This window comes from Conger conger, chromosome 7 (assembly GCF_963514075.1).
Source record: "Conger conger chromosome 7, fConCon1.1, whole genome shotgun sequence".
Taxonomy (NCBI): domain Eukaryota; kingdom Metazoa; phylum Chordata; class Actinopteri; order Anguilliformes; family Congridae; genus Conger; species Conger conger.
Genome location: NC_083766.1, coordinates 13364054 through 13508232, shown reverse-complemented (window position 1 = coordinate 13508232; position 144179 = coordinate 13364054). Strand labels below are relative to the sequence as shown.

The following is a 144179-nucleotide window of genomic DNA, read 5'->3' as shown; positions in this document are numbered from 1 at the left end:
ATGTCTAGTTATGTTTTCGTACGATTATATTACCTGGTTATGTTGAGTGGTTATCGTCTTAGTTTTGCTTTGTGTTATGTTTTGATGCATGTTTATTGTTACGTTACTGGTCGTTGTTTATGCATACACTTTTACATGTTTTTCCGCAAACCTTGCATTCCGCCTTTTCTCTCTCTCTTTCTGTCATTCACTCCCTAATTGTTTCCATTTGTCTATTTACTAAAACTACTAACGCTAGATCAGGATTGGGTAGAGACTAACAAACTAATCATGTGTTCATGTTACCTTACGTTTCTCGTGCATGTCATTTACTAATTTACTAATGCTAGGGCAGGATAGGTCTATTACTAACGATTACTAATCTCCTTGTTAAACTTGTCATCCATCACACCTGTTTTCCATTTCCTTGCTACGCTCTAACTAATTGTCTACACCTGTCTACACCCGCATTTATAGCCCAGTCGCGCAACTGTTCTTCGCGAAATTGTCTGCCTCTTGAACTCCAAAGCAACTCTTGAGCATTACTATTATTGATTACACGTTACGATCCAAGCCTGTTTACCGACCATAGTTTATTGATTTCTGTTTTGTTGACCACCGCTTGTTTTTGACCACGTCCTCGCCTACCGTCTTTGTACTTTTGCCTCGCTGATTGTTTTATGGTTTCGACTTCCGCATCGCCCTCGACTACGACTCTGCCTGCCGTCCACCATCAGCCCCGCTGACAGCTCTCCTGCTACCGGACCTCCCTGCACGTTTACCGACTACGAGTTTGCCTCTTCCCTCGGCACCGTGCTTTTTGTTTGTTTATTGTCTGTTTGGCTGGATCTACGTGTATGGACTTTGCTTGTTGTGACTTCGCTCCTGGGATTCGTCCCAAATAAAGCCCTGACGGGACTTTATTCCATTATTGTTTCTGAGTCGTGCATTTTGGGTCCAACCCCCATGCACCCGTCTCAGAACAATTTCGCCCACATGGACCCGGCTGACTCAACCGCCATGTTCTACGCCCTCCAGGAACAAGGCGCCATCGTCCAGCAACACTCTCTAGGAATCTCCGAACTTCGTCTGGAGATTCGAGAGCTGTGTGCCGAGATGAGGAGCCTCGCCATTGCGGTTCAGCCACACCCACTGGAAGAACCTGCCAACCCGCCTGCACCTCCACCTTCCAACCCCATGGGAACCTGGCAATTCCGGGAGCCACAACAACCCCCCCCGGAGAGGTTCGGCGAAGAACCTGAGAGATCCAAGGCATTCCTGCTCCAGTGCGACTTTGTGTTCCGGCAGCAACCTCAGACCTACAACAGCGATGACCGCCGGATCGGCTACGTGATGGGATTACTGAAGGGGAGAGCCTTGGACTGGGCAACAGCTGTGTGGTCCGGGGGTTCATTCCCTCCCCGGTACCCGGAGTTCACTGAGGAGATCCGCAAGGCCTTCCAGCATGCATCCAGTGACCAAGAGCCACCCCAGCATCTGATCGCCCTTCGCCAAGGCAGGAGAACTGCGGCGGACCATTCCATTGACTTCCGCACTCTCGCGGCAGCCGCCAACTGGAATGATGCGGCCCTGGCAAACCTGTTCCTGGCCAGCCTGAGTGAGGCACTCCAGGACGAGTTGGCACGTCTCGAACCCATCATTCAGTTCGACCCACTCGTCCGTGTTGCCATCCGTTTGGACAACCGTGCCAGACAACGCCGGATTGAGAGACAGGTCCCACCCACCCAGGCATACTCCAGGCGAGGGTTAAGTCCCCGACCGGAGGAGAAGCTAGCCGAAGGTGTCGAACCCATGGACCTTTCCCGTGCAGGCATGAAAGTATCGCCTGAGGAACGGACACGTCGGAGAGCAACCGGTTCCTGCTTCTATTGTGGGAGGCTGGGACACACCCAAGTTCGGTGCACCCTCCGGCCCAAGAACTCTGCCTCATCTGTTGAGGTGAAAGTGCTCAACAGATATGAAGGGGCTGCCAGGAACGACCATCGCTCCACGCTTACGGCCATGTTGATGCTTCCCGACAGAGCAATCCAGGTTAACGCGTTGGTGGATTCTGGAGCTGACGCGAACCTCATTGACGAAATGATGGCCATGGAATTGGACATTCCCACCCTCCCACTACCCCACCCCGAGAATGCTCGGTCATTGGACGGAAAGACGTTCTGCCGCATGACCCACATCACCAAACCCATTCAGCTGATCATTTCTGGAAACCACCACGAGATGATTCAGTTCCGTGTCATCCGGTCCCCTAACGACCAGCTCATTTTGGGATTACCCTGGCTCCAGAGACACAACCCCACCATTGACTGGAGTTCATGCCAGATTCAAGCCTGGAGTTGTGAGTGTCACCAATCCTGCCTACGATCCGCTCCTGCACCAGCAGAGGGTGCACCCAACCCACCACAGGTCCCCAAGCCCTCCCTGGAGAAGGTGCCCACCCCTTACCATGACCTAGGCACGGTCTTCTCCAAGACACAGGCACAGACGCTTCCCCCTCATCGACCCTACGACTGCGCCATCGAGCTGCTACCCGGTTCCACACTCCCCTCAAGCCGTTTATACAAAGTCTCCAGACCTGAGAGGGAGGCCATGGAGAAATACATCCGGGACTGCCTAGCCAATGGACTGATTCGCTCATCCTCCTCACCTGTGGGCGCCGGATTGTTCTTCGTGCAGAAGAAGGATGGCTCATTGCGTCCCTGTATTGATTTCAGAGAACTTAACAACATTACAATAAAAAACAAATACCCTCTGCCATTGATGGACTCTGCCTTTCACCCTCTACACGATGCCACGATCTTCACCAAGTTAGACCTACGCAATGCCTACCACCTGGTTCGTATCCGAGAAGGTGATGAGTGGAAAACCGCCTTCAATACCTCCCTTGGACACTTTGAGTACCTGGTCATGCCATTCGGCCTCACTAACGCACCTGCTGTGTTCCAGGCGCTAGTCAATGATGTTCTTCGGGACTTACTGGGCCGACACGTATTTGTTTACCTGGACGACATTCTAATTTACTTTACCAATACCAAGGAACATGAGATTCACGTCAGGCAAGTTCTCCAGAGACTTTTGGAGAACAAATTGTTTGTCAAGGCGGAGAAGTGTGTCTTCCACACCGACACTGTCGAGTTCCTTGGCTTCATTCTGGAGAAGGGACAGATCAGGGCAGATCCCAAGAAGATTCAAGCGGTCACTGACTGGCCTACGCCTTCCACCCGGAAACAACTCCAACGCTTCTTGGGATTCGCCAACTTTTACCGCAGATTCGTAAGATCATACAGCCAAGTTGTCTCCCCCCTCACCAAGCTCACATCCACTGCCTTGCCATTCCGTTGAGGCCCCGAAGCAGATGGGGCATTTGTAAAAATTAAGAGACTGTTCTCTACCGCCCCTATCCTGGTGAACCCCGATCCCACTCGCCAGTTTATTGTGGAGACTGATGCCTCTGACACTGGGGTGGGAGTCGTGCTGTCACAAGTCTCTGCCTCCGACAACTGGTTACACCCATGTGCCTTCTTCTCCAAGAAGCTCTCACCAGCGGAGAGAAATTATGACGTGGGAAATCGAGAACTCCTCGCAGTCAAACTGGCACTAGAGGAGTGGAGGCATTGGCTGGAGGGATCCGAGAAGTCTTTCATCGTCTGGACCGACTATAAGAACTTGGCGTACCTCCAGACGGCCAAAAGACTGAACTCACGCCAAGCCAGATGGGCGCTGTTCTTCAGAAGATTCAACTTCACTCTCACTTACCGCCCAGGTTCTAAGAACGTCAAGCCAGATGCCCTATCCCGACAATTCGACACCTGTCCTGAGCGTGAGGCACCTGAGAACATCCTCCCGGGTTCCTGCACTGTCGCATCCGTAACCTGGAAGATTGAGGCTGTTATCCAGAGGGCTCTACGGGAGGAACCCGATCCCAGGTCCAACCCAGGAATACGCCTCTATGTCCCATCAGCTGCTCGCACACAGGTGCTCCAATGGGCTCATTCATCTCCCCTGTCCTGCCATCCCGGCTTTACCCGCACTTTGGCGGTGCTTAAGCGAAAGTTCTGGTGGAGCACCATGATCCCCGACACCAGACACTTCATCAAGGCATGCACCACCTGTGCCAGAAGCAAGGCCTCCCACCAAGCCCCTGCTGGTCTGCTCCAACCTCTGCCCTTGCCCAGCCGACCCTGGAGCCACATTGGGGTGGATTTCGTTACCGGACTTCCCCCTTCCGAAGGTAACACCACCATCCTCACCGTGGTGGATTGATTTAGTAAAGCAGCCCACTTCATCCCCCTACCTGGATTACCCACCTCCCAAGAGACGGACGTTCTGATTAAGGAAGTGTTCCGCATCCACGGAATCCCCTCAGACATTGTATCCGACCAGGGCCCACAATTCATCTCTCAAGTGTGGAAAGCTTTCTGTCTGGCCCTCGGTGCCACGGCCAGCCTCTCATCCGGCTATCACCCCCAGTCCAATGGGCAAACCGAGAGGGCCAACCAGGATTTGGGAGCCGTACTTCGTTGTGTCTCAACCCAGAATCCGGCTTCTTGGAGCAAGATGCTCACCTGGGTTGAGTACGCGCACAACACCCTGCCCTGCGCCGCCACCGGAAAGTCTCCCTTCGAGATCTCTCTTGGCTACCAACCTCCACTGTTTCCTGACCAGGAAGCCGAGATTGCTGTTCCCTCCCTCGCCACCCACATGAAGCACTGTGCTAAGATCTGGAGGGATGCCAAGGCCGCGCTCTTACGCACGGCAGATCGTAATCGGCGCTTTGCTGATCGCCACTGCACACCAGCACCAGCCTACAAACTAGGTGACTCCGTCTGGCTGTCCACTAAGGACATTCCCCTCCAAGCCACATCGCACAAACTACAACCCCGCTTCATTGGCCCCTTTAAGATCCACACCATTATCAATCCATCTTCTGTTAAACTGTCACTCCCCGCTTCACTTAAGATTCACCCTACATTCCACGTTTCATGTATTAAGCCTGTATCCTCTCACCCCCTTTGCCCCCCCGATCCCCCACCCCCTCCCCCCCGCATCATTGATAACCACCCTGCATTCACCGTGAAAAAGCTCTTGAACATTCGTAAGAGGGGCCGTGGTGTGCAATATCTGGTTGACTGGGAGGGCTATGGCCCTGAGGAGCGTTCCTGGGTAGCTCCCAGTCTCATCCTAGATAAGACATTGATCAAGGACTTCCATCGTGACCACCCTGATAAATTCCAAGGACCGCCAGGAGTCGGTCGTTAAGGGGGGGGTCCTGTCACGTTTCAGGTCTGTCTCGCCATGTTTTATGTTTATTCATTTTGTATTAGTCTTGTATTGTCTTATCATGTATTATGTTAGTCTAGGTGCGTCATGTTGTTTAGTTATGTTTCGTTACGATTTATTTTCTTGTCATGTTTAGTTATGTCTCGTTACGATTTATTTTCTTGTCATGTCTAGTTATGTTTTCGTACGATTATATTACCTGGTTATGTTGAGTGGTTATCGTCTTAGTTTCGCTTTGTGTTATGTTTTGATGCATGTTTATTGTTACGTTACTGGTCGTTGTTTATGCATACACTTTTACATGTTTTTCCGCAAACCTTGCGTTCCGCCTTTTCTCTCTCTCTTTCTGTCATTCACTCCCTAATTGTTTCCATTTGTCTATTTACTAAAACTACTAACGCTAGATCAGGATTGGGTAGAGACTAACAAACGAATCATGTGTTCATGTTACCTTACGTTTCTCGTGCATGTCATTTACTAATTTACTAATGCTAGGGCAGGATAGGTTTATTACTAACGATTACTAATCACCTTCTTAAACTTGTTATCTATCGCACCTGTTTTCCATTTCCTTGCTACGCTCTAACTAATTGTCTACACTTGTCTACACCCGCATTTATAGCCCAGTCGCGCAACTGTTCTTCGCGAAATTGTCTGCCTCTTGAACTCCAAAGCAACTCTTGAGCATTACTATTATTGATTACACGTTACGATCCAAGCCTGTTTACCGACCATAGTTTATTGATTTCTGTTTTGTTGACCACCGCTTGTTTTTGACCACGTCCTCGCCAACCGTCTTTGTACTTTTGCCTCGCTGATTGTTTTATGGTTTCGACTTCCGCATCGCCCTCGACTACGACTGCCGTCCGCCTGTACTTCAGCCCCGCTGAAAGCTCTCCTGCTACCGGACCTCCCTGCACGTTTACCGACTACGAGTTTGCCTCTTCCCTCGGCACCGTGCTTTTTGTTTGTTTATCATCTGTTTGGCTGGATCTACGTGTATGGACTTTGCTTGTTGTGACTACGCTCCTGGGATTCGTCCCAAATAAAGCCCTGACGGGACTTTATTCCATTATTGTTTCTGAGTCGTGCATTTTGGGTCCAACCCCCACGCACCCGTCTCACATGCCTGTATGAGAATATTAATATGAGAGGACAGTTTCTTTTAGCATGTCTTTGTCATGGAAATGTATAACATTGTGAAATATGCTCTATGCAATTGTGGAGTCTTGATTATAATGTGGCATAGGTTACACAGCTTATTTTTATGCAATAAATGCAGCATGTTAACTTATCCTCTCCTTGTGTTAATTTTGTTTTAGGTCTTGAATATACAGAGCAAACAAACTTGAACACAAATATAAATAGCTGACCGTCTGCTATGCCATCCAACGTCGCCGAGATGTCACCCTGAATACTGCATCTGCTTAGGGTTTTTTCAGTGCATACCACCAGACAGTATAGGAGAAACACTGATATTTCCGGAATACGCTTTTAGGTGGAGGAATTCAATTTCTTATGGAAACCGAACCACAAAACAATCATTATCAGTATCGACTGATGTTTCTCACAATTGGAAATCAGCCAATAGTTCTCATTTTGGTGTATCCCTAGTCCTAAAATATTCAACATATGAAATATAGAATTCAAAGCAAGCATAATTACACATTTGCTCATTATTTTTTCAGTATCTGTGATACGCGATGTGTGATGTGATGGCTGCAGACTGCAGTGGGATGTCGTTATATTTAGAGTAAAATGCTATATTCAGCAGAGAATAAAAATGGAACGTTCACATTTCTGTCCTTTCAGTGTATTCAGATGGATTGGATATAAAAAAATGAGGGTGCACTGAGCATTCACAATCCCTGGTGTCTGTCTCTGCTCATGAAGTGATGCAAACGCCTACACATGTATGTTTCAGATATGCTCACCCATGCCTGCAGTATGATACATCTTGCCCCTAAGGCACATAACTACCAAAGATGATGAATTGTAGATGTACCAGCATTTTTTTTCAGACAGAATGTCATATCAAATTTATATTGCTCCTGTGATGGCTGCTACTGGATCCGAGGACACATTGTGTTTTTTTACACAAGAGGAATACAGTATGTGTACTATTCTAATACCATAGCCTCACAGGTTTGACCAAAACATGGTTGACCAATTCAGAACAGCTCCCAGCTTGACATGGTTTGACCAGCTCAAGCTAAGTTTTGGAACCAGATAGCAGCTCAGACAAGCTACCAGCACTAGCTGGTTGACCAGCTCATATCCAGCTAGACCAGTTTAATGACCAACTTGGCCATGCTGGTTGACCAGCTCATATCTGGCTAGACCAGTTTATGATAAGCTTGACCATCTCAATTTTCGAGCTGGTCAAGCTGACATAGTTGGATTTTACAACAGGGTTATACCATGGATACTGACATATCTATCTTTAAATCTCAGTTTGTCATGCTGATTGCACATTAGATATGTCAGAATGAAGCAGGAACACTGAGCATAATGTTTCACATCTTGCTATTTTCCTCCAGTCCTGTTTCTACAGTTTTTTTTTTATTGTCAATATTTCAGGAGACACCAGTCAAAGCCATTATATAGTAATGGAGCTCCAAAAAAATGTTTTGCTTAGGTTAATTTTCCAGGAAGTATCCAGATGAAAATGAACGTGACCCAAAATGAGCAGAATAATGTTTTTTTCTTTTTTTTATCAAAGTAGTCTGAAAGGAGTTGACACTCACAAAAAGTGAGACAGAGAGCAGACAGAATAGAGTGTCACAGCCCAGAATTCTACCTTTCGTGAGAAACGAAACCCAGAGCGCTACTGTGCTCCTAATCAAAAAAGAGGAACTTCATGGGGGCTGCCATGAGCCTGCCATACTTCTGCCTACTCGCCCGGTGCCAGCCTGACTCCCTTCCTTATCGCTGTTGCTCTAATTGATCCCTTCATTAGTTTCTTGGTACAGATAACAATCCTTCTTCATTATCATACGTCCTTGCTGTGCTGAGACAGCTCTGCTAATCATCTGCACAGGCGCTGCTGCTCTATGTCAGTGCTGCGCTCAAGCATCACAGTCTTGAACATACAGCCATACAGTCCCATCAGCCTTTAGTCCTACAGTCTAGTCAGTACTGGCTTTGCATTATAGTAGTGACTGTTGCAGACCAAATTTTCTGCTTTTAACTCAAATTAAAATGGTATTAGTTGTAAGATGTTCTTTTAGTGGTAAGGAATATTTGTTGTTGAAGTCACTTGGTAAGTGACAGTCTGGCCCATGCTCTCATTGAGGTGCAGCATTTGACGGGGGCTCTCCATACTTTGAGTAAAATGGCCTGCGTACGTCCCAGGATTTAAAATTACAATATCCATCCATCCATCCATCCATCCATCCATTATCTTAACCCACTTATCCTGAATAGGGTCGCAGGGGGGCTGGAGCCTATCCCAGCATACATTGGGCGAAAGGCAGGACAGGTCGCCAGTCCATCGCAGGGCACACACACCATTCACTCACACACTCATACCTATGGGCAATTTAGACTCTCCAATCAGCCTAACCTGCATGTCTTTGGACTGTGGGAGGAAACAGGAGTACCCAGAGGAAACCCACGCAAACACGGGGAGAACATGCAGGCTCCGCACAGAGAGGCCCCGGCCGACAGGGATTCAAACCCAGGACCTCCTTGCTGTGAGGCTACCCACCCAAAATTACAATATGGTACATCGTTTTACTTTTACCTACATTACATCTTACAATCAAAACTTGGTGAACAGAGTTTCCTACGCATGCGATACACGCCATGCTGGATAGAGGAAATGGAAGAAAAGGTTTAATCTCGGCTCTTTACACATTTCTCCTTAGAGATGTCACATCATGAAGCTCACTCATCCGATCTGTGTCCTCACCGATCCATTGGTACCTTCATGCATATGTTTTGGTATTGCTCCACTGCAAATCAGTTTTGGAGCCAATTGGCTGCAACTGTATCCAATATTGTTAACAGAGATATTGCTTACTGTCTCAAGAGTAAAAATTTTAAATGACAATTTGAAACTTGATTTATTTCTACCTCAAAAATGCGTAGGGTTGGCTGGCCTCACTGCAGCTAAAAAGATGCTTGCACAATGTATAACCAAATTATAAATGTAGTTACCAATAATAGGCAACACATTCTCTGCTACAGAGGAAATGTCTACCACGTGACCACCTACACACTAACCTTTCGACTCTATGGTAAATGGTAAATGGCAGGCATTTATATAGCGCCTTTATCCAAAGCGCTGTACAATCGATGCTTCTCCATTCACCCATTCATACACACACTCACACACCAACGGCGATTGGCTGCCATGCAAGGCCCCGACCAGCTTGTCAGGAGCATTTGGGGGTTGGGTGTCTTGTTCAGGGACACTTCGACACCGCCCGGGCAGGGGATCGAACCGGCAACCCTCCGACTGCCAGACAACTGCTCTTACTGCCTGAGCCATGTCGCCCCAACGACAACTCTAGCTCTGTCTCTTTCGGTTCTGTATCTCTTCATCCAAGTGTGACAAGAGACAGTGTCATCTCAGCAGTGTCCTAATACAACCACAACCACAACCTAGTCCACCCACATGTTTCTCCCCCTGACAGGATGGCCTTGTTCTGTCATTGAGAAGCCAGATTTTATGTGTCTCTTTTCTCTTCCTTCATTACCTGGCTCACTGACACATGGCTGTCCCTCTGCTGTGCTTTCGTGGCCTCAAGGGCAGGCATTCAGTTTTTCCGCAATCAATACTCTGAGGGGAGATTCCCAAATATTTTACTCTGATCCTTAATCAACATTAAATATATGTATTATGGAAGCTACATACTGTAAAGGGCCTATCAAAAGGGACACTTTAATATCAACAAACGAGTATTTGTCCACACCTGGAAGTTTAAATTTAGTTATGAAACTTGCAGTTGAAGTGTTATTTGCACAGTTGATTTTCTTTCTTCATTTTATTATTCTGATTTCTGTAAATAAAATATATTACTATCTAGCAATAGTACATTAACACCCCTCAAATCCAACCTTCCATTTAAAAACAAAGCTGTTGAGGAGCACCCCAACCTTGATTGACCTTTCTTGATCATCTTCACAGGAAATGGCACTATGTTGATATTGCTAGGTGACTTTAAATTCATTTAGACAACAGTATTACAGAACCTAACCTGCTGGATTCCTCCCATGGCTCCTTGGTTCTATTGTGTCTCATATTACGAGCTCATACTGTATATAGTACATAGCAGCACATAGCCCCAGTACAACTTAACCTCTATGCATCTTAAATCTAAAAAGATCCAGAATTATTGGAACCCCTGATAAATTTGCAGTTAAGTGCTGTAAACTAAAAAAAAAAAAATACAGTTATGGACATATGCTTTATTTTCACAATATTAAAGTATTGGGTTTTATTAATGATCCAAAGGAATCAAATAATAAAAAACTCTAGGAAGACTCTAGGAAACTAGATTTCATAGGTATAATTCCAATGAGGTTTGGCAAACTCAAGTTGCTTTGTTTTGGGACAATTTTGGGACAATTTTGTAACCATATGTTTTATGCCTTTTTATTATTGCACTTACAGTGCTAAGCGATATGTTAACCATTTATGTATGTTTTTTTACCTGTTACCTGCTTTGTGAAGGTCAATTCCCATTTCTGTCCTCTGAATTGACAGCTATTTGCCTTTTCCCATGCTGATGGTGGACCAAGGGATTTTGCATGTTTTTTACCTCATTTTTATACTGTAGTGAAACAGGAAACGAAGGAATGACACAATATAGTTCCTTTAGGCTGAGATTAACTAAATTAAAAGTACAATTGTATTACCAGTTTCACTTTGTTTGATTTTATTTACAATATTTTTTATCTTTTTATATTATAGTTTAAATTTTTTAAAATCAGTTTCTGTGATATTTTTCTTGATGAATTCATCTGCTCCCTCAGCTGACAGATTACTTGTTTTTCAACAATACCTACAGCAGTTTTCTGGTCTTCATGATGGAGTATGTTCTAACTCCAATTGCAATATCCACAGATGGCCCTCATTGACCTTTTCTGTGTGAACAACCCATGCAAAAGAAACTCCTGAGTCATAGTTAACACCTGTCAGTTTGCTAACTTACTTTTGCATAGCATATTTTGGTCTAAAACCCAAATTATGGTATATAGAAAAAATACCATATTTCACTCACATTTTTCCCCGTTACCATACTTTTGGAGTGTGCTATAAATCTGGCTACATAGTGTGTTCCTTCAAAGGTATGCCAACTTTTGGCTGCTCCTAATACATTTAGAGGAGCGTGTGAGAACTCTAAATAATCTTTCTGAATATATGGTATTATTCACAGTAAAACCAGGACCAACAGTTGCATTACTGTTGCAGATTTTTCAGGCACCTAGCACCTATGTCCTACCCTGATATGCTTTATGGATATGGGCATTGGCCTTGTTCTTGGAAGCAATCATCATAGGTTTCACAAGCCTGTTCTGTTCTGTCCAATTTCCCATGACTGCCCCTGAATGACTGAATATAATCTTTTCAAGTTTTCTGGGTCACATTCAGCTCACATGATGCTCACAGATATACATGTCCATAAAAACCAGAAACATCCTTTATACTCTCACTTATTTTCTAGGAATATGTTCAGAGACATTGTTTCTTCCATGAAATTGGAGGAAAACTGGAAAATATTTTAATTGCAATATGTGGTCGCCACAATGAACCACGAGTTTGGCTTATGAACAATAACAGTGCAATATCAACTGTATTCATCTATAACAACCATACTGTTTATACTCAAACATGGCCTTTTTTGTATTTTGTCGATTATCACACTGAAAGTGACTTCAAAATACTTATTCAGTACTGTGAAAATCTGTAAATGTTATGTTCCTGTGTTCTGTCCTGTGTTAGTTTATCATTGTTTATATTTGTTATTCTTGTTATTTATTATTTTTCATATTCATGTCTGGTGTTCTGTTTATAGTCATTAGTCTTTGCACTCGTCTTCCCCTGTGATGTCTGAGTCTGAATGTTTACTAGCCCAGTCACTCCCTTGCGTGCCCCACTATTCGGGTGTTTACGGTAGTTCTGGGGTTCAACCTTCCTTCCAATCTTGCATTCCTTACTTCCTGCTTTCTCTCCATTTCATGTTTGTACATAGCACTAATATACTAATCCCAACTAACATAGAAGTTGTACAGTACTAATTATACTAACACACTAATATGTTTGTCAAACTAACAAACTAACATTCACTAGTTTTGGGTATTTGCAATTTAAATCACTTAACTAACTTTCTAACGCATCTCCAGTTTCAATTCTGTTCTGTAACTCCGCCTCCCTATTCTATCACTGATTACTTGCTTAGTTTCAGCGAAGTATTCGCACCTGTCTCTCTGTATCTCTGCATCTCCTGATTCTCTGCAAATTGTCTACTCCCTAGTCCTGAGCCGTTTGTATTACATGTGTGTCTTTGTGAATCCAGTCCGCGTTTTTGTTTCCCCCTCGTTATTGTCCTATTATCCTTTCATGTGTCTCACCTGATGTTTATTTGTTAGACCGTCCTCACTCCCATGCCCTGCCTAGTTTGTTTCATTCGCCTGTGCATTTATAACTGTCCTTTTCAGTTGCACCCTGCTAGTTCCTCTTGTCCTGTTTTCTTGTCCTGAGCCCTTGATTCCTTCCCCCAGTTCTAGCCTCCTTGTTTCCTTGCCCTTGCCCTTGTTCCTGAGTCCTTGCCCTTGCCCTTGCCCTTGTTTATCTGGATTTCCGGTTCTGACCCCTGCCTGCTTACCTGGACTCTTCTTTGCTTTGTGGATATCTGTACCTCTGCTTTGTTGGACTGACCCCCTGGGTTTTGACCCTGGCCTGTTTTTTGACTCCGCTCTGTCTGCCCCTTTTGAAATTAAACCTGCCATTTTTCTGCACCCCTGTCTGCTTTTGGTTCCTCTGTTCCCCCCGGCATAACAGTAAACGGAAGATGCTTTCAAAATGAAATGAACAGTTTCTAAATATTGCAAAATCACAATAAAGAGCAGTGAACAGTTGAAAACTAAATCACAAAACTGTGACCACCAATTCCCTGTAAAACATTATCAATTGTCTCAGGTACACTGTCCTGTCATTTTAAAATAAAATCAACTGGTAGGTTGTTTCAAACATATTGGAGAAATCTCAAATTTGCTCCTTTTATGCTTGTGAGAACTCTAAATAATCGTTCTGAATATATTATATATCACAGTAAAACCAGGATGCGGTTTCCATTTAAATGATTATATGATTATTAACAATTATTCAAATGTTATGTTAAGCTATGCTCATCAATACTTCTTTTGGAGTGCCGGTATTTCAAAAATATATCCCAGGCTTATTTATTTTACATTTTACATTTTTGGGGGAAAATAGTCATGCTTTTGAACTGTAATCTTTATACCTCACTTACATAACTTCTTAGAAAATTGTTTTTTATTTGTTTTAGATGTCAGGTGAACCTTATCTTTGCAGTACACGATTGACATACAAGGAAGACTCATTATCCATAGAAAAACAAGTTTGAAAAAAATATGTCAAGCTGTTCTGTCTGTATTCAACTGCAAAGGTAAAGCCAATTATAGATGAAGCTGACAATAGCTGCCCTTTGAAGAACCGGCACACATATTACTATGGGTTCTTGGTTGAACAATATGTCTCCTCCCAACATTGTGCAACGTTTTGCAACAGGCTTTTTTTTACTTCTACTGCTGTAGCCTGTCCACTTAGAGTTATGATGTGTTGTGTGTTCAGAGAGGATAGTTTTTTGCACGATTCTTTGCAAACTCTAGACACTTTTGTGTGTGAAAATCCCAGGAGATCAGCAGTTTCTGAGATACTCAAACCACCTGCCACCAACAATCATTCCACAGCTCCTGACCCGTATCTACATGTATGTATGTATTACACTGCTGCCACACAATGGGTTGATTAGATAATCGCATGAATAAGTAGGTGTAATAAAGTAAAAATGTTCTTAATAAAGTGCTCGGTGAGTGTATATGAAAGCAGTAGATGAAAAGGTACTTGAGAATAGCTACACTGCACGACAAGTTAAGAAGAGCTCTGGATTAAGGTGGTGGTTGTGCGAAAAACAAGTTGTTACTGTGGAATAAACAATATTTACAAATATATGCAAATTTGCCACCACCTGGCAGATCTCCCAAGGCAGAAGCGCCAAATGAAACATGAGAAGAAAGGACAAAAAAAGGAAGAAAGCTGACTTGAAATATTATATAGCCTAGCCTATTTATGTGCACGTTTTTCTGTCTGAAAAATCACAGTTAAATATTACAATGTTAAAAAAAGCCAATGTGAAATATTACAAATGTGTTTATTAAAACATTTGTATAATTTTTTCCTCACTGACAGATTGGGTTTTCCCACTGACAGATCGGGGGTGAGGTGGGGCTGGATGCACTCCAATAGAGTGGCCACCACTGAATGACGCATTGTACCATGTGGACAGTTCGACCACAATGGTCTTCACCAGGAGAAATGATATCCACTTCCTGTATGTATGAGCTTCTGTTACTTTGTTTCATTAATATGTTGAGTATTAACTAATTGGAGATACAGAATGGGTTAAGCATACAACAATGTCCTGTGCACATGCATGATTTATAAAACATGTACAAATGGTGTAAATTGCAAATATCCCAAATGCTGTGCACATGTGATATACTGATAATGAATACCTTATTTGTATTAATCAGTTATTTAGCCTAAATGGAACTGGATTAGTTTCATCCAGGGAGGTTCAGTGATTTAAGGAATTACCAACAGGATGCTATTTTAATCCAGAATGATTTTGCAGTGTCTGTAATTCTTTCAAGCCAGGGAAGTAGAAACACAGATCCTTTAGTAATAGCAGTCCAGTTTAACCTTATCCTAAAAGGGCCTGCGTGGGTGCAGGTTTTTGTTTTAACCCAGCAGTAACACACCTGATTATACTAATGAACTGATCATGGTCTTTAATTTAATGAGTAGAATCAGCTGTCTTAGTCCTGTGCTAAAACAACAACCTGCACACACACCGGCCCTTTCTGGATAAGATTGGACACCCCTGGTGTAATGTAACATGCACTGAATCACAGGGTGGCAGATGCACCCGAAGTTTGTAGCAGAGCTATTTTATTCTGTCTACATTAAATTATGACACAACATAAAAAACAAATGGACAATACATGAGCATTATTTAAAATGTGCACATTTCCGTTTTTAAGAAACAGATTTGTGATATCAAAGTATGTTGATGACATTTGCATCCAGGTTGCATCTGTAGTGATTTGTGGAAATTTCAGAGATTACTTATCTTGTAGGAATGGACCTGACAAATCACTTAAAAATTATTACTGCACAACCCCTGATTAAACAAATCTAGTTTGAATATAGCTTTATCGTCATGTCTAGACCATTTAAGCCTTTCACACATGTAATGAATTTTGCACATCAGAAGTTGCTATCAATTAATTTGCTATCACATGCCTGAGATTTCAAACAAGTTACTTACCCATCATGTGTAGCAACAATATATTTACAATTCTTGAGCATCATTTTATACTTAGGAACCATGAAAACACTTCACTTGAGTTGTGCTTGAAAATTGTACTTGACTTCACAACACACAGAATTAATGCATACTGTGTTGTGATTTTAATTTTGACGTTTAGTCAGAAAGCTTTCAGACACCATGACATGAAGCAACTGTGGCATTTCCATGACCTTATCTAATGCATGTGCTTTTGTTTCCTTATTCCAGACACACATAATTACTTTTAATAGATTTGGCATTATCATAAAGTAATCATTGTAAGATTGAGCTTCCAAGATGGACAAATAACAGGCAGATACGTGACAGTCTCAATACAAAGCCAATCTGTCCTTGCAGGTACAGTCGATTAATCTCCTGCTTCAGATTAATATGTCTCAGCAGGGCTCCACAAAATCACAAATAGGAAAAGTAATTGTAGTCTCTGTTACATTCAATCACAGTCATATTCGCCACCTGTAGTTAAAAATGTTTTTGTCTGACTTTAAAAAAAGTAACTTGGAGCCAAGGAAGATGTAGGGGCGACATGTCCCTGAGCAAGACACCTAACCTCCAAATGCTCCTGACGAGCTGGTCGGCGCCTTGCATGGCAGCCAATTGCCGTTGGTGTGTGAGTGTTTGTATGAATGGGTGAATGAGAAGCATCAATTGTACAGTGCTTTGGATAAAGGCGATATATAAATGCCAACCATGTACCATATTCCAAAAATGAAAGGGTGACACTTGAATACATTTACATTGTGCCATATTTTAATTTGGTATGTCTAGACATATTTTTATAGATGTTACATTAGCGCTGTATTAAGTTGATCCAGTAATTCTAATCATTCCATGATCAGTGTCGCTTAGATCACATTTATTTCCCTTTCTGATGTTCAGTCTGAACAACAACTAATCCTCTTTACCTTGTCTACATGCTCTCATTCATCAAGTTGTACCACATGATTAGATATTTGCATTAACAAGCTGGTCTATAGGTATACAGTGGTCATGGAGTGTATACTGAAACAACTCACATGAATTACCTGCTCAAATGTTTACCACCAGCCCCCTATTCAGGAGCCGAACAACCATTTGATTACACGTCAGATTCCCTAACCATTTTGCTATACTGCAACCCCCATTTGACCAGAGCTTCTTCATTGAGTTAATCCAACAAAACAATGAGGTCACTTTTTTGAGGTACAGACATTTTTAATTAATGCCTGAGTATTGAAATGTCATTAATATTAGGAAGTAATTCTACTATAGCTGTGGCGATGTTGTGGCAGTACCTCTAGAGTCCAAGCTAAAGTGCAGCTCACAGGTCTCCAGTTAGATATCATGTTACTGTTTATTTCTTTGTAAGGTTAGTGATGCACTTGAAGAAATATTTCAACTGCTTAAGTGGACTGCAGATCAATATGTCCCAAATGCAATTTAGTTATCTGCAGCCATTACATCAATATCTCTTCCAATCATAATTATTTTCATCGACGTCCCACGTCATCCCCCACCATCAGTTATGAGGTTTCCTGGGAGTGACTTTTATATACAGTATATTCGTTTCATCCGATTAAATGGTAAAATGAATAAGCGGAGGGATTGCAGAAAAACTGAGTTGGGTCACCTGCATTTGGCTCCTGATATTAGTGCTTTGGGGAAATGGTATGGGTATTTTCGTTCTATTGCATCTCCAATGTTTTTGAGATTGCAGTATGCTGCCTCTACCCAGGTGGTTTTAATTTAGCATTCAGCAGGGGTATCTGGCTGTTTATGACCGTCGTTTCTTGAATGATAATCACTTCATAATTTAAATGGAAAAGAGGATTAAGGGCCTGTGGGTGATCGACTCGTGATTTTGGGTATGCGGTGATAGGTCGTAGGTGAACCTGTGTTTGACTGTGGGTGTTTGTCAGCAACAGTAGATGGGTCTGGGTCTGTCTGTGGATTCTCTGTTCAAAAAATATCAGGAGAGTCTGCCCCTTTTCTCATTCAAGAGGCTATTCGGTTACTTATCTAAACCCTCGTAATTTCTTATCTGGATTATTTGCTCACCTGGTCTTCAGCCTCTCAAAATTCACCCCAGCTATATGATTTTACCACCCTTCACTGGCTTCTGTTAGCTGCCTGCATTCGATTCGAATCACTCACACTGGCATACCAAATTGCATGACACCGACCCTTCTTTTTTCAGAAAATTATTACGCTATCCACTGCAACCAGGCCCCCTGATTTGGCATCCTCAGACCATCTGACTCCCATTTCTTCAAGCACCTCACAGCCCTGCTTCTTCAAAACTGCATGAAAGGGAACTTCATCCACACAAAGATTGCATTATTATTTTTCATGAACCTCACCAGCTAGATAGTTGACATTGTTATTGGTCTTGTCTGCATACCTGCAACATCCTCAAAGATGAAGCAAAGATGAACTTGTTTTCAGTCTGCAGACTACGACCTGAGCTACACAGTCATTGACAGTACTGCTATTGAGCAGACATCCTTATCCAGAACGTATACAATATTTGTAATGTATTTTCTGAAACAATTCAGGTGAAGTACCCTGCTCAAAGTTACCAGGACCGTATTCAGGAGTCAAACAAACAACCGTTGGATTACACACCAGGTTCCTTACCCATTTTGCTATACTGCAACCCCCCATTTGGTGAGAGGAGTACACTTCTCACACAGTCGTTTCTGGTACACCGCAGGCAGCCAATCAACAAGATACAATCTTGAGACTGTGGAAACCCTGGAATCAGAAATGTACTGTTCCTATCCTCGGCAACATTAACGCCAATTATACTGCAGTCTGTGTTGCTGCCTCTCAAAGCTGGCACTGGTACAGACTGGATCTAATATCAGTACTTTAGCAGACTCAAATACCATAATGCAAGAAGCCCATACTGGCTTTTTTAATGTCACTGAGGTATTAGCAATTACAGAAATGAAATATCACCTGTCTTGAGCAGAGCTACAGGATTAGAGCATGTGGACCAAAATGACCCAGTGGTCACACTATGAATTCATAATGGGCAACATTTAGCATTTAGTTTATTTAAGGGAGGAGTAGAAATCTGCTGAGCTACTATAAGCTTTTATTTAGTTTTTTTATATGCTTCAGTGTCCATTTAAATTAGCACCATGTTGTAAGCATGCTAATCTGTGTGAAATCAGACAGTTGTATTCATGAATGCATATCACTGGGGGGGAAAGTGTTCATTCTGGATCGGAATAATTATCTACAGATCGGTGGTTACGTCCTGGGTTTTAATGTATAATGTACATGTCACATCAATGAATTAGATTAAAATAGTTTTTCTCTTCTCAGAGATGATAAGTTATACTACCCCAGGGCCACCCAAGAGCTAATCCATTTCTGGATTTAATACCACCTCTTGACGTATCATACCTTATTTGGTTTGGTATTTTTCGTAAGGTCACACAATCATAGACTGTAGAAATATATTAACCAAGTGCCTGTTATGTCACCCACTGACTATCCAGGGGCTAGTGAAAAGTGGAAATAAAGTTTATGAATGTTGTCATGTTGTACAATTTGGAGCCAGAGACAGTAGGCCAATCTTTCTCTATGTGTCTTAGAGAGATTGATTTGGCAGTGTCTAACAGAAATCAAGAAACTGTCCCTGATTTGTCCACAAAGTATTACTGTATTATCCCAATAACACAATAACTTCAAATTGGCACATGGGGAGACATTAGTTGAAGAAAAAACATAAATTGTGACTACATTTTCCCATGGGAAAGACATGATTGACTTCGTATTTGTACCTTATTGTTACCTTGACTTACATTGAAATTTTCTTTTGGAATCCATATATTTCATACCAAGTGGTTCATTGGGTGAGGCTAAAAAAGACCCTTAAGGCATTTACACCAGCATTGGCTCTAAACTTGCTTCCTTTTTCCCTTTTCACACAATGTGATCACCACATAAGATAAAGAGATGGTACTTTTTGAGGAATTAAAAATGCGGTACAAAGTAAAATTAATTATATCCATTCTATGCAGAGTTCATCCTGCTCAGTAATTAGTTAATGTATTCACAGGTTTATGTGGTGATGAGAATTAATTGGCTTTTTTACATTGCAGTTGGAGAGAAACAATCATGGTGTATAAAAGAACAAAGAAAGGTATTGCATAACTAAATAAAAATGGCATCTAAAGAAAGATACCATCCAAAGTAGACATATTTCATGAACTGTTATTCTAGTGTATAGTCATTAATATATGATGTATAATATAATAATAATAATAATTATCAATCCCCCGAGTCATCAACATATGCACAGGTATAAGCAAAGAAAATGACACAGATTACTCTTTGAGGTCTGATTTTTGTTATGCATACCCTATCAGTTGTATCTTAAAAAATAACCACTTCCAAATTCAGGATAATTTTAATCCATTAATGAACAGCAGGAAGGTTGTTGGGAAAGGAATAGACAAACATTACCCCCTAGTGGTCATTATAAGGAAAAAGCAACTATCCTCAGAAGCAGACACAACACAATTAATATTAACCAAGGTCGTCTTAACATAATGGAATATACTTTAAAATTATAATACAAACAAGAAATGTTTTTTCTCTTTATTTGTACTGGATTGTTAAATCTTACCTTTTTAGCAGTATTTTGATCCTTTCAGAAGGCTGGACATAAATATTTCTGATGCATAACTGGTTCAATGAAAATACTACAATTTCTACAATTAGTTTTTTATTCCAAATAACCCTATACCTGAACCCTATAGAGGAGCTTGTCAGTGGAAGGAATACATTAGATATCTATATGATCAGCAAAATCTTTTCCAGGCAATGGATGAGGCTTGTGGGGACAGTATCTTGAAGTCTTGCAGGACAAGGAAGCCGTCGGCAGTGTAGTGGAGAAGGGGCAGAGAAAATTCAAAGCGTGGGCCTGGCCATTTTGTGCTGTGGCTGCTGTGTTACTGTAATTGGCTGACAGTTCATTCTCTATAGCTCCCATGTATCCAGGTAGGCTTCTGGACTTCGGAAAGGAGTTTGACAAACATGGTTATAGACAGTTTGGCATGAAGGCCACCATTAGTGCCTTAAATCCCCAAGGTACACGAGGGCTGGCGTGTCTGGCCAGCACCATCACAGAGGGGTTGGGGGGAAAAAGTAGTCCAGTCAAAGTTAGGAATTTTCCTTGGTGAATTTGCACTATTATGTAATTTGTTATTATTCAACTTTACTCGAATTACTCGCCTGGGCCTTTTTCCTGAGGCACACGGAAGATATAAGATTTAATTCATCCCTTCTCATTTGGCATTCCCAAAAAAAAAAAAAAAAAAACCCAGTGCATATGTTCTGGTGCCAAAAAAGCTTCGTAGTCCATAAATTGGCGTCATCTGCTATTGTGTAGCTCTCATAATCCATGAAGCATGGAACGAGGTGTTTTTGTGCCATTCTTTGCAAACTCTATAGACCTAGTGTGTGTGAAATTCCCAGGAGATCAGAGATCTCAGAGTTTCAGAGATACTCAAACCACCCTGTTTGCCACCAACAATCATTCCACAGTTAAACATTAACTGAAGCTCCTGACCCGTATCTACATGATTGTATGCATTGCACTCCTGCTACACAATTGGCTGATTAGATAACCGCATGAATAAGTAGGTGTAATAAAGTAAAAATGTTCCTAATAAGGTGTTAGGTGAGTGTATATTGATGGGATACCATTGTGCTGAAGCAACAGCCATGTGTGTGTGAGTGTCATTATTATTTAAGACTGTAGTAAAGTAACCTTTAGACACATTAACACAGGAATGTGCTATAATGTGGATTTGAATGTATTGAATCTTCATACATTGAGAACTTGAATGTATAAAAATAATGATTTTTTTCAAAAGCACAAAACATGCACCCACTAGAGGGCATCATATATCAATCTTTATTATCTAAAATAAAGTCTTATGTGACGTTTTGCAAAACCTTTTGTCAAGATATCTACGATATGGCATAATTTTGATAGTGGGAATGTGTCATACCAGTATTCATTAAGTCTGGTACCACCCGCCCCTAGCCAGCTTGCTGCTGGTTTTTATTCTTCCCATAAACATGTACTCGTTTAGACCTTAGGTGACACGAGGTGAAAGGAATGTCTGGAAAATCAGTATTAATCAATGAGTTCATGTGGAAAGTACCAACTGGCCTTTAGGGCCAGATTTCAGTACCCCCAATTACCGCAAAAATGTGGGCATCCCAGGTTTAAATGTCTGTTACAATGAATCTGTACATGATCAAAAGCAAATGGTGAGTTAAATGAGACCTTTCTGCAAATTTTATAGCAAAACTGTTTTTTATTTTCATTTTTTACTGTTTTTCTGTATCATTTATAAAGGGAAAAGGGCCCTGTGCAAATGTTCGGGAACCCTTTTGGCTTATTCTTTGTTACTTTTTAAAAAGATGATTACTAAGGCCCAGACCCAGGTGATTTACTTGTTAGAGCTTCAATGAGTCAAGTGAGTATAATTCCAGGGCTGAATGTTTTATTCTGAAGTAACTTCATGCCTTCTAATGTATCCAACTGCAGTGGCTGTTCTGTCTGGTGTTAACAACCATGTGTGCCGCTAAACAGTTGTCCAAAGATTTCAGAATGAAGATGATTTATTTCCGCCAAGAAGGAGAAGGCTACAAAAATTCTCATTGTATCAAACTACCTATTTCCACTGTCAGTAACATTATTAGAATAAGGAAGAACTGGTGAGAAATGTTCATAAGAACCAACACATCACTGCAAAAGAGCTGCAAAAAAGAGTAGCAGACACAGGTCTAGCTGTTCGCAGGACAACAATACAATGTACTTTATACAACAAAGACCTACATAGCAGAGTTGCCACAAAGAACGACCAACAAACAATTAAGTGTCTGAAGTATGCAAAAGAAAGCATTGAGACGCCTCAAGCCTTTGGACTGACAAAACCAAAATTGAACTTTTTGGTTACCACCAAAGGTATGTTCGGAGAAAAAAGGGTGAAGCCTTTGTAGAGAAGACCACCTTGCCAACTGTTAGGCATGGAGGTGGATCCATTGTGCTTTGGGGTTGTGTGGCAGCTGGGGGCACAGTAAATATTGTGCAACTGAAAGGTGCAAAAGAATGGATTCCACCAAATATCAAGAAATTCTAGAGGCTAATGTTGAAAGGTCAGTCCAGACATTGAAGTTGAAGAAAGGTTTGGTACTATGATCAAAAGTGACCTCAAAGTCAATCATAAAGTACCTCCAGGGTACTTTTTCCTTTTTTTATTATTTTGAAACTGTAATCTTGCTTTAAAATTTGAGGAAATTATGTCATGTTTGACATTGTACCATTTAAAGGTCAGGTTCACTTCTGCTCACTTAGATATTAATTGTAAAAAGGGTTTTTGACCAGGGGTACCCACATTTTTGCACACCACTGTTAAAGAAAAAATAGTTGGGAAAACCTCTGGTCAGAGTATGAAGAACATATTTTCCACCTGTGATCACATATATTCATTTCTCCTTTGGATGATGTTTTGTTCTTTCTGTGTAGTTAGAGAAATTGAAAATAAGGCCTCATCCAGAAGTAAGTAATACAGCTCTTTTGATTCATTAGTTACTGTTTAGAGCCACTTAAAATGAAACTAATGGAAAGACTGAGGGCATGTCTGAGTGCAAAATTAGAGTTTTGAAGCAGTCCCTGCCGTCGTCCGTGGGGGAAAAGCCCAGTATGCACTATTTTGTTATTATTTCTGATTGTGGTAAACCTTCTGTTTTGTCATCTTCTGGAAATGCCACAGCAGTTACTCCAAATTCACTTGGCAGGCATGATGAGGCCAAATGCCCACCTCAGCCATATGGAGCTAATCAGCCTCATGATAACACTAGTGGGATGAAATTGACGTTTTTGAAACATTTAAAGTTAACAGCAAGCCACAGATGTTTCAAATGTGTAACATATACAGTACTGTGTAAATGTCTTGGGCACCATAGATTTCTTATATATATTTGGTCTTAGATGTCAGTAGAAAATGTGTGTCAGTAGAAAATAGCAAATTTATGACTTCCAAGCATTCATTTTCCTCCCCCCAATAAATAAATGTTACAGAGAATGTTTTGTATTTGATTAAATAAAGTGAAGTAACATATTATCCAATATACCACTTTCCTGATTGAAACTTGATTGCGGCTGTCTGTCGTTGTCTGGAGAGCTAAAAGAACGCGAGACAGCCAAAGTATGCAGAAGAACTACAGTGAAAGGACGTTTTTTCTGAGTGATATCAATCTTGCAATAATTTGACATCTGTCTTTTATCTATACTCTGGGATGTGTAGTCACAGCAAACCATGACAAATGGATGGAGCTTGTGAGCTCACAGAGTGTGTCATCTACACATTTACAACTGAAATCGCTGTGGAGAATGACATGACAATATGAGGAGATGGTCTAAATTGCAGTCTGACAGTACAGCTAATCATTTGACCCTGGTTTGCATTGCAGCTTTCATCAATGCATCTCATATTCTGAGACTGAACAGATATGGAAATCGGAAGGTTAATAGATTCTGAACTGTGGCAGCCACATCACGTGACTCATAAGATGATAATAAAAGTTTCAGTAACGCTTCATTGTACAGCCCTTAATTACTTCGTATTTGCTGTGTAAATACCAGGTACTTATGATGCAACTATTTTGATTTCAGGGATGAGTACTGTGAAACAGGCTGTAAAATGTATTTACATAGTGGTAGTTATGGTAGTTTACTTTACTGACTTTATTTCATAGTACTTATGACTGAAATCAAAGTAGTTGCCTAATAATTACACAAGTAGCTGTGTATTTACCCAGTAAACACTAGGTAATTAACAGGCTGTAAAATAAAGCAGTACCATATTTCCTCGCAGTTCTTACCAGCCAAAATGTTTCATTTTTGGTAGTAAATTAATATTTAAAATAGGATTTTGTGTCATAAAACACATTTTTGACATCATTTTTTGAAGTCTATTGTGCTGAATCAGGTGGGTGTTTACTGTAGAGACCTACATTCACTGAAGAGGGCAGTGAAGTGCTACTTGGATCCATACTCATCATTAGCAGTGTATGTGCCCATAGTGTGAAAATAAAAATGAAACATTGTACACTCTGTCAGTGTAACTTTGAATAGCACTGAATAGTACTCTTGTAGAAATTTGCCTTTGGAGCTTTTTACAATTGTACACATCAATGTTTTAGAAGAACAATACTGTGCAAAGATTTGGAATGTTGCTGAAATGTTTTTGATGTTAGTGTGATTTATTTGATCACATATGACTGGCTGTGATATGATGGAGTGACTGTCAAGTTGAGGGACTGGATTAAATCAGCAAACTATCTCTAACCATCTGGGGCACTCACAGACACATTTACTGACACTAAAGTGTTTACTACAACCAAATACACTATGGAAAACGTTGCATACAATCTGGGAAACTCTTTGGGTAGATTGAAAATGATCACACTCCATATTCATGATTGATTCCACACTGCCAGTTTTGGTACACCTGAATGGCCAGGTCACAACAACTTGGGAATCAAACAGTGAATTAACAGATAGCTGGACAGTCAACACTTGTTGGACAGACAACCCATGTTAGTTTGCTAATAATCAGCTATCCACCCAGGTAGTTCAGCTGTAGCTACGTACTAACTGGTTATCACTGCCACATATAGTTCCAGCTCATTCAGGAGGCCTCTCATTGGCTATGGCCACCCCAAGATACTGTTTATGTTCCTTTGTCTGTTTTTCTTTCTTTATTTCACCATATCATTCGAGAGGTCAAACCAACTGTACAAAATCCTAACTCGAATTAGGTAGATAGATAGATAGATAGATAGATAGATAGATTATTACATTTGTATAGCGCTTTTCTAGACATTCAAAGCACTGACAGTGATGAGGTGGAAACTCGCCTCAACCAGCGCCAATATGTATCACACAGCTAGGTGATGCATGGCTGCCATTTTGTGCCAGAACACTCACCACATACCAGCTGAGGTGGAGAGGGAGAGAACAGTTTTGCCAGGTGACGTAAAACTTCTGACAACATCAATATCCAAAATGTCTCTCTCAAGAAATATTTTACATTGGTAATAAAGTGAATTATAATCAAATCAGAACTTTGGTTTCTTTTATGTGCAAAATAAATTAGGCTGATCCCGACGTGTAAACACAGTGATCTAATGTCAGTATTTGACCCAAATATGAGGTGTGTTTTCTAAAAGCTGGGTGTTGCTTTTTCCTTGGGAATGACAGCTTAGACCACAGAACAGTGCAAGAGAATAGTCATGTTTGACAAACCAGTCCCTCCCACTTCAATGAGTAATTTCAGCACAGAGTAAGTGGTGAACGCAACTTGGTGAAGTGTGTGTGTGTGTGTGTGTGTGTGTGTGTGTGTGTATGTGTGTGTGTGTGTGTGTGTGTGAATTGCCTGGTGCAGTCTTACAGCAATGAGTCCGTTTTGCAGATGAGTTGGCTGGAAAGCTTCCTCTTTTTGGGCCATTCTAGATTCTCAGCCCACTGGTGGCTTAAAATAACTGAATGTGTAAACATAACCAAAGTGGAGGGAGCACTGCATTACTGAGATTTCTGAACCTCCGAGAAGCAAATGTAGTATTTATAAATATATCCAAAGTGATGCTTAGTGAATTTTCATGTTTCTATATCTATCTTTTATCTAATATTACATTTTGTTTCTGAATACCCAACCTCTCTTCAACTTCAATGTCTGGACTGACCTTGAATAGCCTCTAGAATTTCTTGATATTTGGTGGAATCCCTTCTTCCTTCCACTCGCACAATATGTCCTGTTCCCCCAGCTGCCACACCAACCCAAAGCATAATCGATTCACCTCCATGATTAACAGTTGGCAAGGTGTTCTTCTCTACAAAGGCTTCACCCTTTTCTCATGAAACATACCACCGTTGGTGGTGGTCAAAAAGCTAAATTTTGGATTTGTCAGCCCAAAGCACATTGTTCCAAAAGGCTTCAGGCTTCTCAATGTTTTCTTTCGCATACTAAAGACGCTAAAGGTCAACTAAAGGTCGTTCTTTATGGCAACCCTGCCATGTTGGTCTTTGTTTTTGAAAGTATGTTGTATTGTTGTCCTGTGAACAGCTAGACCTGTGTCTGCTACTCTTTTTTGTAGCTCTTTTGCAGTCATGTGTTGGTTCTTGGTCTTCCGGACATGCCTTCACTTCAACTGTTCCATTTATCTTCCATTTTCTAATAATGTTTCTGACAGAGGAAATGGGTAGCTTGAGATTTTTTGTAGCCTTGGTGGAAATTAACCATCTTCATTCTGACATCCTTGGACAACTATTAACATGGTTGTTAACACCAGACAGAACAACCACCGCAGTTGGATACATTAGAAGGCATGGACTCATTGAAGCCCTATCCAGTAAATCACCTGGGCCTCAGTACTAATAATCTTTTTAAAGTAACAAAGTAACAAATTATAATCGAAAAGGGTTCCAAAACTTTTGTAGAGAGGCCTTTTCCTAATAATGTATAAACAGTAAAACAGTAAAAAAGCAATCTTGCTTTAAAAATTTCAGAAAGTTATCATGTACTAGCATCTGTACTATTCAGGTTTCAGAAAAAGTTCAGGTTTGCTTTTGATCACGTACAGGTTAATTGTGACAGACATTTAAACCAGAGGTGCCCACTGTAGATTATTATCTGTGCTGTTTATTATATGCAGCCTTTTTCTTCATGAGGAATTTCCTATCATGATGCAGATAGTTAGTACACATCAACAGTATATAAAAACATGTAGGCTACATCCTGCACTGAATATTATTGTAGAAAATCATCCGGGCCTGATGTAAATAACTTGTTTTTACTGTTGTGTATGATTAATCAACAGCAAACGCTATTCATACTGTATTCCCAGTTCCCTCGCAGTGACAGTTTCGTTACAGATTACAGATAAAAATATGTCCTAACTCAGTAATAATGCTTTGTGCGAGAACCCCCTAATTCCGAATATGTTGCGCCAGAAATTCAACGGCAACCCTCTTCTTCTAAGCAATCGCATATTTGACCCAGACCCTCTATGAAATTTAAATCGCCTACATCACAGCGTAAGGCGATTTGGGCCAGCCGACGCGTACACTCTCAACCAAAGTTGAACAAATCGTCTAAGGTCTAACTGCCGACTTTACAGTGTGGTTGGAAACGCGTGTCCTTAATTCTCCGGGGATGACATTGAAAGACGCTCTCAAACAGCTCGCTGGCCGGGAAGGGCTATTCGTATGGTTCCCTGTGCGCCTTTTTCCATCTTTATCATATCCGGATACTACGCACTCCCTGTGGTCACTCCCCTTTCATACCTTACATGGGGCGACGACGACTGCTGATGTAAAACATGTGGGGTGGGAAATGAACATCGGTGAATGAAAAAAACGATTGCAACTCACTGCGCACAGAAACTGTGCCAGTTATATAACAATCTTTCATGAGTAAGAACGGGGTGGGGAGGTAAGACCTTTTTGAATTCTTCATAAGATTGCTCCATTGAACTGGAATCTGCTTCTTCTTGCTGCTCTGACTCGGGTAAGTGTATCGACCTCTCCGCACTTTCTTCTGTTGTGTTGCTAAACATGTAATAGCATACAGTAGCCTTTTGGCTTCGAGCTTCAATGGTCTGATTATGTTAATCACAGTTATAACGGGTTACCATAAGCACCGCTGTTGCTACTAATAGCATATCTATCCGTTTATTTATAGTTGAAACGTTCCTATGACCATAACACATATTAGTGCACATAGGCTACAATGCAGCCTTTTTTCCCGATTTCAAGATAGCCCGACTCTACTTTTAAGAAGTTCCGAAATATGAACTTGTATTCGTGAACATTAAGCCTATCTGAAAGTTACACAAGACGAACGGCACCACGCTAGCCGAATCTCAGACCAACGAGGCATTATTATCAGAAGCGCGACATTATTATTGCTGGAACCCTATGGGTCCGTAGCCTACGTGTCATTGTAATTTCTTTATTAATGACCTGGGTTGTCACTCATGGACGCATCTGTGAACCCAAATTAGCTGCAACACAAGTGGTACTCTATTCAACTCAATTAGGAAATCTTTCAAAACAAGCACATTTTAACCGGGATCATCTAATTTCTACTGGCCTCTATGTTAGAAATTGGGTCCATTCGGCATTTCAAGATACATCTGCCTCCTATTTGCCGGTTCTCTGAACTATGGACACATCTACACGAAACAAGCAGGTCCTTTGATCAGGACTTTTTTTTACCCAGTTCAGGCGTGACGTCATGATTGGCTCATGATTGGCTCATGATTCCCTCGTCAGCCCAGTTACATAACAAGAGCTCTTTTCCTAATTAGCTACCTTTACTATTCCGGCCGCCTAGATACGTTTGAATGGCACGATTATGGTTTTAGGCTGCTTAACTCATTTCATTTCATTTTTCATTTTGTTCATTTAAAAAAGTCCATGGGCTAGGCAGATACACCTCCAAACACACACTGTACTGTTCCAGCAATTTGAATATTTCTATAGCATTGTCTAAAAAGTATCCCTCTAAAACAATACATTCAGGTATGAAATGATGAAGATGAAAAACTACGATATTTTGAAATTCGTTTAAGTAGGTCAATTGTCTGAAGTGATTATCACTGTCTATCTAAATAGTATTTGTCCACAGTATTTGTGCAGTACGAAATTAAGACACAATAAAAGGGGTGATTTTTGGTGAAATTGTGGAAATTGGGGCCATGTGTTTCACAGCAGTGTAAAATATGTCAAATACAGAATTATTTCTCATAAATTATTACATTTTGTCACGTTGAAAACCTTGAGTTATTTGATTGAGAAGAAAGTACAAAGAGTATATCTTCTTTGTTGCAGTTCACATGAGAACTACAGGATGATGAAAATACCAGTACGTGGTTTAAATGTCCAAATGTCAGTCCTCTATCAGGGCACAGCTTATTTAAATCAATTTTTAAATGGAACTTGTACTGTACTGTTATGTTGACTGTACAATTAAGAAATATGCATGTTTTAATAATATATTTTCAGCAGCTTGTATAACATATATAGCATTTTTATAATGCTATGGTCAGAGGTGTATTTTCAGATTTGCAGACTGTTAATAGCAGCAGTTAATAAACAATATATTTCAGCTATGGAGTTTGAAAAGGACATAATAGGCAGAGTTATCCCTGTGACATAGTAATAAAGAGCCATAGGTTCAGGAACTGAGGGCATTTTCCTTGGCCCAACATGTTATACAACGGAGATATTGTAACTTAAACCTTGGCAGTTTTCCATTGATTAATTTCAATTCCACTGCCAAAATGTTCTTGTGATGTCTGCCTTTCTGGAATGTTGCTGTCGAGTTTTCAACCAGCCAGATAAGTTTGGTGGGACTGCACAGTCCAACCATTTGCCTCTTTTTTGGTTTGCTGGTCACTGGTTCACACAATTACACAAGATGTTAAACCAGCATGTGTCACAGAGTTGTCAAAATGTCAGGATTGTGGCCTGTGCATGATGACTGAATCTGCCCTCATTTCATTATTGGATGTGGGGAAATAAATTACACTTCAATGCAGTAAGATTTTACTGCCCTGTGATCCTACCGTCTAAATGACATTTAGATGTGATCACAGAAAAATTCTATTTCATTGGTGGGTAATAAAGCATTCCTCCTAATCAAACCGTAATAAAACAAACATTTCTGAATACATTTTTGATCCGTAAAATGCGTTTAAAATCTAAGACACTCGCTGAGCCAATGGTTATAGTGTATCACATTTTTTTAAATAAAGAAAGTCTGTCATTTATGCATTCAAATTGGGGTGGGGTATGGCATAAATCTGCCAATGCAAAGCAAAGCACTGCTTTGGTCCATAACTTTGACTGACAACATTGTAGAGCTTTCCGTAGACACTCTAATCACAGTTTTAAACCAGAACAGGATATACCCTATCAAGAATGTGGGCAGTTCAGTTACAAAGAATCTCCGACTTTGGCTCTGTCAAAAAGGAGTTAGAGGAGGGAGGAATGTTTTAGGAGTGTATAGATAGTGTGTTTACCACTAGTTAAGCTAGTAACATGTATTTTGTTTGTTTGTTAGATGTATATAATTGAATACTTGGCAGAGTTTTGTTTTTCCAATTTGGGTCTGCTTATAATTTTATAAATATTTAATGTTTTCTGTGATGTGTTATATTGTTTGTGGTTCTTTTCTCATGCCAAGGCCTTGGAGTGACAGAAATATTAATAAGAAGCCTTGGAAAACATTATGTGCTGGCTGTGTATTATCTAATACAATAATTTTACTTTTTTGCATCTTTCATTGCAGTTCACACATATAATACAATTAAATAACTGTTTAATGGCTTTTTCATGTAGCTGAGACTGTTCTCAAAAAATGAGTCACGGCTTATAAGTTAAATTAAAAGGAGGGAAAATCTGACAAAATAAGCTTAAGTCTCTGAGGGTGAAAGTCACATTACTTTACCTCCAAGTTTGTTTGCTTTAATGAGTGCTTTCACCTCATAAAAAAATAAAGTATGTTTACATTTAACAAAGTACTCTCTGTACACCCAGATAGCTACACTGAAATGTGACTAATTTTCTTGATTTGACAAATCCTTTAGATGCCATTCACCATGATGATGGACCTCTATGGTCAACTCCCTTTCTGTTAATCAAAGCACCGAAAATGTACATTTGAAAAACTAAACAGCAACATCTCCTTCTAATTACAATGGCACAGTTAGTTGTGAATATCAATAGCCCTCAAAAATACACGTTTTAATCGAGAACTATTTATTCTATTACTGGTACTCGGCAACTTGGCCGAAGCACATCAGCATTCTAGAGCAAAGTGTCCATGTCTTCTTTGTAGTCCAACATTGCCAAAAGAGTTCCGACTGTATCATATTATTGTCTTGGCACAATTTCACTGCCTAAAGTTCACACGTACACTATGATGTTTTGGTATAGAAAGCCAAGCAGTGCAGCTGGCTAAAGCACTGGTCAAAACAATTGACACTTTGCTCCAGAAACTTTTTAAAAGTTCTGCTTACATGGACACAGTTGGCAAGTTCTAGTAGTCAAAGAAATAGTTAAAACATGAATTTTTCAGCTCTGTTGATGTTTGTGAATAACTGTGGCATTGTATTTGGAAACACATGTTGCAGTTGAGCCTTTTGAATGTAAATGATCAGCCCATTGATTACCAGAAAAGTGATGAGGTCCATAGAGGCCCATTATATCACAGTGAACTACATCTAAAAAAGTAATACAATCAAGAAAATTAATCTCATCTCGGCAAAATTCTGGATGCATACATAGATAGTACTCTGGGTAAACTGCTATGGTGAACTGGGTGAACTACGAACATTGCCAGACCAGGTTAACAACATTCCAGAGAGTGCAGAGTGCATCTAGAACACATCTCAAAAAGAGAAACATAAACCATTAATATCATTACATGAAGTAATATAATAGGTTCCCCCTCGCAAAGGACTCCCACCCCCCACCTCCCCACCCATGATAGGCTGCATATATACAGTTACGTAGTTATTTCATTTTAATTCATATTTCTTTGAAAATTTCAAGCATTAATTAAGATGTATTTATATTGTGCAGCTTTGTGGTAGGATATATCATATGCATTGCTTTTTTCATTAATTTGACTGGATCATGTGTAGGAATGTTCAGCATATTGACTTGTCCTCTGACTATGGAAACTGGCATGCCTGATTTTGTGTGAGCTGGTGTTAATGTTCTCACATCCAATGTGAGCGTAACTCATGATTTTCATGTAAAGCTGGGAATATTGTGCCAATTTATCAATGATTCTAGAATTGTATTTGTTATTTCAATAGTGTTTTGGAAAATGGGCCCATGCATGCTTGCTGACTTACAGAATAGGTTTTGTATTGTATAATGCACCGACAACCCATGACATTTTCTGGAAGGTTACTCGATCGGACAAAAAACACAGCTTTACCAACAGACCTTTCCATACGACCAGTCAATGGTCAATGAAAACCGAAACTCGAAAATGCAGTCATTGGGCCTCATGTAAGAACCACTCGTGCAAACAGATTTGCTTTTAAATCACTTTGCCTCTTAAGTATCAACCATTTTTTAAACTGAATGTTTCATGTCACATTGAAACCCACTTGTGAACCCATACAGTTCTTTGGGCAACTCTATGCAACAAAACCTAAATTTAGAATCATGACACACATACTCCTGGATATGACCTCCTGGATATTCAAATTTGCATTGCTAACCGAACTGTAAAACCACACATTGTTACCAGTTCTTAAAGGTACCTTGTTATTTAAAAATGTTTTTAAAAACTGGTGCTAAACTCTAAAAGAATAGTGTAGTCAAATATTGACATTTATCACCTCTTTAGGAATCACTTTCACTACATCTGTACAATCATTTTGTTGGATTATATTTGGGCCTTCCAGAATTCAGGCTAAACTAACCAAATGTGGTACAATACCCTGACAGGAAAATGTATGTAGTGGGGTTAAATCGTCCCAAAGTCCCATAGCCAACACTTGCACTGTTGCTTCACAGTAACAGAAAGGGACTCTACCAGCAGTGGCTCTCTCATTGCAACAAATCCCAGACAACGACACAGAGGTTGGTTAACTCACATTTAGGAACAACACTGCACAGTGGCGCCCAAGCACAAATGATTCTTGATTTCAACATATGTATATTTGGCTTTATTTTTGGCTCAGAATGAAGTATATTGTTGGCCTGGTGGATGTTCTCATTGGCCTGGCAGGCTACAATAATAGTTCTCTTTTATTTTGCCCTTTAATAGTCTTCATCAATTTATTAATAAAATGTGCTTTGCATGCATGCCATTATACAAACATTTTTATACATATAACATGATGTTTGATTATCAAAGTTGCATCTGATATAGGTCAGTGCAATACGATTCACAGATAAAATGAAATGAGAAATAGGATGGCCAGTATAATTCCATTTACAATATGTTTACTCTGAAATAATTTGCCCTGTACATGAAAATTAGACACCCCAATTCTTCTATCATAATTATTAGCCATTCATAATATATTTGAATATGCTGAAAAGTTTTAGGAACAGATTACAGATTTGAAAATACCGTGTTTCAAGTCAAATAATTCCTGGTTGTGGAAATGCGTGTTTAAGAAACAACAGAAAAAAGCCTTAAAATCACACATAATTACTATGCCAGTGACTCAAGTGTAAATAATAAACACAAGTTAAATGTAAAAGTGCTGGAGTGTGTTTTTAGGTCAAGTAAACCTACAGCTCTTTGTTTTAGTAAAACTGATAATTAAGTGATTTGTAATCCTTTAAAAGCTCCATCCCCCTCATTTGCATGATTACCTGCATTAAACCTGATTTATACTTCTGCGTTTAATCTACGTAGAGCCTACGCAAGTGGCCTACGACATTGTGGGCATTTATACATGTTCACTGGGGTGTCTGAATGCAACCATACTGCCAAAACGCTAGTTGGCGGTTGGGTTTCTATGCCACGGTGTTGAGTTTCTTTGTGTAATTCAAACAATGTAGTTGTAATTATGCATCACGTAATTACATTTGCTCTGACGTCTTCAAAGTGCGTCTGAATAGCGTGCTGGGAAGGCACCTCTGAAGTCGCCTTCGAAGGACGGATTACTGATCTGGCAACGAGGCATCAAGTCAGCTAACTTTGGTTTCGCCCACAGCCACAGGCGACTGAAAGTGAGCGGATCAAAGGCGGGGCAGCCGGAAATGCGTTGGAGGAAATGTGATCCGACCAAGTGGACCAATCACAGTTGTTGCGGTATGCGTCACCGCGATGTGTAGTTACGTTTCTGGCGCAGTGCCCGTCAGGCTCCGTAGCCTACGGTGTAGGGAATGCGGCTACGCGGTACATATGCTGTGGGGTTTTGCGTAGATTCAACGCAGAAGGATAAATCAGGTTTAAGACTCCTAGTGACAGCATCTGTTTACGTACAACCGTGATTTTGCAATTTAAATGATATTGGCAAGAAAAATGTCAAAATGTTTGAAAAATTAGGTTAATGTGACATTTAGAGGGCAGGAAATAGAAAGTAATTCAAGTGCTGAGGCTGTATTAGTCACTCTGGGTATATGTAAATTGTTGATTAAATGGTCTGTGTGATGCTGTTTATGAGTGACAAATTCACCATCTGTCAAGTTCCATGGATCCAGGACTCAATTAAGATTGCTTTTATACTGCCAAAAGTAACAGAGGAAATATTGAGCCCCAGTAAGATACAGTTGATGTTAAGAGAGAATGTTAAGTCAAATGCTCATTTGATGTTCTGCACTAAAATAATGGTCCTGGCTTTCCACTCCAAACAATCAGTGCTAAATCAGGTGGAAAGGTTAAGGTAGTTTACTTCTTCATTTTCTGATTTAAAACACTTACATTTATCCTGGCCCCTGAGAATCCAGTTGACATTGTTGTAAATGAATAAGTGAAAACACCAATTTTTTTGTAAAAGTTGATTGTGTGAAGGCAAAAGTCCAGTCCACTCGGTCTTATTAGATCAGAATGACACGATTTACCACATCGATATTCCCTGAATTAAACTGGCAATCACTTGACATTCGTTTACAAATTTGTTAATTGAGGCAAGTAAATGGCAATGACAAGAATCAGTTGAAAGGTGAGGTTTGTGCCTCCTCTCTCCAACCAGCTGCCAGCCATGAGGATGGAAAATTTTTCATTCACCTTGTGTCATCTTTCTGTGTGTGTGTGTGTGCGTCTGTCTGTGTCTGTGTGTCTGTGTCAGTTCACCGAGCATAGGGTCCTTGAGGCTCCAGGAAATGAAATTATGGTAGGCAGACAGGGACTAGCTGTACGTCAGAGCGAGGTGACTGGGTATTCTTCCTCAGTGCACCTGAATGTGTGCGTCAGTACGATGTCAGCACCCATTCAGCTGGAGAGGGGAAAATTATTTCTGGCTTGCCTTTCTTAGGAAACTATCCGTTGTTGCAGCCAATCAGAGATGAGTGGTGATAGAATAAAATATAACTGGGAATTTCATAAGTAATGCAACAATCTACACCGTTAGTTCAACTCATATAGCGGACTCATATAGACACTGTAAGAGTTGATTTAACACTGAACGTTATGCCGTGTATGGTATTGTGCAATTCAACAGTCATCACCTCAGTTCTCTACATCTAACATTAGCCTCTGGAATGGCAGAGATGCTATGGCACCTGATTTGAACCTTCTGTATTGATGTTGGGACATCTGATGTGAGGCTGAGCATGTCTAATTTCCACCCTAATTTGGAAGGGCTAACTATCTGCAACCACAGCCACTCTCATGTGTGGTCCTCACTGCCGATTAGGGAGAAAGCGACAACCGCCGGTCTCCCCCGAAACGTGTCCCCAGTCTTCTTATTTACACACCACAGTACACAGCCAAGTTTCGTAGAGAATGGAACTAGAGGAAGACCATTCATATTTGGCATGCAGTCCAGGGGCACCTGATCAACCAGTGGGGGTGGCAAGCTAGCAATGAAACGCAGACCCCAAACTGACTGAACCCTACCATACTCTCGATGCAATGGGCAATTGTGCATTGCCCGATGGAGCTACCGATGCCTTAACTGAATGAGGCACTCAACAGCCCGGGTTACGTTTTAAAAAGCAGGACACTGGACTGAAAAGGGACACCCATCTCCTCAGTTAAAGATAGCGCTGGTAAAGAAAAACAAACCGTATAAACCATACTGTATGTTGACCAAAGGGGTGCAGTGTTTTCTGCCAGCTGAGCACTGTAGCCTGTGCCCGTCACTGTGTACTGTGCTGTTCCTCTTGGGTGCTAGCTGCCCTTTACAAGTCCCCTAATTGTTTCTGTAGATTCTGGTACAGTGTTAGGAGGCAGCTGTTACGTCTTTGAGCCACTTGTGAGCCAGAACGAGGTTAATGAGTTACATCAATACAGATGAAGTAAATCATTTAGTGTCTCATACTTACTGACTGGATATCCATCTCTCTCTCTCTCTCTCTCTCTCTCTCTCTCTCTCTCTCTCTCACTCTCACTCTCACTCTCACTCAAGCAACGGCCTGTGTTTTTTTCAAGCTGATTTTGGTTTTGGTTGGTTTTGGCAGTACAGCCCCTTTGCTGCTTGTGCACCTCAAACCAGCTGCAGAAACAGCCCCCAGCTCCCAACCTCACAAAGTGCTACAATTCTGTAAGAGATTCAACAAGAAGAGGAGCAGAATGAGCCATGTTGTTTACGGGCAGCAGAGATGCATTTTACTTTGTCATAAATCCAGGTGCCTTGTGAGAGAGAAGAAATGAGAATGTGATCCCTGGTAACCCAGGTTATGGTTTTCGATCAACCGTCCCTCTGCTCTAGGTAGCACTAGGCTTCATGGCTGTTTCCCTAAGGAGAGGATTGTCTTCTCCTTTGACTAAAAAGTTGCCATATGTGAACATTTAGTAAGTGATGACACTGCAGCCCCGTCTCAGATGTTACAGAACGCTCTGTGGGGAAAGTAGGTTACTAGGCCGTGTCCTGCAAGCTTAAAATGAATGCCAGTCAGAAGATTGCTCGAGCGGCTTAGTGTGACTTGCCATGCTGAAATGGAGGGAAGCTTTACAGTGGCACTAGGCTGACTACAGTGCACTGCTCCTTTAAGAAAGCCGGCGTTTCCTTGTTGAGCTACACTGAATGCTCAGACCCCATTTGCCATACACCAATGGCAGCAGGTTTCTGAGGATCCAATGGTGTGCTGCGAAATCATTGCGTTAAGATGTCAAAACATATGAGCTCTTGAGTGTGTCCGAAGTGATATATGAGGAAATGTTTTTGAAGTAGTCATTTATAATAGAACTGACCTGGTAAAGATAGCTGACAAAATAACTTTTAAGACATATGTCACTCTGGCTGAAAAATAGCCTACTTATTGTTCAAAGCGCAGTAATAGCCACTCTTGGAAACCTGGGAGAGTTTCATAAATCAACATCAAACAATTCTATTATTTCTTTTTAGAAATTCCCATCACCACTATTTCAAAATAAATACATAATGAATATATTAGTTGCTATATTATATCAGAATATATTAGGTGAAGTTTTCCCTGGAAGTATTGCATGGTTCAGCTCAACATACTGCCACTGTGAAATGGTGGCTGAATCTGAAGTGTCTGCCTCATCAGTCTACGTCCAGGATGCAAAACCAATTTCACAGTGACCTACATTGGTTAAATAACAGGAATTATCCACAAAAAGAGGCCAATTTTGAACTTCTTTCAGATTACTTTACCAAATTCAGAAAACTCCTTTGTATAAAATTGACTTCTGTTAATTAAAATAGAAGGATTATTGCTTGAACTCAAGGATTGAAGTGCCCTCTACTGGAAAGACAGACCCAGAACTGTCATTATGAGTATTCACAGGTGTGAACATGCAAATGGGTGTGTTTCAGTGAATCGCAAACCTGGATACAATACCCAAATCCCAAATAGTTGTACAGCTTTAAAGCATTATTTTCATTTGAAAGCACCCTAAAACTTTTTCAAAGAATCTTATGACTGCTATTTTATTGTATCATAACTGCGATCCCACTACGAAGCAAGGATTGTTATATATTGTTTTTATATTCCAAAAATAACATTACAATGGCATTCTCAAATTACTCTTCTATATACTGTTTTCTATATACTATATACTGCACTGGTGGTATCAGGTATGAAACTAGAACAAATTATTTTGAAGTTCAAAAGTGTTGTAACCTATGGAGAAATATTGAAGCAGTCAACTTGAATGCATCTCTCTTGTAGGTTTTAGGTGCTGATTTTATGTGTGGTCTTCCATATTTTCAATGTAGTTCTTTGATTTAAGAATGAGAAATGAAAGAAGTGTAATTTTTAGCAAATTATTTCCAACAAGCTCAAGATTTCTAACATACTCAAACCCACACACACACACACACACACATACACACATGCAACCACACACGCAATCACACTGTCTCACACACACACACACACACACACACATACACACATACAGGCACCCTTGAACTCAGCACAAAGATGAGGAGCAGACACAGTTGAGGGAGTCACAGAAGTTCCGTTGATGATGAAAACTGCAGCCGATGCCTGAAGCCAGCCAGGGCAGTAGCATTCTTCTGATTGCTTGGTGATGGCTTCATTTGCCTGCTGGAACTATGCTACACATGACTTCTGAGAGTATGTCTGGTATTCATGTCACCCTCTTTAACCTTTTAACCGTGACTGATGAAATGTTCATCTACAGTTATATAACCAATAGTACAGACGTCATTCCCCTCTCTGCTCCGCGGATGTGGCCTCCCCCTGCTTCTTACCGTTTAGTCTTTGCCCTCGGTCGCTCTAGACAAAAACTATTAGGCCGTAATTAAGACGGTGAAATGTCTTTTCCCTTTTTCCTTCAAAGTGTCATTCAGAAAAAGGGTGGCTCATGGCCGGTCATTTCTTTGAATGCGTATGTTTGTATTGGATTTAGATTACCAGATGAAAGAGGGAAGTTCACTTTGCTGTTCCTCGCCCACAGGCTCCTGACTACTAGGGTCCTATTAGATGACTGTTGTCGGTAAACACAGACTGGTCTGTATGCACAATGCAGTGCATACTTTTTATAAAGGGCAAGCTCACTAGGTTAGAAGTGCAAACTGAGGTGTGCTATTCTAGTTCTCTAAGCATCTGCCAGACATTGGTGTCTTCTAATTGTGCTATTCTTACCTTCTTGCTTTTGGCTATTCCTGTCACAAACTGCTAATCTTGTCAGTTCAGGCTTTACCTTTGTCTCAGAATGGAAACGGGTCATGGTCCACTGGGGTGTGGCCGCACAAGCCTGCCCTCACAAAGACTGTTTCACAATCAGTGTGTGACAGTGCCTCATATGAATGACCTCAATTATTTTTTCTTATCAGATTTTGGAATTGACGTGTGGGTGAGTTCACATCACTTGAATTTTGAAGATTGCAGTTAGCACCTTGGGCAAGATGTTGGGATGTTTTCCAAGGAATCGTGCTTCTGCTGTTGAAGGTTTTTGCTTATTTTTAGCTGCGGAATATGTTGAATGTATGGTCTTTGTAGAATACGCCTTTGTGCATGCGCAGTGGAAATAAACAGTAAAGTTGTTGTTCCCTTTTCTTCTAAATGTAATAAACAGGGAGTGGCAGTAGCAACATCCGGTGTGTAAAATCATAATTAATCAAAGGGCACTCCTATATTCTGTAAACACCATGTCCTACAAAACACCTCTGATAAGACCAAAGGATTTGGCCAGTGTATTATCACAAACCATTAATGTGTACAGCCATCAAAAGTATGCTTTTGGGCAGAGGTTTCTAAACTATGCTCATGCTGGTTTTTGTTATAGACTATCTCTCAATACATTAAGGTTTGTTGAAAATGTGTTCAACTTCCTCAGTAAGTTTTTTTCCTTTAAAGTTATTTTAACACCAAGCAGGTCATTGTTGTTTTTCACAAAATTCAGTGACTCAGCAAAAATCAATATTTCAAAAATCAAAGGTTTCTGAGATAATCAAACCACCCTGTCTTCCATCAATAATCATTACATGGTCAAAGTCACTTAGATCATAGAATTTGAAGAGAATGGTGCAAAAAAAACCCCCCAAAAAACTTCCATTGAGCAGCAGTTCCATGGGCAGAAAGGCGTTGTTAATGAGAGCAGTCAGGGAGGAGAATGGCCAGACTGGTCAAAGCTGACAGGAAGGTGACAGTAACACAAATAACCGCACATTACAACAGTGGTATGCAGAAGAGCATCTCTGAACACACAACCTGTCAAACCTCCTTAAGTGGATAGGCTACACCAGCAGAAGACTTAATAAGTCTAATAAATACCCAATAAAGTATTCATTGAGTGTAAAAACCAGCTTATGGAGTGGGTCCCTAGAACGGAGTTTGAAAACCTCTGCTTCATGGCTTCTTTGCGAGAGATTATCCTTTGTCAATTAGCATGGTTTGAGGATAAGCAGATGTTATTTCAGTGTGTATCTCTGCTTGCCTATAATACATGTCTGAGTCTCCATAAGGAATATGATCACTCTCAGTAATCAAGGAATGGAAAGCGTTGACCATCGGAGAAAAGTGGGGTCTGAGGTATGTTGAAAATTACCTCATACAAAATGGAAAAACGAGTTGGGCTTTGTGTGAAGGACACGGATGATCACATTTTCCATGGAGTCTTTGCTTCCCACTTCAGATCGGTGGGGTCAGACAGCTGAATGGCGGGATTAATTTCCCTTGCCGTCCGCATTTGAAACGTACCTGAGGAAATGGCGGGGTCCCTCTGCATTGTGGGAGGGTGCCCTGATAAACCCTCGACCTTAAGGCGGCCCGCAATTCAATTAAAGATCCACCCGGAGAGCTGCTACTCAAAGCTCCTGGGCTTGAGCACTCTCACACCAGCACCTTAAAGCGGTGACCCACATATTCTTTCTCACACCACTTATGGCATAATAATTATTGTCATAATGTGGGGCTGTGAAAAACCTTGCTCTGGCCAGTATGAGGCCACATTTTTCATTGCACTTTTACATAGTGATATGTTCAAGGTAACTGAGGAACTTTTACTTTTATATACTGCATTTGATCGTTCTTGAACTCTTAAAACAGCTCTTTTTTCAAGGTACAATAGGTAAGATTTTTGTGTTGAAACATTGTTACAAGATCATTGTAAATCCCTTCCTATCATTGAAAAAGGCTCACTGACATGTTGGCTCACCCTCTGCCTGTGTTTATAGTCCTTAAATTTGGGTATACCAACACTCTACCAAAACATTGTATAGCTGTACCATATTTCAAGCTCATTGATTGAAAATTGGTTCTAATTGCCACAGACAATGGTGTGAGGGGGTTCAACATCAGCGCATTCACAGAGAAGGGGGAGGGATGAACAGTGTTGTGGTTTGAGGGTGTTTGTTGCTGCAATTCCTCTCTTCACCGTTAGAAGTCCGAAATTACCTATTGTACCTTTAAATGTCTGTTCTTGCTCAGCCTGGTTTGGTAAGCCGAAACAAAAGTAATCGGAGCATTTGTAGCATGAAGAAACACTTCGGTCAAATGGAAAAGGATGGCACTTCCAGCACAGCGGTTTCCTAGATTTGAATGAGTGGGGCTATGGTCCAGTAACTTGAAAGCCCATATGGGCTGACAAAATGACGTGGAAAGAACATGGGACAACCACCAACAGAGATATGCTTATAATATGGCAGCCCATTGGCTGGTCATTGATGTCATTCAGGGAAATGTAAAAAGAAAACGATATTAATTGCATGTGTCATCCTATATGGCTCACGTATATCTATAAATGGATAAATGTCTTTTTCTATAAAATATCACAGTGTGTCAGGCCACCTTTGCAAACGTGCTTCTTTATTCCCAGTTTAATGGTTGGTGTCAGGTCATGATTTGGTCAGTTTTGTGAGATGTTGGCCCCCTTAACTTCAAGGGGTACATAGCTCCTGCAGGATTACGCCGTGTTTACTTACAAGCAAACTATTTGAGCCGTCTTTTTCGGCTGGGAGTTCCACTCAGCTGATCTCCTGCCTGAGATTCATTCCACTTGAGGGGAAACAGACGTGTTCCTTTTCGGCGTCGCTAAATATAGCCACTAAGCTCCCTTTTGGGGGTGCAGTCACAGGGCTTTATATTTCAGAGCCCACTATCCGTGCATCCTGTATGATATTTAGATGGATTATCACGCATCTGAGCTGTCATTTTCACCTACAGCGAAGCACTGAATGAACAGTACACAACAGCTGACATTGACACAGTAGGCCTATGTCCAATAGATTTTTGTTATTTCTCTCTGTAAACAGCAGAATAAACTTAAGATCTGTTGCAAGGTTATGGCTGTTCTTCTGTCTAATTCTCTATTTTTGAGTGTTATGGCAATGATTATGTTTTGCATTTCATTTGTATTTTGATTCAGAAAATTTTGTCAGCATCTCATGAGGAATAACTGTAAAGGAATATGAAAATGCTGGTCACTTCGGTGCTGGTCACTTTGGTGCCTAACTGAGAAGGCTATGATTGGCAACGGCCTCTAAAATTACAGTACTTATTTTTGACAGCCTTTTGAGGAGTGATATGAATCCTATAATTACACAGTAGCCCCCCAAAAAGCAAACTATACAAAGAAATTAAATTCACGTCAGCATTCCAGTGAAATGTAATTATGGTGATGGACAGTATTATCACACATGCACCCACACACACACACACACACAGACATGCACAAGCACACACAGTTTTTAAGGGTTTTCTTGGTGACTATTGAATTGTTCCATTATAAATGGCAAGACTACATTTTCATAGGCTTCAAGACATAACACTTACTATGAGCTACAGTTTTGGAGCTACAGTGGAAAAAGTGTCTATTGAGATAAACTGAAATTGACTGTTATTCATATAGGGACCCATTTCAGACTTAGGTGATTGTGTATCTGAAGTAAGGAAATGCATATCTCAGATGCATTGCAGAGCTGGTTGACATGGTTCCTCATGTCAGAATCTTACCCATATTGAAAATTTCTGCTCCGGAAAATTCTTCTTTTGACATATGCTTCAAACATTTGTGTCTGCTCTCATTTGACATTTTACAGTTACAAAAAGGAATACTACAGTATCTGAATATTCCTCATAATTTTATATTTTACCTTTGGATTGTTATTCCTTATCCCTGGTTCATCGGACACTTGGAACGATTCCTGCTATTTATGAGCTGTAATGTGTGTTTGTGGTCCAGGTACTTAAATGAAACCATTGCATGATGGGCATTTTTTATCTGGAAGTCTAGGTGAAGATATATTTAAAGTTATAGAAATTTTGAAAGTGTTATGTGGAACATTATTTTAGTCTTGGGAAATTTTGTTGGTGACAAAATTAAATGCATTAATGCAAGTATGAGCTTCACAGATCAAATGGGGTTTTTTTTGCCATTCATGGCTTCCACTTTTTTCGTACAAGGACTTGCTCTTACATTCAGTCCTTTGTGAAACAGTTATGGGCATGTGAGGGCTTGCTTTCTGCTATCTTCCAAATATGACAGTCATTGGGCTTATGCTGGTGTACATGTATGACCTTGTTTGAACACGCACATGAATACAGCCTCACTGGCCTCATTGAATCCACACCCCCAATTGGAGGCCACTTCCATGTCTCTGCTCATCAAGGTGGAAAAGGCTCATGCACTTCTGCAGTGAGAAGTTGCCATAACAACAAAAGGAGAAGAACACTTCCGTGGACTGTCTGAGAGGCAGGACAAGAGCAAAAATAGAGAGGCGGGGATTTTAATGCTGGCTCAAATGTAGAGCAACTGCAGAGAAGGGCCTTATATCTATATTTTTTCTGGTACTGTACACACACACACACACACACACACACAGCCAGTAGCTAATATGATGCTAAAACATCAGGCTGAAATGTCCATTACACTTTCCTTGCAGTATTAAAAAAAGGCTCCTTTTCCAAGTACAACCCCATCAGCTAGGTTTAGACATACGTAGAAACCTGCTATGACATTGCCATTTTAATAGAGAGATAATTTATGAAAACAGGTTCTCATCCCATTATTGAATTGTCTGACCTACATAACCAAGAGGAGTTAATCTCCATGTGGGTGGATTCTGAATAATGCAACAAAAAAGATTGGTCATTCTGTATGAATCATACAAGATGCATTTGGTCTTGTCTATCTGGCCCAGAAACACTTGCCACCACCAGCCTGGAGTTTTCCACTGTACAATCCCCCAAATATACGAAGGTCTCTAATGTTATCACAGTAAAATCTTGCACATTGGGGACTGGAAAGCCAGTTCACTTGAACCACATACAAATTAAGACATAAACATAACAATATTCTACTGAACGATTTCACTGCAAATCACTGTAACAAAATAAAGATGAACTGAGCCATAATAGGGTTGGAATTCAACAGAAACAGATTATTGAAATATAATTTGGGAATAATAAATCTTTAGCCTGCCATGTGTCTCTTAGCTAGGGTATCACCGTTTGCCTTTATTTTAACAGAGGGTCAGTGCATAATATCGTAGCATAATAAGCCTTTGTAAAAAGGGTGTCCGCTTTATTCAAAACATGTTGGCCCTTATTATATCATATTTTAACAGTTATGGCCTGCCATGACAATGTTCGTTAAAGTTGTTCTGAAGAATGACTGCCTTTATTCTCTCTGACCTTCACTTCTACAACTATCTTATTGCCCATAGATGCATTTATATTTAGTTTGAATATGTGTCTTTTTTCCGGTCTACAGTGAACATAACTATGGGATACATACAGTCAGAGGAGTCATTTAGGATGTTGATATGCTATATACACATTGTCAGTGTGTTCTTTTGATTAATCAAAAAGTGCAACAACTGAGACAGGAACATCAAGCATAAATTCGTAACTGCAGTCAGCAAATAAAGACATAATTATGAAAAACTAATTCTAAATCACACCTCATAGTGGTGTGTGTGTGTGTGTGTGTGTGTATGTGCCCTCCTCCAAGTGGGTTCTTACAGTGGGAAGCCCAGGTGCTCATTGATGGTAACCACGAGTGACCTCACACTTCCTCCGATGGGGGTGGAGGTTGGGATGGGTGGGGAACTGGGGGGTGTTCTGCTGTTTCTACATTTCACTTCCACCTCTACTCTGCATCAGCCCCGATCCTTTATGTGATCTCACATTTTAGCTATATTTCTTTAAAAAGTGTTTTCTTATGATCTGATCTACTCGTGAACTGCCGTTAATCTACACAGCTAATCAGTTCATTGGAGGGATTTAGATCCTACGTACGCATCAGTCCTCCAGGACTGGTATTGTCGAGTGTAAAAATGTGATTTTTTTAAGGTATCAGTTGTCAGCATTTTTAATGTGACAGAAAAGAAATATGTTTAGTTAAAAAAATTAATAAATAAATAATACTTAAAAAAAAAAAAAAATTAGTCTGTGGATTTGGTCTTATTTTTTGATAATATACAGTAGATCCAAAGGATGGATGTAAATATCAACTCCAGTTTGCCAATGCCCTACTGTACACTATATCATTCTTAGCCTTTGTCTGGTTCCAAGCCCTGTGAAAAAAAACAGTAAAACGTTGAGTGTTAAATCAACTACTTCAGAATACATATGGTCCCTATTGGACTAATTAACACTGGGCATTTTACTGTCTGTGGATTATAAAACAGTGTTCATGTGTGGCTTCCTCAGTGTCGTTATGACTGGCATAAAATTGAAGTCAGTCATTAATCTGCAGTAAATTTGACAGAAATACACTCTGCAAGAAAGTGACCCATTTTATAGTCGCATTCATCCATCTGCAGTGAGGAGAGCTGAAATAATTCATAGGTCGTCTGACAGAAATATATTGAAAGCCACTTGCATATGAGGTTCATTTTATTTACACAGAATGACAAAGACACTGGTCTGACACGTTGTAGGGCTGGTGGTTAGCAGGGATAATGAAATAGGGACAGGACAAACTTGTCATTGCATAGAAACCGAAGAGGAGCTCCACCCTTTACAGACTACTCAGGTCGCATCAAATAGAACAACTGCAATTGTAATTGCCATATACCTCATGGCTGTTCTGGCTAGATATTGTAAGAGAGTAGTATCAGAATCCAGTCCAGGAGGGCCAGTATCTGCTACTTGTCGGTGTGTTTCAGTACCATTGGTTACAGAATCCACACACCACAGACCCATCTTCCAGGCCTTAATTAGCTACTGTTTGAAAGGAAACCATAAGTGCCCAGAGACTTGAGTCTGGCACCCCTGTCACAAGAACTCCCAGTATTTCACAAGTATAGCCAGTATTTATTAATCAGCATCGACATTGTTCTTATTTCCAATACTTAGTAACTGGGTGAGCCTCCTCTCTGATTTCTGTGAAAAAAGTGATTATATTTGTCCTATTTCTAGTGGTAAGCTTTTCCCATGCATGACTACTGCACTCATTATGGAGGCATGGCACCTATTTAAAAGCCCTTAGATCCCAACTCAAGAGTATAAGAATATAAACACACACACATGCTTACACACACACAGCGTTGTTTGTCGAACCCATCTCTGCAGAAACAAGATGCAATTGCACTCACCTTTCTTTTCTGCCCAGGTAAATTTTGGATTGAGTTCTATCAAGGGTTCTCATTAATGAACACCCTTGGCAGCTTAAAAATGCCATCAATAACACAATAAGCTTATGACTAATTTATCCTTGTGATTAGGACTGGTCCACCAGATTTTCTGCTGTGTAAATCAAAGCAACCCACTCTCTCTTCGTTCAGAGATGCTTAATTATTTAGAGATAGATTTCTCAACATGTTTATGAATGACAAATTAAAAAGTTTAGGCTATCGGTCAGGATATCTATCTAAAAACAGAATGCATGCTGCATGATACAGTACTCTTACTAAATTTCACAGTTTTAGTAAAACTATATTCACAATAACCTCATACAGAATGAAAATACAGTATTTGCATATATTGAACCATAGAGTGAGCTCCATAAGTCAGTTGGGACAGAGAATTTTTTTTTCTTGATTTGGCTCTGTACTCCACAATTTTAGATTAATAATCAAACTATTCACATTAAATTCACAGCTACATTTCTCTGTTATAAACTGGTCTTGTGTTGGGTGCAACATTCCCACCGTGTATTAAAATTTGATGATGCATAATGAGCTTTCCCTGAGGTCTGACACACCTGAATGACGAATGTTCTAAAATCCAAAAAGCATCTTTAAAATGAGGTTTGATATGTTCTTCAATATTACCATTGGTCAAGATTGTTGGTTTTCTCTTGGCATTCTTCTTATCTCAAGTATGCTATCGCTGGATTATCTTCAAATTAAATAAAGCACTTAATGTGTTCCCACTACATAGCTTCATTTAGAATGGAACTCTGGTATCTGGAGTGTGAAAACAAACTAGTGACTACCAATGACCACAGATTTTGATAAATCCATAAAAACGTAATGGATAGACTTATGGAAAGAGAGACATTGCTGTAGAGTTTTTTTAATTGTTGGGGCATTGATTACCAGTAAATCTACTACGGTTCTTACGGTTCCATCCCATAAAATCATTACCATGTAAATCTAAAAGCTTTATGCTAATAATGCCTGGAGAACTCCACAAAACCCTACCCAATGTTGAAACGGTAGCCTTAACTAATGATGCATGGACTGCACTCACCACTGAATTGTATGTTGCTGTTACCTGTCACTACATTCTTAACTGGGAAAAGAAAAGTGTGGTGCTACAAACACAAGCAATGCTGTTGGGGGAATTTGAATATTAAAATATTTGTTCTCAATAGCCATGAACTATTCGAAAATCATTCTGACCTGTCATGCACATCCCTAATACATTGTCACATTTTGTTTCTCCCCGCATTTGGCATTATTGTTAGATTGCGTATGCCTATACAAATAAAACCATAGGCTATGTTAAGGTTGACAGTTAATATCCAAAATTGCTGAAAAATCACGAAATAAATGGGAAAAGTCATTGGACTGCCAAAAAATGGCAAAGATAATGGAATATGTGACCCCCCGTGACTTGTGACAAAAACCCAGCCTTACCCATAATATTTACTTCATTAATTCAAAGAACATGTTCTCAATGAACATGTCCTCAATTATCCATAATGTCACTGTGAAATAGCACACAATGTAATGAGTCACTGGCACAGCAGTCTTAGTGGGTGACTCTCTATCTCTCTCTCACGCACACGCGCGCGCACACACACACACACACACACACACAGTCAAGCACAAATATGTACACAATGCTGACTAGTTTGAGCCAATGAATGTTATGTATTAAGTCTAATGTGGGTCTGTGTAGTATAGGTTACCTCACAATCCCTTATATCTGACACAGCTTGGGGTACTCTCACAGGAAATTCAGGCACTGTAGTTTGGGGACTCTCCTATTGAATCAGAGTGTAGAAATCTTCCACAGTCACAAAGGTGTTTGAGGATTCACGGATGAACGGATGCTGCTTCACCCAGTCGGTTCCATTTTTTTGTGGAAAAAGCTGCAGACAAGTCCTCGCACATAAAAACTATGAAAAAGAAAATCTAAATAAATATCTGGCATGTCACTTTGACAGAAAACCTGATCATATCAGTCATATGAGAGCATGATGTGGGGTGTCTTGTGATTCAGTTGTCGTACAACAAAGGGTAGAAAAAGTGTAAAGACGACATTGTCACATTTTTAACATTCCTTTAACATTGCTGTAGTTTTGCTGCATGCATACCGTTTGTCATGAGACTCGAAAGAAGACCTATTGGCAGAAGGCCAAATATTATACAGTACTGTGCAAACATTTGGGCACCCCTGGTCAAAAAGCCTATTGCAATTCATATCTAAGTGAACAGAAGCGAACCTGACATCTAAATGGTGTAATGTTAAACATGATACATTTCTGAACTCAGAATCCAAAATTTCCCTGGGCAGAAAAGAAAGGTGAGTGCAATTGCATGTTTCTGCAGAGATGGGTTCGACAAACAATGCTGTGTGTGTGTAAGCATGTGTGTCTGTTTATATTCTCATACTCTTGAGTTGGGATCTAAGGGCTTTTAAATAGGAGCCATGCCTCCATAATGAGTGCAGTAGTCATGCATGGGAAAAGCTTACCACTAGGAATAGGACAAATATAATCACATGATAATTTTTTACAGTTTCAAAATAATAAAAAAAGAAAATGGCCCTGTGCAAAAGTTTGGGAACCATGTCAGTTCGTACTCTTCCTCCGGCAACTATTACAGCTTGTAAATGCTGTTGCCAGCTTTTGGTCTTTCAATTCTCGCTTTTAGAATTTTTCCCCATTCTTCCTGGCTGAACACCTCTAGCTCAGAAATATTCTTGAAGCCTTGCATGTGCGGCATGTTTGAGATCTCTCCACAGATTTTCAATAATATTCATAATATTATACTGTAGTGGCCATTCCAAAACCTTCATTCCTGTGCCTCCAGCTGCCACAAAACCCCAAATCACAATGGATCCACCTCCATGCTTAACAGTTGGCAAGGCTACAAAGGCTTCACCCTTTCTTTGGTAGTGGCCAAAAAGTTCCATTTTGGTTTTGTCAGTCCAAAGCACATTGTTCCAATAGGCTTCAGACTTCTCAATGTTTTATTTAGCATACTTCAGACGCTTAATTTTGCGCTGAGGTTGTTATTCCTGGCGACTTTGCCATGTAGGTCTTTGTTGTTTAAAGTGTGTGGTAGTGGCCAAAAAGTTCAATTTTGGTTTTGTCAGTCCAAAGCACATTGTTCCAAAAGGCTTCAGACCGATGTTTTATTTTCCATACGCTTAATTTTGCGTCGAGGTCGTTCTTCCTGGCAACTTTGCCATGTAGGTCTTTGTTGTTTAAAGTATGTTGTATTGTTGTCCTGTGAATAGCTAGACCTGTGCATGTTTGTGTCAGTCCTCGGGCCATTCCATCTGAAATCATTCTTGGCCTTCCAGACCTTGCCTTGACTTCAACTGTTTTATCTTCCATTTTCTCATAATGTTTCTGACAGTGGAAATAGGTAGTTTGAAACATTGAGAGAATTTTTGTAGCGGCCTCCTTCTTGGTGGAAATGAACCACCTTCATTCTGCAATCCAACCTTGGACAACTGTTTAGAGGAACCCATGGTTGTTAACACCAGACAGAACAGCCACTACAGTAAAAAATTTAAATAAAAAGCAATCTTGCTTTAAGTAAATCTTTCTTTACTGTTACTGTTATTTGTTAGTCAAAGTTAGTGAATAGTAGTGAATAGTAAATATTGAATATTTAAGAAAGTGTGTTGTAGTTGCATTGGTTAAAGGGCTTAAGGCTTATAGATTTTTTTAGAATAAAAGCCAAAAAAGCGCAGGATTTTTTAATCCTGTCCTTTGTCAGTCTACTTGGGTCTAATGTAAAAAACCATAAGCTCTGCAATTAGCTCTGGGTGGCACAGCTTGCTTTTTACAACTTGCTGATTCTTACAGTGTTCTTTACATTAAAAACCTTGATGAACAGTCATCACTTTATACAGTCAAGGCCCATGTGGGTATTTGAAATTGTTTCCAGGAATGAGATCTGTATTGTTAACCTCAACAGGATTTGTTGTTTTTTGTTATGTACTCCAGGAAGCACAGGGCTGTAATTAGTTACAAATTAACTGCCAAGCTGAAAATTGCTCAGAAACGTGTCATCTTTCGAAGTTCAATGTTCTCTGGTAAACAAAGCAATAAGTCTTTATTGCAGCCAGTTAAGTAGGCTAGGTTGGACTCTTGTGGCTTTCATCACTTGTCCCGTACAGTTTTTCTTTTTACCTGAGGAAATAGCAACAAAACCAGTTTTGATTCTGTGTCGTGGATCAGCTGCTGTCTTGTCATCTGCAAATTAGTAAGTAAGCTGGTTAGATTACTTTATCAGAGAGAAACAGCCATAGGAAAATAGTCTTTTCACTGAAAGCTGTGCGTAAGGTGATTCCATTATGCAAATTGCTGCACTTGTTTTGTGCAGCATTATGTTGTTTGCTCTGAGACACCAGCATGGTCCTTCCATGAGAGCAAGCATTATCACAGCCATTCATTATAACTAATTGTTGCCGCTGGGATTTCATCTTTTGTGTGATAGACATGACACTCTGTTTCTGACTATGGATCTCTGGCATGATCACAGAAATAGGAAATATGGATGTCCAATTAGTTATGCTGACAAGTCACTTATTTGGGTCAGCTGTCTTCTCAAAACACTCCTTGTCAATGAATGACCACAGCATACTGTAAATTTGCCATAAAGATCTTGGAAGTGGAAGCATAAATGTACCAATGCTACCTACATGTCCAGCTGCAATGATTTATTTGCAGAAACGCGTTGTTAGAGAGGTCAGAGGAGAAGGGCCAGACTGGTCGAAGCTGACAGGAAGGTGACAGTAACGCATCAAAACGTTAAGTGGATGTGCTACAGCAGCAGAAGACTTAATAAGTCTTTAAAAAAAAAAGTTATAAATATCTAATAAATTGCTCACATACACTAAATTGTGTATATTGTTAGCCAGGTGATGCATAGTAGTTTGGCTAGCTTGCTAATTTTCTATCTATGCTTTCCTTTTGGTGTTTTAACACTGATTGCAAGAGTTATGAAGTTATGAATGTAGCTGTTTGACAGTTTTTTGAAAAGCAAATTAATTCATGTAAAGCTACATACCTACAAAGGCTACCTTATAGAAACTAGTGAAATTAGCTCTGAAAATACTCCCCAAATGCTCTACATTTATGTTTGCTTAAATTAAGAGCGAAGTGCCACATTTATAATGGAAGCTGGAGATGTATTAACTGTAAATCAATCATGTTCTAGACAAGGCATATGTGCAGAAATACAAGTACAAGAAAATGAATCTATTGTCAACAGTCAACACAGTCAGAAGTGTAAAGAGTGTGCCATCTGACTCAGTGATTGAGAGTTCCATTTTTCTCCAGTAGCATGAAAGGTGCCTCTTGTTATTGTATGCTAGAAAGTTTTGATAAATAAACCCTCACATACTTAATTAATATACATATGCATCCTTGGAAACGGGACTCTTTGTTGTAAAAAATATTTTTCTTGAGGTAGGCCAGCTTTTTATTGAAGGAGATCATTCATGAAGGAATCCATAGTTTAAAGTTCCAGTTGTATTTATCCATTTATTCAAGTCTTCATCCAGAAAGAGATAATTGTTTACAGAGTGCCAAATTCAGAAGTCATAAAGGTGTGGAAGGGGAAAAGGAAGGGTGGGATCATACTTAAACAGGAAACACTTGCATGAACGACAGAGATATGACCTGAGTCTTGGCAACAGCAATCCTGCTCTGTGTACATATGTTACAGCATTGTTTTTATTTTAACACTTTTTTTACATAAAAAGTCCTGCAAATTGCTTTGTTATTTGAAAATATTTTGATTGATAACTGTATTGTTTCAAGTCAACTGTTCTGTGGCAGTAATGAGCAAGATTACATTTGGATCTAAAAACAATTTAAGAGCGGAAACCCCACTATTATGAAACACACTGGGCTGCTTGGGTGGATCTTTTTGGATCACATTCAGTTTACTTAAAACTCCACCATATTCTGAAAAATAATCTGTGATATTTACCCAGCAGTGCTCCTCCATATTTGAATTTGACAGGAGCAACAGAAACAATTACAATAGGCGATGACTCACACAACAAGGCCTAGTTAGTTCTTCATAATGTTGACATTCAGCAAGGAAACTGATTGCTGTGACTAATTGTTACTTGAATTCTCAAACTGAAATTGATACAGAAATTAAAGGGACCATAGCAACTGAACATGGATGTCTCCCTGAGACATGTGCTGTACTTCATTTATTAGCTAAAATATGTGCGTAGTCTTGCCCATGAACCACACCTGTGTAATGCACTTTAAAGCCATACCTATTGTTGAAATAATGGGAACGAGAGATGCGGTATGATGTCATAATCTTGAATAGAGAAACTGTATTCCTTTACTTTTAAGCATTTAGAAGATGTATACACAGTTGTAATATTTACATTGTAACCATATATACAGTTGGACATTTACTGGAGCAATTCAGGTTAAGTATCGAGACATGCCCAGGGGTACAACGGCAGTACCCCACCTGGGAACTGAACCCACAGCCTTGAAGTTGTAAGCCTAGTTCCCAAGCCATTATGTCATACTACCACATACTACAGTGAATTTTTTTTTTTTTTTTTTTCTAATTTAGACTGGTGAGCAGAAATGTCCAAATATTTTTTTATTCAGACAATGTCAAAAGTTTTTAAGAGTGCAAATAATAGGTATTATGCTGTGCAAATAATAGACAAACTACAAAATATCAACTTATGAAAACTACTCTGCTTCAATTGTCCATGCTAAGCGCTTTTTGTCTCTACAGTTCAGTTTTGTTAACTAAGTGGAAATGGAAACTAAGGGAAGGGAAGAACAGAGCAGATGGGAATGTGGGAATACCACCACTTGCTTTCAGTTGACATTGTGCAAAAAAACTCTCTTGCACCTGAAAATATGTGTCTACAGTATGTGTGTCTCTGTACTTGGCTCATCACAAATGAGGGAATTATCACACCATTTTGCATAATATTTCAATATTAGTGGCCTTTTCTTCAGATAATGAAGGATGGGCCTTGTTCTCAGCCACCAGGACATTATGATTGTAGTCTCCCCAATTAAAATGATGAAGTTGTTTGATTGTTTTATGTTCTTTATCATCTGTGAAGACAATATTTAATATGAAGATTTGATAAACATCCAGCCAAACCAAACAGTCTTTGGTATTAATAAATGGGCTGGCAATATCAGAATAATATCAGGTGTTGCAATAATGAGCCTCTTTCCAGTTAATTAAAATTCTGTTCAAGCTGTGTTTTCAGTCTTTTGCAGTGACAATAGACATTGCTACAGCTGTATTACACAAGTAACTTAAAGTTTACATTGAAAGCCAGAGGATATTTAAATTGCAAATTGTTTATAAAAACTGTTTAAAGATTGTGAGTTATGCAAACATGCAAACATTTTAGCAAAAGGCAATACTCATTGTATTAAGCAATGTTTGATTATTTGACTGAAGTTCTTTTTTTTTTTACTGTATCACATGAAACCATCAGATCGTTTGGCTCACACAGTGAAGCACAGCAACATTAGCTCAGGGGGTAAGAGCAGTCATGTGGCAGTTGGAGCATTGCAGGTTCGATCCCCTGCTCTGGGTGTGCAAGACGCCTAACCCCCAATTGCTCCTGACAAGTTGATTGGTGCCTTGCATGGCAGACTTTTGCCGTTGACGTGTGTCAGGTGCTCAACAATTTACCAAATTCTGGAGAATATATTTTAATGAGCAAATGTGCAGCATTTCAGTTATGGATTTCCCAGAAATGAGAGTATGGTACAGACAGTGAAGCGGAAGTGTGAAGCAGTCCAGATACGGAAACACTGTGATGCTGGGAATTTTGTGCTATCACGTGCTATTTGTTTTCAGTTCAGTAGACTTTGATATCATCTTTGTGCTTTATTACCAAAGGGCTGATAACTTTTATGAGTGTTTTTGTTGGCTTTTAAATGTTTAATTTGGTGAATACTTTAATGGTCCAGTGTTCATTTCCCATTAAACTGTGTGATACAGTACTAGTTCCTGGATAAACAAAGGGCCGGTTTCACAGACACAGATTGAGCTTAACCTGGAGTAAACTGAGTTTTGTACTGAGAATTTCCATTCAAAATCTAATTTAGTCCAGGCTTAAACTTAGTCTGGAAAACTACCCAAAGTGTTTTAAAGCAAGTGTCAAACTACATTAAATTATGAAATATGACTGCCATACCTAAATACATTTTGGGAAGAGTATTGTACTTTACACTTAAGTAAAGGTGCAAACTGCCATGAGTGTGTGAATGCTTTTCGGCCAATATAGTTAATAAAGCATGTTAAGTAGACCTATTGTATGGCTATTTCCTTTGTGTCACCAAAATTGGTAGCATATACTCACTGAAAATGCTGCCCAGAAAATCATAACATTAAATTAAATAACATTATTTCTTCTCTTTTTTCATTCATTCTTATTTCTGTCATTTTTATACTTGGACCTGCTTCAGGAAACACTTTAGCAGCTTGAATTGCAACCATGCGTTTTTAAAGGAACACACTGAAACCAGAGAAGTATTACTGTAAAAAAATATATATATAAAAAGAAAAACGTAGGCAAAAAAAAAAAATATATATATATATATATATATATATATATATATATATATATATATATATAGTTTTGATTTAGCCTACGTTTACGACTTTCTTGAAAGCAATATGGCCAAACCTGTTGCACTTTTAAGCAAACAATTTTATTAATTTTGTAGGCTACCAATGCACTCTTGATTGGGCATTTCATGCAAATTCAGGGTGTGGATAAATGTCTATGATTATCTTAAACCCATGGTTAAATTTCTTCACGTTTATAGGTCATATGTGTATTGTATAATTCGGAAGGGGAAATGGCGAGATTTATCCCATTTATTTCTATGCGAAGAAATTATTAAAATTACCTATAGACTGCTGTATTTAACAAAATAGCTCATCAATGTATGTATGATCCATCTCCCCGTACACATACGGCTCTCAATTGTGAGTTGCAATGTCGGTTGCGACTGATGATGTAGTTAAGGATTGAGCTGCCGAATGACCTACTTTCCTCAGTTTGCAGAAGCTCAGTCGGTCCTGTTTACCCGAAGCTGCCAACAGTGAATGACTGAGCTGTAGGAAGCGAAGGAGAAGGGGGGAATATCGCAGGAGAACCACTTTTCCACACAATTTCACTTACCAATTGTTGGAAATTACCGTTTACGACATTATAAGCTGGTTTTCATCTGCTGCATGCTATTTTCACGCGTCTTTGGCGAATTTTGTCAAATGGTGAGAAGTCCGGTTTCTTGGTTTGATGTGGACAGCACTGTAGCTATGTCGCAAAACGAAGACGTACAGGTCTGAAGTATATGGATCTTAAAGCCAGGAAAGGTGCTTGATTCAAGGTAGGTCTTGCGTTCGCGTATTGTTTTCATGTTGTGGCTTACAGAACTATTTTTCCGTACGTGGACACGTAGGCTACCGTACTGCACGGATCGACGTGTTTGCGTTCCAGCCGATTTGACAGCTCGGCAACTGTTATTGCCGTAAACTTACAACATTTTGGTTTATGAGAATACGTTACAATTGTCTCTTAAATATCTCGTCTTAAGATGGAATAAACAAGCTTTCTGACATTTTGCATTAGCCCAAGTCAATGAGTAGCCTATGCAGAGAGAATATCCTGGTGCTGCGTAAAATCAATCGTAGGCTAGCTATTAAATATTTATAGCCTATAGCCTATATATATATATTAATTGCTGTAGCCCACAATCGAGGCCTCTCTTAAGTTGCGTTTTTTGTTTATGTTTTATCAAGTTTCCCAGCTAAATTTGTACTTCAGGCTTTAAGGCAAACTAGCTCCTGCGATCCGTATTTGTATTTTTTGAGAAGCTTGTCGTAAATTGTGCATATGATTTTATTGTTGCAGACGAGCCGTCTGACTTAGTGCTACTTGGACTTACTTTAGAATGGTGTAGCGTACATCTGGTAAAACACCTGTGCATTTCCTAGTGCCGGGAAATAGTACTGTGAATCCCCCATAATGAATTGCAAGTCAATGTCTGTATTACTAATTGTCTATGACTTTACTGAGTACTTCAATATCATTTGCGTGTTGTAATGAAATACGAGTTAATATGCTATAATCTCGTGTTAATGGGAGTTGAAAACCTGACATTGTATTTCTTGTTTCTACGTGGGAAGGAAATTCAGTTTTATTTGGCAGACTGAGCAAGCTTGATTTACTATGAGACCACAGTAACACGTAGCCTACGTTATTTAATAAAGGAAGAAAATACATTAAATAACACATCAGACCTCTAGGTGGAAACCATCGTCACAGAACATCAAAGTTGTTGGCTATTGAAGTTTTCTTTCCGTGATCTGCATGTTCACGGAAAAAAACGATTGATTTGTCAACAGATATGTCTGTTTTACATATTATTCATGCCATCTTTAATGAACACTTGTGGTGGGCGTTGCCTCATTGCTCTACTAATCTCTTTATTGTTTTGGGCTTCTCTGACTTGTGTGACACACAAGACAAAAATGCTGTCCCTGCCTCTAAAGTCTAAGGTTCATTTCAGTTTCATTTTCAAATCTGTCTGCCTGCCCACCTCCATAACCAGAGAGTCAAATGTGTAATAATAGGCATTGAATTAAAAATGTGCTTGGCCTGACCTGCAATCTTAATAAAATGAAATTATACACTGTAAATGTTGTTTGAAATTGAACATTTGATTGCTGTGGTTGTGAAATTTCTGTAGTGAAGCTAAACTATTGTTGGTGTGCATCTGCACTATTTAGAATTGTACAAAAAATAAAAGGTTTTCTTTATATCTGCATTAAGACACACTGTATGATAGCATTAGCCTTCAGTTCCTGCCAGATTGTGGTGACTGATGTTCTTGACAAGCTGCACTGATTCATTTAAGGGCATGAGAAATGCACTTTAAGCAGTGTCTTCACTTTCACAATTGTTGTGTCTTCAAATAAAATGAAAAAAAAGGAAACTTGAACAGAATAACACATCAAGGCAAATAATAATGAATTATTTTCTGTTTTATTGCTCAAATCAAAATGTAAAGCCTGTCTGCTAGCTCTAAACGCTGTAGTGTAGCTGGTAGGGTATGGTTTATATTTTGGAGAAAATGTACAGAGCTAGTTCAGAATATGGTTTTCAATTTCTTTTCAATTTCTTGCAATTTCTTGCACCACCTGAGTAAATCTCACTTTCATATAACCTCTTCATTTGTAAATTGTAACTGAAGCCAGTTATCTGTGATTATCATATACAGTATTTCTGCTTAAATAGCTCAGATAGAGACTACAGTGGAAATCATTGACTGAATGCATCAAGCCAACATCAGGGACTTCAAGAACACCATGCCCTTCGTCTGTTACAAGCAAACCAGGAAAATTAAATTAAGGTCGGAAAGTTAGTGAGAAAATCAGTCAGAAAAATGGCTTTATTGCACAAGGGCTTTTCTTGGTAAAATCCTTGTCATCCTGCACCACCTGTATCGGCAGGCATTACTACCAAATACCAAAACAGCATTGTGTTTAAGCTTAATGAAAAAGTGTCATGAGAAAGGATTTGCCCCCTTGCTTAATTTTTAAATAAATGCAATAAAATTTGTCAAATATGACCTTTTGTCAAATGAACTGAAATCATTCAGTGTGACAAAAATGCAATAATAGAGGAAATGTGGAAGGGGGCAAATACTTTTTTACTGCACTGTATATCCCATGCTCCGTGTGCGGGCAGCCCCTGCTGAAACTGGTTCTCCTAAGTAGATACAAGTGTTATAAGTTAGACAGATGCAATTAAAAGGGGTTAATTAATGCAAGCAGTCCCACACACCTGCTGAAACTGGTTCTCTTGAGTAGATACAAGTGTGACAAGTTAGGCAGATGCAATTAAAAGGGGTTAATTGATGCAATTAAATGAAATACAGTTCCTCTTAGGAGGGAGGAATCGGCACACGCGGGCCTTACACGTATGCAGAGTGTCAGAATAACGTGTCTGAATAGGTTTTGGTATTAATGTTGCTGACACACTTGGCGCGGAGCACAGCTAGTCAGAGTTTTAGTATGTAGTGAATTGGGAGGTGTGACTGCACCGGCAAATCAGAGCAGCTGGCACAGTTTCCACTTCTAGGGTGCATTCCTTCTCTTCGCTCACAAAGCAGCAAAGCACACTCTCGAGTGTTCTCTGGTCGTTCAGAAATTCAGAGCACTCTACACCTCTGCATACACTGGCTGAAGAGCTGGTTTATCCAAGTGTCCGATCATTCTGATCTAAAAAATGGCTGAAGAGGTTATTGTCATTCATACATTAAGGGATTTGTGTGCCCTCTATGATGGTACTATGATCACATGGCCACGAAATCAGAGCAGCTCTTCAGTGTGAATATACAAATGTACCCCTAATGATTGTTGCATGTCCCTGTTCTACTTTGCTTACGTTGTGAATGCCGTCTGACTCCACTCATGTTGACTTGTCTGTTATTTTCTTCTTATGATGTTAAATCAAGTTATTCTGTTGAATAATGACTGTAGAAGCACAGGCAGAACCTATGTAAGTGCCTGCGTGTTGTGACTGTGTGACAGTATTGATAACTGAAACAGTGGTCTGTGAGGAGTGTGCATTAGTTAGCACATGAGGGTTGACTACCAACCATTCCATGTTGTTCGTGTGCATTATTTGAAAGTTCATGGATGTAATTGCACTTGTCGTGTTTGGAAATGAAACATAAAAAAACGACTGTAGCTATACATACTGATTATGTGTTAAACTGCTACTTTAATATTATTATTATAATTATTATTATTCATATTTTTAGTGACATTATTGCTTCTTAGTGAACACACTTATCAAATCTTTATTATTCTTATAGATACCCCTTTTGAGTGTTATATTGCCAGCACACAGTTATTTGTGCTAAGACCAGATGTTTTGGTGTAGTTTTTTTTTTTCAGTTCTCTTAAATCTGCTGAACTATCCCCATGGTGTGTGTTTGCCATTTGCACTAGTTCACACCCCCAAACAACTGACTCAGACTCCATTCCACCCACTCAGTGCAAGCTCTAAAAACACAGGGATCCAAATGCATGTGTGCAAATGTAATTTTAAATGCTTGTGTTTTTCTGTGTCACTGCGAAAAATTACTACTACTATTACACAACTACAATAAGGCTCAGTGACTGACAGGTAAATTAACCTGAAAGTACTATACTGTAAAGTATTTTAAGATAAGGCTTGCTGTTTAGTGTATAGCATTTGATAACCTCACACTCTGTGTGCCGTTATTACAGCATGTAAGCTGTTTCATGTGTTTTTACGGGGTTACGATTATTAACATTTGGATCTTTCAGAACTGTTTTCTATCTATCTATCACTTTTCACGGAAACTGAAGACTGAATGACATCACCCGTGTCAAAGATCTGCTCATCTTAACAGGCCGATCTATTGATGAACAAACAATGTGTTCTGCTAGACATGATACAAGGATTGTTTGCTCGTAAAATGGTATCCTTGAGTTTAACTGAAATATTATTTACAGTTACTTAAGGGTTTTACCATGAGTAAATTCCATATCCATGCTTGCAGTTATTACCGTAGTCTCATTTGGAACTTCAGGTTCTTCTTCCAAAAAATCTTCCTAAAAGAAACACTCACTGAGCACTTTCTTAGAAACACTATACTAATACTGGGTATGGCCTCCCTTTGCTCTCAAAACAACCTAAATTCTTTGTGACATGGATTCCACAAGATGTTGAAAACATTCCTTTGAGATTCTGTTCCATGTTGACATGATTGCGTCATACAATTTCTGCGTATTTGTCAGCTGCACATTGACATTTGCTTTGTGACAGGGTGCATTATCATGCTGGAAGTAGCCATTAGAAGATACTTACAAGTGTGCCAAGAAAACATTCCCCTCACCATTACACCACCGCCACCAGCCTGGACTGTTGACGCAAGGCCGGTTGGGTCCATGGATTCATGCTGTTGGCGGGCAATACTGACCCTACCATCTGTATGCCTCAGTAGAAATTGAGATTCATCAGACCAGGCTACGTCTTCAACTATCCAGTTTTGGTGAGCCTGTGCGTATTGCAGCCCCAACTTTCTGTTCTTGGCCGACAGAAATATAACCCAAAGTGGTTTTCTGCTGTTGTAGCCCATCCGCTTCAAGGTTCAACGTGGTGTGCATTCTGACAATCATGCCACAGTATAAATCACTGAGATCACATTTTTCCACATTTTGATGGTTGGTATGAACATTAACTGAAGCTCCTGACCTGTATCTGCATGATTGTTATACAATGCACTGCTGCCACGTTTGGCTGATTAAATAATCACATAAATAAATAGGTGTACATGTGTTCCTAATACAGTGCTCAGTGAGTGAGTGGCCAGTATCTTGTCTCATAGCTACATCAGAATTTAGAATATATTCATATGGTGAATTTTGTTCTATGGTGCAGATGTTACATACGCATCCCGCTCAAAAAATAGAAATAGTAAATTTTTGTGGTTTTAAACGAACAAAGAACAATAATAGCTTGAAGATATTTCATTTTATACTGATTATTTTTTCAGATATTAGAAAGATTCAAGCTAAATTCAGCAAAATAAAAATCTCAGTAAGCTTACTGAAACTATAGTCTTCCCTGGAAAAAAAAGGTTTTTCATGGACTTGCCTGTGAGAAATGGGTTTCACAGTTGCTTTGAAATTTGAAATATAATTACTTTCTATTTTTGTGTTTGTGTGTGTGTGTCATAGACTGAGGAAGTGTGGACAAATCATAAAGGCTTGTTTTTTGGGTGGTGTTGGCCATCAAACAAGATAATTGCTGAGCTGGTGGGTTTATTCTTATTTTGGTTGGCTCTTGATTTATTTGATGTACAACATTACACATCAGTGAATGATTTCTCTAACTAATACTAGGGACCTACTGTCCTGGATCTGAATTTAGCCAAAGTGCATGCTTCTCTGAAACCACGATTTATCATTTGGAAGCATGATTGGAGCTCACTTAACTTATTGAAGACCTTGGTTTGTACCAGACATCCCAGTATTGGCATCCTATGACATTAATTTACAATGAATTTACTGGCCTACAGTAGGTACCCTTGGAAAGCAACTAGTAAATACAAGATCAAAGATCAGCAGCACAAGAGATTACCTAGAGAGTGAAATTATAGCCTCAAGAGAAACCATAGTTTTACAATACAGAAATCCCAGAAATGGCAGAAATCCCACAGTCACATTGGCTTTGCTGTAGAATAGTCGGCTGAGTTCCAAAGCAAAGACACAGCTCATCCTCACCAGAACAGACGGGGGTGGGTCGCAGTTGCTCTCCTCAAGAGAGTTTTTGCCACAACTCAATTTGTCACATTTCTACTCAAAATTGAATTGGTTTTTGATCTGCTAAGTAAAATTTGGATACCTGCCCCACCTCAGTTTGTGTCTAGGGACTTGTTCTGCATAAAGCGGTGGAAAAACAAGTCTCCTGATCTAAGATACTGGGTAGCGTTTGCTTATATTGTCAAGACATGATTAAAAGTTGAGAATTAGGGTAAAAAAAAGAAAAAGTATTTGTAAAACATTTTTACACATTGTCATGTTTAAGGCTGCTGAGAACATCTCTCCATAGAGATTTTTCACCTCATAATTAACAAAGGTGTTTTGACATTTAAATGCAGCAGATGCTTTTATCTAGAGTAATTCAACTTTAATTTGTATGCATTTATACAGTTGGATATTTAAATGGTAAATAGTTGGCATTTATATAGCGCCTTTATCCAAAGCGCTGTACAATTGATGCTTCTCATTCACCCAATCATACACACACTCACACACCGACAGCAACGGCGATGGCGATTGGCTGCCATGCAAGGCACCGACCAGCTCGTCAGGAACATTTGGGGGTTAGGTGTCTTGCTCAGGGACACTTCGACACAGCCCGGGCGGGGTATCGGACCGGCAACCCTCCAACTGCCAGACGACTGCTCTTACTGCCTGAGCCATGTCGCCACGCTATTTACTGTTCAATTCACATGAAGTATCTTGCTGAAGTGCAGTGCCCTACCGGGGAAATGCACAAACTCAGAGTTGCAAGCCCAGTTCCCTAAGCATTATGCTGAACTGCCACCCTTGTATTTATACAGTGCTTCCACCCCTCTCCATGGCCTTTCATTGCTTATCATTGTTGTGACACTACTGTGACACACAGGTCTACGAATCCAGTCCTGGGAGACTACAGTGTCTGCTGCTTTTCAGTGTGTTTCAGCCCCCGCGATTCTTTTTAGTTGTTGATTGGCTAAAGTATCCATGCACCTTGTTCTCAAGGCCTAAATGGCTGCTGATTTAAATACCTGCAGTTACTGGGGAACCGCATAGATGGTACCACTGCTGAATTTGTAACGCATAAGACTGACATGTACAGTAATGTGTCTTCTAAAGAGTGGAAATGACTGGATTTGATTTTTCATCTGTGGAAATGTTGAAGTTCCTTGGCTGCCGTTACAAGAGTCTTAGACCACTGTCTCAGCTTGGCGCCATATTGCCATATACAGTGAGCTCCATAATGTTTGGGACAAAGACTTATTTTGATTTAGCTGTGTGCTCCACAATTTTAGATTTGTCATCAAATGTGTTCTCATGTTCCCATGTGGTTAAAGCATTTGAGGGCATTTTCTTACACTTTGGTTACACAGGTTTGATTGCAGCATTTTTTTCATGGCACCATAACGTTTGGGACATGTAAATGTTATGTAAAACAAAGTAGTTATGTTTTATACTTTGTCTCGCCCTTTGCATGCAATGACTGCTTGAAGTCTGTAGTCCATAGACATCACCAGGTGCTGAGTATATTCTCTGTTGCTGCATGGCCAGGTCTTTGATGCATTCATCTTCAGCTCCTGCTTGCTTTTTTGGGGCAAGTTGCCTTACATTTTCTCTTAAGCATATGAAACACATGTTCAAATGGATTGAGATGAATGACTTGGCCAGTCAAGAATTTTCCAGTTTTGGCTTTGACAAGTGAGCCTGTATCTGTGGGAGCTATACATGCCAAAACCATAACACCTGCACCACCATGTTTCACAGATGAGAAGGGATGCTCTGGATTTTGGGCAGTTCCTTTTGGACTCCACGCTTGGATCTTGCCATCACTCTGATACAAGCAAATCCTGTTTTTGTAGCTAATTATTTGTTTACATCTTGCAGTGTAGCCTCATTGTGATAATTCTTTGATCATCTACAGACTGCTAGGCCTACCAGGACCTTTGCAATTACTGGGCTCTCTTTCTATATAATAATGTTCCAAATATTCGATTTTTGAAAGCATGACTGTTTTTTCTTATTTCTCAGCCTAAAAAAAGACTAATTGTTTGAATATCAGTTATTTGTCCAAAGAGTTTTGATGTGCTAATGCAAAGCTAGGTTGTCACAGTTGAAAGTACTTTTGTAAGTTGTGTTGGATAAGTATGTCTATGGTAAATGTTATTTCACTCAATATTACCATGCCACCCATCCTTGACAGGATTTATATCACTTTCATAATGGCTCTTTGCTATAAAGGTAAAAATGTACTGCATTTTCGATGGATTATGCATCAGTATTTAGAAAACCCTGAATATTGAGTCAAAGTGTGTGTTACTTGGCCCACAACCAAATATCCTCTTTAGGTACCCATTAATCAAGCTACCTTCTAATACTAAATTTCATTATTACTGTGTTAGTTTCATGAGCTCAATGACTGATGAATGGGTGAGAGCTTGAGTATCTTCAAGTGTAGAGCCAAGGCTAAGACTGATTTAATGTTCATGATCTTATTCTTATTCTTTCATTTATTTTATTAATTACAGATTGATAAATTGGTAGTTTCATCAAACATTTAGTTGACTCCACAGAGAAAATCAATGGTGGGAAATTCACTCCTTTGATGGTCATTGAGGCCTTGATGTAAGAATGGATCCTGTTATTACTAATGTTATTATTTTGTTAATTTAATTGTATTTGAGTTGTCTGTTGCCTCATCCAGCAGGATTACATGTGTTGCTGTGCTCTTATATCATGGAAGGCACAGCTGGCTCTGGTTGTGCATTAAACTCTCAATTTTCATGGTCTAAGCTTAATTAGATGAAAGTTATACTTAAAGTGACTTTAGCTTATATAATTTCATTTTTTAAATCTATTCTTTTTAAACACTAAAGGCACTTCCTGCAAGTGGAGATAGGACAGCTAGAAATATTTCTGTCATGGGCTGATTTTCAAAGCAGGTCACTGGAGTTAAATCAGTCAGACTTTGGCGTGGTACTCTATGATTCTTATGAAAGTTGGCACAAGTTTTTTCACTTAGTTCTACTTATTTCAGTTATATTTTTCCCTAGTTTTCAGAAGTTTTAACCCCCCCCCCATTTTAAAATCAATTGTAAATCAACTGGCCAGATGTTTCTCTGTGCCGCTCACAGTCACACAAGAGCACTGCAGCTGAAATATCTGCAGTCCAAACCACTCACCTCTCAGCTGTTTTCCTCACCACAGTTCACACAGTACAACAGCTAGCCCTGATCAGAGGAGAGGCGTGTTCCTCACTACTTCTACATCTGCTTGTCTGGAATTTTGTTTGGAGGAACTATTGCAGGGGTAATCCACAAAACCCAATCCGTCTTTGAACACACCCATGCCAGGCTAGAATAAACTGTGTCTGCCGCTGTAAACTCATCATTATAGCCAGCTAATGACATAGCCCTGGCTCAGGACTGCAATGTGAAAACTATAGGGATAAGCCTGTGTTTGTAACCTAGATTTTTAGTTCTTTTCATAACCCATTGCTTTAGATTAACCCTTTACGTTAGTTGGGTTTTTGCAAGATAATTTTGGCTTATTTTGAGTTTCCAATTAAAATGATTTGCTCTGTTTTTAAATATCCATGGTGACAATCCGGAAAGTTCAATTTAGACATACATAATGTTTGGAACAAAGACCCATAATTTATTTATTTGCCTCTGTACTCCACAATTAGAGAATTGTAATAACAAAATCACATAGTTAAAGTGCACATTGTCAGATTTTAATTTTTATACATTTTCGTTTCACCATAGAGAAATTTAGAAATTACACTAGTGTTTATACATAGTCCCCCGCATTTTCAACCTGAAAATAAGATGTCCAGACTGATGATGTGACTACTTTCAATTACATAACATTGCTGTGTCCCATACATTATAGTGCCCTGAAATTGGGGGACTATGTGTAAACACTGCTGTAATTTCTACATGGTGAAACCAAAATGTATTTAAAAAATGCCACTTCATGTGCACTTGAACCACATGTGATTTTTTTCATTATAAATCTCTTATAAGTCTTTGTCCCAAACATTATGGAGGGGTTTTTTTTCTTCGTTTTGTCACTGCATCACACAACAATGGCCATGTTCAAAGGCTCTTTTCATTCTATGAAGTTTAATGTGTTTTATTCTGTGCACAGAAAATAATGGCAGGCAACTTATAAAATTGTGGCCCCCACTCCAGTGGCAGTTATTACAGAGGGCACCTCTATCCTTGCTCCATCTGAAATGTTTGTGTTCTGTTGCTTGTCTCTGTCACTATGCAATGTGAATCCCTGCAATGCGGTCACTGTAGTGGAGCTGTTATTGTCTATCCTTTGCAGTGTCCCTTTTGCCGACACGTGTTTCATTAAAACAAAGAATATGCGAAACACAATTTAAACTCTTGTCTCTGGTGGCTACTGTCTGTGCACCTCTCCTTTAGTTTATGCAGTACTGCTCTGTGGTCTCAGCCCAGTGGAAATAGGAATGACAGACATCGTCTGTAACACATGGAAAAAACAGCCACCAAACCATCACAGTTGCTCTCTGTAGTCTCCATAATTATTACACACTGCAAAATGTCTCCAGCTCTTGAACCACTGTCTCCTCAACAGGAAAATGCAAAGGTATTTGTGTTTTTCTTTTGCCAACTAGTTGGAAACACGGTACTAGAATTCCAGTGTGGAACATAAATATTCCAATGTCCTTATTTGATCGGTTGGTTTGATTGGCTCCAGACGTTTAAGAGGGAGCTGGCTGACTTGCTGCAGTGGTTTTTTTGGCTTGACCTGGGTGATACTCTGGAGAATTGGTGGAATGTCTCACGTCTCACCGAGTACCTCATGCCCCAGCTGGGTGACTGTAGGCTTGGAACCAAGATTAACTGACCTAAATAGATGAAGGTTCTATCTTTAGTTGTCGAATAGTCGAAAAAGTGTGGAGTACAGCAGTCGTAAGTCTGAGGCAAAGTTTTATAAAGCAGTTGATTTTGTGGAGACCGTGGGTAGAATTGATTTTTTAGGTGGATGAGAATGCAGTACTTTTCTGAGGAAAATAAATGTACTGTACGTATTGTGTGTATGCAGACCTTGTGTGCCTACAGTATTGTGTGTACGCAGTATATTTTCTTTTACATTATTTTGGCTGGTCTATTCTTGCTGGTCATTTGTATCCTGTATCCTGCACTGGAATGTTGTTCACACCATGCAGTTCCCACCATGCAGTTCCCACCAACAAATGACAGTCTCATGCCCTCTATTGTGTTTAAACCTTTCCCCTTTGTGTCTAAGTTTGCAACACGACATGTAAAAGTCATTCTTTATTCTATCCTTGACATGTGGCCATATCCTTTTCACACACTTTTTTAAAAATTGAGTAAGCTGATATAGTGTGTTAGTATATGCACTCAATGAGCACTTTATTAGGTATTTATTAGACTTTTAGACTTATTGGCCTCCTGCAGCTGTATTCCAGCCACTAAGAGGCTTGACACGTTGTGTGTTGAGAGATGCTCTTCTGTTGTAATGTGTGGTTATTTGCATTACTGTCACCTTCCTGTCAGCTTTGACCACTTTGGCCCTTCTTTTTTGGTGTTTTTGCCTGCAGAACCCCTGCTCACTGGATGTTTTGTATTTCGCACCATTCTCTGCAAACTCTAGAGGCTGTTGTGTGTGAAAACCACTTAGATCACATTTCTTCCCCATTCTGACTGCTTTTATGCATTTAGTTGTGGCCTCATGAATGCCTGATTAAATATTAGCATTAACAAGCTATTGTACAGGTCCACCTAATAAAGTGCCCACTGAGTGTTGAAGCCCAAGGTTGGCACAGCTTTGTAACAGAAGAAAAGACATTTTAATTCATTTGAAGTTTTGCTTGTAGCCAGAAACAGTTCCTCACGATTTCCTGCATAGCTGTGGAAAGGCATTATCAGTCTCCCCTTTGTTATGCAGACATGTGAAAAGAGGAGATTTCACTTCCCTTTTTCATATCTATCTCCAAGATGTTTCTAGGTCAGAGTAGATTCTGCATGTATGATTTTACTCCTTTATTCCTACTTCATCATCAAAGCAACCAATCCACATGATCTGTATCAACAATTACATTACGTTACAACCAATCCTTTTCCCCTCCGATCAGTGATGTCATTGGGCGGTCTTGTGTTTTCATTATTGTTTTATATCTGCCTTGGAATTTGCTAGAAAAACTATGTCTGTTGTGTCATACAGCGACTGCCTTGGTAATCCTCCCCGTGGGAGCATTGCCACATTTTCCATTAAAGAGAAAATCAAGTCAAGCCCCAATTCGATACTCAAAGTGTAGTTTCTCATGAATGAGCGTCCGTTTTTTAAAAGCATTTGACGAAAATGAGCAAGCTTAAAGGTCACGCAGCATTTGCTGAGTTTATTATAGCTGTGCAATTTACAAGGCATACATTGAATGACCTATAATCCAGCCTGTGACAGAGGGGTGAAACAATGAATAAGAACATCAGTTCTCTTGAGATTTTTGACCATTAGAATGACTTGATTTGCGAATTGTGGGTCTCAGGAGAAATTAGGACGTCTCAGCATTGATAACGACTCCTTTTCAAAATGAAATAATCAGCTGCCCTCTTAGAAGTAGGGTTATTAACTATTAAGGCTTTTTCATGTAATGTACCGCTTTCATGTCCCTGGTTTTTTTTGTAGCTGTACTACAGAAGAAGCTTATGAAATATAAATGGCATATAAATATGCACTTCAGAGGCTTGGTATTGAGGCCAAGCATGCATCTGCACCAAAATGAATCAAAGGAAGTTCCTTCCATAATCTGAACGAAATTCCTTGTATTGCATGTATACACACGTGTTTTGACAGGAACTGATAATCTATAATCTATGAGAAGAGACAGGACCTTACAAGGCCTTCCTCCCTACCAATAGGTTGCAACATTAGCTGAGGATTTTATTTAATTCTTTACATAAAAGTGAACAGAAAAAAGTTTTGAATTTTCATGATAATACATAGGCAGTTCTACAGTCTACTTTCAGGAAAAAAAAGTCCAAAAGTGCTGCCCCTTGGCACCCTGATGTCGTTGATCACAGGAAATGTGCTTTATATTCAGCAGAAATATAGCTTGGTGTGCATTTCCTGTGTGGGGCCATGTTGCATCAGCATGGAGGTAACCTGGTTAGAAGAAGAGTCTTGAGATGACAGGTCCTACAGGCCGCCAGCTGAACATGCCCAGCTGCACAGGGTGAAATTAACACACAAAGCTGCCCTGTCCTGACTGTGGATGAATTGCTTTTGCAGATCCCGATCTTGATTTGCTTGGCCGATTCCATTGGAAGAGGTGGACGGAGGATACAGTTTTGGGACTAGCGTGAGCCTGGATGCGGACCGTGCGAATGGGACAAGCTGGATTTCACAGAGGGCCTGCTCAGGAGAGGGAGTGAGGATGGACAGCCTTTCGGAGTTTGGGAGCCTCTGTCCTTCCAGCCGCACAGAGTGGGAGTGAGTACCCCACACACACGCGCACACACATGCACACACACGCACACACACACACACACACACACACATACACACACATATACATACACACACACACACACGCATACACACACACACACATACACATACACACACACACACACACACACACGCTCACACACAGACACACACACATACACACATACACATACACGCTCACACACACACACACACACATACACGCACACGCACACACACACACATACACACACATACACGCACACACTCACACACACACACACAAACGCACACAGACAGACATACACACACACTCACACACACACACGTACGCGCACACACACACACACATACACACACACATAGACACACATACAAGCACACACGCACACATACACACAAGCATACACACACACACACACACATGCACACAGACTCACACTCACACACATGCACACACTCACACACACACACACAAACGCACACACACACACACACATGCACACACACTCAGACACACACACACATACACACATGCACACACGAACACACACGAATGCACACACACACACACATACACGCACACACACAAACGCACACACACATACACGCACACACAGGAGCGCACACTCAAACGCACACACGCTCACACACACTCACTCTCACACACACACACATACACACAGATGCAGGTGTCTCATTGGGAGCTGATGACAGGCTCACTCAGCTTGGCCTAAATCAGTTGCTGGAAGCAGGGTTTAGAGATGAATCATAATGAAAAACTTCAGTTCTAGTAGGGGTGCTGGGGGAATCGAAAGAGCATAGTATTGTGATTTCTATCTATTTCTATCTACTCTGACACAAATAATAAACTTTGTATGTATACATAAATAAGTAGATGGTCCTGTGTTAATACAGTGGCATTCTGCAACTTAACTTCACCTGAGACATTACAATTCTACAGACCTTACAGGACAATACAGTTCTTGTCTACAATATCATCCAACTGCAGCACAGCAGTGCCTGCCTTTCTAGACAAACAGCTGTTGTACACAATCTGCAGTTGCATACCACACATACACCATGCACAGTTTCAGACGAAGGTAGCAGGTCACACAGTCGATTGCAATCGGCTGGGCTGGTCACGATTGGCTGGATAGCCTATCACAGTTTTCAACTACTGGTTAGTGATTGGCTGATATTTTTTTATATTAATGTATCTGGAAAGCACCTACTCCCATACTTTAATAAACATTAGTTTACAATACAATGCAGCGTTACTTCATGAGTTACTTCACTCAAATTGTGTAGATGCTTCTATAGCAACCAGACTCTGATTCTTGTCCCTGTAAATGGAATACATGAAGTGTTACAGTGTCCAGGGAAACATACCCCCATATGTTATTGGAATACTACAGTATAAAATGTCACTGGGGCTTCCTGTTCATCTCTGTAGCTGCTGATTGGGGAATGAAAAGGCTTCAGAGGGATGTGTTCTCTGTTGATCTGTATTTTCTTTGTCTGCCAATAACATTACTGATGTGCAAAAACTAACGCTTTCTTCCCCTCTGCCAGCACCAGTAGCTGTGTGGATGACTTGCTGGATGAAGATGAGAAAGACAGGGCAAAAAGGTATTCTTCACCAAATGAGCCTCACCTTTTTCTGAAATGTCCTTCTTTTTTAGTATCAAACTCTTAATGGTACTGGCCAAGGTGTCCTGGCTTTGATGGTGCTAAATGACCCCTGAATGGTGTTGTCAGAACATGAAAGCTCATGACAGCACTCCGGCAAACGTTACGAAAGGGATATTTGTAAAATGTGTCCAAAGGAAAGAAAAAATGCTTCTATCCTTATAGGGTCAGCAAGGACAAGATATGTATCTGTTATGCACTTGATAATGGTTCTTAATGCAGTGAAGATGGAAACTAGTCTGTTTAAATGAAAACGAGGTATAAGCATACTCATGGACATCTCATATTTAGATAATGCCGTCTAATGTTGTCTGTTCTGTAGCCTTGTTGTTTGGGACGGGGTTGTGGGGTCCATCTACATTACCATGCCTGTCCTACTCTTTTCTCATCACTTCCTTTTGACACCTTCTCAAAAGGGCATCACGTAATAAGTCTGAAAAGAAGCGACGAGACCAGTTCAATGTCCTTATTAAGGAGCTGTGCACCATGCTGCAGGGACAGGGCTATCCCCGCAAGATGGACAAGTCCACCATATTGCAAAGGACCATCGACTTCCTGCAGAAACACAGAGGTAAGGCCCCGGGGCCCCTAAAGACACACCAAGCGAATGCGGGCAATCCTGTTCACCACTGATAAAAGCACTGCATAGGCTCCTAACAACTAGCAGCTTAAAAAAACATTTGGAGAGTTGGCTTATTTTGGTGAACAGCACGGAAAGTGCTGTATCATTTGTGTTGCATGAGATTGTTTTTGTCCAGTAGCTCCCCCATGATTGAGTTTAACATGATGATTTCACTCTGTAGATTTTGGGGGGGTTTTGCGCAAGGACTCTGCTAACGGAAATGGTGCCACGCTGTGGAAATATTGAGGAGAGCTCATTGTGTAGTCTAGTCTTTTCTGGACCCTAGAATCAAAAGGAAATGCAACTGTGCCGATGTTTCCTCTTGGAATCAAGGCTTAGGCTGCGCTGGTACCAATCTGTAGCACTTCTAAACCCTTTATGGTCCTGTATCATTTATTTTCTTTGTGTTTCAGAAATCTCAGCACAGACAGAGTTGTGTGAGATCCAGCAGGACTGGAAACCTTCGTTCCTCTGCAATGAGGAGTTCACCCAGCTGATGCTGGAGGTGAGTCTCAGGGCCAGAACTAATGCAAGCAGCATCACCATAGGATCTGCATATGGGACATACAGCGCTCCTCAGCTGTGGGCAGAAACGTACCATTCATGTGAATTATGCCTGATTAGATAGAATAGCAAGTCGCTTCACAAAAGGCATTTTAGAAGCTGTTCTTCATCCTTATGGAACACATTCAACATTTTTCAGATTTAAGAATTGACCAAATAAATGAAAAGTTGTTTTTTTCTTTACAGCTTCCCACTTATCTTAGTGAAACAACAAACTGTAACTGGGCATTTGTAAGAAATGTACTGAATTCCCAAAAACAGACCTAGGCAGTGGCAGCTCCTGAGCTCAAAATTGAGGAGGCAGAAAATAAATGAAACTAATTATTGGTCTTGACCTGTTTTCAGTCATTTTCCTCGATTTTGAGCTCAGGAGCTGCCACTGGACCTCGGCTGTCTTTGAAATTGTGTTTTGACTTTTTAATTGTTGTGTGTAGATTGTGGAATTATGGACAAGACATATAATGAAATGGGGTGAAGTTGGCTAGTCACATTGAAGACATGGGTCCTGCTTTTGAAGGGGCCAAGAATGCCTTCGTTCTAAGAACTCCAATAAGCAAATGTTGTGTTTTCCTCTTTGTGTTTCTTCTCACAGGCTTTAGATGGTTTCCTCATAGCACTTACAACAGACGGAAACATAATATATGTGTCTGATAGCGTTTCTTCACTCATTGGCCATTTGCCGGTAAGTGGGAGCCTGGCTGACTGCAGTCACTATGGTCAGTCACTACCTGTAATGGGTTTCCGGTGCACGCTGCCATTGTTCTCCTAACTACTGCAGACTACTGTTCATTTCAGCATTAACGCAGATATTAATACCTACATTCATCAGCCAAAACTCAGCCATCTGTGTGACAGAACTAGAAAAGCTGTCGATTTAACACTGGAGATGACAGATGTTCTGTAATGCATAGAGGTTTCCTCAAGGGAAGACAATTCTATAGCAATAGCAAAGCAAGAAAAGTCTAAAGCAAATAAATGACATTTGACAAGACAAATTGTTACATTTCTATCTGTCTTTGATTTAATTTGTCAGTACAACAGGAAGGAATAATAACGAATAATGAAATAAGTGAAATTACTATTTTTATGTAGCAACTGATTAAAACAAAATACTGGTTAATTTGTTAAAAGGGTACGCTTTATGTATACATGGCTGTCATAGTTTTTTGGGCATGTAAAGGAAATTGAGTATTTCTCAAATTAAACAGGTGAAAGCCTGTATCGACAAATGTACAGAAAAATGCATACAGGTCATTAACTTCATTACCATTGCAGTGTATAGTTAGGATTCATTGATTTTTTTTATGGGTATTAATTTTGCTATGTCATTGCAAAACAATATATTTTTTAAATATATTTATATTTATGCATATCAATGTATTTATAGCAAGGTTGGATGAGTTGGATGGATTGTTGCTTCAAGTCATTGCTGTTTTAAATGTTGTTTTGTTGTTTTCTTTTGTATCAGTCAGATATGGTGGACCAAAATATTTTGAACTTTCTCCCTGAACGTGAGCACGGGGATGTCTACAAGCTGTTATCGTCTCACATGCTGATGACCGACCCCATTACTGCCGACTTCCTAAAGAGTGAGTATCCTCCTAACTCCTTCTCAGAGGCTTATTGGACATTCCCTAGCAAAGCATTGTCTGCTGATTGGACAGCCTGTTCTATTCTATCATTCCAATTCCAAGAGGTCACCATTTCAACACTCGGTTTCAGTCTCCCAGAATCTTCCAGTGCATATGTATTCTGGAGCCATAAAACTAGAAGCTAGAAATGGTGTATAGTTCATTGTGTAGGTTAAAGAAACAACGTACAGCCCCTTTTCTACCAGGTTGTAGAAACTAATTGCAGGTAGGAACTGACCATTGAAACGGTTCCTGCAACACGTTCGTATTTGCTTTTCCACCGCACCTTGAGAACAATGAAGATTATGCAATGTAGGAGGGTCTGTGGCCAAGAACTGCGTCCATTGCATTAAACCATTTACTGTTCCGTCTGAGTCACTACAGTTATTGTGGTCTTTACATTTTTTTGTAATCCTGAGTGGTCTATGCTATGCAGATGCACCTCGTAATTGGTCCATGATTTTAGCTCGAATTTTTGTTCCCATTTCAAACCTGCTTGCTCTCTAGCTGTTGCTTTCTCTTGCCAGTATTTAAAAATGGTGCATGTGGTCTGCTTGGCGATTCTTGCTAATATTGTGTTTGGCCAATTAGCGATGTTCAGTATTGTAAGCTCCACCCCAACAGTTTGAAAGTACCCCCGCAAGCTGGGATTAAAAATGAGGTTAGGAACTATGCGTAGGAACTGGTGGAAAAGAGGGTTGAGTTCCTGAGTTCTGTAAATCTTTCTTGAATTTCAGAAAAGGTTCCTGTGGTAGGAAAGGGGGCTTTATGGCACACTAAAGGGGAAAGGGATGATAGTCTGTGGTTGCAGTTTTTCAATTACATCATGCTATCCTATGATCTCATTTATGTAGTTTTTAAGTTCATGATGTTTTTTTTGTAGAGTATGTGGGTGAAGAGATACAAAAATATATTCAAGAGTGAATTCACTCCTCAGATTTATTCTAGCTCTGTGGATTTGAATAGATGTGTCCTTCTGTGCAATCATTTTCCTAGAAATCATGGGTTTTTTTTGCACCATTAAGACTGAGGTAGGGCTGACCTTCAGTCTTATGCTGATATTTGCTGGTGCTTTCCATTCTGTGTGTTCATGAATTGTACATTAATCCTAACAATGACCCAGACACACTTTCCCTAACGGAAATGATGTGCTTGTACCAAGAAAAATAAATAGATTTATAATACATAATGTATGTAATGAGTAATTAGAAAGTGTAAAACTTTTAATTTATTTGCTTCATGTCATTGTCCTGATGTCATACTGGGTTTGTAGCTGGTTGTTCTGTACTTGCCTATGGGCTCTATTCTATTGTATTCTATTGTAACAGAAACTGTGTAGTGAGTATTTAAAGTCACATATCTTCACACACTATCTATATGGTAAGGAGGGCTTGCAGTCAAAATGACAGGTCAATCATTAGCCTGTCAAAACCGGTACTCACTTGGTCTGTCTGAGTGCGTAGTGCATTGTAGGACAGCTTATTGGTTTTCCCCAGAATACGGTCCTATTATTAGTCTTTCAGCTAATTATAGAGTCTCCGTGCTGCCGTTTAGGATTTTAATCACTGTTATGGTTGCAACACTAATCCAGAACAGCATCTAGGGCTGTAGACTGTGACCTTAATCCTGCATTACAACTGGCCTCCTACCAGCATCAGTATGCAGCTGAAACTCTCTTGCGCTGGTCCATATTCGAGGTCTTACTTCCACCTGTTGGGAACAGGGGGTGTATTTTCCTCCACACACCCCCAACCCACAGTCTGTCGCTGCGTCATCTTCTCCCAGCCTGCGAGCAATGTGTTCAGATGGAGTCAGAATGGAAGTGGCACCAGGCAGCTTGAGTCAGTTGCTACTCAACAAAGTCCAAACTGATACGCATAACGACGGGGGCACTAAACACATTTACAGCACTGACCCCAGAAAGCCATTGCTATGATTGAGAGCCAATATGCACCATCCTCTCATAAGTCATACTTTTTTTTGCTGTGCCTTCATTGGATTAAATATCACTCCGGGATCTCACCTCTTAAATCGTCAGTTCAATGGAGACAATCTTGGTATGGAGGTCTAATCAGAAATCATTGCAGCTCCTATGATGTTCTGAATGAGATTTTAATAGTACACCTGGTCTGACTCATTTGTCGCAAAGTCTGCAGCAGAGCTGACCTGTTGGAAGAAAAAATTACTAGATGAGAAAAATGTAATTTCTTAAAATTTTGTGTGTCATGAGCGACCATAAGGGACGTGACTGGAGCATCCGCGCACTATTAGTCTCTGTCTGATGGCACAGTGACACCGTTTCTTCCCTTCGCAGGTCCCCTGCGTCCGTACCTTTGCCAAGTTATGTCTCATTTATGCAAATCGCATGCGATGGAAATGCGGAGCTGCGGTTAAGTATTTATGATGACTCAGACCGACAGCGTGTCGTCTAAACGGCGTGTGGAGGGATCCGTGTCCCAGATTTTCTGCTGTGTAATTGAGGCCAGAAAGCAGTCAGAGCCGACAGCAGGGGAAGGGAAGGAACAGAACGTGAAATGTTAATGATTATTGGCCTGTTTTTTTATTTTTTATCTGTGAAACACGGCTGGCACCTCAGAGTAGCCTACATATGCGGTTGCATACAAGACCGGGGCTTAATCACTGCCATCATCATCATCATCCTCATCCTCGATTGTTATCATAATCATGGTCATACTCATTGTTATCGTAATATTCAGTATCGTATCAGTGACTGATACGATAATGATAATCAGTGTATTACCATTGTCTGCCTTCACAGCATAAATTTTCCTTGCCGTCTAGGTTTTCTGTATAGCCAAACAGAATGAAATATTCATGCTCCAACCTGATTTTCATTTCAGATGAGACGCACATTGAGTTCTGCTGTCATTTAGCCCGAGGAAACATTGACCCAAAGGAACCTGCTACATATGAATATGTCAAATTTGTGGGAGATTTCAAGTTTCATAACAATGGTAAGTTCTGTTTTTTTTTTATTGCCTCTAGATTAAAATGTGAACACTTTCAGTGTGTCTGTTGTGGCCAAATTTAGTAACTTCGTCACTGGTAGTGTTGAGCAATACTGACAAAGCCCACTAAGTCAAGTATTGTTATTTTGTCTTTGGGCGAGATACAAAATATGGACTCTCAGGCTTTAAGTCTGATTCCCAGTTGGAGCAATGCTGTTTTAGGCTCTGATGGAATCACGTAACATCGCTTTCGCCTCACACAATCGGTAGCTTGTGGGCATGTTTTCTATTTTTGACACACCGTGCACTCTCAGAAATAAGATTGCAAAAAGTGTACATGGAAACGGTAGTCATTAGTACCCAAAGGGAGCTTCACTGTACTTTCAGGATACATTTGGGAAATTTGATCCTTGAACAGAAATGTACCTCCACTGTCACTTTATTTCTGAGCCTGTGTTCTAAAATGTAGCCTATTTCAAACCAAAACAAACTATTAAAGACTCCTTCTTGACAGAATTATGGAATAACATTTGAATTCAGGGACAATTTAAGCATCAGATATTATAATTTTCACTGTCACTGGTTGGTCATTTACAAAGCAGGAATACTGAGTTTAGCTGGACACAAAACCTCACCTCTCATTGGTCTGGGGGTGATGTCATTGTCGCTTCTCATCAGAGGATGTGTGGCTTTATTTTGAAGAATTATGCTAATTAGCAAATCCAAAAAATACCAGATATAATATTGGACTTTTACTTTCTGAAACTGTCTGTGAAATGCTAGCTGTGTAAGTTGCTCTAGACATGAATGTTTGGTTGAAAAAAATGTAAGTAATTGTAAAGTAGAAGTTAAAGTAATTGTCACCCTTGAGCAAAATCACCACAAACCAGCCCTTGAAATATGTCACTGATTAATGCAGGTAGTAGTTCACTTGTACAATATTATATATTGTCATCTTTTAATATAATGTGGTATGTCCTGTTATAAGCAGACATGCCATGGACTGCTATTACATTGATCTGTTTCAAGTTCACGTTCATGTCACTGTCTGTCTGGCCTAACCAAACGCTGACAAAACTTCCTAAGTTTTTCCTGGCTGCTGTTCCCTGTTGTGTGCCAAGTTCAGTCTCTGACTGGAAAATTTTGCATATGAGGAAATGTGCTTTCCTTCTCTAAGTGCCTGAGAGTTCCAGTAGATATTTGTGTCCTAAAGTTAGAAATTAATTCATTTGCATCCCTTACGGGTATGTTGGGGATTTGTGGCTTATTTGAAGTTGCAGGTATACCTCAATGTTATAACCAACAGACTTCATGTTACTGTTCCTTAGTGCCTACGTCCTCCTGTAATGGCTTTGAATTGGCATTACCAAGGACGCTCCAGTCATCTCTAGAAGAACAAGTCTGCCTTGTTGCTACTGTCAGACTTGTCACTCCACAGTTTCTGAAGGTAATACCCCTGGTTTCAACTGCTGAATTTTTACATTTACATATTAATTGAAAGGTTTTAATTGTGCAAGTATTATCAAAAAGGTGTCACAAAAATTGATAAAATCACAATCAAGGAGGAAACTTGAAACAGTTTTTAAATGTATTTATTATTTATTAATTGATACTTGTTTTCAGTTTCTGCTCATTACAAAACAATTCTGATAGTCTATAGAATATGATATTTAAGAAAGAGGAATCAGTTTTACTATTCATTATTATTATTAATAGGACAATATTAAATGTGAGTGGAACAGAATTTTCAAGCCAGGTCAGGAAATCAGAAGCTGTAATCTTGGTGTCACATGAATACATACTGATTAAATATAGTTTTATGGCATCTTGGATATTGAATCTACAGTCTTATTTAATCTTATATATATCTATATAATCTTATTTTATATAATTTATTTACTGTTCCTGAACATACTTTTTTGTCATTAATCAGGATCTGTGCAATGTGGAAGATCCTTGTGATGAATTTACATCCAGACATAGTCTGGAATGGAAGTTCCTTTTCTTAGATCACAGGTGAGAGGTCACATTATTTATTTTCATCTGCTCTTTTGTCTGTATTGAATCAACATTTGTCCTTAAATTACAGGTAAACTCCCACATTACACTTTCTTCATGAAATGTTTGGCAAGTCAGTTATAATAATTGCTTAACCTGCCAAACTGGGTTTTTGACTTTAATTGTTTGTCAAGGCTAAGGACATGGCAGCTGTCATTATACTCGTTATACTACGGTTTTTCCAGTTACCATGTTAACTTCACCCTCAAATGACCTAAAGACAAACTACTAATTAGGAAATGGATAAGCTCTTCTTAGAGGTTATGTCAAATTGAAATGCATGAAAGAAGTGTACTCTATTCTTAATGGCTTATTATTTCAATGAGGTAGCCCCTACCTTGAAAATTACAGAAATTTTCTGTTCCTCCCTGAAGCACACAGTTCAGACTCTAGACTCTAGAACACGCGGTTCTGTTTTTTTTAACGATGTTAACGATGACCTGGATGGATGCCAGGAAATAAGGCGCAAAACTATGCACGCTCGACTCACATGCTGCTTGGAGCACCTCTCTGACCTCGTCTCCGTGAGCCCCGTAAAACTCATTGTGAGCTCTGCGGCCTGGCACTTGTTGGATGGATTTGGCAGACCGCTATTTGAGGTGTGGAAAGATTAGAATACGCAGACCTCGCATGCCGGTATCCTTTTCCTGTTACGTCAAGCGAGGAGCTGACCGCTGTGTCTTGTGCCTTCTATCGGCACGGCTATTTATAGGCAGGTGTCACATCGTCATATGTGTGTGTACGCGGCTGCTTCAGATATCCTGTTAGCCTGTCGTCGGGGATTCATGTACCGCTCACCGAAGTGCTCTTAAAAGGATTTTTAAAAGCTGGGAGTAAAATGAATGCAAAAAAAGCTGCGTTCTACTCCCTTCCTGTTCCAGTTTTTCCTTTCCGCTCCACCGCTGCCTCGGGACACCCGAGGCCAGGCTAGCCGCGCGTGGGGCTGTTCCCGCAGTTACACACCGATGCTTTTCACGGAAAGCCGGGAGAATCAGCGATGCAAATCCTCAGCCACTCAGCAGATCCACTTCAATTTGCCTGTATATCCGTGCCGCAAACCCAGTCATTAGAAGGATATTACGAACTGAGAGTAATTTGTAACTCTTTGTGGCTATAATTACGTGTCTGTAACCCTCTGCAACCTGTTGTCCCCTGTCTCAGAGAGTGACAGCTGAAATCATTTGACTTGTAGGGTAACTGAGATCTGGCCCTTCATGGTCTGGGGGTCCTTGGGTTTCTACTTTTCTGTAATGATTTAGGGCTGCTGGTGAATAATATTTGTATCTATATTGGGCCTCAGTTTTATGGAGTCTCGTGGTTGGGGAACTGGTCTTGTTACTCCAAGCTTGTAGCTTCAGCTCCTACAGTAGCTGGGGTGTTGTTGTCGTCTTTGTTGTTGTCGTGCCCTTCAGCAAGGTACTTCACTTGAGTTGCTTTAGTAAGATATCCAGCTGTGTAAAATGTAGTCTGAATACATTGCTTTGGGTAAAAGAATCTGTTAACAGCTGAAAATAAAATAAAATGAAGGAGTATGCTGTTATTATTTGAGGCCTTGTGGGAAATATGTTCACCTAACTGTTCATAGTTTTGATATGTGTGCATATATCAAGACTCTTTTGTTTTCAGAACTTAAAGCTTACTGTATGTTGACACTATTTTGTAAGCTAACAGAAATATAGATTTTGTTTGCCTACACATTTACTCAAAGTTATTTTGAGCTGACAGTTTTTCTCCTGCCATGGTATTCACATAGTCTTCACTTTTGGTGTATATTGGAGTTTAGATGTATATCTCTATGTGCAAAAACCAGATATTCCTTGTTGCATGGAAGTGGTATTATTGTGCATTGGGACCATGTAGGAATTCTTCCAAGGAATTCTTAACTGATTAGAAATTTTAATGTTCTCTGGTTATGCAGCCATATCTGTAACAAAAGGCACCAGCTAATAAAATAAATGATTAATAATAATTCAGGAAGAAATTATCAGTACCTTTAATTCGTTTATCATATTCACTCAGTCTGGTTGGTTGCTGAAAGACTGCTTTGGGTCACACAGTTCTGGAGCTTCAGGTGTTTTCCAGTGAAACAAATTGATATAGACTTTTTCCTCAATTAGGAGAACAAAGATGTCCTCTGTAGTTAATTTGCAATAAAGATTTGTTAAAATACGTATGGATGAACATACGTATTTCAACACTCAGTTTTCATTATGCTAACTTCTTTTTAAAATTTAGAATCGATTTCTACAAGCTTGTGTTCCCTATTTTGCTTAAAATATGGCTCTTCACTCATATCCACCTTAGAGGTGGCTCAAGGTTTTCCTCCAATAATGAGACAATTTACTGAATTACTATTCACAATGAATATTAATTAAGGAAACTATCCGTACCTTTGCTTTAGTCAGTATGGCCTGCTAGCGTATATTAGAAGAAAAAGACAATGCCATTTGTGACACAAAACAATTATTTTGCGAACAATTTCAAAAAGACAAAGAGATTAATTGAAAGACGTAATACTGTGTGCAAGCACAATGATTATTTTTGTGCTGCATAGAACAGATGGCCATATGGTTGAGTGATAATATGCTTGTAGGTTGATATAAATATCCATTATGCACGTGGATATTTTCTGAAGCAATAGCCTGGGAATTGAACCTATAACTTCGGAGTTGCACACCTAGTTCCCTTACTATATGCTGCTCTGCCCCCCCTACACACAGGAGAGTTTATGAGTCTCATCACTACTGTATGACAGTGCAGTTGCATCCTTTTGTCTCACACCCTTTTGAGGAGATGCTATCTGATATTCTGTTTCAAAATGGCAACAAAACTAACCCCATTCCCCTCTCTGCTTATGGTGAACGTGTTATCTGTTGGTGTCTCTTTTGTGTGTGATGAATGGGAATTCACAAAGACTCATCTTTCACCTTTCAGAGCTTCGCCCATTATAGGCTACTTGCCCTTCGAAGTTCTGGGAACCTCTGGCTACGATTACTATCATGTGGATGATCTGGAACTCATAGCACAGTGTCATAAACAATGTGAGTTTGTCTCCCTTCTACCCCCGTTCTTTACTACTACATCAGACTGCCGTCTCAGAAAAATAGGTCAAGCTAGGAGGTGATATTTTTTTGCCTTGCACGCAGCAATGAACTCAGATTAAGCCGACGCAGAAACACGGGGCCTTGAGTGCTGTTTGATTATCTTACTTGATAGAAACAATGAAAATATGCACAATTTGATAAATATATCACGCCACACGGCGACAGAGGGCTGTGGCAGTCTGTAATCTTTGTGTGCCAGTTAATATGAAACATTCCTGCTTTTTGTTCGGTTTTTCCGTCCGTTCAGTAATGCAGTTCGGGAAAGGAAAGTCCTGCTACTACCGCTTTCTGACCAAAGGCCAGCAGTGGATTTGGCTGCAGACGCATTACTACATCACCTACCACCAGTGGAACTCCAAGCCCGAGTTCATCGTGTGCACTCACACCGTCGTAAGGTAGAGTCCCCGACCACTGCGCCCTCTACTGCTGGGAAATGTCCGGGTTATCCTGTTGTACTGAGCACGTCTCATTCTGACCGCTGATAGGCAAAAATACAATCCTGGTATCCTGTGGATATCATCTCCTCTTTCCATTCTCGCTTTGAGGGCTTAATGTTACTTTAATAGAAACGTTGGGAAAAGCGTTGGGAAAATACGGCTTTTCCCATCATCCATTTCCTCTGAGCCAGTGAAAGACACATTTTAGAAAGTTATTTGACACACTATTGATGTGTTCTGTTGTCATAATAATATAAGGTTGTCAGACATAATATGTGCATTTATGTGCTTTTTTTAAAAGGAATGCCTTCTTGCTTGTTAATTCAGGAACCGCCATTGACATGCAGGAGGAATCAAACTGAAATAACAATTGTGTAGAAAGCCTGCAAGCTCTCAGGGCACACAAATGTGAAACCATTCAAATTAGTTACTACATTTTACTTCTGTAAATGTTTGAAGAGAGTTGCATTCAATGTAGATATTATATATATTGAATACAATTTCATTTAAAAAGTCATATATCTGGGGAATACACAGACACAAACATTAAAGAATAAATAAGTAAATGTTTCATAACTGCAAGACATAAAGGCAGCATCACTACTCACTCCTCCCATCTTATTTATTGTTGAATGCTGGATTCTTTATTGAATTTTTTTTTAACACATTCTGTCAATTAAACAACCATTAAAATAAACCACTTCTGTTGAGTAAGCTTAAATGTTTTGGAGGGGGAGCTAATTGTCCTGCTGAACTAGTTTCCATTGGTCAAGAGTGGCTCATATACTAGCTTGCTTAACTTAGATGGAGACAGGGCTTGTGAGAAGTTTGCTCTCTGCTTTCCTTCATGAAATGTTTCTCCCTGGCAGTTATGCTAATGTGCGAGCAGAGAGGAGAAGAGAGCTCGATCTGGAAGAGACGCTGCCTGAATTGGCCTCCTCATCCGTGAAGGTATGGTTCAAATGATGACTGCAGTTTGAAGTATATCGCTAGCGAATCGGTAGTTAGATGTATGGAGCTTTGTGTACTGCTATCTCCCGGTAAGCCAGTAACTGACCTGGCGGCTGTGACTCTCCAGCGTTTCCATGGTGATTGCTCTGACTTCCTTAAAGAGGACATGCTGTCCTGGCAACCTTTTATTCTTGTGTGATTGTTATTCAGACAGAAAGAGGATATGAGGTACAGGTGTGAATCATACAACAAAGCTTTTAAAGAGTCATTTGTGGGTTGTCAGGTGTAGAACTGGGCCAAATGGCGATGAGATATTAATTAAATTTGACTGCAAAATGAGAGTTATACAGTATATCCAGCCAAGGGAAGGTCCGTAATGTGAAAGCATTAGTTAATAGCCGATAATAAACATGATAGAAAAGTTCTATTTCCTCAGTGAGAATTAAAATTCTCAACCCTTGAGATGGAGTGTCCTGCTGCAGTTTGAGGATTTAGGATGATCATATGACATTCAGTTGTTGAAGCCCGTATCCATGATTCTGCTGTCATGCCCGTATCCATGGTTCTCTCTTGCTTTGTAGGGTCATGAAGTGTACGCTGAAATTGCTCCACCCCCGGAGGGGCCCAGGGATCGAGTGAGCGGGACGCGATCCGTGTCCTCGCACAGCTCTCGAAAATCCTCCCACACGGACTCTGCATGTAAGCAACCAGCTGCCCCGTCCCATAGACACACAGACCGCCACTTCCCCTTACTGCTGATTAGCCAGCCATTTCTCTGAAAAAAAGGTTTAAATTGCTCCCACTAATTTCCTTTAGCTGTGTCCCAATATATTAAAAGAAAATGTTCTGTCCTCGTTTCCTTGGTCAGTTTTTGATTCATTGAATCAGAGTATAGTCCAGCGTCGTTGTGACCGACCACGTGCAACAGATTCTGCTGGTCGCAGCAACATTTTGTTTACACTCTGGATGACTGGAGTGCATTTTTATATTTTTGCTTAGGACAATGGGCACAGTCTACATTGGGCGACAATAGAACCTCTTCAAACATTCTGCAATTTCAGTCGAGTGACAGACATTCTATCGCTGGACTATAAACTGGCCTTTAATTATTACTTTTACTTTACATTACATTACATTAATGGCATTTGGCAGACGCTCTTATCCAGAGTGACGGACAGTACAGTTTAACCATGCTGTATGTCTCCTGCTTAGACTAAGCAGGAGACAATCCTCCCCTGGAGCAATGCAGGGTTAAAGGCCTTGCTCAAGGGCCCAACGATTGTGCAAATCTTATTGTGGCTACACCGGGGATCGAACCACTGACGTTGCGGGTCCCAGTCATGTACCTTAACCACTACGCTACAGGCATACCAATGTACCAGATATGTTTGCTTGTACACCTGATTCAGCTTTTCACATGTATAAACTCTGTAAATTAAGCAAATATTTGAACCACGGAACAGGAGGCATCTCTTGACACTGAATATGTAAAGGCTATTTATCCTTTTGTTAAACCTCCATTTGCCAGGGAAATGAACTCAAGCTTGTTGACTCTTTTTTTAATGCACCTTCATGTGACATTGACCATACATTAACTAATTTTTTTCTGATTCATTCAGCAAATTCCTCAGTTCGGTACACAGAGGCAAGCACCCCATCCCGCCAGTCTGCTGCCATTAGGCCGGAGAAGGCTGCGTCCAGGATCCAGCCTAGTAGCTCGAAGGTACACCCACGTCCACCAGCATCTGTTATGAAAATCTGTTATGAAAACGCTTGTGAATCTTATGGTTGTGGTTTTGTTGTCCTCCTTTCATGTAGGCGTTGGTGCAGAGGCAAAACTCTTCTGACCTCCTCCCCCAGCCAAGCATCCCCCCTTCCCCTACCTGCAGTCAACACTCCACCATGGTTGGTCTATAGCCTTAATCAGCTTTAAGGGCAGTTTATAGTTAGGCGATGTATGATCGGAAGATTGATGTGGCTATATTGTCACAAACATTCCACTAACGTTCAAGTTTGACTTTGAAATCTAGTTAATGACACTTACAGATGAGAATGTTCTATGATAAGGTTACCTTGAAAATTGATCCAGCGATGGGGTCAAAGTTAAATTCAATTTATGGGCGCAACGTTGATAGTAATGTCATTAAATCGTCCATCATTCTAGTGTAAACTAAAAGTTGTTGTGACGAGCTATCAAAGATGATAATCACGGGTGGCAACGATCATATATCGCCAAACTATAAACTGGCCTTTACTGTTCCACTCCATCCACATTGCATTATGAAAAGGAGGCGTTGTGGCTGTTTTTAAGCTGAAAGCACCATATAATTGGTTATTTAGTCAACACTTTTATCCAAAGTGACTTACAGTTGATTAAACTCAGCAGGGGACATCCCCCCTGGAGTACTGTGGGATTAAGGGCCTTGCTCAAGGGTCCAACTGCAGCAACACTGGGGCTCGAACCACCAACCTTTCGCATCCCAGAGACTTACAGTCCGAGGTGGGATTTGAACCCCGGCCTCTTCTCATGTGTCCAAACGTGTTACCAGTCAGCCAAACTCGCCCATAGCCAAGGGCAACGACGTCACCGGGGAGCATTGTGATAGCCTTCTCCGGGCCTTGCCACACTTCACTGTGCTTATGGGTGAACTAGCTGAGCTAACCCTGTTACACTAGGCTACATCCCATGCAGCATTTTAATTATAAATGGCTTGGTTTGCTTGCAGCCGCCGGTGTACCAGTTCCAGCAACCGCAGCTGGGCGTGATGCACCAGCTGAAGAAGCAGCTGGAGGAGAGGACACGCATTCTGCAGGACGACATCATGACCCAGCAGCAGGAGCTGCATGACATCCGGGAGCAGCTTCAGTTGGTCAACAGCTCCAACATTCAGGTGAGCACAACAAAATGGTGGCAAGCTCGCCAAGCAGGATGTCACGCGTGTCTCTGACACTTCTGATTCCATCACTCCAAAATGTACAGGAATGGGGAATATGGAATATGTGGTTGCAGTATTTTATGGCAACATTCAATAAGCATTTGAAGTGGGAGATCAAAGTGAATCGACTCAGGCTGTTTTTGATGTGTTCCACCCTCCCAGAGGGAAAGTGGGTTCTCTTTCTTTTTCTCTCTGTGGTACAGGACAAAATGAGAGATTAAAGCACAGTGGCACCATGCCACTCGACTAACTTGTGGATAAAAGGGGCGGTCTGTAGCGTAGTGGTTAGGGTAAATGACTGGGATATGCAAGGTCGGTGGTTCTAATCCCGGTGTAGCCACAATAAGATCCTCACAGCCGTTGGGCCCTTGAGCAAGGCCCTTAACCCTTCATTGCTCCAGGGGAGGATTGTCTTCTGCTTAGTCTAATCAACTGTACGTCGCTCTGGATAAGAGCGTCTGCCAAATGCCAATAATGTAATGTAATGTAATAAAAAGGACTTAAGAATAGGTAGCTTTAGTGTATTTGATTTGTGAGCTCATGCAAATTCAAAGTAGGTCAAACAAATTGATGGAAATTATAATTCAATCGGGTTTTCTTACTATGTCACATGATGTTTTATTGACATCCAACAACCACACAAATGTATTGTAATGTCTGTCATTTCTTTCTGACACAGCGCACAGCTCACCCAAGCTGTTTCTGTGTCCTGCTCTGGTCTGCTTTAACAATGCTGTGTGTCTCCATAGATGTTGCTTCAGCCTTCTGTTCCTATGGGCTTCAGTCCGGTCCAGCAGCAACAGCAGCAGCAACAACAGCCGCAACAGCAGCAGCAGCAGCAACAACAACAAGGCCCAGGCAGACCAGCCCAGCAGTCTCATTCAGGGGTCATCAGGCAGTCATCCCAGCAGACCCTATGTGGTTCTCATAATTCCTCACCCCACTCGCTCCTGAGAGAGGCCAGCTCCTCATCCCCACAGGTAGGTTTCTTCCAGGAGGTCCCTGTCCCTCCGTACCCTGAACCGTATACTACTGCACCCCACAGTTCACCACTATTTCCCCAAATCTGAATACCATACAGGAACATCATTTTGGTCTGTGTGGACTGTTGTCAGGAGCAAATTGATTATGCAGCCTCAACCGGTTTTGGTTGTTCATGAGTCGGGTTAGCATAATGGGTTAGTGCAGTAGGAAGCTGCTTCTTCCCAGTTGAATTCAATTCAATTATATTTTAAATATGCTTTTTACACTGATGCAAAAGACTCTTCTGTTCTCTTGCCATTCTTTTCTCTTACATCTCAGTGCATCAAAGGGGAGTGGACTGAAACCTTACATTACATTACATTACATTATTGGCATTTGGCAGACGCTCTTATCCAGAGCGACGTACAGTTGATTAGACTAAGCAGGAGACAATCCTCCCCTGGAGCAATACAGGGTTAAGGGCCTTGCTCAAGGGCCCAACGGCTGTGTGGATCTTATTGTGGCTACACCGGGATTAGAACCACCGACCTTGCGTGTCCCAGTCATTTACCTTAACCACTACCTTAACCCCCTGTGTTGGTATTCATACAGTACATGATGCATGCAATATGAAGAAATTGACGTTATGTGAGAAGTATTTACTATTTAATACCCTAAAACTAAAGGTGATGGTCTGCCCATTTCAAATCAATGAGTACAGAGCCAAACTAACAGAAATTGTCTAAATACAAAATCCAGCCGAAATGTGAAAGCTTTTATTTTACCAGGCCATAGTCTCCTTTCAGTCGAATAAACATACCCGTTTCTATTCCTTTAATGTCTCTGGACTAATGCGAGGAAGTTTGTGTTTTACTGAAAGCATCAGATTTAATTCCTGTAATTACACTACCAGCAAGCAGTGGTTTCAGGGTCTATCTCGGCTCTTCACTCTTTCTGTTTTGAAATAGAATGCTGAGACTGTAATCACAATGGACTTTGATCGGGGCAGCCATTTTCTGTCAAGTCACCACAAAAAAGGACTTCAAGTTCAATCAAAAGTGGATGCTATGTAATCAAGAGGACCTCTGTACTTTTTATCTAAATCTCCTGTATCTTGTCTGCCGTGCTCATACAGAGGGTCCCCTATATGGGTTCCCATACTATCCATAAATGAATCCTGGCCTCATTCTCCATTCTCTGCATTGCGATACAGCAGCTTAGACCAATGACCTCAATCTCAGATCATGGAGGGTCCAGTGTCTTTTGGTTTTCAGTGTGTTCCTGCACTTATGTGCTTAATTTCAGTCATTGAATGACTGAGGTATCCACACACCTTAAAATCTATGAAGAACATGACACAAAAAAACTAGGAAACACTGCGGCCCTCCAGGACTGGAGTTGGACATCACAAGTTGAGACTTTTTAATGATTCTCTGCATTAGCTGGTATAACAGGCACCAGTCAGTAGGGTACAGGGGGATTAGTCTGTCCTCAGCCTGGCGCATTAAATGACCTCTGGGCCTGTCCTCCCTCTCGGCAGGTGCTGCAGCGATCTATACGGACCTCGGCGATGCAGACAGTGAGCCTTCCAGTACAGACCCACACCAGTCTGACAATGCCTCTCTACAGCAACCCCATGATGTTTTCCCAAACCAGCGCACGCCCCCTGCAAATGCCCATGTCCCAGGACATCAGCCAAAGACATTCAAATGCAGACTTCAGCCAAGAGGGACAACTACGGTTAGTATCCCATCTCCAACAATATCTTCATCATTAGAATTACTTGTCTGCTCTATTATGAAGTAGTCCATCTGTAATGCTTTGTAGTCTAGTTTTTTAAGAAGGACATGGAATGAGGTGATCTTTTTCAAGAAGGTTTAAAGGGATGGGTTGGGGAATGGTGGTAACTGAAAGTGATTCAAGTGTTGCCAATTGCTCTTCAAGTTGTTTGCAGAAGAGGAATGTTACAAGCAGGACAAATGCATTTTGGGATTTCATTCCAATTTTTACTTGTATTTACACAGAAGCTCAGTTCCTCAAATGACTAGTCATTTTTCCTGCACCGGCAGCATGTTGCTCAACCAGCCAATGCAGACCCTGATAGCAGACAGCAATGGAAGTTCCCAGACCTCCCAGTGCAATACAGGCTTGCAGCAAACCAAGTGAGTATGTCTCTGCCACCTCACTCTACTGGCAACTTTGATATGGTCACCTTAAAGCCCTGCATGTGGCTTGTTAACGCACATTACATTTTGTCTCTGCAGTGGTTGTAATTAACATCCATCAATGCTCTTGTGTCAATCAGATACACTTAGTCCAAAGAATGCAGAGCATTTGCTTTTCATGTGGCTGTTGTACTAACGGGAAACCAGTCTCTATTCTGTGTAGTTCTACTGTGTGTGAACTTGACTGCATTATAGGTCCCAAATAAATCCACACAATCTGTATGAATAAAATGTGCAATTAAGCGAGCTGTTTTGACTTCCATGAGGTTATGACATCACAACAATACGCTTGTTTGCTTCAGCATGTAGCTGGGACAAATCCAAGCGCTCAGCACAGACGATGTTCAGTTCATTGTCCAGCGATAACAATAAGAATTAAAGACACAGTCACTAAAACATCATGTTCTTGGTAAAGTTAATGAGAGGCGCTGGAGAATGGTTAGAGATTGTTTTTGGTACTTAAACCACACAAACATATTTTAGGTATATCAGGCCCTAAAATAAGACAGGTGTAGGTAAACAATATGGGACTTCTAAGGGAAGAGAGAGCAACTAGCTTATTTTGGCGCTGAGTGAACAAGCTCAGTGTGGAATATCAGGAGGGGCCTGGTGTGTATGAGGAGCAAGTTTATATTTCAATATGTACGATGCATGCAGTGTTGCAGAACCCGCTTGACTTGAACTCCTCTCTCACACATGAATCAGCTTCGCAAAAATGTTGAGTTCTGCGCTCCCACCGAAAGAACAGAGTTATCCCTGGTGTAAACTCCAGCTACGACCACCTTAAAATTACCAGCTACCAGCTTTCTGAACTGATCAACCAGTTATCACCTGTTTCATTTAATTTAATTAATTTTTCTTTATTTCAATTCGGAAGCACATTGAGAGTAGGAGCCCTCTTTTGCAAGTGTGCCGAATATACACATAAATACAACAACAATTTGAAAGGAAAATATGTAAAATTTATAAATAATTAAGATTCAAAATAGTTCAAATGAAATTTAATAAAAATAATTGTATTTAACTTAAAATACATAGTAAAAATAAATTAAAATGACTTAAAACATTCACAAGCCAGGCTAGCCAAATTATTTATCATCACTTTTAATTCATTTGTAGACATTTAAGTATTCAGTTTCAGGGTTTGCTGTAAAGAGTTCCAGATATCCAGAGCACTGAATCTGAAAGCATTTTTTTCCTAAATTTGTCCTAACCCTAGGAACCTTAAGTCATAACCAATCCCAAGATTGTTTTTTTCAGCAGTGATTCTTGTGGGGTAACCAGTGCTTCTCTGTGCAGATATGCCCTGGAGCAGCAGCTGGTCACCCCTTCGCTGCCTGTGCAACAGGTCAACTGCAACGCCGTCATCGTGCCCTCGCCCGTCTTCAGCTCCCCCATCATGATCCCCCACAACACCTTCATCCCCCAGCAAGCACAGGCCGCCTACGCCTCGCAGCCCCAAGCTGCCCAGCACTCTCTGCAGCTGCAGCAGCCCCAGCAGTTCTTTCAGGTGAGGCCTCACCGTGAGAGGGGTGGTGAGAGTGGGTCTGAAGGCCCGCCCACGCCAAGAACGATAGCTATAACGATAGCTATATGTCGTTTTAAAAATCGCTCTATTTCGGTTTTATTTGTATATTCGGTTTTATTTTCCCAGCGGACTGTCCCAACAACGTCACCAACCTCATTCCTGGTGATCTACTGTCCTGTTGGTTTTCAGTCCGACCTCAGCAAAGCACACCTTGTTCAGCAGCTAAAGATCCAGATGAGCTGCTAATCAGTTGAATCGGGTGTGCCAAACTTGGGCTGCAATGAAAATCTACAGGACGGTAGATCTCCAGGAACAGAGTAGCAGAGTAACAGAAGGGAATTCAGAATGGCAAATACCAGCCCTAACCCCTCCAATAGCATATGAGGTAAATAACTCCCTAGTGGGCAAAAAACCCTCAAACAGTGCCAAGAAACAACTCCCGATGGGAAGACATCTTGGGAGGAACCCAGCTATAGGGGGATGCCCATCCTCTGCTGGTCTATAGGTTGAGATGGTAACAGTTCAGATATTAAACTGACAAACTAGTAGCTAGAAAGTCCACATGATTGGATGTAAAGTATGCAGTTCAGAGGGGAGGGGATGAATCTGTAGGTCCAGGATGTGTTGAGGTGTGGGCATGGACAGGGATGGACAGGGCTGCAGCAGTCTATGACCTCAGAGCGGGGGTCCGGTAGGAGTGGTCCATGAGCTCGTGGGGGATGGGGCAGGTTCCCCAGGACTGCTGCATAAATGATAAAACACTGACAGCCAATCGAAATCCAACAAAATGTTCAGGGCGTCATGTGCCAGCCTGTAGCTTAGTGGTTAAGGTAAATGACTGGGACACGCAAGGTCAGTGGTTCTAATCCCAGTGTAGCCACAATAAGGTCCGCACAGCCGTTGGGCCCTTGAGCAAGGCCCTTAACCCTGCATTGAGCAAGGCCCTTAACCCAGGGGAGGATTGTCTCCTGCTTAGTCTAATCAACTGTATGTCGCTCTGGATAAGAGCGTCTGCCAAATGCTAATAATGTAATAATGTAATGTGCAAAATTGCAGATGACATAGCCAAGAGACTATTTACAGAACGTTATCGTTCATCTATGGCTATCGTTATAGTTATTGTTATAGTTGTAGTTGGTGTGGATGGGCCTTAACAGTAACGGGGTTCACACTCGTTCCCTCTCACCCGCAGATGCAGCCCCAGGGACTCATACACGGAGGACAGACCCAGACTCTCTTTCAGGCCACCCACATCCCGCAGCAAAGCACTATGGGATACATTCACCAGCAGCCGCAGCAGCAGCAACAGCAGCACCGTCACTCTCAAAACCAGACTGGCAGCATCTCAGACTTCCGGAACATGCTAACACGGTAGCCCCGGGGGAGCAGACCAGGGGGCATTGTCCTCTTGTAACTGTGGTTCTGTGGCCAGATGCAAAGGTGTACATGGGCAGAGTGTGTTCACGCCATGCAGCACCAGTGGGTGTCAAGCGGGCATCGAGCGAAAGCCAACTGACCTCTCACGGCAATTCCAGAGATAGGAGGCTCTGACTGAGGTGGCCTTTCTCTAGAAGTTTCTGCCTTTCGTGTGGACTCAGTTCTATTTTTGTGCTTTACACAAGTGTGGATGGATCGTGGGCAGAGGCTGCCTTGGACCAGTGGAAGCTCGACGTGCTGCCCACAGAGTCTGAACAGAAGCACTTATGTGCTACGATGAGTTCACCTCCATCCCTGTGATAGGGCCACTTTGATCGAGTCTCACGCTCTACGTGGCTTCATACAAGACAAAAATGAATCCAAGGGGAAATCTGCACTGTACTGTACCTTTTGCAGGTATCTGCTAGTGATCGGCGCTTTAGAAGGTGATTGAGTTTTGTCATTAGCTATTGTACTGTAATGTTACAGACGTTTTACAATATGTCATGTAATTGCCACAGTTTGGAAAAAAGGTGCACATCATTTCACAAAAATAGTGTCAGTCTTGGACTATCACACCGGATCGCTGTTGCTTTGTGCCAGACATCACCGCTCGGTTTGGTAAAGAAGGACAGCTAATGAAGCACTCTATGAAACTAAAAAGTAAATATTAAAACAAGAGAAGACTATCCCCTCTCTTACAGTATTAAGTGAATGCAGTATTTAACCATCTAACAGTCTTGATATTGGGCGACCAACTTATCTAAGTGCAATGGCTCATTTTTCTCTTAATTTCTATCCATTTTCTATTCTAGCTTTAAAAACAAAAATCCAGATGGAAACATTGATTATGTAATAGGAAAGGGCTTAAAATATGAAAACATTTCAGCTTGGGCAGTTATGCCATTAGGCCATAACATCCTACTGCTGGACAATTCTGTTTCCCCAGGGAACTCTGCTGCAAGGGTTCACTGTCAAAACCATAAAACAGAAATGAGATGCGACTCTTTCAAACCTTTGCATCTGCACCTCTGCAAAAAAAATGTATACAAATGCTTTACGTTGTTAATTTGTCAAAAATGAATCATTTGTTTGCATGAATCTGCTGTAATTTTTGTTCCATTAAGGCATGGATGACAGTGATATCATAATGCAAGTGTACATCAGCTCCCAACAACAAACTACAAAAGACGTGCAGTGATGCATGGTTCAGATGGCTTAACTCACTCTAATATATAATAAGGGTTCAGCATGATGAGGAATTGTGTATTGTGGGTGTCATACAATGATTACATTTACCTTTTCTCAGGTTATTTGTGGAAACAAAGTTCTCAGTATTACATGACAGAATTTTTAAAATTTTGTTTTTATTAATTTGCTGATTACTTTTATCTTGCGTTATCTTGCGTCTTTTTGCAGGTCACATAAGAGTTTGTGACCTGCAACAGTGGAGGGGTTTTCAGATTTCCATGGCCTATTATTTACATCCTCAAGTCATACTGACCATTTTAAATGTGTCCCATTTGGTGTCCATTTATATATAGTGAAGAATGTAATGCAGAAGAAAAACAACTAAACAATTTAAATAACAATAGCCTTTTTAACACCATGCACTGTATGTTGCATTATTCATTGTAATACCTTTTCTCTTTGTAAAAAATATGCAGTTATAATATTTTTCATACAGGATTTTATTGCAATGTTGAATATATCTGAAGTGACTTGAACAGATAATAATCCATTAAACTTGAAATGCCCCTCCTTTTCATATGACCATCTGATGCTGTCTGTCTTTCATTTTGATCTGTAATTGAACTGCTACCTTGAAAACTAAAGGACTAAGATCAGATTCACTTATTTTTTTAAAGAAGATTTGCTTATTTTCTTAAGTTATAGTACAAATGAAAAGTTATAGTACAAATGAATACTAATTGCTTCTTTTGTACATTGTTCTTGACACGGGAGAGGTTACACTTCATCCATAGAGTTTTAGGTGTAAAAGTCAGTTTTGAAGTACCACTCTTGATTCGGAGATTGCCGAGATTCGAAAGTGAATGTCATTTTTGGGTTGGCTTTTAAACCCGTGCTATAAGCGGGCAATCTTTCACACTTTGCTGTCGTCTGGTTTTCTGCACAGCCTGTCTCTGTCTCTGAGATCCGTGACTTCAAAGTGGACATTGAATGACTGTCCTACCCACTACCCATTCAGTTTTCACTGTCATGTTCCTGCCTGACGCTGTTTGTGTTGAGATGTACTAGGGTTGAAGCCGAAAGTTGTCAAAGACCTCTACACAGTTTCACCCATTACTGTGTGCAATGTTGTTTGAAACAAGAATGTTTTAATTTATACTTTTTAAATGATGTCTTTTGAGAGATATGTCTTGATGTATAAAAGAGAAATATTTAATAGCATAAACCAGGTACTGTGTAAATGAGATTGAAATATTTTTGTACAAAAATATCTTAGACATTCCTTCAACCATGTATGTCAGTAGTAAGCATTCAAAGAGATGTTTTCCCTCCTGTGTGTTTAGTATGAGTTACCTACTCTTCAGAAAGCACCTGATCAAATTCAGAGTTCGGTGAACACTAGCAAATTAGAAGGCTGCTAAATTAAATTCTGTTTTCTGTCTTAGTCTGATGTAATTCTATCAATATGTATCTGTGACAGATACCACAGAGCTTTCAATTCGCTGAGCTCGGCTTGCTTTATCTTGTTTCGTGTCATAGAAGGTTTTTCATGCTTTTTCCCCTCAGATTTTTGCATGCACCGTCATTGATAATGGGCAGACTTGAAATTGATGCTTTTTATATTTGAATACTCATTGCAGGACCTGCCGCATGCATTCTAAACTCACCACAGCTTGTCTTATCAGGCCAATAAGTCCTGGTAAAAAGAAAGTGTATTGCCTATATTAACACAATTTTATTAAATGCAGAAATACACTTCCTGTATAGGAAAGGCGATTTTCTCACGAAGCAACGGTATTGTCCCAGGTGTCACTAAGTTCTCTAACTGCTGGTATTTATGTAAAAAAACAAAAAACAAACTAACAATAATACTGGAAGCCATTGCCTGTTTGCTGTGCATTGCTTCGGTTTTTTCTGGATTTTCATTTTATTACTTTGTATCTGTTTATTTTGATTTCTTTACTAGATTAAATGGTACTGATTTGTTATTGGTATTGTAACAATTGTTTGTCCCTGACTTATTATGCACTTTTGTTTTTGGTGTCTCGGGTCCCATTTATTGAATAATTTCCATCAAGTGTCACTCCCTAAGGCTTCAACGGTGTGTTGGATATACGCAGCTCACATTTGGGCTGTCCATTTGTGAGGTGCTGGATTGTTCTTAAATTCTTTCATTCTGGCACAGTGGGAATGGCACTTGGGCAGAAAAAGAAATATTGATTAAATGAGGTCCTTTGCATGTACTGGCTTAAAATAAGATTATTAAAATGACTGGTACAAACTGGTACAAAACCACAGCCATTTCTGCCATCACACAGCAGAATAATTTTTGTAGATATTGTATTATAAAATGTACAAAAATTCTTTAGAATAAAGTCGTTTATTTTATATGATGTCAAATAGATTGAAATACATTTATAAATGTTCTATGATTAAGAGTAAAACAAACAGATGTATTTTGTAACAGAATCATTATTGAAGTGTCTTATTGGGAAAGGTGCAGTCTTTATATTCTTGAGTTGCGCAAGTTGGTGTTGCACAGTCAATTACCTTGTATGGCTTGTTTCTATGTACAGATACCATCAGAATAAGCTTTAACATATTGTTATATTGTTTCAAAAGAAATATAAATAAATATAAAAATAAAAGGTTTACATTCTGAAACGGCTTATTAACTTTGTGATGTGATATTTGGGTCTTTTTTTTTTATCTAGATGATGTGCTCCATCTTTAAAATAAATATTTCAAGAGCATAATGTTGGATTGTTCATTTGATATATATATATATATATATATATATATATAGGCTGGAGTGAAATTTTGCTCCAGAATTATTGATATTATTAATCAAGAAGAAGAAGTAAGACTATTTCTCAAATAACACAGATAGTAATCTTTATGTTATGTTCAAATATATAGGTAAACTATATACTTTTATTTCAATACATTTACTCTCATGGTTCTCACGCTTCTCATTGGCCTCCACTGGCTTCCTATTGCCGCACGCATCCGTTTCAAGGCCCTAGTGTTGGCATTTCAGGCTGCTAAGGGGACTGCCCGACCTTACATACAATCCCTGATCACTCCCTACTCCCCAGCTAGACCACTCCGGTCTGCCAGCTCTGGTCGCCTTACGGTTCCCTCTCTACGTGCACCTGGCGGTCGAGCTACACGTTCACGCATGTTTTCCGTTCTGGTTCCTCAGTGGTGGAATGACTTGCCTACCACTGTCAGAACAGCAGAATCCCTCCCCCTATTTCGACGCAGACTCAAAACCCACCTTTTCAAACTCTACCTTAGTCCTCCCTCCTGATTTCCCCTGCCCCTCCTTTCTGATATCCCTATCCTTGTCTAACCCCCCCCCCCCCCCCCCCAAAAAAAAAAATATATAATAATAATAAATGCACTTCTGATGACAACTATGTTTAGAACAGCATTTCCTGTGTATTTTGCTAGTTTCTGGATGTGATGCTTTGACTTATGGTAGAACCTATGCACTTGTAAGTCGCTTTGGATTAAAAGCGTCTGCCAAATGACTAAAATGTAAATGTAATGTAAAATGTGTCAATGTTTTATTAGGCTAAGTAATCTATTTTTTTCTGAAAAGCCCAAATTATTGCGACCCCTGATTTAATGCTTTGGGCAAACACCCCTGGAAAAGATGACAGCCATCACTATTTTCCTATAACTTCTTAGAGAACACATTTGGAAGGATTCTTGACCATTCCTCCATGCAGAACTTTTCAGAATATTTTATTTGTACTTATGGACTCCTCTCTTCAGTTTGGTTTTTAATTTAAGTCTGGAGACTGAGATGGCCATTGCAGAACATGGATGTTGTTTCTATGTGGATTCTGATGTATATTTGGAATCATTGTCCTGCAGGACATCTACAACTATGACCTCCTAGCAGAGACATTAACATTAATCTGAGAGATAGATCAAGTAAAATTGTATTGCCAATCTCACTTTGTTTGATTTTATTTACAATAATTGTTAGTGGATATTACTGAATAAAATCATTGAGATTATCTGTGTTGTTTATTAGGCCTACTTCTGGAGCCCATTATAATTGCTTGTTATTGTTGCATGGTGAGTGCAACTATGATTGTACAGAGAATAACCTTCAGCAATAAGCTTCGCTATTGAAGTTGTCTTCCTCCCTACAGTGGGGCAACTCAGAACTCAGGGTGTAATAACATCATGTCACACCAAACTATAATATCACTTTAAGAAATCGTTTGTTTCTAGTGTTGGATACCTGAGGCATTCTCCAGTCCATCTCCTGTCCATCAATTTCCTCATGTTCATCACTTCTTTGTTTCTGTTTCTTACGGCTCTTCCTTAGCAGTTGTGCCTTCGCTTCCATGTCTGTCCTGTCCTCTGACTCTTTCTCTGTCCACTGTCCACCATACTTTTAACAAACTCCTACGTCATTATTGATTCAGACTACACCCCCGACACACCCACAAAATGGAGCAAACAGGCTATAAACTGCAGCAACTGGTAGAGCCAATTAAAACAGTAGTGCTTCAGTGCCATTGTATCGAATATGTTTATAGCTACCCTGTATATGTTGTGTTGTGGTTAAGTAGTAGTAGTAGTAGTAGTAGTAGTAGCGGTAAATAGTTTAAATGCAAACTTTTTCATTCCAAATTAAAAATTTGCCGCCGTCCAGGGTTGCCAGACTGGGGCGTAAATCGTTTTCTAAGACAATTGAAAGAGGAAGTTTTACAGTGAAAATATATGGGAGTTAATGACGGATTGGAGATTTTTACAAAAGGTGAACAACTTGTAAGAAATAAGTATCGGATTCTATTGAAGATGAGAAGTTGTGAGGAGTTAGGTCGGTGGAAAATATGCGACATCTGGCAACATTGTTTCCGTCATCAACGCTCGACAAGAGGAAGCAGTAGTTTGATAGCTAGCGTAACATTAAATCGTTGCATCCTGATTAAAAGTCAGTTTATTTACATAACTTATGGTACTTGTTAGATATGATAACTTACGGAATGGTTGTTGTGAGTACAACAGATCTGTAAATTACACAGGCGAATTTCCAACTAACGTTAGCTAGCTAGCTAAGTGAACGTTTGATACTTAGTGGGGTTTAGGCGGTTAGTTTTCAGCAATGTTGGTAAGCTAACTACAGAACTGAATAAAACTTGGTCTAGCTAACGATAATTGGCAACACGTTATACAGTTGTCTTTGTCTTTCTTTCTACAAGCGAAATTGGCATGTAGCTATCTACCGGGTAAATACTTTGAAATATGCTGATTAAATATGTAGAATCACTATTTTCTAAATGTAACGTTAACTTTACATCTAACCTTGTAAGTGTTGTTAATCTTAGCTAGTTCGTCAGCAAATTAACATTTGCTTGCTAGCTAGGACATAGGAGAAGATGCCTGAAGACAAATTACTCTCGGATCAATCTCCTGCTGGTTTTCCACAAAAGTCACTCATACATTCGGCATTTCAACAACTACTTGCTGCCAGAACCCTTCGACTGAAATTTGACAGTGTTGGATTCATATTTGCAGTAGTTGCATTACAAAGGTATCTGGCGGAACAAGAAAGAGTCAAGGCCAAGTTTGTTGACAGCTATTGCTATGACGTGACTGTCACTGACGGCATCGTGCAAGCTAAATGTCATCTTGCAAGTGATCTCAATCATCTGGTACACAAAAATATTATTCGTAGTGGCATTGACATACAAATTACACAGTGCTCATTTGTATACAACGAGAGGAGACTGGGATATGGTTCGGTTTGCATAGAGAAAATTGAGTTCAGTAACATTTGTGAAGACTCTCACATTCTTGGCTCCATAAAAGACCCAGATGCTTTACCCTTCTGGTCAAAAGAGGGCGATGGGAGTGCGTTAGTCATACAAAATGATGTGCCTCTTCAGACGAGTCGGAAATATTATTTGTCGTTGTGGAATAATGAGGATCCACATGGTAGTTTATGGATCCCGCACATCCCTCCAACGGACGTGGTGTTGGACGGTAAGGACGGGGGTTCTTATTCGTTATTGTGTGAAACGAGACATTAGTTAAAATAGACTCATCGAGCACTTTATTAGGTATTTATTACACTTATTTTTTAGACTTCTACTGCTGTAGCCTATCCACTTAGAGTTATGATGCGTTGTGTCTAAAGATCTGCTCTTCTGCATACCACTGTTGTAATGTGTGGTTATTTGCGTTACTGTCACCTTCCTGTCAGCTTTGACTAGTCTGGTAATTCTCCTCTGACGTCTGATTAACAAGGCGTTCTGTCTGCAGAACTGCTGCTCACTGGTTTTTTTATTTATTTTTTATTTATTTGAAAAAAAGAAAGAAAATTGCACCATTCTTTGCAAAATATACACTAGTGTGCGTGAAAATCCCAGGAGATCAGCAGTTTCTGAGATACTCAAACCACCCTGTCTGCATCCAACAATCATTCCATGGTCAAAGTCTCTTAGATCACATTTTTCCCCCATTGTGATGGTTGATGTGAACAGTAACTGAAGCTCCTGACCCGTACATGATTGTATGCATTGAACCGCTGCCGTACAATTGGCTGATTAGATAATGGCATGAATAAGTAGGTGTAATAAAGTAAAAATTTTCCTAATAAAGTGATCGGTGAGTGTCATACGTAATTGGGTAACTTTGTTAGGCTAATCACGATACCACAAATTGCCTTATTTGTGAATTATACAACAGTAGTAGGCTATTGTATTAAAGTTGTATTAAAATTGCATTAAATGTAATCGTTTCTTACTATCCCTCAACAGTGTCAAAGATGATTCTGCTGTGTGATCTAGAATCTGCCTTCGGTAACTCCCACCGGTATCGGCCTCTTCTTGTTAGAATCATGCATAAATCACGGCTGCGGTTCTACGGAAAGGCGGAGACAAAGATTTACATCCCATTCCAGGTTAGCAATGCCAGCACTAACCGGGTGAAACGGCTTTGGATAAATAGCGTAAACCCAAGTGTTTCAGTTCGAATTGCAATTACACTCTAGGTAACTGAATATGTCAGTTCAGATTGTGTAAATTAAGCTTTTTTCCCCAAATAGAGTTATAACCAAGCTACTGTAATAACCGAATCAGCTAACCAAACCTCAAAGTCATGCTAAAAGACATCATTAGTGTTTTTAATATTCGTTGCCAACAAATGTATTGGATATAATGACTGGCTGGTGTGTTGCAGGCCTACTTTGAGGTTGCAGATCAGAGTGGCTCCATGTCCATGGTCCTATGGAATGCACTGTGTCCGGAGTGGTATCAGAGACTAAATGTGGGAACAGTTCTCTACCTTCAGAACTACTCTCTCAAACAAAGCTATCAGAATAGGACTCGGCCCTTTCTTGCAGACCCACAGATGAAGAGCTTCACCTCTATAGGTATCAATGGCCTGTATTCAAGCAACAGGTTAAAGACAAATATTGTCCCAGCAAATTTCTATCCGATTTCATTACTGTTAATGTGGTTTGACATGTTTATGCTAAAATGAATATTATTTAATGATGTTTTTTCCTGGATAAAGCTGTACAAATATACAAGTGCATTGCCACCATATTTTTTCTGCAGCCATTTAGTAATAGTATTGAATAACATATCTTAAAATAAGTATTTTGAAAACATTCTGCTGTTGAAACACAGTCTATTAGCACTGATACTCCCCCTTTAATAATGTGACTAGACATGATCCTAGGGCCATTCGGTAAAAAGTCAACCAGAAGTGTGGGAGTTGATCAATTTTGCAATTATGCAGTAAGGAACATTCTTGAGATATTGGCTCTGAAAATGGATGGATGGATGTAGTGGCTCCATGGTGCTACCCAAAAAGTCACACAGGAGTGAAAATTAGAGTTTGTGTCAGTTCTGGAGCATTATATCTTTGGCATTCAAGCAGGGAAAAACATGAAAACATGTAATTTCCTGTCTGGTTTCAGATTTTGAACATTGATAAAAACTGCTAGACTGCACACTGACTGCTAGATCTAATTTCCAAAGTTTACGTTGAACCTCTTCCAAATTTATTCCATACCATCAATTAATTTTTTAATTTTACCAAAATTGCTTTTTAGTAAATGTTGCTACTGGCTAAACCAAGGTACAGAAGACTCCCACAAGGAACTCAGACTTGTTTTATCATTATTCTGTATTATTGGCTATTGATATCATCAAAGTGAGCCTTTTGAGATCAAACCAGGATAATCAATGCCTCAGTGATCATACAGAAAAACACCATTTGGGACAGGCTGCTGGTGAATAGGAGAATAAAATCTGTTTTTGCATTGCCTTGCAGAAATTGGCTTGAATCCTCGCAATCCCACAGCTGTCATTGACGTTATTCCACCCAAGAGCGTGAAGCCGCAGTGGGGGTTGCCAGATGTCCCATACCACTTCATTTCCAGGTGCAGGCTCCTACAAGCATTTTTGCATTTCCATATGAAAATAACAAGTTGTGTATTGAGTTCTAAAGAAATTCAAAATCAAGGAAGCATCTTAAACATATGCTTTTCCTGATTGAGGATTGTCCTGAAACACACTGCATTTTTTAATATTAATGACATTTATTTCCTTTTATTTCTTATTCTGTTTTGAAAATGAACCTCCACTGTATGATTAAAAATGCTTAAAAAAGGAAAATCTGGCCATCTTGAAGTCAACCATGTCTTCCTGCTGGCATATGAAAATTTTATATATTCACTGATCTTGCATTTTGCTCCTAGATCTGAACTGGATAGCTGTCCCAACAATAGTACCTGTGATGTCATCGGCCTTGTCACATTTGTAGGGCGCTGTGAGCGAATCAGGAGCAAGGGTACTGCAGGTAAGTCATTTTGATCACTTTCTTCACAAAATTACATGTAAAGTAAATTTGAGGTGGTATTGATGTGATATTGGTCTTATGACAGCTTAAAACTAACTACATTTTTTACAACTCCATTAGGCGTGGCATGCCTCATGAATAGTTTCTTATGGATGATTATGTATGTAGTGCTTATGAAGGAGTAGTATAGCTCTTATGAAAGGCCATCCAGAGACAATTCTGAGGATTAACATGAGGTTAACAGTGCAAAGGTTATTTAAATTTGAAGGACAAATGTGAAATAATCTCACTTTGCAATGGTGAAAGAGGAAAACATTCTGTTTGAATGTTTTTTATTAATTTCATGAAAAGCTGCCAAAAGCTCGATGTAGCCTAATGAGCTCATTTTGAACAGGAAAAACTCTACTATTAAATTATACATGGTGTTGGGAGCCCTAAGACTATAGTCAAAGGGAGATGTGTAAGATAAATCAGAAAGTATCTTTAAATATAAGCTCTTAATGTATTGTCCATCTTTTATTCAGGCAGCAGGGGTATGTAAGGGGATTGTGTGGTGAACATTTCAAATCAAAATAAAATCATTATGGTGGCCAAAACCTGAGACGCTTGAAAGTAAATCAGGCCCATTGAGTTTGCTGTGGCTTGATGGCCTATAACTAATATTGAAAATGTATGTGTTGAAAAATCAAATGTGTCTTAATCATCAAGTGAATATGGGTTACACCATCACGAGGCCTTGCTTTGTTGAGAAGAACAGCACAAACAATTTTCACATTAAGCCTTGTATAATGTCCCTTAACACACCGCCAAATATTTTGAAGGATGCTTTTTATTTGTTTTTTCAGTCCCTGAGAAATACTGGACATATCGCTGGGTTCATGCCATCGACGGAACCTCAGACTTTCCATTTGTTCTGGAGATATTCGCTTCATCACAGCCTGAAATATTCAGCGGGATATATCCAAGTTAGTTCCTCGTCTCTTTTGTTATGTCTCTCTTCTCATCCTATACAGAGCGACACTGATATTTTCAAATTTATAATTTTATTATAAACACTACTAAAGCTGAATCGCTATCCTGTGTGACAATTTTCTGGAATTCGGCGAAATGTTGCTCTCTTTGCTGTCTGCTGTGCAGCCATATTATTTGGAACTGTTCGCATTCTGATTTAAAGGTACAATAGGTAATTTCAGACTTCTAATGGTCAAGAGAGGAATTGCTGCAACAAACACCCTCAAACCACAACACTATTTATCCCTCCTCCTTCTCTGTGACATTGAAACGCCATTGGCTGTGGCAATTGGAACACATTTTCTCCCAATGAGCTTGAATAATTGTACAGCTATACAATGTTTTGGTACAGAACGCCGGCCCGTCAACTGTATATTTTGAAACTCAAATTTAAGGACTATAAACACAGGCAGAGGGTGAGTCCACATGTCAGTGAGCCTTTTTCAATGATAGGAAGGGATTTACAATGGTCTTGTAACAGTGTTTGAACACAAAAATCATACCTATTGTACCTTTAAGATTGAAAAGGCCAATAGTTAACAGCAGTGGGAAACTAACCCCCTGCCCAACCCTCTCCCCCACACTACAGTGACGTACCTGGTCTGCACCCAGATGAGGGTATGCAGACCAGCAGCCTCCACTGTGGTGTACCTCACCAGTTCCAGTGAGACGCAGATATTCACCACCGGTGGGTTGTTTTAGTGCCACCCTTGCTTGATGAAAAAGCGTGTGCGTCATTGCCAGACTTTGTCAGAACACATCAGTATTTGAGCGCCATGTGCTTGTTGCCAGGCTACCACAAGGGCCAGCCGTACATCTGCAGTCCCACAGTAAAGGCCTTCATCCAGTGGACGAAGACTCTGAAGGACAGCGCGATGCTGAAGAAGACGGTCATCGGCGGCCATTACCGCTTCCCCCCGGCACCGCCCATCTTCACCCAGGACATCAACGACGGCAGTGGTAAGAACGGTTAAGAAGTTCATATTTTTAAGGTAGTTTCACCACACTGCTCCATCTTTCCTTTTTGTCTGGGGCTTTTGAATGTGCAACACACAACTGGAAACTAGTTAAAAGATGAGTAATTATGTATTTCACTAGTGCTCCTGGCTTGTTCTTCAGCAATAATAAATTATTTGGATATCATTATTTCTAAAATACAGATACAGTAAAACCCTGCTCTATAAAAAAAACTAATTCAGTCACGTAAAATCTGGGGCCACATTATTGCGAGGTAAACGAAAAATTATGTTTTCCAATTCTACTGTGTGAAGAAAAGAGAGGCAAAGCATTTTAATTATCACCCCCTTTATAATGCATCACTAAAAATACACTTGAGATACATTTACTTCCTTCATTCTATTTTGAATAAGAAAAACATGATGCATATGAATGATGTTTGACTTTGTAGACACATACTCACACATAATCATAACTTAAATGTATAGGAAATAGACTGATTATTAGAAACAAAACATGCACATGACATATATCTCAAGTTGTTTTTTAGTCCTCGCAAAGTCAAAAATGCTTCACAGCTGAAGATGTTTAGCAGTGGACATGAGCCAAGCGAGGATGGCATTATATAAGAATTTGTGTTATCACGGTTTTTTACTGTATCATTCTTTAATCTTTGTTGGCAGCATTATTGCTCATCCTTTCACGTGTTTTCAGCTGAGGTTCCTGTAGTTCCCGCATGCAAGCTGCAGGAGGAGCTAGAGAGCTTGCGGTATCGAGAGCAGAAGCGGCTGGCTGTCCAGGGCCAGATCACCGCTGTGCAGTATGTGCTGTGGCCAGAGGAGCAGGCTTCTGTGAGTCAGAATACAGACTCTCTCTTCCCTTCTGTGAGTCAGAATACAGACTCTCTCTTCCCTTCTGTGAGTCAGAATACAGACTCTCTCTTCCCTTCTGTGAGTCAGAATACAGACTCTCTCTTCCCTTCTGTGAGTCACAATACAGACTCTTTCTTCTCTTCTGTGAGTCAGAATACAGACTCTCTCTTCCCTTCTGTTGCCCCGTGGGGCTTCTTTGTAGCAGTCCTCTGCGTGGGGTGCTATGCAGATGAAATTTAATTGAATCAGATTCATGTGTTTTTAATAAACTTTCTGGCCTGTTTTTCTAATGAGCTTATGAGGATGCATTCTGAATTCAAAATAATGCTGCTGAGTATTTCTTAAGAGGATGATTGGAAACATTGTTCAATAGATTAATATTTATTTACAGATATACATACTTATACCACCTGCAAAGGCCCTCTATTATTTGCAATAATTATTTAATTCAAGGGATGTATAGGAGTAATGTTTGGAATGGCAGCACCAGGAGAAAGTACCTTATCAACACATTACATTTAATAGTCCCCATACAGTCTGCAAAAGAGCTCAGTCAACCTACCCTGTATAAATAAAGGTTAATAAATATAATAAAATGTAGGAGCATTTGGAAGAGGATGTCTAATGCTGTGTGATGCAGGTCGTTCCGGAAAGCTCCGCCGTCGTCCGATCTCTGCCACCGTCTGACCTCGGGACCGGCACGGCAACCGGGACTTCAGCGGGCAGTGGCGTGCTGTCCACCGTCACCGCGCCCTTGCCACACAAACGCAGGAAAAAGCAGCGGGGGAAGAGGTACGACGTGCAGGGTTAGAGGCACGACGCGCGGGGTCAGAGGCATTTGTGAGGACTGAGGGGTCACTGCAACAGAAAACCTGCTGTGCTGTCTGTACAAATTGCTGAGCCAATTTGAAAACCTGCCTGGGTTGACACCCCTGTGTTAAGGAACACCCCTGTGTTAAGGAAAGCCCCTATGTCAAGGAATACCCCGTGTCAAGGAAAGCCCCTGTGTTAAGGAACACCTCTGTGTTAAGGAAAGCCCCTGTGTTAAGGAAAGCCCCTGTGTTAAGGAACACCTCTGTGTTAAGGAAAGCCTCTGTGTTAAGGAAAGCCCCTATGTCAAGGAAAGCCACTGTGTTAAGGAAAGCCCCTATGTCAAGGAACACCCCGTGTCAAGGAAAGCCCCTGTGTTAAGGAACACCTCTGTGTTAAGGAAAGCCCCTGTGTTAAGGAAAGCCCCTGTGTTAAGGAACACCCCTGTGTTTGTCTCCGTTCAGAGAGCTCCGGCGGCGATATGAAACACGAACCACGGTGCGGCAGGAGAGGTAATGGCCTCCGGTCCCCCTACTGCAATCTCACTCACCGTAGTTTTGTTTGGTTATGTGTTCTGCGTGTTATGCATTACTTTCTGAGGTAAGACCCCAGTAGAACAGTTTATAATAGTATAATATGGTGCTCCAAGCGTTTACCGATGAAACAAAGGGGTTAAAAAGGAACAAGTAATTATTTTGGCACTTTTTTTCCACTGGGGTCTGGATCCTGTAATGTAGGCCATCATCCATGATTGGATGACTGTCCGTTTCATCTCTCCGCTGTGTAACATAATGTAACAAAATGTCATTATTGCAATATTGCAACTCTCTTAATATATCAGACCGCCATGTGCAAATGAGAGCCAGGGACCATTGGTAAAAGCAGAAGACCCATTTGAATCCCTGTCTGCAGGGGTTGTGATTTGTGTTTGTTCTTTAAATCAGGAGCTTGCCGATACAACATCAAGAAATGTTGGCTAAGATATCTAATGTTTCTTTTGTACACAGACATACAGTGGGCTGTATGTTATTATTGGCACCCTTGTTAAAAAATGTATTTCGTAAACAACACAGATAATAATCTATATGTTATGTTCAAACATATAGGAAAATTATATGCTTTTATTTCAATACATTTATTCTCATGTTTCAAGGTTTTCTAATAAGTAATCTCATTTTCTTCTGAAAACGCATGGGTTATGATTATTGCTACCCCTAACAATTATTTTAAATCAAATCAAATGAACTTAAATTCGCAATAAACCTTTACTTAATTCAATGAATCTCATTATTATGTAACTATGACGTGTCATTCCATCACCTTCTGTTTTTGATTGGTGAACTTTACACTTTTGAATATTGTTTTTAGTCATTTTTTCAAGCTTATATTTGAGAGTTTGAATCTTTGTTTCAGGGCCAGAAGTGAGTGTTTCAATCACCATCACGATCAGGAATTCAAGTTTGAGCTTTTTCAGGAGGGCTAGCTAGCAGTTTGTAGGGCACAAGTATGGAAGACACAACATTTTAGCATGCTGGGAGAAATTATACATTTTACCATTACCTGGCAGTTTTACGTTTCATGGTAATATGCACAGCTGCATGTAAACGGGAATATTTAAAGAACATTCCTTTCTCAGTAGCCATGTAAACTGTTTATTCAGAATATTATCTTCATATATTCAGAATTATGGCAACATAGTGACTGGTTGCATCTTAGGGTCACCAAGTCTCAAAAACAACCATAGGACACCATCTCCGTATGAACAAACTCTATGGAAGGGTTGCACAAAGAAAGCCCTTAGTGAGCACAAGAGACAAAACCAAGCGTCTGGAGTTTCCCAAACGTCATTGGAATTATAAGAAGAGAGTGCTATAGTCAGATCAGACCAAAATCTAACTTTTAGTCCATAGACACCATTAGTTTGGCACAAAAGACTAATTCAATTCAAGGAGATGCACTCATACCTACAGTGATGTTCTGGAGATGTTCCGGTGGTCCAGGGGCACTAGTTAGATCAATGGCATAATGAATTCCTCAAAGTACTAGGAACATTCCTCCACTATGAGGCTGAGACTTGGTTGTAGGTAGACTTTCCAGCAGGACAATGACCCCCAAACATACATCAAAATCCACACAGAAATGGTTAAGTAAAAACACATCCATGTTCTACAATGGCCAACTCAGTCTCCGGACTTACATCCCATTGAAAACATGTGGTCTTAACTGAAGTTTATAATATTTTTTGGGAAAAAAATAAATAACTTTTTTTCAATTGTAAGACTTGAATCCATTGAATCGCTAATAAAGCACACTACTTTACACACGCAGAATACAGTGCATATTTATCAAGGGTGCCAATAATCCTGCAGCCGACTGTTTATATAGACCATGTAAGCTTACCTTTAAATGATCACTGCTATGAGCTAATCTCTTAGAAGGAATAACAGGCAACACTGAGTGCGGTCCTGTTTTTAGAGAATCCGGGCGAAACCGTACAGACAGGGAGCTGCATGAGGAGAGGTCAGATTCAGAGCCTGATGAGGAAGAGCAGGTGGATGAAGCACAAGCCTCTGCCCACAGGCTCCAGCATTCAGCAGGTGTGGAATCACATTGGCCCAATTCCCAGCATTGCCCATTTTCATTATCAATTATACCTAATTGGGGCATTCTTCCATGGTGAAATGCTCTTTCTGAAATAAATGATCATATCTCTGCCGATCACTGCAGGACAAATGTTTTCTCTCCAAAGGAGGCAGAAATCCTACCATTAAAATGATTTCTGTCAAAATTGATTTGCTTGATTTACAAATATTTTAATAATCCTTGCTGGACAGCAGTTTAATTTCTTTCACTCAATTATCTTCTATCTTCGTAATTATATGACATAATTGTACATTACATTACATTATTGGCATTTGGCAGACGCTCTTATCCAGAGCAACGTAAAGTTGATTAGACTAAGCAGGAGACAATCCTGGAGCAATGTGGGGTAAGGGCCTTGCTCAAGGGCCCAACGGCTGTGCAGATCTTATTGTGGCTATGACCTTGCGTGTCCCAGTCATTTACCTTAACCACAACGCTACAGGCCGCCTGTCTTATTATTTAGTTCTTATTATGTGCTACCACAAGTATATCAAATTGAGTTTTGGCATGACACCACAGCATTCCAGTGTTAGTATGGAGGCTAATCACAGAGCCTATTTGTCTATTGCAGGGGTCACCAAGCCTTTTCCTGGAGATCTATCTGCCTGAAGGTTTTCTCTTCACACCTGATTCTACTAATTAGCAGCTCAATGAGATCTGAACCTGTTGAATGAGGCGTGCTTCGTTCGGGTTGGAGTGAAAACCTTTAAGACAGTAGATCTCCCGGAATAGGGTTGGTGACCACTTGTCTATTGTGTCCATCAGTAATTGCATGTCTTTTGCAAAATTATTTTTCCTACTAGATGCCCTGCTCAGTACAAGCACCCAAGTCCAGGAAGACCAGCTGGTGGGTGACCGCCCCGGTGCATTGTGGGAAAGCAGCACATGGACTTTGCTGAGAGGGGACTTGCTCGAACATTTACGTTTTGGTGGCCTGGACCCAGAGAGCATTCCACGCAAATTCAGCTTTGACGACAGAGAGTACCTTCTGCAGAAATGCAACCTTCACCCAGCCAAGTGGACACTGGATGACTTCCACCCCAACCAAAACTTAAACAGATATGCTCCAGCAGCCTGCAAAGGCTATTTCAGGATCACAATCCTGGGTAAGGTCAGCCATGTTACTGCTCAGTGTGACTGTAAGACACATGAAAATACTGCCTTCTTGTTCACTGTTTATTTAACCATCGCCCTTATCCAGGACCCCAGTCATGCATTATACGGTTCACACTCAAGCATGCTGCAGTTTTGGGGGGTTTTTTTAGCACCATGGTGTTGTTTTGTATCTGTTACCTGGTTCTTTTCAAAGGGTGGTTGGAGGAAAGGGAGCGTTTTTGCAAATAAATCTATTTTACAATGCACATTTTTAAAAGGCGGCAAAAGTAACAGCGCCTGCATACAAAGTTGTGACACTGATGACACTGAATCACTCGGTTCTTCGGTGATCCTGAATTTCCTTTACCGGCACCTGGCAGGCATAAACCAGCAGACTGCCATCGATGCACTGTTCATGCCGGTGCTGTCTTCCGAAGACCCGAGGAACGTGGGACTGCCACGAGACCCCCACAACAACACACTGTTCTCCTGCCTTTCCACGGGATCGGTCAGCCCTATCAGCCACCCTATGGACGGGGACCAGAACATTCTCCCTGACCCAGGTAATACTCAGTACCCATATCCCCATGAGAGTCAAGCAGAGAGCCTATTTTAAAAACTGTAAATGGTACGGTTGGCATTTTTATTGTGCCTTTATCCAAAGCGCTGTACAATTGATGCTTCTTAATTCACCCATTCACACACACACTCGCATACCAATGCCGATTGGTTGCCATGCAAGGCACCAACCGGCTCGTCAGGAGCATTTGGGGGTTAGGTGTCTTGCTCAGGGACACTTTGATGCAGGATTGAATGAGCAACCCTCCGACTGCCAGGCGACCGCTCTTACTGCCAACAGCTAATGTCGCCCTGGGGTGGATGCTCCCAGTCACTTGAACTACTACTATTGTACTCTTCAGTGTTGTAGTTGGCATATACCTCGGACTGTACACATTTTAAGACCCTTTAAAACCCACCTACAAGTCAGGGCTTTTTGTAAAAATCATCTTATTTCTTATAAGTTGAAATAATCATCTTATTTAAAGGTTTTATTTAAAGGTTTTTTTTGCATCAAAGTGCAATAGTTCTAAGCTTTACAATAGTATATGGGATATGTAATTGACATATACCTAGGACTGCACATTTTAAAAACCCTTTAAAACCCACCTACAATTCAGGGCTTTTTGTAAGAATCATCTTATTTCTTTTGTCATCTCGCCAATCAACAGAGGGGTTTTTTGCATGAAAGTGCAATGATTCTAAGCTTTACAGTGATATATGGGATATAACGCTCCTTGAATGACCAATAAAAGCTATAATTTGAGACAATGTTATTTCTAGATGCCAGCGTCTGTACAGACATATACTGTAGCTTAAAGTATGTCCGGGCAGGTTAATAGATGGATTTATAATTATTTGCTTCTTCAGGTGACATCATACAGACAGCAGCTGAGCTGGAAGGTATGCACGTTGTGTGCCTCATCGATTTCTGTCACCTAGGAGGGCAGACGGTGGAGGTCTTCATCAACAAGATATATAAGATGACAGACGTCGCATTGGTGGAGGTTCCTCGTGAGCAGTACAGGAGGGACAAGTCCTAATGTCTGTCAAGTCCTCCTAATTCTATTTCATATTTTATTCAATTGCATTCTAGCTTCTTTGTCATACTTTATAGGATGAAGCGTTTGGTGTCCGTGTTACTTTGTCAAAAATATGTCTGAGCAATATAACCACCTAGTTTCCTAGTAACGTGCAGTTTTGATGTATAGGGTCTTTGTGAAGTATTCAATTTACAGGAATTGAGTGAAAGTTAGACATGATTCTCTTTGATTTTGATGAAATGACGGTGAGGGAGGAACGTGTTGCTTTTACACTGATCCAAAATGGAGATGGAGTGAATAGGATGCCTTCTCCTTTTTATGTCCCTTTTTAAGTAAACACATAAAATACAGATGTAACACGGCACAGAAAAAAATGTTTTATTGAGCGTAACGTGTATGAATATTCTGCTTCAGACCCTGCTTTTGCGGTCATTATTTTATAAATCTTTTTTTTTTTTTTTTTAAGAATAGCAAGTACTTCAATTTGTAGAACTGTAAATTATTAAAGCCGATTAAACAAGAAAGCCTTCCTTCTGGTACATCGACTGCTAAGATTGAATGCAACTCACAGAAATAACTCGCTTTCAACACAGGAAATGCAAGTCATTGTTCTCCTGTTCAAAAAGTTCACTGCCCGGACTAGGACTCAGAAGAAGGTTATCAAAGGAAATTCATGTTCTTTATCCTGAATCAGCTTGGGGTGATTCCTGTTTGCTGAGCTAGACCTGATCTGCTGATAACTGATATCCCGTTTCATCTTTTACATTTTGCTCCCTTGGATTGTGTTTCCAACTATTTTTGGTAAAGAACCACTGATTTCAATAAAATGCAATACATGTAATCCCCATCATAGGTCTGTATACATGAAGTTAACACTAGTGGAGCAGGAGCAAAGCTACCCCCTCCTAAAGTACTGTAATGAAGTGAACAAGCCAACTAATATTCAGGACCTGTCTGCACAGGCAGGCTCGCTCAGACCAGAAGAGTTTGAGCGAAATTATCAAGGCTAGTTGCAGAACGGGAACTGCAGCTGACGTAGGGTGAGCTTGGGTTACGAATGGGAGGTGTCAGCTTACAAACACCGCCATTCAGTGCTGCCATAGATCAAACAGGCTCCTGCTGAAGTAAGCTGAAGACTTTTGTGTGGCGTTCTTTTTTTTTTAAAGATAATGGGAAGGAGGGCCTTTTTCTGGCTCTGGCTGGTCATGGCAGTCGTTCAAAGTACCTGTTCAGTTAGATATTGGACGGCCAATGTGGAAATAAGCTACAGGAACTCGAGTGGCAACGAGACCGTGAGAGAGAGCTGTGAATGTGGCGTGTATGGGCTGAACTCGCCCATCGGTGAGGTAGTAGGGCAAGTGGAACTGCCTGCCTCTGACCCCTTGGCTTGTGGCAACAACACCAGTTTTAATAGCTCGGCCGAGACTTGGGTTGCCCTGATCGAGAGAGGGAACTGCACTTTTGCAGAGAAGATCAAGGCAGCTAACGAAAATGGAGCTGTCGCAGCGGTGATCTACAACACGGCTGGTGCTGTCAATGAGAGAACCAATATGGTACATCATGGTAAGGAAGTCTGCTTTTGCACGGTTTTGAATCCACATGCCCAGATATTTATATGCAATTGAGCTTCTCGCATCCGTTTTTATGTACTTTCTTGGTTGACAATAGATGAGGCCTGTCATTTATTCATGTGCATTCTGCATTAATACTGAAGGTCATGAAGTATATGTATATAGCTGTAATGTTGCAATAAATATAAAGTAAATATGAAGAATAATCTCATCCGGAACACTTGAAAAACTTGATGAAAGGATGTCCTTTCCAATGGGAGACACTGTGATTAAATTAAAATGTGGTATTCTTACCATTTTGGGAGATTAATTAAGTGGCCTGATATTAGATTTCATATTTATTATTCCTGCAGAAAGAACTAGTGCTTTGTATGTTGACAGTTAAAATGCATTGCAATATACAGTATAAGGAAATGGGCGGTTAGTATTTCTGCACTGTTTAGTCATTCCGAAGGTCCTGGAATGAATATGTATGAAGTTACGATCTGAGAAACGGGCAACTTGCTGCTGTAGATGTGGGTTTTCACACTCGTAGTTAAGAGATCAGGCCAATTAAGCACCAGTGTTCCTCTCTAGACTCTTCTGTATCTAGGTGATATGCAGCAGTATTGCAAACAAAACAGTTGCTAGGTGCTTCAGTATGCAAGTATGCATGTTTCTCTCTTCACTAAACTGCATTATTTGCTGAAACATTTCATTCTAAAACATTGAATATGAAATGTGTATGTATTTATTTACATCAAAATAGAAAGTGCAATTAAGACACCAAACAGTTATCCAACGAGCTTGATGGTGTGTATTTATCCCTGATCTGAATAAATTGTTGATAAAGTGGGTACATTTCACTACATTTGTATGTATATGTATAAATTCTGAACCAATGCTCCACTAACAAATAATAATGGAAAAAATCTTTATTTGTATCGTACCTTAACAGCAGCACAACACAAGGTGCTTCACAAAATGCATCAAGAAAACACTGGCAGATACAGAGAATTAATATAGTATAATTAAAGTGTTAAACGATAGCACGTTATTAATTGCATTCCATTTTACCTTGAAAATATTATAAAATAACAATGCGAAGGCATAGCTATGATGCACTGGAAAACTCAGTCTTTGCACAAAATGAATGTTCCTTTACCTGTATTCGTTATTATAGTGAGCTTGCATCTCTATGCACAGCTCTAGCTACATGGAAAAATGGCAGTGACAGTGTTAATGCCACTATAGTTAGGTTTTTAAAAGTAGGCTAGTTTGGATCTACCTCACTAGCTAGCTGTCTGTCTGTTATGGGATATTTCTCACTGTATGTTGTGTCTTGTCATCTTGCTAGCAAGATAATATGCAAATACTGTGTTGATGACAGACATCTCCTTAGGATATGACTGAAGAAACGTGCTTCAGGCAGCAGAATTATTGTTCAAATGGAAAACAATATACATTTTAAATCATGCATCATTATGCATATTAGCTATGAAAACAAAACCTTTAGTTGACAGTGAGAATCAATTCAACCAAGAAGTGAAGTTTGGAGGCACTTTCCACTTTACCACTTTTTGCCAGAAGATGGAATCCGTGTATAAGAAATTTAGAGAATGGGATTTTCTCTTTTGACTAGTTTAGTTGCTGGGCCAAATAGATTCTTTAATGTAAATTCCCAGCCAAGGATTTTATTTTTAATGCGTACTTACAATGATCTATCAAGTATTCATTGAACCTCCCGGTGTAAAAACTTGTTTGTTTTTAGTGAAAAATATGTTTTAAGTGAAATGTTTGCATTTGCTGAAAGCCTCAAAAGACGGGAAATTAAATTGATCTGCCCTAACGCTAACATCAGCCATCAAGGTATCAGCATAGATCTTTGACAACATGGTACAGCCCTGTAGTTTATATCCAGTTTGTGCAGAAGAAGACTTCTTCCATTTATACCCAATTATTTGCATAGCATTAACATGGCAGCATATTATTATTTTGATAAATTCAACAGATACAAAATGAATTGTATATATTACATATGGCATTATATTACATTTATTCCTACAGTGAGAATAAAACTGATTTATGAGTGACACTATCATTGGGTGACTGTGAGTAGCTAGCCATAACTTGTTTAATTGGTCAATTACTTTGATGGACAAATATGAATAATTATGAATAGGCCCGTATATGTACATACTGTAGGCTATATAACTACGTATACACTTCTATCCAGAATAACATACAGTAGGCCTATATGAATGGGATCATAGCAATATATGCTCTATACTCTACAAGAGCCCTACTCGGCTTCACGTCCTGCGGGTCGCAGTGTCTGCAGGCATTTGCTACAGCCGTGCACTACACCACCTGATTTTACTAATGAGCTTATTATCTTAACCAAGCAACTGAAATTAGGGAAATCAGGTGGTGTCCCGCACGGTAGGAGCAAATATCTACAGACACTGCGGTGATTCCCAATCTAAAATTGTGGCAAATCAAGCCATATTGGGTCTTTGTCCCAGACATTATGGTGGGCACTGTATGTGTTCATCTGGTAGTTTTGGTTATGAGGTCTCACTCCCATGACAAAGAAGCCACATGAACTGGGAAATACAGAAATTGTAACCAATGAAGGACAAAATCGGCCAGTGTACAGTGTTGGCCTAAACCAGTAGTTCCTAAAGTGTTTCAGGTCCCACAAGTCATGGGGGAGGTTGTGGTGGGTCACAAGGTACAAAGGTACATTTCAAATGTGAAATGCCATACTGGAATATACACTCAGTGACCGCTTTGTTATGTACACCTGTACACCACCTCATTAATGCAACTATCTAATCAGCCACATGTGGCAGCAATTCAAGGTCATTCATGGTCAAGAGGCTCAGTTGTTGTTCAGACAAAATATCACAATGGGGAGGAAATATTACTAATATTACTTCAGCAGCAGTTCTATGGGCAAAAACACCTTGTTAATACAAGAGGTTTGAGGAGAAAGGCCCGGCCATTTCAAGCTGACAGGAAGGTGACACTAACTCAAATAACCATGTGTTACAACAGAGGTATGCAGAAGAGCATCTGTGAACACAACATGTCAAACCTTCATGGGCTACAGCATCAGAAGACCACACCGGGTTCCACTTCTGTCGGGAAACTATGAACACAGGCTCACCAAAACTGGAGTTGAATCTTGGACAGAGATTGCTTAGTCTGACAAATCTCAAGTTTGGTTGTGACATGTAGATGGCAGGGTCAGAATTTTGTTGTGTAAACAACATCAAGCAGGTGGCGGTGGCATAATTGTGTGGAGAATGTTTTCTTGGCACAAATTACAGTAAGCGCCTTAATACAATTTGAGCATTGTTTAAATGCCACAGCCTGCCTGTGCATCGTTGCTGACCATGTGCATACCTTTTTGGGCACATACCCATCTTCTGATAGCTATTCCAGCAGGACAATGCACCATGTCAAAAGCACAGATCATCGCGAGCTGGTTACACAAACAGCTCCAATGGCCTCCACAGGCACCAGATCTCAATCGAATTGAGCACCTTTGGGATGTGGTGGTACTGGAGATTCATTGCATGAATGTGCAGCCGACAAATCTGGAGCCAAGGTGATGCTATCATGTCAACATGGACCAGAATCTCTACAGCACCTTATCAAATCCAGGCCAAAGTAATTCAGGCTTGGGGGCAAAGGGAGGTGCGACCTCTTACTAGAAAAGTGTACACAATAAAGTGGTCACTGAGTGTATGTCATGTTACCTGATAGTAATGATATGTGTGTCACCAGAACTGCATTCCTCCATTGCGCGGATCAGGAGCTCAAAGTTATTTAACACTGGCCTAAAGAACAACAATAAAAGTGAAACTGTATAGGGAATTCATTTACAGTCTTCTTTGCATCTACCTATAGATGGCGACATATGCGCATGTGGGAATTTCAATATGTAAACCCTCTATGGTATGGTGTTTCCATATGACAATTTATAATTTCCCTTCATTTCCTTGCTATTTAGAAAAAATTGCATCGTTGCAATTAAAAGGGCAGGCCTTTGGGTAGCCAATAATTACATTTTAATGTCCTTTCTGGCATCTCTTTCGCATTGTCACCATTATATGGAAGGCGCATGTCAAAGTGCTCCACACATTTCACTACAAAAAAGGTTTTGGTGCATTTATTCTCCATTAAGATTTTTTTCCTGCCTCTTTGGTAAGCTAAATAGATATTGTTCGCAAATCAACTTTGTCGAACATAGTTTTACAGTAAATTGAGAAAATATGAATGTTGCCATATGACACTCTGTACTACAATGAAATTGCAGTAATGGATTTCCCCGTTGGTATCTTTAATAGATAGTGGCATAATTTATATGATTCCACATCCATGTTCTGTGGAAAGGGCAAAAAGAAGAGTACGTCATTCGCTCTTTCATGTGACAGCATTCCTGTGTTTTAATGCTTTTAAGGACATTGATTATTTATTTGAAAACGACTTTTTTGCCACTTTCAAATAAGTTGCTGTATGGCAACGTTTCCAAAAGTACCCCGAAAAATTTCCTACAATTTGAATTACTGGAGATATTACATGTCATAAAGACTCATGAGAAAAATAAATATTCCATGGTTAGAACACAATCCGTACCATAGAGGGTTAATCTGTGCGGTGCGTCGGTTTATGTGGCTCACCGTATTATCAGATAAAGGTTGTTTCCATTATACATGCGCGTGCGTGTGCGTACGATATTCCTTTATGTCATTATTGTGCATTCTAGACACACAGACAACAAATAAAGTGTTTTAAGTAAATCGTTCGTGAACAACGTCAATTACACAATCATCTGAACATCGACATGTAAATTGTTATCTTTTTCTTATACTATGAACGTGCGCCCTGAAATGCACGGTGACAGAAAGACCACTTTAGATTGTGTATTGCGCGGTGCCCAATGCCATACCAAAGGTCAGCAAAGCTAGTCCTGAGTAAAGGTTATATACTTTAATAAGGTGTCCGTGTGTAGTGTTATGTTTCTTCACGCAGTTTCGGGTGTTTAGAACATGTTAAAATAGATCCGTCGCTTCCTGGTTGAGAGAAAACCGACCCTTGTCGCTTTAAGGACTAGATGGGTGTGTTCAAATACGGTTTGACCTCATTAGGTGGGGAGGCAGCTTTATTCAACTAGCTCAACTAGTTCACCTGTCAACGGCGTCTAGCCAAGGCTCCAGGGAGTTCTGACTTATTTCATTGTCTTGATAAACCTTATCGCATTGTAACTGCTTGTAATTGCTTCAGAACAGCACTTAACGACTGCCAACAGAACAAATACGAAATATGGAACCACACACGAAACGGTATTTGTTTTCGTGGTTGTTTGTTGCTTATATTCTTCAGGTTTCGAGTTTACACTTCGCGCAAGGGACTTACATATGTACTGCCTATTTGAATGTCTCGTTTTTTGACCCTGAAACCAACGAAACGTTCTGGCGACAAGAGGAAAGTGGACTTTACGGACAAGACTCTCCAAAAGAGACTGTGACTGGGGAAGTGTTTTTACCGGAGCCGATCCACAGCTGTGAATTGGAGACTTCATATGATGTACCAAGTGACGCTAAGGGATGGATCGCCCTGATTCAGCGCGGACATGGATGTACTTTCACAGAAAAGATCAATATTGCGGCCAGTAAAGGAGCAGCAGCTGCCGTAATATATAACGAGCCAGGCACGGAAAATAGGGTCATCCAGATGTCTCATCCAGGTATGCGTTCGCGTTACGCAGCTGCGCACATTGAGCGGCTAATATAACGACTTTTTCAATAGCTTTGAACGTGATATATGTATTTCTGTTATTAATTAAAGGTACATTTGTGAACCGACACCACTTTTTGTTTGGGAACGTACGGTAACGTTACAGACTCCTGAATGCCAAGGTACAGCCAATGTTACAAAGCGCAATCCTTTATTTGAGACCTCTTGACAACATAGGTGGATATAACTTCGCTGCGTGAGTCTTCATCATTTTATGACTCATCACGATTGGTCTTTGGTTTTGTGACTTTGGGATAGTAACTGTTTAGGTGTTGATGGGTGCTATTCAAATATCAGGTTATTCAAACACTTGTAAAGGTGTCAATTAGTAACTCAATTAATAATTGAACTAAGTTGCTTTCTAGACTCCATATTATAATTCTGTGACAGTTTACCTTTGAATCCGTTGCATGGAATCAATAAGACGGTTCATACCCTCTGTTGGATGTCACAACACTTTGGAATTACAGGCATTTTCGCCGGCAAGTCGGATACATATTTTTAGAATTTAAATATTTTCTTTCTGTGGCCCAGTAGTTCGGTTTAGGGCAGTTTTGATATAATGCTTCCCCAATTCTCTCTTGAATTTTTGTTCACTTGGTGTAAGAAAATGCATAAAGGAAATTCATATTCATTCACAATGACTGCACAGTTGTGCGGCAAGGGGAATTTTCAGTATGATTTGTGATGCAGGACAAAATTCTAACTGCCTAATCTTACATGCTTAATACAAATGCTGTCTTGCATGGTGGAGTCCAAGGCATCATAATCCAATTACTCTGGTGAGATGCACTGGGGGTTACCAGCTCAAATCCTCTCCCTGTAAACAATATTTACAGCAACTGGAAAATCTGGTTTATTTTTATGAACTGACCTTCGGGCAAAGTTTACTGAGTGGGTTCTGGAATCTGATTCTGTGAATTTTCTACTATTTTTAGTAGCTTGTGCAAGCCTATTTAAGCAGAAGATGCAGGATGACACTAATAAACATCTGAGTGTAGGGAACTGGAAAAGCTAAGTTTTGCTGCTCACTTATTTGTGTATGCATTTGCTCATTTCAGCAATAGAGTTTAGTTAACTGTAACTGCCTCACTCATGGACACAGACAGATGAACAAAAAATAATAAGTGTCTGCTTCAAATAAATTGATTAATTCTCTCCTTGCTGGCTTCTTCACTTCTACCTATTCAAGTACCAAATGGGACATTCCATTAGAAATCAAGTCACCTTCTGACCTCACCTTTTTAGATGTATTGTATACAACCTAATAAGAGAGTGTTAGAATGTGGTGAGTGGGATTACTTGATATCTGTATAAGGGGTATAAACCATTGCTTTAGTGACAACGGTTCAGGGTAAAGTCGTTGTCCTTTTCATTACATTACATTACATTATATTAATGGCATTTGGCAGACACTCTTATCCAGAGCGACATACCATTGATTAGACTAACCAGGAGACAATCCTCCCCTGGAGCAATGCAGGGTTAAGGGCTTCACTCAAGGGCCCAAAGGCTGTGCGGATTTATTGTGGCTACACCGGGGATCAAACCGCCGACCTTTTGTGTCCCAGTCATGTACCTTAACCACTACGCTACAGGCCACCCCTTTCATGGCAAGGGTCCAGCGAATCAAATCAATAATATTTAATGGACTTCAAAATAATAAGAAGGGAAAACAGCCCTGTGCAAATGTTTCGGAACCCTGTCAGTTAGTACTTTGTAACTCCTCCTCGGGAAACTATAACTGCTTGTAAATGCTTTCTCTAGCCAGCTGTGAGTCTTTCAATTCTCAATTTTGGATTTTTTACCCATGTACAGCATGTTTGAGATCTCCTCACAGATTTTCAATAATAGTCAAGTCTGGGGACTGTGGTGGCCATAACAAAACCTTCATCTGGCTTTCCTGGTGGTACTTTATGGTTGACTTTGAGGTTTGCTTTGTATCATTGACTTGCTGGAATACCCAACCTCTCTTCAACTTCAATGTCTCGACTGACCTGAATATTAGCCTCTAGAATGTCTTGATATTTGGTGGAATCCATTCTTCCTTCCACTTGCACAATATTTAATGTGCCCCCAGCTGCCACACAACCCCAAAGCATAATGGGATCTCCATGCTTAACAGTTGACAAGGTGTTCTTCTCTACAAATACTTTTTTCTCCAAAAGATACCATCTTTGGTGACGGCCAAAAATTTACATTTTGGTTCAATCCAAAGCACATTGTTCCAAAAGGCTTCTGGCTAATGTTTTCTTTTGCATACTTCGGAAGCTTAATTTTGTATTGAGGCCGTTTGTTCTGGCAACTCTGCCATGTAGGTCTTTGTTGTTTAAAGTATGTTGTATTGTTGTCCTGTAAACGGCTAAACTGGTGTCTGCTACTCTTTTTTTGCAGCTCTTTTGCAGTGATGTGCGGGTTCTTCTGGGCATTTCTCACCAGGTCTCTGGCCATTCTATCTGAAATCTTTCTTGGTCTTCCAGACCTTGCCTTGACTTCAACTGTTCCATTTATCTTCCATTTTCTAATAATGTTTCTGACAGTGGAAATAGGTCATTTGAAACATTGAGAGAGTTTTTTGTAATCTTCTCCTTCTTGGTGGAAATGAAACTCTTCATTCTGAAATCCTTGGATTGTTTAGAGGAACCCGTGGTTGTTAACGCCTGACAGAACAACCACTGCAGCTGGATACATTAGAAGGCATGTAGTTACTTCAGAATATGAGTCATTGAAACCTTAACGAGTAAATCACCTGGGTCTGGGCCATTTTTTAGAAAAGTAACAAAGAATAATCCAAAATGGTTCCCAGACTTTTGCATAGGGCCCTTTTCTTTTTTATATTTTATGAGCAGTAAGAAATGACAATAAAAATCAACAGACATTTCAACCAGGGGTGGGTCAATTTTTGCACCCCACTGTAGCTTGCAGAATGTTCATTTTTGGGATATTGGTTTACACACTAGGCTATCTACAATTTCAATACTTCTGGTCCAAAATAAATACAAATGCAAATGAGGTATTTTTTGTTTTTTTTGTCTTTAAACATTTGAAATCTGTAAACTATTTTTTTTCAAGAGTTTTAATATGTTATGGGCTATACAAATATCCTTCAGTTGCCATGTTGTGCCTGCTATCGGTTGAGCTACAACAGACTGTCTGGGTGTAGGTCAGTCTATAACATGAATTTATAATGTTGCATATGTTATTTTCACTTGAAATTACTTCAGTGTCCCATTTGTTTATTATCGCATGATAACTGAAAAACAATTAAATTACATACAGCAAAAATATGTGTAGTGCAAAGCTGTGTGAAGGTATGACAATTTTTACTTTTTATTCTGTAGCCACTGGTAAAGAACTGTACGGTTATATTTATTTTTGAAGAAGATATCTGTATTTAGGTAGGGTGGGGGGTCTAATATGGGTCAATTTTGAGGGCCCCTGCTTCCTGAGTGGTTGATCATTCTAGTTAACCTCATTCTACCGTTCTCACATTTACAGTCCGTTAAAACGTATAAAACATTTGTTAAAATATTAAAGGATGAGGTCAAAAAGTGATTGGGTTCTGATGGAATGCCCCAAATGCCTTTTTTTTCTGTTAAACAACAAGCAAAAGGAAAGCCTTCATAGACTTGTGCTATGGGACCTCGATGATGGCCATTGGGGAGATATCTTTTTCCATGTTTGTTTTCTTTCAGAAATTATTGGCTAGACAGTTCTTGGCTTTTCTCACAGACAGGCTCTTCATTTCCACTTAGCAGAACAAGACAATAGGTTGTGTGTACGCAATCATTTGTGAACAGCGGTGCCAGATCGCCTCTCATATTTACAGGGTTCAAGCTGTACAGTAGTAGTCTCTTTGAAACCAGGAAATTTGCATCTGATCAGAATGGTTACAGGATAAAAATTGCATAACTGAGTCTTTTGAATTTATAAAAACAAATACTGCTTAATTCACGGGGGGGAAATATGCAAATGAGTAAAGAGAAACACTTTCATGTATGGCGTAAGGTCTGGTGTTTGTGTTCAGCTCAGTCAGCAAGACCTGATGTTTAATTTGTATTTGAAACATGAACATGTAAGCCTTCTCTCACAGAAGAAAAGGGATGAAACAGCAAGCCTGCATGCAAACCTGCATCTCAGTAACTTGTTTGAACGAAAACCTTTCACACTGTTCACATTTTTTAACCGACTGTACTTCAGCCCCAGCAATCGCATTTCGAACAACTTTCCACACATTGCTGCTCGACAGCCTTAGACTGCCACAAACGCAGATGAACTGTATTTTAGGCTTTGTTGTGCGGTCTCCCTGACTGCTAACCACTGCTTAGTAAGACAAGACAAGAGGAGAGGCGTGACAACGCTACTCAGTCAGGCAGAAAAAAAAGAGAACATGCAGGTCGTGGAATGGTGCTCTGCAGTCCATTCGGCCTGTTTGACAAGTTTCGGGTGTGAGACATGTTTGTCAGCCAAGCATTTATTCAGTCACAGTAAACACAAGCCGGTTAGATTTGACATCATCATATGGGTGTGTATGTCGAACAAATTGTTCCCCTCCAATATCCTTTCACAAAGCGCCATGCATTCAACTCCCCGCCCTTCAAAAATCCCCCCTGAAAGATTTGTTTCAGTCACGTATATGTATTTCTTATCGCGGAAGCTAGTGCTGCTCAGCTTTCAGCTTCTGTCTTTAACTGTTTTTTTTCTTTCTTTTTTATCACACCCCACTTGCATCAGTCAGATGGCTGCTTTTGTCAACATGGCATAGGCTTGTGTGATGAACAGTACATGGTGTTTTCAAACAACAGCTTTCATAGAGGAGGCAGTACAGTACAATATGACAATATAAATACAGACTACTGAAAATGGAAGGAAATCAGTCAAATAAAATGCATATTTCTAGTGAAGGGCTGCATTTGTGCATTTTGTGTTTTGGTGTATTTTATTTGCACGTGCACTAGTAAATATATTCTAAATGGACTCTATTCTAAAGTGACTCTAGTATAGGTGTCCTAGGACTCTATTTGTTTTAAATTATTATTGGTTGTCATGTTGTACAGTCATTCCTCATCAAGATATACCAGAGAAATGAAGTCATTAAAATGTCAGATTTTAATATTGATAGATTTGCCAGAGGTTTCTTATATTATAAACAAGAATTTCATATAACTGGTTTTACTGGTTAAAGGTAATGCATCTTATGAAAATGGATGAATGGCAACGGGGGATACTTTGGTTGATGTGAAATTATTCTTAAGTCATTTTAAAGCAGAATTATTTGATTTATGCATAGGGCAGGTGGAAATAATTGGTTAAATGTTTTTACTTAAACTGCATGTTTTTATATGGAAATATCTAGCCAAACTTAACAGGTTTTTTGGGGGGTTTGTCAGAACTTCACAATTTTGGTGGATTAGTGTAGTCTTTGTAATAACTTTCTCCACCGGTTAATAAGAATGGCTCTAGTAAAGCTTTGACTAGATTGATAACATAAGGAACAAGAAATGTATACATTGAAATATGATTTATTGTATCATGTAACAGGAAAACAAATACAATTTGATTTATGCAGAATGCAACCAACCAGAATTCCAGTCTATAGAAATACAGTTTGGTTATGTTTGTGTCACGTTTCTATTTTTTGTGTTCCTGTACTAAATCAGGTTCTCTCTTAACTGTTAAGAAACCATAAACTCTAAATTATCACCTAATGTTGTTATGACTTTTAGGCAAATTCATTCCTAGTCAGAATTTTTGGTCTAAGCCTTTGCCTAAAGTTATACCACTTGTTTTTGCAAGCATAACTTTATATGAGTATTATTTTGAGTATAGTAAAGACCAGTGGAAAACATGTTGAGTTATCACAGATGCTGTGTCAAAGTTTAGCCAGCATACTAAACTTTGCATACTAAACAGCATTCTTTGCTCAGGATACACACCAGAGGATTTGGCCAAGACAGAGCTTCACAGACTCAACATTTATACTCAAGAATCTCAGACTCTCTGAACCTGGGATCTTGCAGAAACTCAAGTTATCCAATAAGATATATTCCGCGATATATCTTTTTATATAAAAGATATATAAACAAATATTCTGCTTCCCAGTTAACTTGGCTCTCATTGGCTATTGATGGTTTTTGTTCAAGACTCCATTGCTGTTCCTTCTCACACTGCAGGATTGTCGATTATCTTCCCATATTATCCTGTAGTGTGAGGTATTTATATTTATAGACAGACTCTTTACCCTCAGGTTCTGCTCGCAGTCGCCCCAATTTTGAATTGTAAATATCAACCCTTTGACATTTACGATTGGAAATTAGAGCCACCCAAGCTGATTGCGGGGTGGAGGGGTTAATATTCTGTCTGTAAACTCTTAACACGACAGGATAATCTGAGCAGATAATAGTTTGGACCAGCCTCAAATTGAGATCACCCTCGATTGCAGGGTGGGCCTGAAATTAGCCTGCAGTCTGCAACAGGCATTAGGCTCACTAATGTTGGAGTCCCAAACAAAATCTTTACATGTTTAAACATGTTTGTTATTGGTATGGTCGTACAGATGGGAGATCATACTTTAGTTTGCAACATCTCTCACATTGCCCTTCCTGTACAATGAACGAGTGCACTTGTAACTGGGTGAAATTTTACCATCACAAATTCAACCCCAAGGTTATAGGATAACATGAACCCCATGAGTCCCATTTTGGCTGTGTGTATATGCGCGAGTGCGCACGCGTGTGTGCATGTGCATGCTTGTGTGCGTGTGTGCATCTTTGTGTGCGTGCGTGTTTTTGGGTGTGTGTGTGTGGCTGTTTTCCATCTGTTAGATGAACTTAATCTGGTTTCATGTTTTCCACTGCTGGCCATATTTGACAGATTTGAATAAAACCCCAATAATATATTGAAAGTGGTTATTCTATACTATGCCTAGTATAGAGAGTTAATTGAACTATGGCAAGTAAATGAACAAAACCATTCCTGGCACAGAAAATAGGTCAAATTTGTCAAAAATAGGTCAAATTTAACGAGAACACAACTGGAGGGTTAAATTAGACTATGTGTTTATTAATCCTTCAAATTAGGGTAGTGTTGTCAGTGTGTCAGAAATATTGTTTCGGAAATGATTTGTCATGGTGTCATTATTGTAGGATTGCCAGTGAAATTCCTTTCTGAATACGCATGAGCCTTAGGGTATTTACACAATGAATCAAATTTAATTGAGACTTGTGGAAGGAACATTCCAGAATGGTTTGTTTTACAATTTAAAGAGACATCTTGCATCTTCGTAATATAAATCTGATATGGGACACACCTCTGTGTATGGTCTCCAACAATTGTGTAAAGATACATTTATTTTAGGATAAGTCTTCTTGTAGCCTAATATGGACGTCCCATTAATCTGCGCACAACCTACGACGTCCCATTTTTCTAAAAAATGTTTGCCGGCTTTGAATTTTAATGGAGGGATTTAACTCTTGATTAGCCTATTTTTATAATGATTTTAATGAATTGAATTCAGTTTTAACATTTATATTCTCTTACTGGACAAGAAGAAAGAAAACATTAAAGTCAGAGTTAAGAGGGAACTAAGAGTTATGTACCATTGAAATATTTTTTTTATTTTTTTGACATTTTTGTGATCAACTTTTTTAAACATATTTTTTCAATACAGTAAAATGAAAATATTGCCAATGTGGTAAAATAAGGTTTGCCAATGGAATAAGGAGATGTAATTTGTCAAGCAAACATTACGTTAAAACAGTGTTATTACCTTTTAGATTTATGTCATATGTCTGGGGTCATCATTCACCCTAAAAAGAAAATGTTGCTATAAAGACCCCAAAGTTGGCATATGGTTTATATGTCGGACAAAAGCCTGTAAATAAGTAATGTAGCATTTTATGGTACGACGGTGGACAGAATTTTCTTGGCAGGGGGCTGTTCTGAAGTTTGATGTCTTCCCCCTCACAGGGACGGGGGACACTGTGGCCATCATGATTGGACACACCCGGGGCATGGAGATCGTCAGCCTGATCAAGAGGGGCATCGCTGTCACCATGAGCATCGAGGTGGGCAAGCAGCACGGGGGCTGGATGGGCCACTACTCCGTGTTCTTCGTCTCCATCTCCTTCTTTGTGGTCACCGCTGCCACCGTGGGCTATTTCATCTTCTACTCCGCCCGTCGCCTCAACAGTGTCCGGCTACAGAGCCGTAAGCAGGTGAGGACGCGCGATAACTCCCACCGCAAGCTCAATATCACTGCTGCTCACTCCTGGTCCTGGGACAGCTGCGGGACCAGTTTTTGCCTTAATATCAGCAACCAATTCAGACCAAAAAATAAACAGTACAATTTAACTGTGCAGTTAGCTGCTTCAATTGATCAGTTAAGCACTGAGTGACAACAGAAGCCAGCATACCCTGCAGCGCTCCAGAACCAGTAGTGAAGGAAAAATATTACAGGAAAATGTCAGCATGCAGGCATGGACAATTCTAAGCAAAGTTTTAAACAGTGAGGGCATAACTTGTCACGTGGGTGGCAGTGTAGTGCCTCAGTATACTGTATTGCAAGCCAGATGTATGAATGCATAATATGTAAAAATGTGAAACACTGTGTCAGTCGCTCTGGATAGAATAATCAGTGCCCTCCATAATGTTTGGGACAAAGACCCATTATGTCTTCATTTGCGTCTGATTTGCCACAATTTTAGATTGTGTTAGACACAAATAACATGTAGTTAAAGTGCACATTCTCAATTATGTTGACTTTAATACTGTGTTAACCCTAACCCTAACCCTCACATTTCAGGGCACCATAATTTTTGGGACACATGGCTTCACAGGTGTTTGTAATTGCTTAGGTGTGTTTAACTGCCTCCTTAATGCAGGTAGAGAGCTCAGCACCTAGTCTTTCCTCTAGTCTTTTGATCATCATTGGAAACCATTGCTGCTGTTTATCAAAATGAGGACCAAGGTTGTGCCAATGAAAGTTAAAAAAGCCATTATGAGACTGAGAAACAAAAATAAAATGGTTAGAGACTTCAGCCAAACCTTAGGCTAAAATCAACTGTTTGGAACATATTTAAGAAAAAAGAACACACTAGTGAGCTTACTAATTGCAAAGGGACTGGGAGACCAAGGATGACCTCCACAGATGATGACAGAAGAATTCTCTCAATAATAAAGAAAAATCCCCAAAAACCTGTCCGACAGATCAGAAACACTTTTTCAGGAGTCAGGTGTGGATTTGTCAATGACCACTGTACTCAAAAACTTCATGAACAGAAATACAGAGGTTCCACTGCAAGATGCAAACCGCTGGTTAGTGGCCAGGCTACAGTTTGCCAAGAGTACTTAAAAGAGCCACCACATGTCAGAGTGATGGCAAGAGCAAAGTATGGGGGAGAGAAGGAGCTGCCCAAGATCCAAAGCATACCACCTCATCTGTGAAACAAGGTGGTGGCAGTGTTATGGTCTGGGCATGTATGGCTGCTGAAGGTACTGGCTCAATGATCTTCATTGATGATATAACTGCTGATGGTAGTAGCTAAATTCATTCTTAAGTGTATAGACACATCCTGTCTGCTCAAGCTCAAGCAAATGCCTCAAAACACATTGGTCAGCGGTCCATTCTACAGCAAGACAATGATTGCAAACATACTGCTAAAGCAACAAAGAAGTTTTTCAAAGCTAAAAAATTGTAAATTCCTGAGTGGCCAAGTCAATCACCTGAACCCAATTGAGGATGCTGAAGAGAAAATTTAAGGGGGCTAGCCCCCAAAACAAGAATGAGCTAAATATGGCTGCAATACAGGCCGGGCAGAGCATCACCTGACAAGACACCCAGCAACTGGCAATGTCCATAAATCAAGCAGTCATCGTATGCAAAGGATATGCAACAAAATATTAAACATTGCTATTTTCATTTATATACCATTGCTGTGTCCAAAGCATTATGGTGCCCTAAAAATGTGGATACTATGTATAAACACTGCTGTAATTTCTACATGGTGAAACTAAAATGTATGAAAATGCCCTTTACTCAAATCTGACAAATCTTCACCACATTTTTTATTTTTATTTTTTTCATTACAAATCTCAAATTGTGGAGTACCGAAGCAAATAAATAAATGATAGACCTTTGTGCCAAACATTATAGAGGGCCCTGTAGACATAGAGAGGAGGCAGAGTAGGGCAGAAGAGCACAAAAAGCAGTTTGCCATTGTTTGCTGGTGGAATCTGTGTTGTGTGATAGTGAGAGATCTCTACCATCACAGATGTGTCACATGGTTTCACAGCAGGAGAAGTTGGTTTCACAAGAGTGCAGAGTTGAAGAGTTACATTGTTTCAAATGTATACTAGAATAAAGGGTTTCGACAAATTTTCTTCTAACAGAGAAAGTGGGGAGCACTTGACAGCTGAACACACGCTTCTTGTTCCCACAATTAGGCTCAATAGCCTCAAAGATCATGTTTTAGGTAAATACAAACATGTTGTACTGTACTTAATGTGAAGTTGCAGTAAGCTCCAGTGTGTAATCAAAGGCTTTTCTGACATTTGTGGGCTTGTCATGGTCCAAAGTGGTAAGTCAGGATACATTCCTAGGTCTCAATGTCAAACCAAAATGAAAAAAAGCAAGCTTACATTTTATTTAAGTTGAAATGCTTTTCTTTTGAAGAGTAGTTTTTTTCCTGTTAAAGTAGCCCTACATCAATGTTCAGAATGCTGCTTATCCTGCCTTCTGCTTTACATTGCCAAACAGGTTGTGTGCTGAATTTTTTTCAGAATGATGTCAGACCTTTTCACGTTTGTCCCACATTAATTTGTTGCCCAACCACATTGCAAAGCTCACGGCACACAGACTGGAGCTCCTGAGTCACAATCCTGCTGTACCCACTATGATCCCCAGACCCAAACTACAGATATTTTTTGTAGCATTCAAAAAGTTTCCAGCATTGACACTGTGGTCTTAGGCTTCAGTCCTACTGTGAAATGTGAGTTCCTGCAGCAGAGAGGGGATGAGCTTTGCTTCTGAAATATTTAGACCTGGCAGGACTTCCTGAGTTCATGCAGGCTGGCATCTGCCAGGCAGTGAGAGATTCAGCTTTGCACTTCTTCCATGTTCACCAGCGGTAAAAATAAAACAGGGCAGTCTGCGGTTTCCTCAGAGGGCACTGGCGGCAGACACCCAATAGGACAGTGGACAGTCAGAGGAACTTGGTTCTCTGTCTGAATTGGAGAACCTTTTAAACTCTTTGTGAGACTTGGCGTGCTCCATCTTTGTTCAGTTTTGCAAACAGGAGAGCTGTCACATGGACAGAAACGCTGTCCAGCTGGCACCAGTAGAGCCCACCTGTAACACACCCGCATTACACCGTAGCCCACAAGAGTTTGTGGAATGCATAAGGTCAAGGTCTATATTCGTCAGGAGGAAGCCAAACACATTTTTACTCCTTCCTCATTTTTAAAATAACAGCGACATCGGAACCTGCAGTTGCCTAGTGTGGATTTGCAGGGACAGTGTAACAGACCTCTCTGCCAGTACGTTCCCAGCAGGAAGAAAACCAGAACGAAAAATGTGAAAATTCTTCCATTATGCAAGAACACAGCGGCCTGCACAGGGCTCCACCCACTCAACCGGCTGTGGCACCACAGGAGCCCTTTGTTCTGGCCGTAATAGTATGCAAAGTCATCGCTCAATACAGAATGACAACAGCCCTGTTCAAGAGATATCAGACTACATGCAACTGAATTTCTTTTCTCATTCGCTGTCATACATTTGCACTCATTTTAAAAGTTTGCAACCTGTTATTTCCCTTCAGACAAAAACATGTTGAAACATTCCTACCTCCAGTGATAGACTTAAAGGGAAGCTATGCAGGATTTTCACCGTGACAATATTATAAAACAGCCTTGCTCAATCATTTGTATGACGCACCTTGTCTGTGTTCACTTGTGCCCAATACCTTGCTTGTCTACCGGTGTTAGTTATTTTAATAAGTGTTCCACTTCTGGGTGTTGCCCTTTTTTCTTTATCTACTGCATCTGAAAAACATTGGCAAACTTAAATAGAAGGAAGGGAGCAAGCGGAGGCCTGTATGGATTGGCTACTGCAGTGTTGCATTAGCTAGGTTTTGCAATAGATGGCCTTTGTGTCTAACCATTAAGGAAGTGGCTGGCCATTTGTATGTGTTTGTGAGCATTCATGCTTATGTTACAGAATTGTGCCATGCTTCCAGGCAGGCTCGTGTAGGCTGCTGCTGTGCTAACAATGGCTTGCATCGGTCCATTCCATTACCCACTAACGTTTCGCTAAAGCTAGCTACCCGGTAGCTTTGCATATGGTTTTTGCTAATGGATATGTCAGCCGAGCATTTTGACATGCTTTTGACTGCCTGACTTCAGCTATTGCATTACATTACATGCATGGCATTTCAATGGCACTTGAATGGCACTTGAATGGCACTTGAATGGCACTTGGCAGACGCACTTATCCAGAGCGATGCAGGAGACTATCCTCCCCTGGAGTGCGTAGGTGTAGAGCCCTACAATGGTCACCATGGCTTGAATCCAACCTTTGGCAAACAATTACATAAATATAGGAAACTATTTCCTTGTAGATGTGTCCCATAATCATGTTTGTTGTGTCATTAGATTTGATCTCCAGCTCCATTTCACTATGGATAAGAAATCCTTTCTGCCATCATTCTACTTAATAGTTATCTCACATTACAATTAAGGTGTTTGGTTTTGTCCCCCAACTATTCACTCTTAACAATATGATATATGCCGATCGCTTTCAATTTGTTTTAAGTGTATTGTTTTTAATGGCTGTTATTGTAACTCAATGTCAATGTTTTTTTTATTGTTTACTGCAACTTGACAGACATTTTTGGCACATTGATTACCAGAAAATGAAAGGTCCATAGAGGTCCATCAGGTGAACTGCAGTTCAAATCTAGAAAGTTCCACTGAGCTGTGACAAATTATCTGGACAAATAGATGGTGAATTGAAACATACTTTCATTTAATTTTTGGGTGAACTGCCACTTTAAGAGAGCATTTGTGCTTCCCAGAGACCTTTTCATCACACAACCAGAAGTCTTGTACTGACCTTTCCATCCTGTGTGCTAATGCAGTGGTGGGGGTGTTAACCCCTGTGTCCTGATCAAATTCCCACAAAGACTGAATCTCTTCTAACCTCCACCTAATTATCCCATTACATCTGAATGGCTATTCAATTACTTGCTCAACTGCTCAACTTTATTTCCCTGGCCAGTGCTGCATTTGAGGTCTCACATGACCAACCCAGCTAAATGCAGATCAATGACACATACCTGGGAAAGTTGTTTTTTTTGCATCTGGATTAATATTACTTTTCGTCTTCACTTTTTTTGAGGTTACAATCACAGTGAAAATGTCCTTGTCAAGTTATATGTCAATATGAATTTAGCTTTATTAGAAACAAACACAGCTGTGACATTCACATTTGTTCCTTGAGACGGTGTGTGTGTTCTGCAGAAGCTGATGTAATGTTTCCAGTAAACCTTTCCTCTCAGGAGTAGTGGCTTCTAATGAAGTTGCGCTTGGTTTCATCGGGGGAATACACCTCTTGACCGTGACATCATCACTTCAGTTTGTTTTCTTTGAACCAAGTTTGCCCTTGAGTAGCGGTGACTTGGCAAAAAAATAAATATATAAATAAAACGACAGCAACCAGATTTTGTTTGCATTACAACTGCAGATTGTTTACTTAATAAGGTCTGACTTTCTGTCTCACTTCAGTAATGTTCAGTAAAGATGTTGCTCTGTTGTTTAGTACTATTTGCACTTAATGGTTCAGCTGAAGTCCACTACGTCATTTGCTGCCTGTAATAGGCTTGTTCTTATTTTAAGCACAATGCATGCAAGCGCTTCAGTGCAGCTGGAGCACAATGATGCTTTTGTTGTCTGAATGCATAATTATGCCCTTTACTCTGTGATTTCACTGCTCAGTGAGAGCCAAAGCCAAGCGTGGATTGGTCGTTAGGGCCCTGATGTCTGGCCCTAAGCGCAGAGCATTCAAATCCCAGAGTGTTTAATAATTGTGTTTTGCATCCTTTTGCCAAGGTACTTCCGTCTCAAGCTGTGGTAAATCTCATCTGCATAATAAGGCTGGAAAGTGTATTAGGTGTAACGGCTTTGTGAGATATATTATGTATAAAACATAATGTAACACTACAAATTCCAGTCTGGAACATGATTATGCTTGCCTACCCTTACCATGTCCCTGCATTCCCTTTTGCAGAGACAGCTGAAAGCAGAGGCGAAAAAAGCCATTGGAAAGCTACAGGTTCGGACCGTGAAGCAGGGAGATGAGGTATACCGATCAAATTATTCTGATTGGCTTAATGAACATAATGACATTATTTCTTATGCACAGTTCTGTAGCTGGTGTACTGTGTATCACGTGCCAAGGCAAAGGGTCATATGTCGTCCTGTTTTTTTGTGTCTTAGGAAACGGGACCAGATGCAGACACCTGTGCCGTGTGCATAGAGGCCTACAAGGCTGGTGACGTGCTCTCTATACTCACCTGCAAGTAAGTATTGGACTTTCAAAGTGATGAGAGTCTCCACAGATATGCAGTGGGCTACAGAATTACATATCACTTCAGTGCTATAGGACAGTCATCAAATACATAGGATAGTCATTGCATATAATGAAATCTATTGCTTGTTTCATTTGAATTAACTTGGCAAGGAACAATCAATACAACACAACACAAACACTTTCATACTTTGACAGTACCCCAAAAGTAATGCAACCTGGAAACGGCATGTTTTTGTCATTGCTAAATTGAATATGATATTTACACACTTGTTTACCCAGTGTAAGAGACTAGTGTTTATTTCTGATACTTACTTTGAATTTCTGCAACCTGCACTGACAACAGGAGATAACACTAAGCTTGTGAGCAGACTTTCCTCACATTTGTGTTAAAAAGCAGGTTGTTCCTGCTGAATAAAACATTTAAAAAATAAAAAATATTCCATTTCAAACGCATGTTATTTTTAATCCTTCACAAGCTTGGACCCCTGCAATGTGTGCATAGTACTTACTCAGCCAAGTCTTGGCTGATCCTGATGTTTATTTTTTTTATTTGATTTATTTATTTATTGATGTTTTAACACAAGGCTGCTGTGCATGAAGAATGCTTGCAGTACACTTCCAAGGCCAACTCTCGCTCACAGTCATTGTAGTACCTTTGAGTGTCTGAGGAGTACTGGCCTACAACAGAACATTTAACAGAAAATAACACAATTTAAAGATGAATTACCCACATTACAGCTGACTATGGATCCTGACTATGATCCTATCCTATGTGGATGGTAATCGGTTGCCCATTGTACGGACTGTTGATTAGTGTTCTCTCCAGCTAGGACAAACCTGTTAAAGGCCCACTACTTGCTGAAATTAGATTAATCTGCTTGTGGGATAAACACTAAAGTCTCTGCCCTATTTCACCACAGACCATATGGAAGAACCTGGTTCTCCCTCATTCAGCCAAATGCAAATATATATGAGTATATTCATTTAATTAGTTTTATTACTCCATGGCTCTTAAAAAAAGGTCCTTAGTTTTAATGTTAAAGGTACAATAGGTAAAACATTGTTACAAGACTCACTGACATGTTGACTCACTCTCTGCCTGTGTTTATAGTCCTTAAATTCAGGTTTCAAATTGTACATTTGTTGGGCTGTCAAATGTATCAAAACATTGTGCAGCTGTACAGCAATTAAAGCTCATTGGCTGAAAAATGGTTCCAAATGCCACAGCCAATGGCATTCTGGGGGCTTATACTGATTGTTCGTGTTGCTGCCCAAATTGCACTCCAGACAAGCAAACACTGAAACTCTGTGTACTATTGCTTATTATCCAAGCGAAGACTACATATCTAGTTATAAAACAATACCAATTTGTTATCGGTAGCAACAAGCAAATTAGTTAGCTTGAGGAATTTACAAATATCCACTTACAATAAAATATAGGCAATACGAACATAGCAGTGATTGCACAAGCATTGTGCTTCAGGTGGATATTTGTACATTCGGGAAGCTAACTAGTAATCGCTAATTTGCTTGTTATAGCGAACTGGTATTGTTTTCTAACTAGATAAGCAATAGTATACAGAGTTTCAGAGATCGCTTGTCTGGAGTGCAATTTCGGCAGCTACACGTTCCTTTTGTCTTTTTACGTGTTCAATCATCCATAAACCTTTATTTCTCATAAACTGTAAGTTGCAGTTGTATCTTTTGTGGAGACTATCCTATCTTAGTTATATAGCTAGCTAGTTACGCAGCCAAATAACTTGCTTGCTCACAATATAGTTGGTTAGCTAAAGTGAAAACTACAAATAGTGTTGTGTAGCACAGCAGAGTCAAGATCTCATAAAGTCACCTGTTCGGCGAACATTTTCTTACTAGAACACTACGAAAAGACGGCAGACTCTGTTGCGTTTGTCCCTGTCAGCTTTCCAAAACAGTGCACCCGAACTCTGAACTGTATAATAATGATTTATATTACGTGTTATATTCATAGACTGTGGGAAGCGTGAACAGTGTTGTGGTTTGAAGTTGTCTGTTGTTGCAATTCCTCTCTTGACCGTTAGGAGTCCGAAATTACCTATTGTATCTTTAAAGAGCTCTGTCGTAAATATTTGAATCAGGCCTGGGTTCAAATGGTATTAGTTTTGGATTCTTGCTTTTCTGTGCTCTATTGGTCTTGCCTGATAGATTTGAGCATTTGAATGTGTTTGTTCCAACACATGCATGTGTTTGTTCTGCATTAGCCTAATGCAGAAAAGTATTTGAATCCAAAACAAATAACAAATACATTAGCTGCTGGTAATGTATTCCTTATTGTCAGCTTTTTGTTGTTAGATATTGCGTTGACCTTCCTGAAGTGTTTTTTTCTTTTTTCTTTCCTGAAGTCATTTCTTCCACAAGACATGCATCGAACCCTGGTTACTGGAGCACAGGACCTGTCCTATGTGCAAATGTGACATCCTGAAGGCCCTGGGGATTGAGGTGGGTGCACTGTGGAACTCGACCAAAACATCACTTTAGGGAAGCCTTCAGTAAATTTAAAATGCAGTCTGTAAGTATTTGGATAGTGACACGTTTTTTTAGTTGTTTTCACTCTGTTCTCCATCAAACAAACTGTTTAAATAAAACATATGCGTAGTCGTGGGGTTAGATTTTCAGCTTTCCATCCATATTGGGTGAACCGTTAAACAAAATTAGCCCTTTTCATACATAGTAGGGAAACAAAAAAAAATAAAAAATCATATTCAGTATGTCATTGCCAATCCTTTGCAATCAATAACTGGCTGAAGTCTACAACCCATAGACAGCCGGTACTGCAGCCCTCTTCAGCTCCTGCTTGTTTTGAGGGCTATTTGCCTTCAGTCTGGTATTCTGCAAGTGAAATACATGCTCAATTGGATTAATTGGATCAGGTAACTTGGCCAGTCAGTAACATTCCATTTTTTGATCATTGTCCTGCTGCAGGATGAAGTGTCGTCCAAGCAGTTTTGATGTATTTGCTTGGATCTGAGCAGTTTTATACTTCAGCATTATCATACTGTAAATACAGTTTTTCATGGTCAAAAAGTGGAATGTTCTTGACTTCTTGACATCAATCACCTGACCTGAATCCAACTGAACATGCATTTCACTTGCGGAAGACAAGACTGAAATCGGAAATCCCCAAAAGCAGGAACTGAAGCACAGGCTTGGCAGGGAAGGTACCCAGCATCTGGTGATGTCTATGGCTCACTTCTGGCAGTCATCGATTTCACAAGATTTGTAACCGAATACTTAATATGACCACTTTATTGTGTTAATTTGTCTAAAATGGGGAGGCTATATAAAAAGGGCAATACTGTCGAGGACCCGGCCCTAGGCCCTCCTGATGAGAGATTGACAGAAGATGGGTTAGGCAGGAATGCATTGTTAACCCCTCGCACACGCCAATGGGGTAGGAGTAAAAGCTCCCGTAAGAGGAGAAGTATATGGTACAAGATAAATGTACAACCGTATATGGATACTGAGGAGTCTGAAGTCAGAGGACTTAGATTCAGGGTTTTAGAGAGCAAGGCTAAAGGCCTGACTGAGACCATGCGTAGAATGTGTTCTAGCATGACCATGGAAGATGCTGAACACGCAGAACGGAAAATTGGAGACCCAGGGAGTTTTGCATTCAAGGAGACGATAGATGTGATAACATACTTGGTTGACACGTGTGGGCTGGCTCCTACAGGGGAGGAGCACGAGGCCTGGTTAAAAAAACAGGATGAGAAAGACAATGAAGATAATTGGGAAATCAAAGAGCAGGAGGAGATTGAAAAATGTAAAAGAGATAAGGAAATTGGCATGGACGTCAATACCGAAAGAAAATTAAGAGGCTTCAAGGGCCTTCCTGAGGATAACACAAATAATTTATCGAATAGATTTAAAGGACTGACTATAGAGGAGTTAAATGATGAATTACACTCAGCTATTAGCTGGATGTCCTTTGTAGATCCCTTAAGGCGCCACAAAAAGGGGCACCTGAAGAGGGTGTTGAGATGGTGGCAGGCTTTAACGTCTGGCTTGCATGAGATCAAAGTTTGGAGGAAGTCAAGGAGAGATTATGAAACTGAAACAGACACCAGTGATGAATAGGTTCATTAAAAATTACATAAGGGCTAGTGTTTTTCCACTGGTATATTAAGATGGTGGAAATTCCCAAACCAGAGGGGCCCATGAAATAAAATATTGGGGACATTTCTTTTGAGGTATGAGAAAATGACAATTGGAAAAACAGAAATAATTAATATGATCATTAAAAAACAGGTTATATAAGAGATAAATGTCTTCCCGCTTGACATATTGGGGACATTTCTTAATACTGTAATTCCTACATGATCTCCCAATATGAATGTAAATGCCCTGGAATTAAAGCTGACAGTCACTTACACCTCATATGCATTGTTTCATTTGAACCCCAGTGTGCTGGAATACAGAGCTAAAACCAGAAAAAAAAAATGCATCACTGTCCAAATACTTATGGACAGCATTGTATGGCAGGGATTCAGTTGACAGGGACATTAGCATAGTATTCATTGCACATTGCACATTCAGTCTGCACGTGTGCAGCTTGTGCCCGTGGTGTGAAAAGAAGAAGCTACCTGGCTCTGTACATTTTGGTGGAGAACCACAAGTTCTCATCGCTCTCGTGAACCAGCAGCAGTGGAAATGAACACACTTCTACATAGTTTGCGAATTGTACATTCAAAATAATACATACATGCATATATGCATGCATTTAGAGTAGAGAAAGTTCTAAGTTCTCACAGCCTAGCCTACACGTTTTACAGGATCATAAGTGGAACGACTGCAGTCCATTCCCATTTAGAAAAAGTAACTATCCTCCCTCATGTTCCTGCAGCCTGAGGACGACCATCATGGGGGCTCCATCCCGCCTGACTTCAGATCGTATCCCAGCATCCCCGAGGAGACGCGCAGTGAAACCGCCTCTTCAGGCTACGCTTCTGTGCAGGGTTCAGAAGAGCACCCCATCCCCACAGAAAGCACCACTGTTTTTGAGAGTAAGCCCATTTTTATGCTACAGAGATGGTAGAGTATAGTCCACTGATCTGGGATGTCCTCACTGAGCTACAGATTTCATTGCTAAAACTAACTGTGTAAAAAGGTATAGGCCTTCTGCATTCACAGGATTAAGGTTAGTGAGTAGGCTATTTTTGTATGTTGACAGTGCATGTGTGATGGAAACCCGTTTGGCTACATTCCACATACATTTTGAGTAAAATGTGACTTCATAATTGTTTCCTCATTCCGTTAATGACACTGCTTCTTTGCCCTTCTTCTTCCTGTTTCTGTAAATAGACTCTCCAGTTCAATGGTTTCGCATAACCAAAGCGACTTACTGTTGATTAGGCTAAGCAGGGGACAATCCCCCCCCTTGGTAAGGGCCCAACAGATGTGTGGATCTTATTATGACTACACCAAAGCTCGAACCACCAACATTCCGGGTCCCAGTCATGTACCTAGGCTACAGGCTGCCCCTGTGTGCATGCTGATTAGGGAGGGAAAATACATTTGTGATTTGCCGATGTCGCCATCCATGATTAGTGTATTATAAACTAGACTGAAAACTCCAAAACATCTTTATCCCAAAGGGTACACACACACCAAGGAAAGTTTCTACAAGATCACAGGTAGACTCCCCTATGGATCGTTCTTAATACACGTCACAAATCATGTGACCTTGACTCATCTGCATTGCTGGAGGGCAACCTCCATACAACTCCCTGTGTTTTTCCGCAAAAAATATTGCTTTTAAATGTCAGGTCAGCTACTGTGATAAATTACAGACAAAAGCAGCAATAATACAGCTCAATATGGCTCATTTCTGCTCAGTTCGTAAAGCTGTTGGGCCCTTGAGCAAGGCCCTTACCAAGGGGGGGGGATTGTCCCCTGCTTAGCCTAATCAACTGCAAGTCGCTTTGGATAAAAGTGTCAGATAAATAACAAATTATTATTATTATTATTCTCCTCAGTTAACTAAGCAGGAGCAGCTCAGTGCCCATCATTGTAGGTAGGGCAATCCCTTGATAGTCCCTTGAGAATATTAGGATAGTGTGGTGAGGTTTCTGGCCTTATTGAATACAAGCTATAGCTGTTTGCAAACTGTAGGAATTCATTTTTCTAAATGAATTCCTACACCCAATTCATTCAAAACCTATTCCGTTCTGTCAAAAAAACACAGTTTGTGTGCCCAGGCTTGTAAAAGACACTATCGGCTCATTGAAATGTGTGAAAAGTCACATTGAATAAAATGTGACTCTTCTGAGTTGTTTCCTCATTCCGTTAATGACACTGCTTCTGTGCACTCCTATGGAGGGACTGATCCATTCTTCTTCCTGTTTCTGTACGTAGACTCTCCAGTTCAATGGTTTCGCATAACCTTGTCAATAGGCACTAGTGCTATTTTTTACTAGGCTATTTACTCTTGGCCCTGGGAAAGTGCACTTTGGATCTTTGCACCTTTGTTTGAAACCTGGGGTCTGGTCTGCACATGTGATCCCTGCATGTTTTCTCTTTTCATTTTGGTAGTTTTATGAAGTCATGTCTAGCAACACAAGGCTTATTATAATATTTACTTGATAAGAGTACATTCCTGAATGTGATTTGTTCCTTCTCTGGGCCTTCTGCAATTGTGTCATTGTATAACAGGATACACGCAGTCACAAAAATATTTTGTCCTTAAGTGTTGTATGTATACATCCCCTATGTTACAGTATTGTGTTAGCCTAGCACGTAGGCTTTCAGTTATGTGGCAACACACAGTTGGATTAAGTGTATAGGGGAGGTGGTGAGACAACTACTTGTCTCCCTAACTACTTGTCTCTGGTCTGCAGCTGCACATGAGGTTGCCGGGCAGAATCCAGAACCAGAAGACATCCAAATGGACAGCCAGCCGCACTACGACAACCTGGCCTTTGAGGAAGAATCTCGGACCCACACAAACCCCCGGACATGAACAGTCCCTGTGCTCTGACACTGAAGCCAGAACTGGAGTCTCGCCGGACTTGCACCAGAATAGACTCGGACTGAAAGCGGTTTTGTGGTTATCATATCAGAGAGCTATATTTGGCTAAATATACAGAAAATGTGTGATCACTAATAGAAAAATAAGTTTCTATCTATGCATATTGTTTGAATGTAAAGATTTTATAGGTCACCACTTTGTTCAGTTCTCTTTAGCCATCTGTAATGAAAATTGTACTACAGAATCATCTATGCTACATTGTGCAGTTCCATGCTGGTTGGTTTAATTGCATCAATTGAGTGTGATTTAATCATGTGAAGTCTTCTGATTTCAGGTGTATGTATGTCTAATGATAATGTAACCGGACACTGGGTTTTAAATTGTTATTATAAATGTTATTACCTCTGGGTTTTGAAAAAAGGCAATCTGCATAGGCATGTCTGCAACAGTCTCAATGTTGATCTCCTGATATTGTTCAAGTCACACAGATTATGAAATTCTGTTTTCAAGGCCTAATGCAGGTGTAGTGCAAAGTGATTTTCCATTTGTACCTCTAAGTTGATTTACATGCTGAAGTTAAGCTGTTGTGTACAGTGCATAATTGCATATTCGGTTTTCTCATACTTAGAGCCTGGTCGAGTTTAGCTTGCTTTTCAAAATCGTGGCTTACTTTATTGGAAATGAAATGTATAGCATTGCCCTAAAATATGAAAAACTCAATTTGAATGGACAAGGTTGGTGAAAATATGTTTAAAATACACATTCCATAAGCGTAGTTTTCCTGATATTACCTTGATAGTATATTAGTCATCTTTCTCTCACAGGCACAGAAAGTGGTACAACTGAGGCTAGCACCACCTACTGGACACTTTTGACTATTGTTCCTTACATAAGCCTTATTCCTGTTCAACCATTTAATTAATACTGCCTGACATTTTGCAAAATGGGAAATGCAACACCAAGGCTTTACAAAATGTTCATTTTACTGATATTATTTTGTATCAGTTAATTTACTTTAATTTAGTTGTAAGTGATTTGGTGTCTGAATTTCTCAAAGTGACACACTAGACAAACACACACACTTTTTTTTTTTTACCCAGCTTTGGCGATATGTGCCTTAAAATTCTTTATCCATCACAAAACAGATTTTGATTTTGCTGAGAATTTGCAAAAGCAAATGCTACTAGCGTATATTTCCACATCTGTTGACTTTCATATGTCATTAGTAACATTACAATATTTTTTTAAACTGTGACTTGTCTTAACACTGTTTCACCTCTTCAGAACAAAGGTGGAGCTCTCCAAAGTATTTTAATTAAATAAGGGACATAGTATTTGTTCTATTTTTTTTCTTAACTTGCCCACATTTGAGACTTTATAAGTGTAAATATGATTAAAGTTTATATAAAATTGAAATGAATTGTAAATAAATTTTGTTTTATTAAACCAAGGCAAAGCAGTCAGTGTTTGATCTTAATTTTCTCAAAATTAGTGTGGGTATGGAATTAGTTTCTGGACCCCTCCTGACATTTTCATCTGTCCAGAGCCATCAAAAAGAATTATGTTCCATCTAAAACCGTTAATGACCAGAAATTATCTGTTGGCCTTGGCTAATTGTTGTGTGATTGACCTTTGTTTCCCAGAATTACCTATGCACCTTCTTGAGTTCTCCTAGCTATCATAGTGCAAAAACAACTGCCTTTCTATGCCAGTGTATTTGTGAAAATAAGCATCTGTATAATGCTGTCACACATTTGCTTCACTATCTATAAATAGTTGATTTCTCAGTCTAAATATTCAAGACAAATGATTCACACATCAATCAAAAATAATGAAACTTTTTCTTCCAAGTTGACTTCAGAAACCAAATACAGCAAATTGCAACAGTGTCTTGCCTAACATTATCTACACTGGAATTTATATTTTAAATATCAGCATGCAGTCCATCAATCATTATGTTTGTTTCCACTTCTATTTGCCTATGTTATGGGGCGGCCTGTAGCGTAGTGGTTTAGGAAAATGACTGGGACACGCAAGGTTCTAATCCCGGTCAGTGTAGCCACAATAAGAGCCGCACAACCGTTGGACCCTTGAGCAAGGCCCTTAACCCTGCATTGCTCCAGGGGAGGACTGTCTCCTGCTTAGTCTATTCAACTGTACGTCGCTCTGGATAATTGCGTCTGCCAAATTCCAATAACGTAATGTAATGTTATTGCTGGTGTATGCTATTTAGCAAGGTAGCAGGTGACACATTGCAATGCCACTTGTCACCTGCCCCAGGTCAATGCATATCAATACATACAGGTGCATCTCAAAAAATTTGAATATCATGGAAAAGTTCATTTTTTTCTGTAATTTAATTCAAAACGTGAAACTTTCATATATTCTGGATTCACATTACACATAAAGTTTAATATTTTAATTTTTTGTTTTAATCTTGATGATTACAGCTTACAGCTCATGAAAATAAAAAATCCAGTATCTCAAAAGATTAGAGTATTACATAAGACCAATCAAAAAAAGGATTTACAATACAGAAATGTCGACCCTCTTAAAAGTGTGTTAATTTATGCACTCAATACTTGGTTGGGCAGTGATGGGGAAGACTGCTGACTTGACAGTCCAGAAGACACTGCACAAGGAGGGTAAGCCACAGAAGGTAATTGCTGAAATGGAACCTAGTCTTTCCTCTCGTCTTTCGATCACCAAAACTATTATTGCTGTTTATCAACATGAGGACCAAAGTTGTGCCAATGAAAGTCAAAGAAGCCATTATGTGACTGAAAAAACTAGAATGAAACAGTTAGAGACATCAGCCAAACCTTAGGTGTTTGGAAAATAAGAAGAAAGAATGCACTGGTGAACTTACTAATTGAAAAAGGGGCTGGTAGGTTGATAAGGAAGACCTCCACAGCTGATGACAGAAGAATTATCTCGTTAATAAAGAAAAATCGCCAAACACCTGTCCGACAGATCAGAAACACTCTTCAGGAGTCAGGTGTGGATTTCTCAATGACCACTGTCTGCAGAAGAAATACAGAGGCTACACAGCAAGATGTAAACCACTGGTTAGCTGCAGAAACCGGATGGCAAGGTTACAGTTTGCCAAGAAGAACTTAAAAGAGCAACCACAG

General features: G+C 40.1%; 3 protein-coding genes across 9 annotated transcripts; all 3 read left to right on the top strand.

The window, feature by feature from the left end:
- The first annotated feature begins 28345 nt into the window (after nt 1-28345).
- On the top strand, nt 28346-96922 carry npas2 (neuronal PAS domain protein 2). Of its 5 annotated transcripts, XM_061248518.1 has the most exons (24): nt 28346-28483; nt 34671-34768; nt 39891-39910; nt 69786-69986; nt 71559-71615; nt 72092-72246; nt 72711-72802; nt 73454-73543; nt 74330-74450; nt 77354-77467; nt 78790-78908; nt 79395-79477; nt 82454-82560; nt 82871-83018; nt 83930-84011; nt 84593-84710; nt 85631-85734; nt 85830-85916; nt 86738-86902; nt 87697-87927; nt 89451-89650; nt 89935-90072; nt 91435-91645; nt 92856-96922. In XM_061248518.1, exons 4-24 carry the CDS (start codon nt 69931-69933, stop codon nt 93036-93038), a joined length of 2661 nt encoding a protein of 886 aa, XP_061104502.1. In that variant the 5' UTR covers nt 28346-28483; nt 34671-34768; nt 39891-39910; nt 69786-69930; the 3' UTR covers nt 93039-96922. The 5 variants fall into 5 exon arrangements, with proteins under 5 accessions (XP_061104502.1, XP_061104501.1, XP_061104500.1 ...); XM_061248517.1 differs by lacking the exon at nt 39891-39910; XM_061248516.1 differs by lacking the exons at nt 34671-34768; nt 39891-39910.
- Nucleotides 96923-99180: 2258 nt separating this feature from the next.
- Nucleotides 99181-112621, top strand: radx (RPA1 related single stranded DNA binding protein). Of its 2 annotated transcripts, none has more exons than XM_061248793.1 (15): nt 99181-100282; nt 101059-101201; nt 101480-101672; nt 102581-102689; nt 103008-103108; nt 103954-104073; nt 104709-104807; nt 104912-105079; nt 105791-105927; nt 106589-106740; nt 107223-107270; nt 109234-109355; nt 110205-110507; nt 110877-111059; nt 111925-112621. In XM_061248793.1, the coding sequence occupies exons 1-15, from the start codon at nt 99676-99678 to the stop codon at nt 112095-112097; spliced, it is 2658 nt and encodes an 885-aa protein (XP_061104777.1). In that variant the 5' UTR covers nt 99181-99675; the 3' UTR covers nt 112098-112621. The 2 variants fall into 2 exon arrangements, with proteins under 2 accessions (XP_061104777.1, XP_061104776.1); XM_061248792.1 differs by having other exon boundaries at nt 105791-105960.
- A 574-nt stretch (nt 112622-113195) lies between these two features.
- Nucleotides 113196-142504, top strand: rnf128a (ring finger protein 128a). 2 transcript variants are annotated; one of them, XM_061249162.1, is made up of 7 exons: nt 113196-113660; nt 127424-127671; nt 133737-133808; nt 133946-134028; nt 136421-136517; nt 138922-139081; nt 140915-142504. In XM_061249162.1, exons 1-7 carry the CDS (start codon nt 113267-113269, stop codon nt 141034-141036), a joined length of 1176 nt encoding a protein of 391 aa, XP_061105146.1. In that variant the 5' UTR covers nt 113196-113266; the 3' UTR covers nt 141037-142504. The 2 variants fall into 2 exon arrangements, with proteins under 2 accessions (XP_061105146.1, XP_061105145.1); XM_061249161.1 differs by lacking the exon at nt 113196-113660 and adding an exon at nt 118810-119405.
- The last annotated feature ends 1675 nt before the right edge of the window (nt 142505-144179 follow it).

What these genes read in the sequence shown, in the direction of transcription:
- rnf128a (XM_061249161.1), top strand. Translation starts at nt 118,982, where the DNA reads ATGGAACCACACACGAAACGGTATTTGTTTTCGTGGTTGTTTGTTGCT. An exon ending in GGCTACAGAGCCGTAAGCAG is followed by an intron (nt 127,672 to 133,736) that starts GTGAGGACGCGC and finishes TCCCTTTTGCAG; the next exon opens with AGACAGCTGAAAGCAGAGGC. An exon ending in AAGCACCACTGTTTTTGAGA is followed by an intron (nt 139,082 to 140,914) that starts GTAAGCCCATTT and finishes TCTGGTCTGCAG; the next exon opens with CTGCACATGAGGTTGCCGGG.
- npas2 (XM_061248516.1), top strand. Translation starts at nt 69,931, where the DNA reads ATGGACAGCCTTTCGGAGTTTGGGAGCCTCTGTCCTTCCAGCCGCACA. An exon ending in TGCACTCACACCGTCGTAAG is followed by an intron (nt 83,019 to 83,929) that starts GTAGAGTCCCCG and finishes TCTCCCTGGCAG; the next exon opens with TTATGCTAATGTGCGAGCAG. An exon ending in TGGCCTCCTCATCCGTGAAG is followed by an intron (nt 84,012 to 84,592) that starts GTATGGTTCAAA and finishes CTTGCTTTGTAG; the next exon opens with GGTCATGAAGTGTACGCTGA.
- radx (XM_061248792.1), top strand. Translation starts at nt 99,676, where the DNA reads ATGCCTGAAGACAAATTACTCTCGGATCAATCTCCTGCTGGTTTTCCA. An exon ending in ATTCAGCGGGATATATCCAA is followed by an intron (nt 104,074 to 104,708) that starts GTTAGTTCCTCG and finishes CCCACACTACAG; the next exon opens with TGACGTACCTGGTCTGCACC. An exon ending in TTTCAGGATCACAATCCTGG is followed by an intron (nt 110,508 to 110,876) that starts GTAAGGTCAGCC and finishes GGCACCTGGCAG; the next exon opens with GCATAAACCAGCAGACTGCC.